This window comes from Lepus europaeus, chromosome 7 (assembly GCF_033115175.1).
Source record: "Lepus europaeus isolate LE1 chromosome 7, mLepTim1.pri, whole genome shotgun sequence".
Classification (NCBI taxonomy): domain Eukaryota; kingdom Metazoa; phylum Chordata; class Mammalia; order Lagomorpha; family Leporidae; genus Lepus; species Lepus europaeus.
The window spans coordinates 95985589-96129767 of NC_084833.1; the positions used below are offsets into that span (position 1 = coordinate 95985589).

At 41.5% G+C, this 144179-nt stretch overlaps 2 protein-coding genes across 7 annotated transcripts; one reads left to right on the forward strand and one right to left on the reverse strand.

The window, feature by feature from the left end:
• The first annotated feature begins 24590 nt into the window (after positions 1-24590).
• On the forward strand, positions 24591-93608 carry ELMOD1 (ELMO domain containing 1). Of its 6 annotated transcripts, none has more exons than XM_062198344.1 (13): positions 24591-24678; positions 51761-51862; positions 59928-60063; positions 66241-66424; positions 66560-66588; positions 67425-67522; positions 71421-71550; positions 76600-76733; positions 81036-81104; positions 81593-81616; positions 84811-84861; positions 85848-85981; positions 92230-93608. In XM_062198344.1, the coding sequence occupies exons 4-13, from the start codon at positions 66280-66282 to the stop codon at positions 92400-92402; spliced, it is 987 nt and encodes a 328-aa protein (XP_062054328.1). In that variant the 5' UTR covers positions 24591-24678; positions 51761-51862; positions 59928-60063; positions 66241-66279; the 3' UTR covers positions 92403-93608. The 6 variants fall into 6 exon arrangements, with proteins under 6 accessions (XP_062054328.1, XP_062054329.1, XP_062054327.1 ...); XM_062198345.1 differs by having other exon boundaries at positions 66279-66424; XM_062198343.1 differs by lacking the exon at positions 59928-60063.
• Positions 93609-119265: 25657 nt separating this feature from the next.
• Positions 119266-119737, reverse strand: LOC133764667 (ubiquitin-conjugating enzyme E2 L3-like). The gene has a single exon (XM_062198348.1). It carries the CDS (start codon positions 119716-119718, stop codon positions 119266-119268), a length of 453 nt encoding a protein of 150 aa, XP_062054332.1. The 5' UTR covers positions 119719-119737.
• Between the last annotated feature and the right edge of the window lie 24442 nt (positions 119738-144179).

Sequence of the window (144179 nt, forward strand, 5' to 3'; positions counted from 1 at the left end):
AAAGAAAGAGGTCTTCCATCCACTGGTTCACTCCCCAAATGGCCACAATGGCTGGGGCTGGACCAGGCTAAAGCCAAGTGCCAGGAGCCAGGAGCTTCTCCTGGGTATCCTATATGAGTTCAGGAGCCCAAGGACTTGGGCCATCTTCTACTGTTTTCTCAGGCCATAGCAGAGAGCTGCATTGGGAGTGGAGCAGCCAGGACTCAAACCAGCACCCGTATGGGATGCGGGCACTGCAAGTGGCAGCTTTATCTGCTATGCCACAGCACTGGCCCCAAAACTTTTAAATTTCTAAGCCTCTGGGAAACTGTTTTCTTTTAGTTCTCTTTACACGTCTTGATCACTTGCTGTCAGAGTTTGTGCTACCTTCCCTGTGTCCATAATTAAACACTGGCAATCCCTCAGTTTTGTGGTTGATTCTTTTTTTCTGCAGATTCTTTCCTGTCTGTCACCCAGAATTTTAAAGAGATTTATGAATCATTCCCCATTCCCATTTAACAATTTTTAAAAATAATATTTCAACGTTATTATTAGTATAAGAAAGAGTGGGTTGACTACTCAAATTCCAACAATGGCCTGGACTGTGCTGAACCCAGAACCAACAGCTGGGAACTCAATCCAGGTCTCCCATGTTAGTGATAGGCATCCAATGACTTGATTCATCCATCACTTGCTGCCTCAGGTCTGTATTAGTAAGAAGCTGGATTTGAAGTGTCTGAACAAGTAGGTCAAATGCTCAACCCCTGGGAAGCAATTTGGTTTCATAAGACTCTGAACATTGGAGCATGATCTGAAATAGAAATTGTAAAACAGCATTTACTTTCTGTGATCGATGTGGTAAAATACTGCATATTGCTCTTATGGTTGTTTTTCTCCCTTTCTGCCCCTGAGTTACAGGCCTAAATTTCCAACTACTAACTGTCTATCCCTCCTTTACTATTCTTGGAAAAATCTGGGTACTTAGAAAATTTTGTAAGCTATCCTTTCTCTGCAGGCTCTTTTCTGGGAGTATTCTGTAGACTGCTTCTCTCAGAGAAGATGACAAATTGAGCAATTTTCAGCTACAATGAGACCTTGTTTAATTCACTATGTAACCTCAGTATCTTCCATAGTTTTGCAATAAAAAGATTTTAATAAACGTTGAACTGAAAAGGAATTTAATTTGAAGATAGAATTCATCTTCAACTGTGCCAGAAGCTTTACATGGTAAGCTATAATAATTCTTGAAAGGTATTAAATGCTGACCTAATGACTCTTAGTAGAACCTTAGTCTCAACTTCATGAGAGGTGAGCCCGCTGTATTCCTAGTGCAGGTGGAAGAAAGATTGTTTTCTAAAGTACCAGATAATATTTTCAGCTTTGTGGCCAAATACTCCAGGTACTCTTCTTCTTATTATTATTCTTTTTTTAAATAACACTTTTAAAATGTGAAAAGCTTTTCTTAGCTCCCCCTGCTATGCTTGCAGGATTTGGCTAATGGGCTATAGTTTGCCAACCCTTGGATACTCTTAACACTGTAATTGAGAGCACATTCTCATATTAAGGTTAAGATTGGCCCCACCCTCAAGTGTAATTGACATATAAATTAATTTAATAAGATTAACCAATACTACATTTTAAAGCCTTCAAATGTAGAGTTCCAGAAACTAGGGCAAATAACAACATATTTAGAATTCCTTTACATTTATAATAAGAGAAACCTGGACTAATTCCTTAAATAAATATTTATTTTTCCTCAATTGGCAAGCCATCCAGACAAAGGCAATCACTGACACTGGTTCTGCTGTTCAATGTCATAGTCCAAATGCTTTTCAGTTTCCTAATCCAGCTTCCTTGGTTTATTGACTGTTTATCCTCTTCTTGATGTCTCCCGGTTACAAGGTGGCTGCTACAATACCAGACATTTTGTCACTCTATTAACATTCCTACCTGGAAACAAAGGAGCACTGTTTTTTCATCCAAGAAATGAATTCCCAATGAACTTCCTCTTGTGTTTTGTACTATGTGTGTGTTTTGACTGTCCATAGATCAAATATGATAACGGGCAGAATAATGGACCTCCAGGAATATCCACATTCTAACCCGTAGAACCTGTGAATTTGCAGATGTAATTAAGTTTGCAGACCTTAAAATAAATTATCTTAGGGGCCAGCATTGTGGCATAGCAGGTAAAGCCACTGCCTACAAAGCCAGAATCCCATATGAGAGTGGGTTTGAGTCCCAGCTACTCTACTTCCAATCCCAGGTCGCTGATATTGGTCTGGGAAAAGCAGCAGACAATGGCACAAGTGATTGGGACTCTGCTACCCATGTGGGAGACCTGGAAGAAGCTCCTGTGCTGCTGGCTTTACCTGGCCCAGCCCCAGCCACTGGGACTATCTGGGGAGCGAAACAGCCGATGAAAAATCTCCTTATCTGTCTCTACCTCTCTCTGTAACTCTTTTAAATAATACATACATAAATACATCTTTTTACCCAAATTGTCTCCAAGTGTGACAGATTTAACACTCTTGCTGGCTATGAGATGTAAAGATCCACGTGCAAGGACTGGAGAGAGGCATTTGATTAGCTAGAGGCACCCACAGCTGATAGCCAACCAAGAAGTGGGGCCTTTTTCCTGCCAACCACCTGAATAAATGCAGATCCTCCACAGCGCATGTTGATTAAGAGCCCAGCTGGCTAGCTTCTTAATTTTGTCTTGATGAAACTCAAAGAGAAGTCAACCAAACCAACTCAAACTTCTGACCTAAACAACTTTTCAAAAAATGTTACATAGTTTTGAGCTGCTAAATTTGTGATAAAATGTTACTGCAGCAACAGAAAACAAATACACAGGCTTACTCCTGACTAGTTGGCTATCCAAGGAGAAAAGAGAGATGTTTGTTAGAGAGACAATTAATAGTGTGCTCCTTGAGGGCCATGAAAGGTTGAACACGTATTTTTGGCTAGATTATCATAAGATAACCTATCTGAAAACCTAAGAGAAAGGGGTACTAGAAAGATGAGCAGTCTCATCAACTAATAAAGCATTCAAAGATAGACTACTAACAGCACTTGTATTCAAGACTCTTGAATCACAAAAAATTAAAAGTTGCCCCAACAGTTCTTGAAAACTGTTATATTTTTACTGTGGTTCCAAATTGTGGTATCCTTTACTGCAATTTTAGATTCAATTCCTGTAGTTAAGAGGTTTCTAATCTCTCTTCTCTCTTTCCCAGCCTCCACTTGTTTTCTGGCTAACTTCTGATTTTACTTCCATTTGTGCAGGGGGAAGCTTGGGGAATTTTATTTCCTTTTTTATGGCCAAAAAAAAAAAAATAATTTATAAGTCTTCTCTCACAGTTTCCTTCTGCTACTCATTGTATCCCTCCTGGGACACAAATAGGTATCAAGTTTCCTTCCCAAACTGTGTTTTCTGTGCTGCTTCACCTATTGTTGGCGTCTTCACCACCTGCAATGCAGGTGGGCATCCCATATGGGCATCGGTTCTAGTCCTGGTTGCTCCACTTCCAATCCAGCTTTCTGTTATGGCCTGGGAAAGCAGTGGAAGATGGCCCACATCCGTGGGCCCCTGCACTCATGTGGTGGACCCAGAAGAAGCTCCTGGCTTCAGATCAGCCAGCTCCAGCCATTGTGGCCATTTAGGGAGTGAACCAGTGGATGGAAGACTTCTCACTCTGCCTCTGTCTCTCTGTAACTCTGCCTTTCAAATAAATAAGTAAATAAATAAATAAATCTTTTAAAAATGCATTATATAAAACCATTTGATGTTCACTGTGACATTTCCAGACTGAATGCATTATTCATGCCATGTTAATAAAAATTCAATGAAAACTTTGAAGTTTGTAAGTCATATGGTGAAAATATTACCCATGCAGTCATTAGAGACAAAAAAATCACACACACACACACACAAAAAGGGGGAAAGGTCTAGTCTTTAATTCATAGTAATAAACGTAAAACTCAGCTTGGAGGATTGTGTTCTGGATGTTTGCAAATGTAAGATTTTATCTGAGAAACATTAACCTCCCCAAATAGTTTGTTTATTCTTAAGGCTAAATATCTGCTTGCTTTGCAGAATAATTTTTTTCTGTGATGTATTTATCAAGCCAAAGAGAATAAAAGAGTAGCAGACAACTCAAGGTGCAGGGAAGTCTTTGGGGTGGCTGGAGGAATGGGCTTCATGCATTTTTTTCCATTTTATTTGAAAAAAGGGGGGGGGGGACAGTGATAGAAGGAGGAATAGAGAGGGAGAGATCTTTTAATCTGCTGATTTAATCCCCAAATGCCCACAACAGCCAGAGCTGAGCCCGGCTGAAGCCAAGAGCCTGGAACTCAGTCCAGGCCTCCTAGGTGGTTGGCAGGGACCCAAATATTTGAGCCATCACCTGCTGCCTCCCAGGGTGTACATCAGTAGTAAGCTAGAATTAGAAGCAAAGCTGAGGCTCCAATGCACTCATCAATGTAGGATCTAAGTGTCTCAAGTGGCATCTTAACCACTAAGCCAAGCACCCACCTCGGATTTGTATTATTTTAAATAAGATAAAACTATTTTTAATGTTTTCCTTAACTCTATGGAAGAAAAGTATTCTTTTTTTATTTATTTATTTATTTTTGACAGGCAGAGTGGACAGTGAGAGAGAGAGAGGTCCCTGCACCTATGTGGGAGACCCCTGGAAGAAGCTCCTAGCTCCAGGCTTAGGTCTGGCCAAGTCCTGGCAGTTGTGACCATTTGGGGGAGTGAACCAGCAGGTGGAAGACCCCTCTCTCTGTCTCTGTCTCCCTCTCTTTAACTCTGCCTTTCAAATAAGTAGATCTTTAAAAAATAAACAAATAAATATACACATATTTCCGTTTGAAAGGTCTTCATGTGGCCATTAAATCTCTCAAAGCCCCACAGATATTTGTCCAAAAGGGAAAGTGTGTTCATTAACTATACTGGATGTGAATTCACATTTCATGCAGCTTTTGTGATTGTTTCTAAATTTGGAAATTGTACTTCTTGTCAGATCTGATTAGATGGTCTTAGTGTAATTGCATTGTGACTAAGATCGCTTACTGGGAACATCAGTTTTGCCATTTTCTGGGGGTTACTTGAATTTGAATGAGTACTTTTACCTTTGCTGTAGGGAATTTGGAGTTTTCTAACCCACTTGTCCATTTACAAAGAGAGTATTGGGATTATATAATCCAAATATCCACTTAGCAGTCACAAAAACCATATCTCACTTAGTGCAATAGTGAGTGCCAGAGGCAGCTCTCCTGCCTGTGTACTCCCATTCCCTCTTCTTTTAGAGCAGCTCTCATGAAATCTGTGACATGGTGACAACACGCCTTGCAGACCTAAGAAAGGATCCAGTATATGAAATGCAAGTGGATATTTGTTTTAGATAAAACTGTAACATCCACTAAAGTCTTCCACATCCCTTAAGGCAAACACACTTCTTTTGGGGCCATTGCACGAGGGCATGGTCCTCAGAGGGCAACTCCAGGATAACCTATGTCAGATTCACTGTAGTACTTGCTGGAAAATGTAGTCTGTGACTCCACCTGACATAATAGTCAACTAAAAGAAAATATAAATTTTAATAATTTCTCCAAACTCCAGTGGGTTACATAGTGTGTGCTCCAAAATCTCTTGGGCCAGGATCCAGTGATTTGCATGTCTAACAAGAAATCCTGCTGCTTTTGCAACTGTTCAACCATAGAAGAAAAACACTGCATATTATTCATTGACATAGATCCCTTCCAAGAATCTTCCCCAGAGTGACAAACATTTCAAGTGAAATACTGTGATTTTATAAGGTACAAAGGATCAAGAAGGCAAATGTTCCAAAGGTTAGATTATTAAATTATTAAAGAACCTATAAAACTTTATCTCAAAACAATTTTAATTACTGGCACCTTCATCTTATTTTACATATGTGCAATGGAGGCTTAAAGACAAAATGTATGAGTTATTTAAATAGGAGCTGTTTTTAAAGAGACATTCATGTTGGTGTTTTCACAGGACTGAAAGAGATGAGTTCTGTGCATTAAAGCTAGATTTCTTTATCCACAATTATATTTTATTAAGATATTGAGTACTAAGTTCCTAACAAAGAGAATTATTGACTCCTTTTAAAGCCCACATATTCTCACAATTTGACAAGTGAGATTTGAGTCTCAGAGGTTAAGCAACTTTCTCAAGATCACACAGTGAGGGAGAGTCCAAGCAAAAGTGCCTACATTATTGCTGAGGAACACCACTACAGCAAAGATATGTCCCTTTTTGATACTTTGTCCAAATACACACATGACGGAAATGGAAAGTGCTTTAGGTGGGTACATTTGTTATGCGGGCATATACAAAAGTAACTTTCACAGTATAACTAACACCTTCACCAAAAACAGTGTACAAGGATCTTAGTTGAAAGTTTGGATGCTACATTATTTCTTGGCTCAGCTTCAAAGTTAGAAATAAGCCTGGGTAATAGCATTATTAGCATTTTATCTCCTATTTAAAATATGACATAGGACCATGTGATCTGTGGAAAGGTAATAAGACCTAGAATTTACTTAACATCTCCAGGAAGACTATTGATCTTCTCGGGCTCAGGAATTATAAGTTATCATTGATGATGGTCCTCTTGTTCATGAAACTTAACACATTGCTATGGTTTGAATGTTGGTGTCCCCCCAAACTTCATAAGGTGAAATTTAACCCCTAAGGCAATGGCAATAAGAAATGCGGCCTTTGAGAAAGTGGTTAAGTCATGAGAGATATGTCTTTGTGAATAGAATTAGTGTCTTTATTTTTTAAAGGAGGGGGAGGCTGTTCGGGGGCACATTTTCCTCTTTGCTCTTCCGCCCCATAAGGACACACCAAGAAGGTGTCATCTCTGAGAATCAGACTGTCACAAAGCAGCAAATCTACTGGTGTCTTTTTTTTTTTTAAAAGATTTATTTATTTGCAAGTCAGAGTTACACAGAGAGAGGAGAGGCAGAGAGAAAGAGAGAGAGGTCTTCCATCCACTGGTTCACTCCCCAATTGGCCGCAACAGCTGGAGCTGCACCAACCCAAAACCAAGAGCCAGGAGCTTCTTCCAGGTCTCCCACGTGGGAGCAGGGGCCCAAGGAGTTGGGCCATCTTCTACTGCCATCCCAGGCCACAGCAGAGAGCTGGATCAGAAGTGGAGCAGCAGGGACTCAAACCGGCGCCCATCTAGGATGCCGGCACTGCAGGCAGCAGCCTCACCACCTACGCCACAGCGCTGGCCCCATCTACTGGTGTCTTAAACTTGGACTTCCCAGTCTGCAGAGCTGTATAGAACAAACTTTTGATGCTTAGATTGGGTAATATATAAGGCGTTTTGTTATAATAGCAGGAATGGATGAAAACACAATGTACATTGGAAATCGCTTTGAGAAAAATATTGAAACAAGAAGTTCAGGGTAGACAGTGAAGTTCTTGACCTGGTTTATATAGGTAGACCATGATTTCATGTTGACAAGTGTTTTCCATTCCTGTGATTACTGTATGGAGCTCATAAGTCTGACTCATTTCTCATATCATCCCTCGTGTAACAGATTCTTCTGTAGATGTAAATGTTCTTTTAGTCCAGTCAATTTAAGTAGATATTATTGGCAGCAATGGCTTCTTATTAATTGGTTGTACTGTAACCTAGGGATATTGGAGTGAGGTGGTTAGATAAGCCTTGGCTGAGAATTGAGGGAACAAAAGATTTCAGGGACCAGCTGTTAAAGACAGAATTGTGTAGTCCCTAAGGAAATACAGGAAGCCCCTAGCTGTGCTCTGTTCCATGTAGCAGGCACCTTTGGCCAGGAGGTGGCAGCAAGGGGAAGCAATCCTGGAAAATCAGGATCCTGTCTCAAGAGCTCTGGAATCATTAAAGGAGGCACATCTCTAAAGAGCTCCAGGAGTCTCCTGTTCAGAGTCCAAAAGAGGAGGCTAGGTACCAAAATCAAGGGTTAGGAATTTTGAGCAAATGTTATTTAGCTATACTTACAAAGTACCTCTCAAAAGTCAGCACAGTTTATATCAAGAAAAGTCAAATAGAAGGAACAGATACATCAGGAGCATCAAGAAGCAAAATGAGGAACTAGGAATTCAGCCATAAATCACAGAACATATCAAATCTGACCACAAATGTTGGCACCAGTGTTAGTGATCTAGCTGGGCCTCTGGTTCCCCTGGTCATTAAAGTAGTGTTGGGGAATGTAGGGCAGGCTTCCTGGGAATACAAGACCTGGGTATAGGGTGGTGCTTTGACAATGTACAGACATCACCTAATTAGGGGGAGTGCATTTTTTTTTTTTTTGAGAGGCAAAGTTAGACAGTGAGAGAGAGAGACAGAGAAAAAGGTCTTCCTTCCGTTGGTTCACTATCCAAATGGCCACCATGGCCAGCGCACTGCGCCGATCCAAAGCCAGGAACCTGGTCTCCCATGCGGGTGCAGGGCCCAAGGACTTGGGCCATCTTCCACTGCCTTCCCAGGTCACAGCAGAGAGCTGGACTGGAAGAAGAGAAACCAGGACAGAATCTGGTGCCCCAACCAGGACTAGAACCCGGAGTACCAGCACCACAGCCAAAGGATTAGCCTAGTGAGCTGTGGTGCCGGCCAGGGGGAGTGCAATTTCATGGGCTGTATGAGGTGACTGTGAGACCAGGTAAAATCTAGTAGTATAGATCACAAGTGCCCCCCTTCTGTTAGCTGTTAAAGGAAATAGCAATTAGGAATACAAAGTGTGGAAATTAGATTTTAGAAGAACAATTGCAGGACCAGTGCTGTAGTTTAGAGAGTAAGACCACTGCCTGCAGTGCCAGAATCCCATATGGGCACTTGTTTGAGTCCCCACCGCTCTACTTCTGATCCAGCTGCCTGCTAATGCACCTGGGAAAGCAGTGGAAGATGGTCCAAGTCCTTGGGCCCCTGTACCCACATGGTAGATCCAGAGGAAGCTCCTGGCTCTTGGCTTTGGATTGGCCCAGCTCAGGCCATTGTGGTCATTTGGAGAGTGAACCAGTAGATGGAAGATTTCGCTCTTTGTCACTTCAAAAAAAAAAAAAAATTGAGGGGCAGGTGTTTAGTGTAGCAGATAAGATGTGGAGATGCTGCTTGGGATGCCTACATCCCATACTGAAGTTAGTGGGTTTGAGTCCCTGCTCATCTCCCAATTCCAGCTTCCTGCTAATGTGTATCCTGGGAGGTAGCAAGGGGTGGCTCAAATTGTTGGGTCCCTGTTGTCCGCATGGGAGACCTAGATGGAGTTATTGGTTCCTGGGCATTTGGGGAGTAAACAAGAGATCTCCAGCTCCTCTTCCCTCTCCTTTTCAAATAAAATTTTAAAAATTTTAAATGTAAAAAGCCAATGAGTAACTTTCCTAGCATCTTTAAGTGATTGGGAAGAGGAGAGTGACATCAGCCCTCATCCCCACAAGGGGGCGAGATACTACTGTAAGAAGTGAACTTCTAGTACATTCTTGGTTGTGCTGGTTTATTAAGCATGGCTTGGCCTCAAAACCATCTAGATTTGTCCTTATTTCTTCTACACAACTCTGTAACAGGGATGGTGGTTGGAACTGTAAGTATCTAGGGACATTGGAACTGGAGAAATGGGGTCAAGCTGCACTAAAGAAGAGCAGGGAACTTTTGTTTGGTGTTCCAAAACAACCAGCTGGGTTTGTAAGCTCCATTTGCTGAAGGAAAATGTGCTTTGGGAACATTGCTTCCATTAGCCACACTGTTTAGGTTTTATGAGCAGGGATGAGATCAACATGGATGGAGTTGTTCATCTGGAAGTGAGAATCAGTCGCCTATCCTCCTATTAAGTTCTAGGAAATGGTGGGCAAAATGAGATAAACAGGGCAGGCTTAGGGCAGCTCTGCTAAGGCCAAACACCTCTTTCACATCAAGCACCAAGCTCACATTCTCCTTTCTAGGTGAGGTTTGGGACAAAATCAGAGTACTCCACAGCCAGAACACACTGGTTTTGTTTACTATATAAATGGGACGAGAGCCTCCAAGGAGGTCTGATACATAGAAATCCCTGAAGGATTTGGGTTTCAAGCTCTGATTACCACGAGTAGGTCTGCAGGCCTTGAAATAAATGGCAGGAGTACCCTAACTCCTGAAACAACAAGGGGGAAGCTGTGAATGTTGTCCATATCTGATGAAATGCTAGTCTCCATACTGCATGCTCAGAGACCACAAAAGTGACAGTCTTCAAGGGCCGGCCCAACTCTCAGGTGTACCCAATTAGAATTGAGCTATGCCAAGCTAAATAAGGACTACTAAGACAGTTGCACACACCTGAGAAGCAAGGGCCTACCAGGAGGGACCCTATATGGAACCTGGAGAGTGAAGCTCCAGTCAATAATCTATCACTACACAGGTAACAATGGTTGACAAAGATCCAGTTCTACCAAAAGAGAAAAACGTAACTCACATCCCTTCAAGCAAGGTAGTTTCTATACCAAGCACTGACCAAGAAGCAGGGTTCCTGGTTATATGCAGGTGTTGGAAGCAGACAATCTAGAGGAGACCAGACAGCAGAGATCTGTCAGGCCTTTAATGTGGAGCTGAGCCATCTCCACCTTTGGTGTACACTGTGACTAGAAGACTCTCAGACTGCTTCATCCAGCATGGGTCTGCTCTAAACAGCTGGGGCTTGAGTTCCTTTGTGGCACAATGCACTTCAGTTTGCACTGGAGACGTGTAGCTTCGAATTAAGAAGCTGGATTATTACTGCTCTCATACCATTGCTGTCTGCTCCCCCCAAGTTTGTGAGGGCTTATATAAAAATGCTATCATAAAACAATCAATGGGGATTCTTCTACAACAAATTCCTTGCCCCTAAGTCAGACCTTTAGCCTGATTTTCCTGTGGACAGTGGAAAGTCAATGACTAGATTCTTGGCCATAGAAAACAAGAGAAAAGTAAGTTCATACCAAATAGCTAGACAAACTTCTGAAATTCTTCCAAATGCATCCAGCATCCTCTGGCAACTGCTGCTCTGGGTGCCACAGAACCAGTTTTACCAGGGTGAAAAGCACAGCTGTGGCTGATCACCCATCCATGTTATTCTCTGCAAATTAGATCGTTGAAGACAACTCCCCAACCCATTAAAGGGGATAAGGGCCTGAAGGGCACCAAGGTTAGCACAGTTTGTTAAGCTGGTTGTGTAGCAGCCAAGACCAGGAGAAGCCTCCAGCAGGACCTCTTCAGCCACTGTTTACACAGTGAAAACTAAAGGTTAGAGTCTGAACCACACGTGCAACTATACATCAGCTAATGAGGGTGGGAGGTTTTCTCCAGAAAACAGAATATCCAAAAAGCATGACACAGTCATGTGGCAGGCAAGAAACATCATGTAGCAGAGTCATCACAAACAACAAATCCAACAGACAGCGATTCTTGGAACTACCAGCAAGTATCTTCAGGAATGTGCTCTTGTAGGTAAAAAGGCTCAGTCACCAGAACTCAGGGTGGAGTTCACCCGCTAGGAGAAGAACTCCCAAAAACGAGGTAGGATGTCACTTCTCAGGAACAGCAAGCTCCCATGCCAGGGGCTCAGAAACAGTAACATAGGGTGGGAAGCCCTTCTGAGGACCCCACAAAGCAACAGAGACAGGTGCTACGCAGGAGATTTCAATCACTCCTGTTTGGGTCAGGCCTCGGAATAGCAGTGAGTCAGGTTTTGTGGAGTCACTCCAGGGAGGCTCACAAGGCTCCCACTGTGGGACCAACCCAAGCCCCCAGGGAATAGAAATCAGGAGTGGCCTGACTTACATCACACCAACTGTGGTCACATACATACCACCTCCTGGTCTCCTTCAGCTGTTTAACTTTTACATCATGATTCCATTCTCACTGAATAAGCTATAAACTTTATGATGGCACAGCATGGGCTTTTGAGGCCTACAGTATAGTGCCCAGGATCAAGCATTGCATGCAGATAGTGCTCAATATGTAGTTTTGACTTTCTCTGTTCATTGATTTACAGGCAGAGCAAAACAGCAGAGAGCTCACTGCATGGGGACACAAGCAAGAATTTGATGCTGGCAAATCCTATCAACCTTCCCACACCTCATCAATTTCTCTGCAAAATGACATAGTTAGACCTAACCATTCATTTTCAAATTGTTCTCCTTTGCACCTTATTGGGGTTTCTTAGAGATGCTTCAGGTAGTCACCACAAACAGCAGAGGAATTTAACGTTTTAGAGTTCATAGTAGGTAGTCATTTATAAGGATTCTGTGGCTAACTTATTACAAGAATACCTGACTCTGTCATTTTAAAGATCCCTTTCACTCTAATATTATCAGATTTTGTCATTTTGTTGACATCTAGGTGGGATAAGTGGTCCATCTGCATCTGAGAAGCCAGTTTCCCTTTCCTTCACCAGACCCTGGAACACCTCCCAATTGTGCATAAATGTTGTTTATGTCTGACTGCATACCTCTAGGCTGAGTCATGTCCAATGTGTAACCTCCTCCCTCCCCTCCAACCTTCCTGTGACCCTAATTGACATCCTAATTGTTGGGAGAACAACATAGGGCACTTCGTTCCTTCTACTCAGAGTGGATCCCTTCCTGTTTTATTCTGCCTTTGCTCTCTGTAGCATTCTTTTTTTAAAGCTTTATTTATTTGTTTGAAAGGCAGAGTTATAGAGAGGAGAGACAGAAGGAGAGACAGAGAGAGATCTACCACCTGCTGGCTCACTCCCCAAATGGCTGCAACAGCCAGGGATGGACCAGGCCAAAGCCAGGAGCTTAATCTGGTTCTCCCACATCTATGCAAGAACTTTTCCAGGCTCATTAGCAGGGAGCTGGATTGGAAGTAGGACAGCCTGGACTCTGACCAGCATCTATATGGCTCAGCCCACTATGCCACAACATTTGCCCCATCCATAGCATTCTTAACTCATGCTTCTCACTCTTCCTCCTTTAGGTATACTGTTGCCTTTTTAACACTCTCTGGCTGCTTATAGTTGAGGATCTCCAAGAATCTGTAGACTAAGGGCCCAAGCAATGCAGAAGAGAAAGGGGCAGGGAAACAATAAAGAGAAAAAAATAAAAGGAGAGTAGAACAAGAGGAATGAAGTGGGAGCTGGAGAGGGTGCACATGGTGACATCCACTCTTCCCTGTCTCTTCTCTAAAATACATCTTAATTTCCACTATGGATGGAGCTACTGTTGACTCACAATCTAATGAAAAGTAAGACCAGAATAAACAGAACTTGCAGTCTCCATTCTTTCTCATCAAATAGTAGTCAACTAATATAACCTTGAGAGACAATATTACATGTAGTTCAAATAACAACCTGGAATCTTGCCTTCCCCATCTTAACTAGCTGTGTGACCTTGACCTCTCTATGCCTCAGGTTCTTTATCTGAATGTCTAGTGGAGATGCTAACAGAATCCACCTTTAAGACTGTTATGAGAGGGGCTGGCACGCTGTAGCCTAGCAGTTCAAGCCGCTGCCTGCAACACTAGCATCTCGTATTGGCACTGGTTCAAGTCCCGGCTGCTCCACTTCCAATATGGCTCTCTGCTAATGTGCTGGGGAAAGCAGCGGAGGATGGCCTAAGTGCTTGGGCCTCTGTACCCACGTGGGAGACCGGAAGAAGCTCCTGGATCCTGGCTTCGGATTGGCCCACCTCTGGCCATTGTGGCCATTTGATTTAGGGAGTGAACCAGTGGATGGAAGATCTCTGACTCTGTAACTCTGCCTTTTAAATAAATAAATAAATCTTCAAAAAAAAACCAAAAAGACTGTTATGAGAATGCAACAATAGAAGTAAAACGTTCTGAATAAGGCCTGGCACAAAGCAAGGCCCAATAAATGTTGGTTGCCATTCTAAAAAAACACGTTTTACTTTAAGGATCTCCCCTCCCCATCTCTGCTACATCATGCTTCCTTGTAAACAAATTGGCCCCGTCCCTGATGGCCTTACCCTGCCTACCACAGCCTAGTGAATGTTATGGTAAAGGATGGCAAGTTCTGGGGCTGTTGACGCTCTTGCCTCTCTCTCTCTCTGGAGTGCCTATTAAGGCCTCTCACCATTGGGCTAGTAATGCACTAGTTTCACTTAGGCAAAGAAAAATAAAAATCACATCATAATCTAGGCACACAATAGCCTATTTAGAAGGTTCAGCCTGGAACAATATATAAATTTTACTAGTTTGTTATAAGAATATAATAAACCATGAGCTTTAGTTGCTGTTCTTATAGAACTCAGCTCATCTCCTGTGTGGTTCTTAATCATCTATGTGCATTGGAATCACCTGGGGAGTTTTCAAACGCTGGTAGCATGGGCCCCATCCCCAAGGATTCTGATTCATGCTTCTTGATGTTCTGGCATGTTTATTTGGAAAATATTTACCCAAGAGATTCTGAGGCAGAACTATAATTGCAAGTATTCCTGGCCCTTTTCCTCCCATTCAGCAAAACCCCTGCCACAACAAGAACATAAAGCCCATCCACAATTTTGACAGCATTCTCCATATGAGCCTGTTGGGTGTACCTGACATTTCTTATCAAATTCTCCACCCCCAGAAGAAAATGTCTTTGGTTCACGTTCATAATATGTCAGGAAGTTACGGATTATGTTCCACTAGAGTTGAACTACTAGCAACTCTTCCACTGGGTTTTCCTGCCATTTTAATGAGAACAACAACAACAACAACAAAAGCCTTGGTGGATAATTTGTTGACTCACTTCTGTTACCTAAAGCTGACTCTACACTGGGATATTGAAAGGATAACACTGCTGTTCCAATTTCTGTTTTTCTCTTGCACACTTTTCCCCCAGTTTCGAGTCTACTTTCATATATGAGGGACCTGAATCCCTCAGAATATTGTCTGGATCTGGAGACAAGAGTGGAATACGTAACAGGGAAAATGTAATTGAACAAATGTTTTTCAGTTGCATAAAAATAATAAATATTTTGAATAAAAAAGACATTGGTTCACCCACTGGTGGCTTCTGAGGCTCCAAATTTTTGTGATCATTGGCTGCCTCTCTGCCTTTCAAAATTTTGATGTTCTTGCCATCTGTACTAGTCTTTTCCACACTGCCTCTGAAGAAACACTGGCTGAAATCATCTAGCAAATAAAAAAGGGATTTCAAAGGATGTCTTATTTCTTTGATATTCACAATTTCTCTTCTCCTTTGTTCTTAATTCCACATTTAATCAGAGACTCGTGGGCTCTCTATGTCATTTTCATTGAGGTAATATGTAAAGCGCTTAGGATAGTACTTGGAACATAGTGAAAGCATATGTGCTTTTTCTTATTATTTTTTACTATCTTCAAGTAATTTAATTATCATCCTTAGGCTACAACAAAATTTTAGTACCTAAAAATATGGAATATTTTCTAGAAATATGCTTTATTTATAGTAGGCACTCAAGATTGTTGAATTGAGGTGAAAGGAGTTAATGGACTGTGGATTCATAAATAATATTTTTGGGGTCTGGCTCTGTGGTGTAGTGGGTAAAGCAGCCAACTGCAGTGCTGGCTTCCCATATGGGCACTGGTTCGAGTCCTGGCTTCTCCGCTTCCAATCCAACTCTCTGCTATGACCTGGGAAAGCAGTAGAAGATGGCCCAAGTCCTTGGGTCCCTGCACCCATGTGGGAGACCTGGAAGAAGCTCCTGGCTCCTGTCTTCGGATTAGCCCAGCTCCCGCCATTGCAGCCATTTGGATACTGAACTAGCAGATGGAAGACCTCTCTCTCTCTCTCTGCCTCTGCTTCTCTGTGTAACTCTGACTTTCAAATAAATAATCTTTCAAAAAATAAATAAATAATATTTTTGAGTTTCAGAGTTGCTTTATAGAAGAATTGCCCTTTCTACAACAACAAAAGAAAGAACAGGTACTCTGAGCACAGCTGTTATGTGGGATTTCAAGAACTGAAAAATCAGACTTTCAAAGACACATTACTCCAGGCTGCTCTGTCTTATGACTCATACATTTAAATACATGACACCATGAGATGTAAAGCCACAGGCATTTATGTGACCTAAATACCTGCATGCATGAGTAACAGGGTCCTGTTACCACGTGCCACAAGCTAAGAGCAGGCATGCTCTTTGTTGAAGTGTTTTTATTATGTGTAGGAAATCCCAAGACATATTACAGAAAGCTGGATCACAGGGACTCCTTCCAGTGGACTCCCATTAGAAAATGATCTGTATCTATCCCACCAGTTACTCCTTTGCATCAAGCTTATCACTTTCCATGACTTTTTCTACTAGAATATTACCATGTTGAGGGCAGAGTCCACATTATTTATTTTCCATCATCTGTGCTCACCAGAACCTAGTACATAGCACTCAACAAATGTTGAATGGAGACAGGGTGTCACAGCAATCTTCATATTAAATTAGTAGGAGAAATGTCTTCTGGCATATGGTAACATATTTTATAAATAAAAAATTTAGACACATCTTCTGAAACACAAACTTATAATAAGAGAAGACATTTGAAATCTAGATGGTCTCAGAAAATTCTGTACAGATGAATGTCTTATCCAAGTGCTAATCATGTTACTCCTTCGTTCTTCCCACTCTCTTCATCTATCCACCCATTCATCTCCTTATCTATCCCTCATCAATCCACCTATCCCTTATTCAAAGTACACAACCAGCTCATATTTCCAAAACTAGGGAACACATGTTTTGCTTTGGACTTATTAGAATAATTACAGTGATAAGGATTACTTGTTCTTCTTAGTATAGAACTTTTAAATGATGCTCATACAATACGGGGCTTTATTTAAATTAATAAACATACTTTAAAATCTTTAACAAAATTTAAATAAAAACCTAAATCAAATTTTCCTCGACCACAAAAATAAACCTCATGGAAAATAACACACGTTCTTGGGGATGGGGGAAGGTGGGCATTTGTCCTAGCAGTTAAGACTGTGGGTTGGGAAAACTGCATCCCACAACAGAGTACCTGGGTTCAAACCCCGGCTTCTAACTCTGGCTTCCTGCTAATGGGCACCCTGAGAGGCAACTGGTGATGACTCAACTATTTGGGTTCCTGCACTCACAAACTGGGTTGGGTTTCTGCCTCCTGGCTTTGGCCTGACCCAGCCCAGTTATTGCACATATCTGGGAATGAACCAGCAGATGGGGAATCGCTCTCTCTCTCTGTCTTTCTCCCTGTCTTCCTTTACTCCCTCCCTATCTCTCACATAAATACTTTTTGAAACACACTTTGCTATATTTTCCTGTCTTTCTACCATAAGCTGGTAGATTCTGAAGACAATTTGCTCTGTAGTGTTGTCTCATCTGGAAATAAATGAATTATACAGATTTTCAGAAGAATCAGAATTTCCTCAGTTTTGAAATAAAAATGAAAAACTTACATTCCACAGACAAAAGACTTTTTAAAATTTATTTATTTATTTGAAAGGCAGGGTTATAGAGAGGGAGAAGCAGAGGCAGAGAGAGAAGTCTTCCATCCGTTGGTTCACTCCCCAGATAGCTGCAACAACCAGGGTTGGCCAGGCCGAATCCAAGATTCAGGAGCTTCATCCAGGCCTCCCACATGGGTTCAGGGGCCCAAGTACGTGGGCCATCTTCTGCTTTTCCAGGCCAGTAACAGAGAGCTGGATTGGAAGTGGAGAATCTAGGACACAAACCGGCGGCCATATGGGACACTGGCACTCCAAATGTTGCCTTAACCCACTACACCACAGTGCCTGTGCCAAGACTTTGGGTCTTATGTTTATTACAAGGTAAACAAGCATTCAAGATAAAGTCTAATGATAGGATACTTATGTGGGCAGCAAACTCATAGAATCACAATGCTTTAAATAGCACTCTGACCTCAGAATGAACCCTTACTTAAGGCATTCTGATTTGGCTGAAAAGCCCATGAGAGCATTTCAGGCATGGAAAGCCAAGACCCTGAGGTAAAAAAAAAAAAAATGTCCTACATGAAGATCTTTCTTGGTGATACCCCCATGGAAATAAGTGGTCATCAAAGAAGGAGGTACTTTTCTCTGAAGGGAGGAGAGAACTTCCACTTTGCTTATGGCCCTGTCTAAATACTGACAGAGTTTGGATTCAAAAGGCTTCCATAGCCTAGCCAGCCCATGTCAAGAGCCTCGGGTAATCACTGACTTCATACATAAGAATGTTAATTGTTAAATTAACAACCAGAGTCACTGTGGTGGCCAGCGCTGTGGTGCGGTGGGTTAAAGCCCGGGTCTGCAGTGCTGGCATCCCATATGGGCATTGGTTCAAGTTCCAGCTGCTTCACTTCCTAACCAACTCTCTGCTATGGCCTGGGAAAGCAGTGGAAGATGGCCCAAGTCCTTGGGCCCCAGTCCCAGTGTGGGAGACCTAAGAGAAGCTCCAGGTTTCAGATCAGCCCAGCTCTGGCCTTTACAGCCATCTGGGAAGTGAACCAGCAGATGGAAGACTTTTTTCTCTCTCTCCCTCTGCCTTTCAAATGAATAAATAAATCTTTTTTTAAAAAGTCACTGTACACTAACTTCCCATGCAGGATCTCTGTCCTCAAAGAGTTGTATTATAATTATGTCTAAGTGCTCACAAAAGATGTATCTTTCTTGGGTGCTTCTTTAAAATTAATTAAGTTTCTTTAAAAAAAAATGAAATTAACTTCAAGATGCAATGATTTTGAACAGTTCTTGTCTTCACTGTTGAAGAACAGAATTTTTGTTTTGCTTTGTTTTTTGTCTTTTTGTTGAACCCTTAGTATAGGGTTGGTCTTCTGTGTACAAAATTAATTGAAAATGGATCTGAGTAGAGAATGGGACTGGGAATGGGAGAGGAAGGAGGGGGAGGGGTGGGAGACTGGGTGGGAGGGCGGATATGGTAGGAAGAATCACACAATCACTACATTCCTAAAGCTGTACTTATGAAATGCATGAAGTCTGTATTCCTTAAATAAAATATTTCTTCAGAGAAAAAAAAATAAATAATAAATACTTGTGTGTGGGGTATAAATGTGAATTTTGCAATAGAAAATACTTTGAAATAAAAACAGTCCCACAAATTGACTATTTGCATTGGAATAAGGCAGTTGTAGTGGTGGACATTATGCCTGCAAACCATTATCAGAGTGCTGGTTTTAGTCCCAGTTGCTCTGTTTCTGATCCAGCTTCCTACTAATGGGCCTGGGGAGATAGCAAATGATGGCTTGTAGCCTGCCATCCATGTGGGAGACTGGGATGGAACTCCTGGTTCCTGGCTTCAGCTTGGCCCAGCCCCAGTTTTTGTAGCTATTTGGGGAGTGAACCAGTGGATAGACGATTTCTCTCTCTCTCTTTCTCTCTCTGTCTCTCTCTCTTTCTCTCTCTCTGCCTTTCAAATAAGTAAATAAATAAATAAAATTTTTTCAAAAAGGTTGTACAAGTGTTACAATGTGAAAACCTATTGTTAGAATGCTTCAGTTGTTGGGCCAATGGTGTGGTGCAGCAGGGTTAACCCTTCACTTGGGAGACCAGAATCCCATATCAGAGAGCAAATTCAAGTTTTGGCTAATCCACTCTGACCAGCTTCTTGCTAATGTGCCTGGGAAGGCAGCAGATGATGGTTCAAGTACTTGAGACCTCTCCACCCATGTGGGAGACTAGGGTGGAGTTCCTGGCCCTGGCTGTTGCGACCATCTGGGGAGTGAACCAGCAGATGGAAGATCTCTTGAGATCCTCTCTCTCTCTCTGCCTTTCAAATAAATAATTTTTTAAAAAGAGAATGTTTCAGCTGTGTTCTTTCAATAATTTAGTAAGACCAAGCCATCTGTTTTACATGTAATTTTGTCTGAGATTTTGGTCTCATTTTTTATTATCTGAACAAATGTCCTGCAAAATTCTCTTAAATAAATTATATTCAAAAATTTCACCATGTTCATATTTTAGTCATATAGATAATGCCCAAAAGTCAGCAAAGTGCTTCTGCTGACAGATTTACTATGATATAGAACATAATATGAGAAAACGGGCCATTGTTTTAACAAAGGCTACATGAAATCAGGACTGTTTATGCTTCCTCGGTATCTATTCCTGAAAAACAACAGATTCAAGATTTTTCATTATGGACCACTGACTGCTGGCCCTCTCCCTCTCTTTTCCTTCCCAAATGAATAACTATTTTCTTTCCAGGGGCAAGCTCCATCCCTTTTCCTAAGCTGTAGATTTCTTTCCCCAGTAGATTAGGAAGAAGAAACCACTTCTTATTCATGCTGGCCACAACCTTTTAAACTCCAGGTCGATGTGAGAAGTAATGGGGAGTTGGATGTTGTTGAGTACTTTCCAAGACCTCTAGACACAGATTTTTTTTCAACCTGAGCAGCAGAGAGGCCGTGAGGTTCAGTTCTCAGCAGTCTTTGATGATGCCATTGGCAGTCTTAGTAAAATTCACACAAATTGTGTCTAAAACAATATTGAGGATGGCTTCGCACTTAGGAACAGAAATGAGCAATTTATGTGTTTAGCATAGCTAAACTTCCTTTATACCACTGCTGAGGTCTCAGAAGTTGGTGGGATTTTGGCCACTAGGGAAAAATGATGTCACAGAGAGCCACATCCAACCCAGCACCATTTACAGAGTAAGTGCTGTGCCCACCCAGTTTTGTGTATTTTAAATTACATCTGGTTCGTTCATTTCCAACAGATGCATTTTTAAACTTGTTATCCATGGTAAATATGTCTTTGGGTAGCTACCTCCTATTGTCTTGACAGCTTCTCTTGGCATCAAACTAGGTAACTGTCACTCCAGAGTTTCACTGCAGGTTCTCACTTCAAGCTATGTGACATCCACTTTCAGGAAGAAACAATACAGCTTCTTAATTCCATCTGTAGCCTAATTTTCTCCCACTCACTATGCCTGACTATTCTTCAATGCCTTAAAAATAAATTTGGGTGGAGAGGCTGCCGCCTTGCAATGTTAATGCCTCGCTTAAAAGCTGCCCCTCAGTAAAGGCCATGGCAGGAATTGCCCATTAAAATTTCCAAGCAGAAACATTGGCGTCAGTGTCAGTGCCAGGCACAAGATTTTAAAACTCTTATCATGCTGTCTCTCATCAAGTCTTCTTCTTAGATTCTTGCAGGAAAAGCCACTTTTTAGAGATTAAATTCCCTTGTACTTGGCTTATAGGATTGGGGTTGGGTACCAGGACACACAGGAGTGTTTGGCTTGTATTGTCATACAGGGGAATGATGTGTTAAACAAAAGCCAGACAGAGAGAATACTGGCTGGGCAACTGAAATGAGATGAGAGAGGGTCCCCCCCCCCCCCCCCCGCCTCCTGCCCTGCCGAGATGAGAGAGTCTTAATACAGATTTAATTCTATGCTGGAAACAACCCTGAGAAAAAGTCCATATTGCTTGTGTGTGTGTGAGTGTATTAAAGATTTATTTATTTATTTGAAAGGCAGAATTGCAAAGAGAGAGATCTTCCATCCACTGGTTCACTCTCCAAATGGCTACAACAGCTGGGGCTGGGCCAGGGCGAAGCCAGGAGCCAGGAGCGAGGAGCTTTGTCTGGGTCTCCCACATAGGTGCAGGGGCCCAAGCACTTACGCCACCTTTCACTGTTTTCCCTGATGAATTAGCAGGGAGCTAGATCAGTAGCGGAGCAGCTGGGACTCAAACTGGTTTCCATACAGGATGCTGGAGCCAAAGGTGAAGGCTTGACCCAATACACCACAAGGCCATCACCAATGTGTGTATTTTTTTTTTTTTTTTGACAGGCAGAGTGGACAGTGAGAGAGAGAGACAGAGAGAAAGGTCTTCCTTTTGCCGTTGGTTCACCCTCCAATGGCCGCCGCGGTTGGCGCGCTGCGGCCGTTGTACCGCGCTGATCCGATGGCAGGAGCCAGGGGCTTATCTGGTCTCCCATGGGGTGCAGGGCCCAAGCACTTGGGCCATCCTCCACTGCACTCCCTGGCCACAGCAGAGAGCTGGCCTGGAAGAGGGGCAACCGGGACAGGATCGGTGCCCCGAATGTGTGTATTTTTATGATTCTCTCCAGATATGGGTTCCTGAGGATCACAGACAATGGCATATCCATATTTGTATCCCCAATTGCTCAATATATTCCAGTTGCTCAATAAATGTTTATTAAGTGAATTATATTTTAGATTTATGCCACTGAGAATCCTCCTGTAGATCATATTTTGAGAACTACTAGGACATCAGCACATCTAAGAATCTTGGTTGGCTTTGTTTTTACAGAATTCTTGAACATGAAGATTATCTCTCATGTAGCTGGTCATGATTTTTCATTATAGATATTAATATGTATGATGAGCCCAACTGCCATTTTATTTATTTCTGTACCCAGAACTCCATAGTCCCATAAAATCTATTCTATGGGAAAAGCATGGAGTGGTCTTACATGAATTTCTAAACTCAACAATTAAACCAAATTGGACAAGGCTTAGTACTTTTTTTTTTTTTTTTGACAGGCAGAGTGGATAGTGAGAGACAGAGAGAAAGGTCTTCCTTTTTGCCATTGGTTCACCCACCAATGGCTGCTGCGGCCGGCGCATCTGGCTGATCCGAAGCCAGGAGCCAGGTGCTTCTCCTGGTCTCCCATGGGGTGCAGGGCCCAAGCACTTGGGCCATCCTCCACTGCCTTCCCGGGCCATAGCAGAGAGCTGGCCTGGAAGAGGGGCAACCGGGATAGAATCCGGCGCCCCAACCGGGACTTGCCGGTGCCGCAAGGCGGAGGATTAGCCTGTTAAGTCACGGTGCTGGCCAAGGCTTAGTACTTTTTAAATCCAGAGGTTTCCTTTCTACTTGTATTACGAAGCAAATACGTCACAGACAACTCCTCTACTCCAAATTTGTCTAGTCATGTTACTTAACACCAGAGATAAATTAAAAATAAATAAATGGGCCATTAATTCTACTCCACCCACAGGATGATCCAGGCAGGAAATTCCTACTTGCCCATTGCTTAATCTAACCTTGCTAAATAAAGAAGTCTCTGGGTGGGGAAATTTTTAGTCAAATAAATTCCTAAGGATAATGTTCAGTAAGAGATCACCTGAGCAAGAAAGAATATCCACCTGTCCAGAAAAGCCCCAAACTCTGTCATCGTAACGGGATGATTCGGAGTCCCAGCAGATGAGACAGCCTAGCATTTCCTCTCTCTTCCCTATGGAACATTGGGCAGGCTTTCATGGCACACAGCCTGTTAAAGAACTCCGTGAGTTCTTTGTTCATTCCTTGTAAATATTTATATCACATAATCTCAGTTTTTTCAACTATCTTCTCTGTTAATGGCATGTTAATCTGCTAAGCAAGTTTTTTTTTTTTAATCCAAAAATTATGTGAAAGCCCTAAATGGAGAAATCTATGGATTTGTGCCTGGAGGGAAATTAATAGACTAGCAAAGGAGAACTTAAGTAAATCCTGGTGAATTGAGTCCAGGGTTAGTAGGAAGACCAGTTAGGAAAGAAAAAAAGAAACTATCGTCTAAGGAATCAAATAGGATTACGAATCTGCACAACTCATTCACTCACTTCTCAAACTGTCAATGAGGTTCACTTACATATTGGTCATCTGCTAACTTCGGTAATACAGCGACGAATGCGGTCTTGGAGTTGCTCACATTAAACAGTGGCAAGGTTGTTGCTGAATGATATGAAATACATGCATACAAACATTTTTGGAGAAGTTGGTCTGAGTTGGTACCTAGTCTGCCTCACATTCAAACAATAAGAGCATCAGTTAAAAGCTTGTTGTTCAGACCGTAGGTAGATCCAATGAGGCAGACGATATAGGACAAAGTATGACTATTGAGAGACCAAAGGTAGTGAGATGGTTATGAGATCACAGTGTCTATATTTCACCCTCTTACAATTAACCCTGGGGTTAAGATATTATTTCTGAAGCCCTAGTTGAAATGTGGATAAGGACCTGGGAGGATTGACATGATCTCTCAATTACACCTAATTAAAGAGTTGGCTGTTTGAGAGCTTGACCCGACAGGTCCAGGAACAGGATAGGGGGAGGGGCAGTCTCCAGGTACTGGAAAGCGGGTGAGGGGCGGGTGGTGTCCAGATTGAGGGAGTCACTTGGTGCCCAGCAAGATGCTGGAGGTTGGAGCGGGAGTGAAACCAAACTTTGACTTTTGGACAATTCTCCAGAAGGGGGTGGGGAACACACCTTGCCCAGGACTCTTCAGGAATCCCATTGACAGGTGTGGACGTGGGCGCAATTAAACTGGGCCACTGCAACTCAGCTTCCCGCTCTCGACCCACAGCAGCCGGGCCCGCAGAGTTAACCCTTTGCGCTCCCAGACTCCCGAGCTGCGGGCCGCGATCCCTCTCCGGCACCGCGCCGGCGCCCCCGGCTCCCGGACTGGGCATGCTCAGTCGCCGCCCGCGTCGCGCTCCCCGGGAAACCTCTGCACGCCCTCGCCGCCTGCTCGCCGCCCGCCGCCCAGGGAACATCCCGGCTTGCTCCGCTCCACGCGACCCAGATTCCCGCCCCGCCTCCGCCCCTCCCGCGCCCGCAGCCGGTGCGGCAGCCCAGGCTGCCTCTGTCCAGCCTTGGCGCCAGGGACGACCGCGGCGACCGCCTTCGGGAAGCGCGCGGCCGGTGCGCCCGGGCCAGGCGGAGATGGAGACCGCAGGGGCGCGCTCCGGGAGCCGCTGAGCCTGCTGCGGCCGCCAGGGTCCAGGTGAGTAGGCACCCGACAGGCGCTGAGGGGCGAGGGGGGATGCCCTTGGTGAGGAGAGAGGCGGCCGCGAGGACGCGGGGCATCTGTGCGAGCCGAGAGATGCGAAGGGCCGGGGGCAGAGAGGGGACGTGAATGAAAGTACACACTACCTGGGTGCAGGGGGCTCTGGGGTCATTCGGAACACTAGTCCCCTTCCTCAGCCTGCCCTCCGCCCCCCCAGCTAGCAGCCGCGGGGCTTGCAGCAGGTCTGCGCGAGAGGCCGTTTGCATCTCAGCCCGGGAGCTCCTAGCAACTGAACAGGGGAGGGCCCCACGGCAGAGGCCAAAATGGGAGGTGGGGACGGAGGGCTGACTGGCTGGGGCGGCCGACGGGTCCGGGTCCCAGGGGGCCCCCTGCCTTGCCGGCTTCCGGCGGTACGTGGCAGCCAGGTGGCGGGGGCGTGGGGCTGGGGGTCTTCTGTGCTTCTAGCCAGGAAGAGCGGTATGAGGTGCTCCGCGCCTCCTGCAACTGCTGGGGAAACTCCGCACTGAGAGCCCCTGTCTTCCCGGGCCAGGTGGAATCGAAGAGACGCGTGCGGGAGCTGACAGAGCTGTAAAAAGCGCAGCGCAGTGTGGTGGTGGGATGTGCAGCTGTGGGTGCCTTTTTTTTTTTTTCCAAGTGTGGGTACGGGTTGCCCCTGCTCCCGGTGTTTCTGCTTAGCCTGCAAGTGGCGAGTCCGGTAACACACCTTATGAATATTTCAGGAACGACCTCACTGGCTCGCTTGCTTCAGATCAAGTTTAATGAATAGGTTTGTCAGCCTTTCTGCTCCGCGCAAGCAGGTAGAAGCCCCAGCGAGTGCCTTGGGCTTCCCAAATCACATCCTTTTCCCCACCACCTGGGGAAAAGACTCTGCTAACGCGCAGTGAGCTTTGGAATGGTACCATAAATTGAGGCTGTCATTTGGAGAGACCGATTTGGGGCAGGCATCCAGGCATTGTTCTGCATCTCTGCAGTGTATGCGTGTGGCGCGGGTAGCTTGACGACCGTCCTTAAGTGGTGCTGCCAAAATGGTGGAAAGCGGGTAGTGTGTTTGTATGGGGATAAACGTCTTAATTCATTATCATCTTAATGACAACGAGTAGTCCCAGCAGACTTAGTACAAGTTCTCTCAGAGGTCAATTCAATTGAAATTTTGGCAAACATACACTCTAGAATCCCTCTACACTGAGAGGTAGTTCTCTTTTTTTAATATATTCCATGGGAATAAGAAATGAACGTCTTCTCTGTAAGATATCACTGTCAAAAACAACGCAAGGACCAATTCATCTAGGGAACTTTGAGGCCTGGAGCCAGGTCTGGGCATCTTTTCCTACACTTTGGACTGGAACTTCTATTGCACCATCACCAGTTCATCAGTAAACCCGTACAACAGCTGTCAGTCCTCTGAAACGGTACTTTTTGCACAAAAAGCCTGCCCCCCCCATCCCCTTGGTGCGATAGGTACCTAGTTTTCTAAAGGACTCCTCTGTTGACCAAATTCTCAAGCCTTCAGTACAGAATGGTGTAAGAGGCAACTCTTGCCCGCCCGTGCACAGTGACGCTGTGGCGCTTCTCTTTCCAGATGTTTCACGTTTAGGGAAGGCTCTTCCAACAAAGACTACTGCAGTTACATCACAGGCTCCACCCCCGCCTGCCAGGCTGCTTCTCCCGGCCTTCAGGAGGCAGGATGTGTTGCTGTGCTTGACTCATGAGAAAGAGAGATCCCCAGAAGATTTTCCAATTTCCTCTTGGTGTTTTGCCAATTTATTTGCAGATATGGAATTTTCAAAAATTGTCCTTTATTATTGCAAGTAGCTAGGACTTAGCCATTGTAAAAACTCTATAAACGTGAGCTTTTCAAGAGATATTGAGCAATATTATGTGGTATCCTTTGTAATAAAATTATTGAGATGGTGTTAAAAGGCAATTCTACAAAATTAACAGAATAAGTAAAAGCATTATGTAATAAGTAGCCTTTCCTAAAGAATCTCTCTGAGATGTTTGCAAGAAGAAATCCAGCTGCATGAACAGACCTAGAATCTGGCTGATTGAAAAGTTTGCAAAGCTTGGATGCAAATCACCAGGTGTCTTAAGGAATTGTAACCTGAGTCTGCTGAGAATTTTTTAAAAAGTCACTGGTAGGGTTGCCTCCCCTGTTAAATTTGAATTTCAGATAAATAATGAATTGTTTTTAACTTAAATATGTGCCATATAACATTGGTACATACTGATGCTAAAAAAAATTACTAGTGTGTATCTAAAATTAAATTGTGAATGAAGAAATTTTTTTCCCCCAACAACCCTAATTTTCTAGAAATGTTTCATTCCTCTTTTTTTTTGGGTCACTTAGGGGTTGAAAAAATAAAGTGGAGCAGAAATCATATGTGGTTCTGTAATCTGGGACAAGCTCAGTTCTGGTTCACGCTTTTGAAAATAACTTGTGCTTGGGAGTGAGTGATTTTCAGCTCAACACAAATTTGTCGAGTAGCTCTGCCTGCCAGGCTTTGTAGGAGATGCTGAGGATGCAAAGAAGAGAAGGGGAAGAGAGGTGGGAGTGGGGCCCTACATCATAAGACTTGCTATGCCAGAAGTGCGTGTGTGTTGGGATGGGAGGGTCTGCTGTGTAGGAGCCTGGGAAAGATACTGAATTCTGCTGGGCAGCTCCAGGCATGCAGTGAGATGCCCAAGAGTTTTGAGAGCTGACCTTGGGTGTGTGTGATCTTAACCTGGGACAAAAGGAGGAGTGAAAGCCATCTGTAGATGGTGGGTGGAGCTGAAAGTTGAAATATTTTACCTGATGGTCTCAGTTAGTGTGCACAGTGGCCTGCTGAGAAGGAAGCCGTAAGAAGGAGATTCTAAAAGGATTTTAAATAGTTGCCTAGGGCCGGCACCGTGGCTCAACAGGCTAATCCTCCGCCTTGCGGCGCTAGCACACCGGGTTCTAGTACCGGTCGGGGCACCGGATTCTGTCCCGGTTGCCCCTCTTCCAGGCCAGCTCTCTGCTGTGGCCCGGGAAGGCAGTGGAGGATGGCCCAAGTGCTTGGGCCCTGCACCCAATGGGAGACCAGGAGAAGCACCTGTCTCCTGCCCTCGGATTAGCGCGATGCGCCGGCCGCAGCACGCTACCGCGGCGGCCATTGGAGGGTGAACCAATGGAAAAGGAAGACCTTTCTCTCTGTCTCTCTCTCTCTCTCACTGTCCACTCTGCCTGTCAAAAAAAAAAAAAAAAAAAAAGTTGCCGAGAAGGGTGGAAGAAGAAAACTGCAAAGGGGCAAGTGGGGCAGGTGTTTGACACAGCATTTAAGATGCCACTTGGGATGCACACATCCCATATTCAAGCGCCCGGTTCAAATCCTAGCTCTGCTTCTTTCTCCCTCTCTCTCTTTCTGTGTCTACTTTTCAAATCTAATGAAAAGAAATAATGTTTATTTATTTTCATCTACTTGAAAGGCAGAGAGACTGGGAGAAACCTTCCATCCATGGCTTCACTTCACAAGTGCCTGCAACATCCAGGGCTGGGCAAGACCAAAGCCCGGAGCCCAGAACTTTATCTGAGTCTCTCTGAACTCCAGTATGGCATGCAGGTGTCTCAAGTAGCTAAGCCACCATCGCAACATCCACCCCTAAATTTTTTTTTTTAAATAACAAAGCAATTGCTCTGCCCTTTAACTAATACTTGAAGTGCTCCTTCACTATTCCACTACCATCTCAGTTTCCTCAGATTAAAAAGTCATCATCACTTAATCTGGAATATACTTGTATTATTTAAAAGTTTTATTGTATAAAAAGGTAGATATTTAAATATAGTATTTGCAATACTGATCAATATTCAGTTGCTTCTGGCCCAAATTCCTGAAGTAAGATAAGCAGATGTTTTGCTTTTAGCAAATCTGTTGCTTCAAGTAGGAAAAGCATTAAATTATAATCATTTTCTGATTTGGTTCCAGCTATCTTTAAGGAAGCAGATTCTGATGATGGGGAAACTGTACATTTTACAGAAATAGCCCCATATGGAAGTGAGAGTAATTCTCATAGTATTATACCTACTTTATGTGTTCCCTATGCAGTTAATTCTAAAAACATAGCACACCACATACATTTGTGTTTTTGAAGACCCAGTGGGTACTTTCACAATTAATCAGCATAGAAAGCATCCAGAGAAGTTGAAAATCAAACCAGTGCTTTCTTGGCAGAGAAGAATTGCTCATTTCCTGAAGATTCCAATTTGCAAAACTGATAGAGTGCCATTCTAGATTAAATCTAGTTATCATAGGGACTATTTTTTCAGAAAAGCCTCATGGATATGTTTGAGTATCCATATGTGTCATTAAATTTCTACTTTGTATTTTACAATAAATTCATTAAGTCATAAAAATTACTCATACTTAACTGTATCATGAAACAGTTCATCAGAGTCTTTCTTATCAAATAATGGTTCTTTAGAATAGAGTGAAAAGCAGTTCTATTTCAGGTATTTGTACTGTTCCTCCCTGCAGTGTCTGCCAAACATGTCCTGCTTTAAAATTCTGATAATATGAGAAAACAAGTGATCAGGGACATACTGAAATTGCAAAAATTTCAAGGCAATTAGACCATGGGTTTTATTTTCAGTGAGATTTCACACAGATGCGGCTTATTAAGGAAAGGCTTACTGCAGTGATCTCTAATGACGGCTTATGTGGACTATCACCCAGAAAAATCCTTGACTGAAACTGTGTGCTCAATTCACAGTAAATGCTCTGAATTTAAATATTCCGCAGACAGCATGGTCTTGTATCCTGGGAGCTTTTAACCTTCTAGCTCACTAAACTGACCATGAGAAAGTCATAATTTACATCAGTTTTTATGCTGTAAAATGGATGATATGCACTTTTTTTTTTAAAGCAAAGAGTATTGTGCTAACCTCAGTCTCAGCATCTATAAAATAAACATTGTATTGGTACAGTTTTAAGTGGTGAATAATTTTATTCTCAATATAATTAGACAATTTATGTCACGTCTGTGTACTCTCTGTGATGTTTCAGAGGCCACTGAAACAATTCACAATTCGATTTTTTGCTTTTGTGGTGTAAAGCAAGATGATTGTGTTAAATGCCCAAAAAGAGCTCATTAATCTCTTTTTTAAAAACCAGTCGCAAGCAAGCTAATGACTACAGATTCAAAGGTTTTTACATAGCCTTTCAATGGAATTTCCATTCTAATTATTGGGATTACAGTTTGGTTGATTAGAATACTTGGTATAAGAGCTTATTTCAGCTGCTAGAATTCACCTTGCTATTTTCTCCTGTGCAAGTAGTTGATGAAAACCTGCAGTATGCTTTGAGGGTTTCATTCATGGTGAAATTAATAATTTATTTATCCACTGCTGTCTTTTGGTTTAACAGACTTCATTAATGACATCATAAATTCTGTTCCCTAAATCTTTTTTACTTCACCAGTTGGCATTATGAATATTTAAAGCACAAATCAATCTCTGGAATGAATTTACTACACAAGTACATTTCTCCCTTTTCCTTTTAAAGAAGAATAGGAATATTCTACTCTTCAGAATTTGGAAGCAATTTCTGAAGATTTTATATTCCATTAGAATATTTACATTTTAATTTCAGATATCTTTGGCCTTGGAATCCATTTAAATTAGCAAAACACTTAAACAATTGCAATTAGTTGAGAAAATTAATCATTCATTCCCTTAAAATGGCATTTATCAAAACTTCTTTAATTAAAATACCTTTATTATAATACATAAAATAGAATTTTGATCCTCATATTCTGTCTCATGTATGTGTTTAGCTCAATAGATGAATCCAATATATGAAAATCAAGACTTTCAAAACAGATGGATCATTTTTTTTTCTTTACAAAACAGTTCTATGCCATGCCAAAAATCTCCCTTACTCTTCCTTTAAATTGTAGATAACCTGGAGTATTCAAAATAAATCAGTCTCATTAAATTTTTACATATACACAGTCCATCTGGGACTCATGTAACAACTAGGCTCTTGAGTAATCTTTGTGGGTGAGAGGAAGAAAATGTGTCTGGGATATGGTCTCATAGCTGCTTTGATCAGCTGTACCCAAAGCATGTTCATAGATGTAGAAGCCGGCTTAGAAGGTGGTTTCTGTTGGCCTGTTTAGAGCTCTTTATTTGGCAATGATATTTCTGCGATTTTTTCAATGACTGAAATATATACATTGATCATGTTAAGCTCAAAGCAGTAGTAAATTTGTGTGACAACCAGGATTAAATTTGATGTCTTTTAGTTTAGAGGAAGTATTGAAACTAAGACTATATCAAATATTTAGGTTCCAAAATCAGATGCCAAGGACATAGTGTAGAATTCTTAGTTTGCCAACACTTTAGTTGTGAAAAATAATTTTATTTCATTTGAATATTAGCTAAGAGTAAAAAGAAATTAATGTGATGTTTGGTTGGGTTCATAGATGAATAGTCCAGATCAAAAAATGTAAAAGAGTGATGCATCTGAGGCTACCTGCCAGGGATTTAATAAGAGAGAATGCCCTTACTGGGCAGGACTTTCACCCAGCTGACTTTAAGCACCTCCAAAATCTCATCATGCAGTTGAAACTGAGTTCCCAGTCACTTATGTAAGATCTGCCAGTTCCTAACTTGGTTTAGAAACATTAATAACTGAGGTACTACTGTATGTCATTTCCTTGGTTTATGATGAAAATATAGCCTTATCTTTCCCACTTAATAATTATTCCTTAGGCAATTAATCAATTATAACTTAAAGTAAATGCATCTACTCTGTGACTACTGTTAGGTTAAATTAAAGAGGCTATTTCTAGTTATTCTGTAATTATCTAAGATCACACATGAAATTCTTGGTTCAAAATGATAAGATATACTTTTATGTCTATAAAATAGGCATGTGTCCAAGATTTAAGGTAAAATCTCACAGGATGCCTGATCAAATTAGACCAAAAGGAAAAGTGAACATGTGTTCACTCTGAGGGTACTGTGTGTGCTCTGTCATTACTCTGTGTTTGTGCTTTCAATTTTTTTTTTTTAGAGTGGACACTTGTCATTCCTTTTCAATGCTGCCACTTGAGGTCCATTTTTATATTAAAGGCTGCATTAGTTAAGGTTTCCCAGAGAAACAGAACCAATAGGAGGTATGTGTGTGTGTGTGTGTGTGTAAAGAGATTTATTATGAAGGATTGGCCAACTCAGTTATAGAGGCTGACAAGTCCCACAATCTGTAAATTAGAGACCCAGGAAGCTAGTGGTGCAATTTCAGTCTAAGGACAAGGAAAGAAAAAAAAAAAAAGATGAGTTTCCCAGCTCAGTAGGCAGGTAGGAAGCAAAAAGGGATTTATTCTGCATTCTTTAACCTTTTTGGACTATTCCTATTCTCAGTGGATTAGATGTTGCTCTCTCATGTTAGAGAGGGCAGTCTACTGAGGCCACCAGTTTAAATGCTGATGTCATTCAGGAACACACCCAAAAATGCACCCTTTGGCTTTGTCAAGGTGTCACATAAAGTTAACCATCACAGAGGTTCTCCTCTATGATGAGATAGAGCCCATTCCTACTGTAGGAGCTGAAAGTGCCAGATGCTTCCCTCCCTCACACCATAAGCCAGTAACCCGGACTCTGCCCCAGTGGCGGATGTCTCAGTAGGCAATGCCCCTTTACCAAGAACTGGAAGATCAGAGGCACCAGTTCTGGTCTGTACCTGGTGGTGGCAGTAGCAGTGTCTTTTATTGAACTGATTCTGTGTCATCATTAAGCACTGGTTTTTAAGTACAAGCACACCACAACCACAACCATGGCAAATAAATGCCCTCACATGTCCTCCACTGCTTCTAGGGTTCCTTTCCACATCACAGGATATAGTTTGATGGATACTGTTGGGTCTCAGCCTATCTCTGAAAGTTTCTTTATTAAAAATTTTGAAATTTAACTAATGTAACATCTACATGAGTTGCCTAGGCTATGGAAGCCTTATGAATCCAGGGACTCCATCAGTATTTAGACAAGGCCATAAGCAAAGGGGAAGTTTTCTCCTCCCTTTAGAGAAGAGTACCTCCTCCTTTCCACAGATGTCTCACTCACAGAGATCCTTCATGTAGAACATTTTTTGCCACAATGTCTTGTCTTCCATGCCTGAAATTCTCTCACGGGCTTTTCAGCTGGACCAGGAAGCCTTAAGGGATGATTCTGAGACATGTATTTATGAACTACTGCCAGGGGAACAAGTGAGAGGAGATAATTTATTGATTTTTAGAGACTGACTTAGTGTGATGATAAGAGGTAGGATAAGAAAGGATACTTTTCAGGAAAATAAATACCATATTTCATCAATTCCAATGGGTAGATTTTTCCTACAGTTTAACATTTATAAAGTTAGGAAGCATATGTCATATTTTAAATGCCACTTTTTACTGCTCAACTCATCTATCATATTTCACTGGATCTATGATGTCATTGTTGTATACAACTGTATTTTGCACCACTAAGAAAAAACTCATTAAACAATTATTTAAAAACAATTATTCCTAATAGTTAATTAGAGGCTCTAGACTAGAGGATTCAAAGAGAACTAAATCAGTTATGAAAATGATGTGGGTTACCAGCAGAAGGAACAGGCCATCAAGGAGAGAGGCACCTTTCTCTGAAGGGAGGAAGGAACCTCACTGTGACACAGCCTTGACTTAACAAGTTCAGAGTCGGTGAACTCAAGGGACTTCCATAGCCTAGACAGCTCATAGCAAGAGTCTCGGGTGATTGCTGACGTCATAAATAAGAGTGCCAATTGTTAAATCAACAACGGGAGTCACTGGGTACATGCTCCCTATGTAGGATCTCTGTCCTTAATGTGTTTTACTATGAAACTTAAAAACACTACTAGTCAAACAATGCCCTATACCTTGTGCGGTTGTGTGAATGCAGCCTGTTGAAATCCTTGCTTAGTATATACTAAGTTGATCTTCAGTATATGAAGGTAATTAAAAATGAAACTTGATAAAGGGCGGGATGGGAGAGGGAGAGGGGAGGGCCACGGGAGGCGGGGAGGTTGGGGGGAAAGCCACAACAATACAAAAGTTGCACTTTGTAAATTCACATTTATGAAATAAAAAATAAAAAAAAGAAAGAAAATGATGTGGGTTAAATACCAAATTCCTTCTTGTTGTTTCAGAGTTTCCCAAAGCTGTTAAAGAGGATTTACCTGGGACTTCTGTTATAAACAAATTTAGACACTAATCATCATAACCTTACTTGATTGTTAAACAAGTTCATAGTATATTTGTAGTGATTCTGAGTTTTGTGGATGGCACATTTTTTAAAAATAGCTTTTTCCTTGGAAAATTTCATATGTATACAAAAGTAGGCATGTTTTTTTTAATAGTAGGTATTTTTAGTAGTATTTTTAAGATATTTTTAAATAGTAGGGTTTTTTAATACCAAGTATTAAAAATATCAACAATTCATGACCAAATGACCAATAGTGTTTGATTTCTAGTCCTACTCTCTATATTTTTTATTTTAAAGCAAATCTTAGATACTATATCTTTTCATTTATATATATTTCAGTATGTATCTAAAATACAGTGGCTTTTATTTATTTTTTGTTTCAACCAATTTTTATTTACACAATATAAATCTCTTCAAAAAGATAGATTTCTTTATTTAGTCAATGGTAAAAAACCTTGTTAGAAAGAAACAAAGCCTAAACATCAACACTTTTATTTAAACAGAAATACAGATCATTAAAAGTATATGAATGGGGCCGGTGCCGTGGCACAGTGGGTTAATCCTCCACCTGCAGCGCCGGCAACCCATATGGGCTCCGGTTCTAGTCCCTGCTGCGCCTCTTCCAATCCAGCTCTTTGCCAAGGCCTGGGAAAGCAGTGGAAGATGGCCCAGGTGCTTGGGCCCCTGCACCTGCATGGGAGACCTGGAGGAGGCGCCTGGCTCCTGGCTTTGGATCGGCTCAGCTCTGGCCGTTGTGGCCATTTGGGGAGTGAGTCAGAGGAAGGAAGACCTTTCTGTCTCTCCCTCTCATTGTCTGAAACTCTACCTCTCAAATAAATAAATAAAATCTTTAAAAAAAAGTATGAACATAGAACATAAAATGTAGTTTTTACTTAAGCAATTGCATGAATGAGGCTGTTTTTAAGTTTCTTCAGTAACAACCCCATTTTAACCATTGAATAAATTGCACTTAAATTAACAGTAGTAAAAATTCAAATTTAAACATGAAAATATGGCACAACAACAAAAGAACAGGAAATATCTTCATTACCAAACTGATTAACAAATTTGGGGATACTCAGATACTTTCTGAAGCATATCAAGACACCTGCATCAAAGGTTGCATCCATTCGAGAAGTATCAATACGTGTTCAGTGCTGAGACTTTTTGTAGCACTTACAGTATATACAAAACAGCATTAGACTGCTATGGTTCACATTTAAGAAACAGATTTAAGCTTTATGCTACAACTTGGCAATTTAACATTATAACTAATGCAGTAACAATTACTCATTTCATATTTTTTCTTCTGAAATGCAATAAGCAAGTTAGTATTTAAGCACATGGAATAATGCCATGTCTTCTTCCTTATAATACTAAATTTTAAAATCCAAATACTTTGTATCATGGAAACTTTACCTAGCTGTGCAAAGGCTCCCAAATACAGTATAGTCATAACATTTCTTCTTTGTTGATTCCATTAATTTATAGTTATTTTAGTACAGATTATTGGGCAACACAAATGTCAGTGTGTCACTCTGTATTTAAGTACAAGTACACCACAGCTACAACCATGGCAAGTAAATGCTCTCACAGGTCTTCTCCTGCTTCTGGGGTTCCTTTCCACATCACAGGATATGGTTTATTGAATACTGTTGGGTCTCAGCCTATCTCTGAAAGTTCCTTTATTAAAAATTTTGAAATTTAACTAACGTAAACAACTACAGTCTCAGTAAGCTGGCCTTTTTTCTTACTCTTCACTAACTAGTTCAAATATAGTGTGTAATGTTTTAAATTTTTATTGACACCTTATTAAAATGATTAAAGGTATCTAAAATACATTACTGGGTAAAGTATTAACCAAAAAGAATCTCACTAAGAGTATTTTTTTTTTTTTGACAGGCAGAGTGGATAGTGAGAGAGAGAGACAGAGAGAAAGGTCTTCCTTTTTGCCGTTGGTTCACCCTCCAATGGCCACTGCGGCCGGCACATCGTGCTGATCCAAAGCCAGGAGCCAGGTGCTTCTCCTGGTCTCCCATGCGGGTGCAGGGCCCAAGGACTTGGGCCATCCTCCACTGCCTTCCCGGGCCATAGCAGAGAGCTGGCCTGGAAGAGGGGCAACCGGGACTAGAACCCAGTGTGCCGGCACCACAAGGCGGAGGATTAGCCTGTTAAGCCACGGCGCCGGCCTCACTAAGAGTATTTTTGAGACTATTTTTTATTCCTAACTAGAAGAGCTGTAGGATTAATAATGAGCACAGATATAATGACACTTTAACCCTGCTGTCTTACAACATCAATAATAATAGTAAATGCATGAGGCACAGAAAAGAAGAGCAGAATTTCAGGAGAAAAATGTAGTAAACACTTGAATTTTGGAAGCCTCAAACACAAAAGTGTTCACAGTACTTATAAGGACTATCATTACTTTCATCCTTTAAGTAGTTCAAATCTTTATTTCATTTCTAATTTTATCCAGAAATAAAAACCTAATTCATTACATAATGTATCATCAATTTCAGTTTTCAGGTATTCAAGTAATGAAAACCCAAGTATTGTGGCAGCAACACATTTATGGACTGAGTTTCAAAGACAGGGAAAAATTCAGTTAAAATAACTGATAACATTGGCTGGCACCGTGGCTCACTAGGCTAATCCTCTGCCTGCGGCGCCGGTACTCAGGGTTCTAGTCCCAGTTGGGGTGCTGGTTCTGTCCTGGTTGCTCCTCTTCCAGTCCAGCTCTCTACTGTGGCCAGGGAGTACAGTGGATGGCCCAAGTGCTTGTGCCCTGCACCCGCATGGGAGACCAGGAGAAGCACCTGGCTCCTGGCTTTGGATCGGTACAGCGCACCAGCCGTAGTGGCCATCTGGGCGGGTGAACCAACAGGAGGAAGCCCTTTCTCTCTGTCTCTCTCTCTGACTGTCAATAAATAAATAAATAAACTCTGCCTGTCAATAAATAAATAAATGAAATAACCGATACACTCTTCTGTCCAGAGATATAAGAACTAAAACTTAACACTATAATCACAAATGGTATATTATAAGAGAAAGAAAAAAAAAAGATGGTCCAATATAATCAATATCTTCTTTCTAAAAAGATTCAAAAAAGATGGCCTTAGTGTGTGACTAGATTCCCAGTAACAGGATATTCTGAAATCTAAGGAACTACAGAAGAAAAAACCAGAGTAAGTTAAATTTCCCTGCTGTTTTTCCATAAATGTTCCTATTGTTTACTTTGGATTTCCTTTGTACTTTTACTGGGAGATTTTCTGCCTTCAACTTCTTTCATAGTGATGACCATGTTTCTGTGTGTAGCACATCCTTAAGCATCTTTTGTAAGGCTGGACAAGTGGTGACAAATTCTTTCAATTTCTGTTTGTCATGGAAGGTCTTTATTTCACTTCCTTTCATAAATGAGAGCTTTGCAGGTACAGTATTCTACGTTAACAGTTCCTTTCTCTTAAGACTTGGATTATATTTTGCCATTCTCTTCTAGCCTGTAGGGTTTCTGATGAGGAGTCAGCTGTGAGTCTAAGTAGAGATCCTCTGAAAGTAATCTGAAGTTTCTCTTGTGCACATTTTAGAATCTTTTCTTATGTTTTACTCTGGAGAGTTTTATTACAATGTGTGGTGGTGCAGATGTTTTCTGGTCATATCTATTAGGAGTTATATGTGATTCCTCTATTTGAACGTCCCTTTCGTTCTCCAAAGTGGGAAAGTTTTTCTGTAATTATTTCACTAAATAGGCTTCTAATCAAGTCTCTTTTTCCACGCCTTCAGGGACTTCTAAGACCCATATGTTGGGTTGTTTGTTGGTATCCCATAGATCTCCAACACTGTTTTTTAGTTTTCTAATTTCTTCTTTTTTTGGCCTGACTGTCAAATTTCCAGAGATTTGTCTTCTAACTCAGGTATTCTTTCTTCTGCCTCACTGAGTCTGTTGTTAAGGCTTTCCACCATATTTTTTAATTCAATCTATTGAATTCTTCATTTCCAGTATTTCATTTTGATTTCTCTTTAAAATCTCAATTTCATAGAACAAATGTTTATTCATGTCATGTATAGATTTCTTTAAATCATGAATTTGCTTCTGATTACTTCTAAGGAATCCTATGATCAATTTTTTGAATTCCATTTCCAACATTTCTTCAATCTCTTCATTTTTATATTCTAGTATTGAAGTATTGTTGTGTTCCTTTGGAGGCAATATGTTGTCTTCCTTATTCTTGTTTCTTGAGTTGCTGCATTTATTTTTGGGCATTTGTGGAGATGCTTACTGTTTTTTTTTTTCCCCCTGTGATGACTTTTGTCTTTTAGTCTTTGCCTCCGTGGCTTAGTAAAATGTCTGCTCTCTTTGAATACCCTGGGATGACACTCAAATTGGGTGTGGTAAGATTCTTTTTTTTCTTTTTATCAGAGGGGAGAATTAATCTGTTCTGTAGTCTCACGTTCACCTCCTCTCCTCCAAGGAGACCAGTGCCTGATTGCTAGCCCCAGTGGGTATACTATTTGTTTGCACTGCTACAAGAACCACACAAAGGATCCATGCAGTCCTCAGTGTGAGCACAGATTCCATAGCAATGACCCTCACCAGGGAATCAGGGAGTCCCAAGCATGTGGAGCCACCCACAGTGACTGCCCAAAGACCCAGCCACACCCTACGCCCTCCCACGCAGCCACAGAGTTTTCATAGTCCCAGCACACAAGGCTCCCACAGTTTGAGCACCCAGCCCCTTGTCAATTCTCCCATCCAGACTCAGGCTTCTCTGCTTGGCTGGTGCAGTTATTACATATGTCTAAAATGGTGCCTGCCCTCGTGGCTAACTACAGGACACTGGTGCCAGGTGGTCAGGGAGAGAGAAATGTGCCCCCCCCCCTTTAGATTGGCAGGAACACTGTCCCACACAGGGCTCTAAGCTGTACTCACACCAGTCTCTTCTCACAGCTTTATTGCCAGTGGCCTAGTCTGTTGCAGCCTGGTCTCACCTCACTCTCCAAAGCTGGTGCTGAGCCTCTCGGCTTCTGGGGTCCTGAGTTGTGCACGTCTGCACCTTCCATGTAGGTCCACAGTGTCCCTTTAACTTGTGTGGCATTTCCTCTGCCATTTTCTCCTTAACTCTTCCCTGAGATTGGGCTCGCTCCACTTTTTTTTTTTTTCTATCTTCCCTTAGACTAGAGCATTAAGCTCCCTCCCTATTCCATCATCTTGGTATCTCTCTAAAATACAATGGTCTTTAAAAAGTACATAATTGCAACATCATTATTATACTCTTGGAAAAGCTACCTATAATTAGTGGCAACTGTTTTTTAGTAAACAAAAAAAAATTTTTTTTTTTTTTGACAGGCAGAGTGGATAGTGAGAGAGAGAGACAGAGAGAAAGGTCTTCCTTTTTGCCGTTGGTTCACCCTCCAATGGCCACTGCGGCGGGCGCATCGTGCTGATCCGAAGCCAGGAGTCAGGTGCTTCTCCTGGTCTCCCATGGGGTGCAGGGCCCAAGCACTTGGGCCATCCTCCACTGCCCTCCCGGGCCATAGCAGAGAGCTGGCCTGGAAGAGCGGCAACCGGGACAGAATCCGGGGCCCCGACTGGGTGTGCCGGCGCCACAAGGCGGAGGATTAGCCTGTTAAGCCACGGCGCCGGCCAGTAAACAAAATTTTTATTCATTTTAGTTAGGTTTTAAGTTGCTTTTGTCTTTGGAGATTTTGAAAAAGAAAATTAAATTAGGGCCACGTTGATGTCCACTGATTTCTTCTCCTGAAAGCTGGATGATGCTGACAGATCATATCTCTGCTCTGCAATAATACCAATCTTGATTTTTCTTGCAGCTTTCTCTATTGCTATTATTATTATTATTATTATTATTATTATTAAGACAGAGACAGAAAGACAGACAGGGATTCCATCTGCTAGTTCACTCACCACATGTCTGCAACAACTGGGGCTAGAGCTGGGCTGCAACCAGGATCCAAGCTATAAACACAATCCAGATCTTCCACATGGGGGCAGGAACCCAATTACTTGAGCTCTCACCTCTGCCTTCTGCATGAGCAAGAAGCTAGAATCAGGAACCAGAGCCAGGACTTGAACCCAGGTGCTCCAGTATGGGATGCTAGTGTCATAACCACTAAGCCAATCCTTGTGCCTGCAGCTTTCTTTTGAATATATGCTATAGTTCAGGATTTGTGTAAAGAAAGTTCTTACCATGTTCAATAAGCCACATCTTCTTCTCTATTATTTTGGTCCAAAAAGGAGAATTCACAATTAGTCTACCAAATAACTTGGATGTTCTCTTAGCTAATGAGCATACATCACACTGAACCATGTCAGAGTTTAACTCAGACTCTTCCATGTTCCTGTTAAATATTTTCCATGTTTCTTTGTGTCAAATCCAACACATACCCACAATGTATGCTTGGTTGGATACCATTCTAGAAGAAGCTTGGGTTTTTTTAATCCATCTGCTTGTTGCAAATCACTCTTTAATTCGTAAAGTGTTAATATTTTCATTATTTTTTATTTTTTGATGTATTTATTATTTGAAAGTCAGAGAATCTTCCTTCTATTGCTTCACTCTTCAATAAATAACTGCAATGGCTAGCACTCGGCCACGTTAAAGTGAGGAGCCAGGAGCTTCATCTTGGTCTCCCATGTGGATGGCAGGGGACCAAATGCCTGAGCCATCTTCCGCTGTTTTTCCAAGGGCATTAGTAGGGAGCAGGATCAGAAGTGGAGCAGTGGGGACTTGAACTGGTACCCATATGGGAATGCCGGCATCAGATAGTGGCTTTACCTGTTACACTCCAACACTGACTCCCTTTCTTTTTTAAAGTGTGATTTAACTCAGGGTTAATGGCACTAATTCTCAAAAAGTGACCAGGGCTTCTGCCTGGGCTGGAGGTATTTACCTGTGATTTTTGTTTCTTATTGATTGATTGATTGACTGACAGGCAGAGTTAGACAGTGAGACAGAGAGAAAGGTCTTCTTCCCTTGGTTCACCCCCCAAATGGCCGCTGGGAACCAGGTGCTCCCTCCTGGTGCATTCTCCACTGCCTTCCCGTGTCACAGCAGAGAGCTGGACTGAAAGAGGAGCAACCGGGACAGAATCCGGCACCCCAACCGGGGCTAGAACCTAGGATACTGGCGCCGCAGGCAGAGGATTAGCCTAGTGAGCCACAGTGCCGGCCTATTTATTTATTTAAATATTTATTTTATTTATTTGAAAGACAAGAGTTACTGAGAAAGGTAGAAACAGGAGAGAAAGAGGTGTTCCATTTGCTGGTTCACTTGTCAAATGGATGCAATGTCCGGAGCTGTGCCAATCCAGGAGCCAGGAGCTTCTTCTGGGTTTCCCATGTGGGTGCAGGGGCCCACCTTGGGCCATCCTCTGCTGCTTTTCCAAGTGGCACATTAGCACATTAGAGCTGGATTGGAAATGGAGCAGCCGGTACTTGAACCAGCATCCATATGGGATGCTAGCTCTGTAGGCCAAGACTTTAACCCACTGCACCACAGCATCAGCCCCAGTATATATTTTTTTTAATAGTATATTTGAAAGGCAGAAAGCAAGGACAGAGATCTTCCATCCTCTGGTTCATACCCCAAATGTCCACAACAGCTGTGACCTGACCAGGCCAAAGCCAAGAACACACAGTTCCATCTGAGTCTCCCATGTGTCAGGGATCAAGGACTTGAGCCCTCTCTGCAGCATCCCAGGATGTACATTAGTGGAAGCTGAAACCTGAAGCAGAGCCAGGACTAGAACCCAAGCACTCTGATATGGAATGCCTATTAACCGCTGTGTCAAATGCTCACCCTCCCATGGCATCTTTTTAAGTTTTAAGTTTTTTTTTTGTTTGTTTGTTTGTTTATATCAAAGTAACACACATCATTTAAGACACTATAGTGCTATAAGACTTACAGTGGAAAATCAGCAATTCTCAGGCCCTAATTCATCTCTACTCCAGACTTCTGGCTCTCAGGAATACCTGCTTAAAATTTCTTCAAACTATTTCTTCTGATATGTTCCACCCTACTCCTAAATAACTATTTATACTAACCACTGCTTTTCATTATTTTAGAAGTGCTAGGTATACTGATTTTCTACTGTATAAGTGAAGATAGAATATCCATACCTAATGCCTCTCCCCTTGTACACATACTCAGTTAACTCCTTACTCCTTACTCTCCTCACTCAGTTCTCCCAATGTCACCATTTTTGATGTAATAAATATTTTTATTTTGACCATGTAATTCACTGAGGAAGCATCTGTCAAGCTGTGCACTGTCAGGTCCAAAGTGAGCCTAAATCTCTGCTTGTACTAGCAGAATGGTCTACTTCTCAAAAGCCAGTGATGGTACCTCTGCTGTGTGACCAGAATCAGCAGTGGCCATAGCAGCAGGGTACCCCACTTGCCTACAGGCCCTGGAAATGCCCTCATTGCCTTGGAGTTCCATGTTGAATGTCTCTTGATAAATACCTTCATGATAGTCCCATTATATGAAAGCAAAAATTTTGCCAGAAGCATCTGGTTAAATTGGCAAAACTGTATCCATTAAATTTGTTTAAAGATTTATTTTATTTATTTGAAAGACAGAAATACATAGAAAGAGAGAGAGGGAAATACATAGAGTGAGATCTTCTGGTTCACTCCCCAAATGTCTGTAAGAGCTGGAGCTGGACCAGGCTGAACCCAGGAAACAGGGGCTGTCTCTCCCACATGGGTGCAGGGGCACACGAACTTGGGCCACCCTCCACTGCTTTCCCAGGTGCATCACCATGGAGCTGGATCAGAAGTGGAGCAGCCAGGACTTGAACTGGTGCCCATGTTGGATGCTGGCATCGCAGGCAGTGGCTTAACCCATTATACCATGATGCTGGCCCCTATCCATTTAATTTTTAATGCAAACCTAAATTTCCCATTCTTTTATTGTGATTTTAATTTAGAAATTTAGTTTTTTTTAAATTAAAATATATCATTGAAAGTATACATCCATATTGAGCATTTTTGTGTCTAAACAGATTAACATTGGGTAGGGTGTTATGGCACAGTCGGTCAGTCTGCTGTTAGGACACCTGCATCCCAAGTCGGGTGCTGGCCCCTCTGCTTCCTTCTAATGCATCCTGGGAGGCAGCAGATGACCCAAGTGCAAGACCTGGATAGGCTTTTTGACTCCTAGCCTCAGTCTGGCCCAGCCCTGGTTATTGTGAGCATTTGGGGAGTGAACCAGCAGGTGGAAGACCTCTGCCCCACCCTCCTCTGTGTGTGTGTATTTGTGTTGCTCTGCCTTTCAAGTAGATGAAAATGAATAAACATTTCAACATTTTAAAAATAGATTACTATTTATGTTTTGAAATCTACTTACTCTTTTGTAGATTAGAGAGAAACTTCATCCATCCTGCTTCCCCCACCCTACTTGCTGCCTCCACGCAAACAGTGCCTAAGGTGTAGGTGACCACAATGAAAGCCAGAAAATCTCTCTGTTTTTGAAGCAGATCATAAGTATATTTGCAGTCATCCCTGAATTCTGTGGCTGGCATGGACTTCCAGTGCTATAAATCACAAAAATAAACTCTGGATGAGTGCTTTATTCCTGAAGAAAGGGGTAAAAAACCCTTCCAAGTTGCCATTTTAGTAAGTGCCAGCCGAGCATTTTTAAGCAAATCACAGAAGGAGGAAAGGAAGGTTCCAGAATGTGGCCTTAGGGAGGTCATTATGCACAAGCATTACACCTCTAAAATGCTATAGCAGAGAGCATGTGTGAAATGTAAATGCGTAATTTGAAAGATTGTTCATTTCTCCAGAATGGTGCTGTTTGGAATTGCTTGCTTCCTGTCCTTGGGTGCCTGCCTGTAGAAGACGGACTGATGGAGGGATGTCAGCACTGAGGTTTCATCACACTCTAGAAGGGCTGTGAGGATGTGCTGTTAGACCAGGCAATGTGGTCCTGTCATTAGGAGTTGCCAGGTAGCTCCCACAGGCTGCCTGGGTGCTGTTAAGTTTTGAGATACGGATGTGTATCCAGTCCTAGTTGATCCCCAGCTCGTAGTTTAAAGTGAACACACCCTACATTCTTTTCACTCTTATATCAGTGAAGAGTTTTACCCAAGTGGTTTACAGAAGTAGCACAGGGGAGTGATGACTAAACTGCTTTAGGAGCCTGGCTGCAAGGGTTTGAGTCTTAGCTGTGCCACATACTCGCTGTGTGACCTTGGAAGTTTCCTTAACCCTTCTGTGCATCCATTTCTGCAGCTGTAAAGCAGAGATAATAATTGTTATTCACTGAAGACCATGGCTAAGATTAAGTGAGTTAATCCATAAAACCCGTTGAATTTTGTCTACATGTAGTAAACACTTTATAAATATTAGCTGTTATTAGTTTCACAAAAGCTTATGCTGAGATTTAATTTTAAAAATTGAAATTATAGTTTTAAACATGGCTTAAGTAGTTTTTAAAATAATTTTTATAATCCTAGACAGGTTGCAAGAATGAAACATTATTTACTTTGTGGATTATCTTTCATCAATGTAGTCAGTTAAAATTTGAAGGGCTACACAGAAACTTTTTTTTTTTATCTCATATAGGAATTAAAATGTTAAAGAAAGGTGTTCTCTTCCCTCCAGTTGAGTCTCTAATTCCTTCCCTGAGGTGTGCATAGATAGATGGACTTCTGAGAGGTAGGGTTACCCCCAGGTACTTTTCAAAGAGCCTCAGGGGGCTGCTTGTTCAAGGGAGGCTGAGCCAGAGTCCTTGATCCTGCTGAGAGGATGAGTTTTCCGAAGCAGCAGACTGTGCATCCTGCCCCTTTCCTCCCAGCTGGGAAAAAAAAATATTAAAAAGAAGTGGATCACCCCGCAGGCACTCTGAAGTATCAGCTGATCCCTGGGGGTGTTTGATTCAGCAACTCTAATCATTTGATCCTTCCCTTTAGATGAGTTCAGGGCGAGGTCTCTGTACTCAGATACACTGATAGGGTTGGGAAACCCTGGACTATAATCATATTTTGGTTGAAAAAGAGATCTACAGATTTTTTTCCCAGGTGGGAGATTTGCAGTTTGTTTCCTTAATGCTGTTACTGAATAATGCTGTTAAAGAAGTGCGTTTCTCTGTAAGAGTGCAAAGTTTATTCCAACCATTACAAAGTGAGTGCTCAGTGTGCCAGACATTGTCTCAGTCCACAGCCCCATAGGAACATGTGATCCGGGGGGGGAAGCAAACATGAAACCAATGACTTCACAACCACATTAGAGATCAAGAAGACTGCAGGTAAATCTCTGTTTGACTCATTTGAAAGACAGAGAGATTTCCATCCATTAGTTCACTCCCCAATGCCCATAGTAAGTCAGACCAGGAACTCCATCTGGGTCTCCCATGTGGGTGGCAGGGATCCAACCACTTGAGATATTACTTGCTGTCTTCTAAGGAGCAAATCTAATGTGGGATGGATACATCCCAAGCTCTGTCCTAACCACGAGACCAAATAAATACCTGTTCCAGCAGATGATTCTGCTATCTACCCCAGGTTACAAACTCCTCTAGAGAGGAAATCATAAGGCAGAGACAGCACAGAGTGGCTTTCATGTTCCCCTTGATTCCTGTGAAACAGGTGACATTAAAGTTAATGTCTGGCCAGAAGGGGTGAACTTGTCTATATGTAAGTAATACTTCAGTAACTCTGATTAAACACACACATAGTTTATGTCTGCATTTTTTCAGTTAGAGAACCAGATACAAGCCACGCAAGTAACTTGTGTGTAAGAATTCTTGAGAACTCTGTTGTGGCCGCCTCTTTGTGAGAACTCTGTGCCGAGAGGCAGGTTCTCTTCCTCCTGAATCTTGCCCAGCCACTTGGCTACAAAGCTGGACTAGTATAAAGGTGATAATGAACTTGGCACTCCTCATAGAAAAACAACACCCAGGACATTTCTTATCATGCCTGGCATACCAACTATGATGTCTTACAATGCAGATTACCTAATTAACAGTAAATAGGACATTAACATTCAAACTAAGCTAGACTTTTTCTATATAAAACATTTAATGAAGTTAATCTAATGAATACCCAGTGTGTGATGAATTAAATGGAATTTGCACACGCAAACTTCTAATGCCCAAAGCCATTTTGGGTGTTTTTCCTCTTTGAGGGGACACATAATGACATCTAATTATTATCTTTGTTTCCTGTTTGGAGGACAGATAACTACAACTAATGGTTATTTGCCTTTTCTTCATTTTCCCATCCCATCAGTAAGTCCAATTGATTCTACCTTCTAAATATTTTTTACTTTCTCCCATACCACTCTCATTGTCCCAGTTCAGGTTACATCAACTTGCCAGAATTTAACAGTCTCCATAGTGAATCTTCACTTGACAAAATAATCTTTGCTTTAAAGGGGGATATAACAGGCCGGCGCCACCGCTCAATAGGCTAATCCTCCGCCTGCGGTGCTGGCACCCTGGGTTCTAGTCCCGGTTGGGGCGCCGGATTCTGTCCTGGTTGCTCCTCTTCCAGTCCAGCTCTCTGCTGTGGCCCAGGAGTGCAGTGGAGGATGGCCCAAGTGCTTGGGCCCTGCACCCGCATGGGAGACCAGGAGAAGCACCTGGCTCCTGGCTTCAGATCACGTAGTTTGCCGGCTGCAGCGGCCATTGAACCAATGGAAAAGGAAGACCTTTCTCTCTGTATCTCTCTCTCTCTCTCACTGTCCACTCTGCCTGTCAAAAAAAAAGGGGGGGGGGATATAATAAGAAAGAGAAAATTAAAATATTAATAATGCGTATCACTCCTTGAATGCGAATGCCTGTCACTGTGTTACTATGCACCTTACTTACTTTGGTTCATTTAATTTTTAGATTTTTAGATTAACTGCATTACAATGTAGTTATAATTACTTCCTCACCCCCCACTAAGCTCTACAGAGGTTAATCAGTTTGCTAGGGCTACCATTTGGCTAGTGGTAGAACCCAGTTCAGAACTCTCTGTGTCCGAAACACACTTTTAACTACCATGCACACTATGCCATCCTTGCCAAATTTTGTTTCTTAAATGCTAAGGTTCCCTCACAGTATTAAACATGTTGTATTTCTCAATACAGTGGTGGGTAGTTAAGCATTCAAGAAGTTGCTTCAGTGAATAAATTCAGGAACCACTATGTAAAGAATAGATTTTGCATTGTGAAATGAGTTTTTTTGGAGAGGTAAACCAATTGTCTAACTGAAATTAAACCATTTAAGGGTAAAGTTCTTTTAAAAATCTAGGGAAATCTTCTTTCTAAGCAATAGTCCATACTTTAATATATTAGTAGTATGAGAATTCATATTTAATATTACCCTAATGACAAATAACTATTACAATGAACAGTGCTATTTACTTAGTAATTCATTCTGGGCTGTGATTTTTGTTAGTGTCTTTATGTCAAGGAACCCTAGATATTTGCCTCCAACCTAGATTGTTCTCCTGACCTTTGTAACCATATATCCCCACTCTACCTTCTGGTCCTGAAAACTCAAAAATGCCCCAAAGACCTCTTGTATGCCCAGAATCCCTAAACTGCTACCTGAAAATTCCATATCTTAGTAGATAATTCTACTTTATATGTAATTGTAAACCATTAATGTGGACATAATATTTATCTCCTCCTTTTCTTTCACCAATCCTAGCGTTGATAAATAAGCAAAAGTCCTATCAATTCAACCTTCTGAATACCTCTCAAATTCTTCACACTTCTGTCTATCCCTGGGCTTATCTTGCCATGATTATTGTTGCTTGGATTATTTCTACAAGTTTTTCAATGGTATTTCTGCCTGTAATTTCATCACAGGACAATTTATTCTTTAGATTACAACCAGACTATACTTTCAAAACTGAACATCTGATCTTGTCACCTCTGAGCTTGAAAACTTTCCATAGGTCCTTGCTGCTCATGGACTTAGTTTCTAACTTATTTAGCATCACTTTCAAAGCCTTCCAGGGTCAGACCCTTACTTGCTTTTCCATATCTTGCCATCATTTCTTTTACCTTCCCCCTCACTAAGCGCCAACTTAAATCACTGTGACCCTTTTTCCCTACACACATTGTGCATTCTTTTGCTTTCAAGGTTTCGTGTGTGCTATCTGAGGAATCCTCCCCTCACTGCACGTAGGAGAGGAATCTCTCCTACTCACTGTCACATTGCTGATTTCCACTTCTCACTTGTGTTAAAGCCCCTATTCATTGTTCTGTATCATCCTGTCTCCTCTCATCCCTGGAGACTGTTGGGTCTGCAGGTTAGAACCAGACCTTCTTGGGTACCCTGCATCCCTATTACATTACTGTGTCTAGAGCATAGTAAGCATCAATGTATTTTAATGAACTTTTTATTTTAGAATCATTGTAGAGTTACAAATTACAAAGATAGTACAGGGAGTTCCAATGTTCCAGTGCTATAGGAGTATATGCCTCAATTTTTATCCCAAGTCCTTGCCCCCACAGAGAAAGGAATTCAAAACAATTGCATAAATATAGTACATACATGAGAACAGGATTTATTCAAAAGTAAGAGAATGAATATACATTCATGCATGAGTATGAGCAACTCCACACAAAGAGATTCCTGTGGAGTGGACCAGAAAGTTGCCTATGAAAAAGAGTGTGGGAGGAGGCAGGAGAAGGAGCCAAAAGCAAGAGCCAGAAGCTAAAAAGCCGAAAAGGCCATTTCCACATAGAACAGTCACTTTAATGGAATAAAGGTGGTCCCTTAAATGGGATGGGACCAAATGGGATGGGGTCTGGGAGGGGTTTAGCATGTGTGAGTTTTTTGGGAGTTTCATAGCACCTCTACAGGGAACTTAGCATCCGTGTGGCCATAAAGGTGGCTTTTCCTTCTTGGTCCTGGATGAGACACTGGTGCATCATGGGAAAGTGGACATACTGGATTGACAGGTAAGGGGTGTACAATACAAGACTAAAGGCAGAAATTATTAGGAACCTCTTCCAGCTCATCTATTCCTACCTAATCTTCCTGCCTGGTTCTCCCATATCATTAGCACCCCCATTTCCCTTTTTGTTAAGATCTTACATTAATGCATTACATTTGTCACAGCTACTGGACCAATATTGATACCTTGTTATTCACTGAAGTCCATTGCTCTATTCAGATTTCCAAAGTTTTTACCCAGTGTCCTTTTTGTGTCCCAAAATCTCATCTAGGATACCACATTGAGTTTTGTAGTCATAGCTCCTTGGCTGTGACAGTTTCTCAGCTTTCCTTGTTTTCATGATCTTGAGAGTTTTGAGGAGTGTTAGATTTTTCATGAAATGTTCTTCCATTGGAGTTTGATGCTTTTCTCACAAATAGACTGGGATTATAGGTTTTTGATAGGAAGATCACCTGTGGTCTTCATATCCTATCAAGGTTGTGTGCAATCACCATGAAATTTCACTGGTGATTTTAGCCTTGATCACCTGGCTGAAGTCATGCTTCCCTGGTTTCTCTGCTCTTCGCCCCAATCTCCCACTTGCCACACTGTACCCAGGAAGACACTAAGTCCAGCTTACATTTAGGGAATAATGTTACACCTTCTTGAGGGTAGGATATCTGCTTAGACTGTTTGGAATTCTTTTGTATGAGAGATTTATAGATTCCTCTTCATTGATTTATTTGTTTATTCAGTGATTTATTTATATCAGCATAGAACCATGGATACTCACATTGTGCTTCAGGTTATAATCCAATGCCACTTTATTTTTGTTACTCACATTGACCCAACTTTGGCTTTTGGGAGCACTTTGTTGGCTACTGTGTTTATCTGACATATTGCTATTCCATTTGCCTTGAGCGCTTCCTGGCTTCCTGGGACTGCAAGATCCTTTAAGCTCACTTGTTCCTGCTCTGGCTCTGGCATCAACTCTTTCTCCAGGGATCTCTGTTTCCATTTTTTGTTGAATGTGTTAGAAACCATGATCTAAGGACTGGGAGAACACTAACCAAATAGTTTACATTTTGTAAAGTATTTATTTTTATTCATTTGAAATATATATACTGAAAGAAACAAATAGACAGATAGTCATCTCCCATCTGCTGATTCACTCCCCAAATGCCTGCAATGGGCCAGATAGAAGCCAGGAGCCTGGAACTCAATCCAGATCTCTTGCATGGGTGGCAGAGACCCAAGTACTTGAGCCTGCCTCCAGGGGGTATGCATCAACTAGAATCTGGAATCAGAAGCAGAGCTGGGACTCAAACCCAGGAACTCCAATATAAGATGGGAGTTGGAGGGAGGGTGCCAAGTGATGCCTTAACCATTGTACTACAAGCCTGTTCCCTTGGATTCAATTTCAAAAGCCACAAAAGTACAAAAAGTAACATGTTCCCACTTCCTGAAATGAAAATATGTTCTTTTCTTCTTTATTTGGTTTCATATACATTTTAAGAAATAAAATATTTGGAAAGTTGAAGACCATTTTTCCCTCCCCACTCTTCAACCTGTCCCTCTCATCTCAGAATCAGCATCTTAGCCACTTGTCCATAGGCTCCCTTCCCCGGTTGCTCTTGCAGCTGGTGTCCTCTCCTGAGGTCACTTCTCTCTGCTGTTGCTTCCAGTGCCTTTCTCTTCTGTAGTCTCATCCCGGCTTGCTGCTTTGTAGGCTACCCCTTGTGCCTATGGAAGGAACACCAACAACCTGATGTTGTTGGCTTTGTGAAAGCAAATTGTAAGCTGAAAAGTGTTATACAAATATGAAATCTTTTTGCTCTTCACAGATGAAGCCTTGAATCAGACATTTAGCCTAGCAGTTAAGATGCCTGCGTCCCATGTTGGAGTGCCTGGGTTCAAGTTCCTGCTCCGGCTCTTGATTCATTTCCTGCCAATGCAGATCCTGGGAGGCAGTAGTGATAGTTCAAGTAATGGGTTCCTGCCACCCACATAGGAGACCTGGATTGAGTTTCTGGCTTCTGCCTCTATTCTGGCCCAGTCTCAGCTTTTGTGGCATTTGGAGAGTGAACCAACAAATAAATTTTAGAAAGGAAATGAGGTCTGAACCATTGTTCGTTTGGAGTACTTGGCTCTTTAACACTATTTTTGAGCTTAAAGACGTTACCAGTTGCTTCCAATTATTTTTAATTGTAGTTCTGGAGGGCTGAGTATTCTTTTTTAAGAATTATTTATTTCATTTGAAAGTCAGAGTTACACAGAGAAAGAGAGGCAGAGATAGAGAGGTCTTCCATCCGATGGTTCACTCCCCAATTGGCTGCAACAGCCGGAGCTGTGCCGATCCAAAGCCAGGAGCCAGGAGCTTCTTCCAGGTCTCCCACTCGGGTTCAGGGGCCCAAAGACTTGAGCCATCTTCCATTGCATTCCCAGGCCATAGCAGAGAGCTGGATGGGAAGTAGAGCAGCTAGGTCTTGAGCTGGTGCCCATATGGGATACTGGCACTGCAGGTGGCGACTTTACCCACTACACCACAGTGCTGGCCCTGCTGAGCATTCTTAATTTAAGATCCCCAAATATTTGGAAATCAGGATAGTTAATTTTATGATTCTACATTTTTATATTGTTTTAAATACTGTTCCTCAACTTGAGGAATAATACCCAAAAGTAAAGGAAAAATACTATTAAAGGGGTTGCCTATGAAACTAATAATTTCTCCCAACAAGTGACTTAAAATGAAAGACTAATTGTATAATTATAAATGAAAGACTATATCTGTAATCGCTAGCCATTCAAATGTGTTTCTGTATGGTCATTTCAGTTGATAATGTTCTGGGTGCATAGAATATTGTTTTCTTAATAGGCACAAATTTTTGGCTTGCGGTTTCAAACTCCCATATAGCAAATCTATCTAATTTCTTTCCACAGCTTATACTTACTTTGACAAAGGCAAATTAGGAAGTAACTACTTCAGCACAGTTTGTATAGCATCTGGACTATCAACTCAGGCACCATGAAGCACTTCCTGCGGTAAGTATTTATGGTTCCCTGGATGAGTGCTTTAATGTGGACAAACTTCCTTGCCAATTAAGGTAACATTTCTGTTACCCATTTACCAACATGTGACCATGTTTATTGACACTGCATTTGACTTAGAATAATTTGGTGTCCAGGTTTGAGGGCTAACTCCATGTACATGTTGATGCTAAGAGAGAATACTTGTAGGAGACCAGAGGTCATGGACACAAAAGCACAAATCTTTTAGACAGTCCTGATGCCATGTGTCTCTAAAGAATAGCAGACCACAAGTTGAAGTTCAAGGAGTTAGCAGGCAATGAATCAGCAACTACAATTTGTGTAAAATCATTTTCCTGAAATAACTGATTCTAAATATACCTTAATTTAGATTTTGGTTTGCTGGCTAATCTGTACAGGATTTTAAAATGTTCCTTTTTTGGTCAAAATATGTGTTCTAAGCTTCTTCTTGTGCTGTCTTAGTGATGTCTCTGAAATCTGTACTGATTATGAGTTCCCTGAAGATTATGCTGGACAGAGTATGTTATATATTATTTATCATCTTTGGGATGATCTTGTTTTTGTTCTGGAAGCCATTTGGTGAGACTTATAATTATAACTATTTTTAAGAGTATTTGTTGCTACTATTCTATTAATGAAATTCCCAGAAATTTCATAGCATATTAAAAATATGACAGAATGAAGTTAGTCCAATCTTGAATGTTGGCAGAGTCAACACACTTTCCAGAAGACTGGTTCTTGTCCTCAAGAGAGGGACCTACCTCTGTTACACATTCCTGTCCTTTGTTTTGGCTTACTTTCACTAATCAAGTAGTTAATGGACTTGCTTCTTATTGCTTATTGGCATCAGAGTTTGTTTTCTTGTGTAGACTGCCCTCTAACCTGTTTATCTCAGCTGTGTACAAAGATGGAATTTGAAAAATCACTAAGACATTTGCCAGCTCAGTATTTGACCTGATATGTTTTTGGTTACCACGGTAATTAATTCATCTGTTCACATATTCCTGAAAAATTGGTATCTAAGAATGCCTCCTGAATGTCTACATGATGTCTTTTAGCTGTAGCGTGATGTTAACAGGAAGCTTCAGTGTTGATGTAGCATAGACATCAGGAGCTCCCTTTGTGAAAGGGTGGTGGTGGTAGTGAGGTTTGTGCCAAGCCTTGTCCTTCTGACTTCTTCTTCAATGTCTGTTGTTTTAGGAGAGCTTGAGTAGCCTCAGGACCAGTGATTTCAGGAGAAATAGTAGCCATTGCTTCTGTTAGTTTTCTTGTCGAATTGCATAGGTGCAATGGTGTGCTTAGGAAAGATTATAATACTGTATTTTAAAATTAGTTGGTAGGTGGTGATTAAAACTGGTTCGGTGAAAATGTACCACTGTAATTTTGCACAGAACCAGCACATCCCTATCAGTTATGTGTTCTGATACAAGTATTTCTCTTTTAATTTGACATGTTTTGTAAATAATATTTGGTATTGATTCCGTGAAACTGGAGCTAGAATGAAAGATTTACATATCAAGCAAAAAACTTGATAAAATTTTTATTAAGATTTTTTTTTTTACTCACTTCAAAGGCAAAGAGAGACACAGATCTTCCAGTTGCTGGTTCACTCCCCAAATGGTCGCAACAGCCATTCTGGGCCAGGCTGAAACTGGAACTAGGAACTCCAATCTGGTCTCCAATATGGGTGGCAGGAATCCAAGTACTTAGGCCATATTCCACTGTTTCTCCAGGAGAATTAGCAAGGAACTGAATGGAAAATAGGACATCCAGGACTCAAACCAGCACTCCAATATGGAATGCTGACCCCAATTTTTATGTTTCAGTTTGAAATTTAAAAATCAAACCATTTGGGCCGGCGCCGTGGCTTAACAGGCTAATCCTCCGCCTTGCAGCGCCAGCACACCGGGTTCTAGTCCCGGTCAGGGTGCCGGATTCTATCCGGGTTGCCCCTCTTCCAGGCCAGCTCTCTGCTATGGCCCGGGAAGGCAGTAGAGGATGGCCCAATTCCTTGGGCCCTGCACCACCATGGGAGACCTGGAGAGGCGCCTGGCTCCTGGCTTCGGATCGGCACAATGCGCCGGCCGCAGCAGCCATTGGAGGGTGAACCAACGGCAAAAAGGAAGACGTTTCTATCTGTCTCTCTCTCACTATCCACTCTGCCTCTCAAAAAAAAAAAAAAAAAAAAAAAAAATCAAACCATGTTGTGGGGAAGAATGAATTTTAGTCCACACTTAAGATGCATAATACCTATCTTAGTTTATTTTCTGTTTTATAATAATCCCTGAGACTGATAATTTATATAAAAAATATTTCTTAGCTTTCTTGAGCTGGGAAGTCCAAGGTAAAAAAGACCACATTTGGTAAAGATCTTATTGCCAGTGGGACACTTTTTAGTCTTGAGATGGTTCAGGGTATCACATGATGAGAAGGGACCCATGCAAGAGGCAGAACCAAACTTGCTTTAATAACAGACCGTTAACCCATATATCCATAAATGGATTAATCCATTATGAGCTCAGACCCTCATGATCTAATCACCTCTTAAAGGTTCCATCCATACCTCACAATGAAGATTATATTTCAGCATGAGCTTTGAATGTGGGGACATTCAAAGTATAGAAATACCCAGCTGCTCCAGCTCACTGTTACCATCTGAGATATTAATGGTGTAACTATTCAGAGCATAAACAAATGGGAAAAATATTTTATGTGTGTTTAAAAATTTCCATGAAATGTAAGAAATAGATTCTATTACATTGGTATACAAAAATGCTACTGGATTGGTCTACCCAGCTAAAGAGTATGTTTTTGTTTTGTTTTGTTTTGACAGGCAGAGTGGATATTGAGAGAGAGAGAGAGAGACAGAGAGAAAGGTCTTCCTTTTTGCCATTGGTTCACCCTCCAATGGCCGCTGCGGCCGGCGCATCTCGCTGATCCGAAGCCAGGAGTCAGGTGCTTCTCCTGGTCTCCCATGCAGGTGCAGGGCCCAAGGACTTGGGCCATCCTCTACTGCCTGCCCGGGCCATAGCAGAGAGCTGGCCTGGAAGAGGGGCAACCGGGATAGAATCCGGCGCCCCAACCGGGACTAGAACCCGGTGTGCCGGCGCCACAAGGCAGAGGATTAGCCTGTTAAGCCACGGCGCCAGCCTAAAGAGTATGCTTTAAACAGTGTTGAAAAAAAAGCTTAATATTGGGTAGTACCCTATAGTCACCTGCCCAATCTGATGATAGTGTTGTCTGCTTGAAAAGAAAACAAGAGATAAAATGGATAAGAAAATGTGCCTATATTTGATTAGAAAAAGAGGGGTGCTTTTTGAGGTCTTCAACTAGCTAAAGCTTAGCATTTCATTTTTATAATATAAGCTATTAACTTTAATTCTGTTGATGTACACTGCTGAAAGAATCCAAGATTGCACTGAAGTCTTTTCTTCCCCAGCACACAATCCCATTCCATGCTGTAGATTTAGAACACTATTAACTTTTGGTAAATTCTAATAAAGGGAATTTTTGAAGTCACTTCATGTACATAATTACTTTCACCTGTTCCAGCCTCAGAATCTCAGTTTCTCAGCCATGGACCTCACTGAATATTTTCATTCCTCAGGCAGAAAAGAGGATAACATCTGCCAAGCTCAGCCCCTGTAAGAGGAACTGAACAATGCCAATATAGCAGACTTGTCCCTATGTCCTGGCTTAGAGTGACCGAGGGAAGAAAAATCTTTTACTGTTACTATTACATAAATAAAAGGCTTGCAATGCATAGAAAAAAACTAAATTGATTTTAATTAGTCATTCACACTTGATCTTGGCCCACTGATTCATTTATTAAACATTTAGTGCTAGTGTTTTACCACTGATTTCAAAAAGACTCATTTAATTTGAAAGGCAGAGTTATAGAAAGAGAGAGAGCTTCCATCCACTGGTTCACTTTCCAAATGGCCACAACAGCCATGGCTGGTTCTTGCTGTAGCTAAGAGCCTGGAACTCCATCCTGGTCTCCCACATTTGTGTGCAGGGCCCAAGTACTTGGGCCATCTTCTGCTGCTTTCCCAGGCATGTTAGCAGGCAGCTGGATCTGAAGTGGAGCAGCCGGAATATGAACCAGCACCCATATGGGATGCTGACATTGCAGACAGCAGCTTAACCTGCTGCGCCATAACACCTGCCCTGGTATTATACCACTTTTTATTTTCTCTTAATATCCATTGTAATAAAATATGACTCAATATGCCATCTTACAGAGGACAAGGAGGCTTAGCAAATTAAGTAGCTTACTCAAAAGCATACTCATTCATATTTGAGTGCAGGCCTATCTGATCTCAAAGCTGTTTCCCATAATTTGTACATCTGGTTATCCCTTACTGTATGCCCACAGGAAGGCATTATAAGTATTATAAAATAAATGTGAGGTGGTTTCTGTTCCAAAGTAATGTGGCACCTGCTAAGGAGATGCAGTGTATGCATACACAACTCAGGAACAGGGAGGTGGTCAGTGGTAGGTTAAAGGATTTTGTGAAGGGATTATTCAGGGAAGTCTTCACTGAGGTGATGCTGAAAACGTGGGAGGGCTAGGATTTTTAACATAAAATAGGGACAGAGGATGCAGAGGTGGAAATGATGTGTGAACGTAGTATGACCAGGTGCCACCAGCACAAGTGGTCCAAGTTTGTTGTTGGATGCAAACCCAGTTTACAGTGAATAGAAAAGATGCAACAACCACCTTGAGGCACCTTTTGGACACCTTTATAGGCATGGTGTAAAACAGCCCAGAAGCATAGTAATATTTTCACCCCAGACTGTCCAATCGAACTTTCCATTCAGTCCCAACCAATTTTCAATGCTTTTGAATGGCAGAAGGCACAAAGAAATGTTGTTTTCCCATAATTTTTTTAAAAGATTTATTTATTTGAAAGGCAGCATTCATGGAGAGAGGGACAAAGAGACAGAAAGAGAGTCCATCCATGCACCATTTCACTTCCCAGATGGCCACAGCAGCCAGGCCTGGTCCAGGAACCCCATCCTGGTTTCCCACAGAGGTGGCAGGGGTCCAAGCTCCTGGGCCTCCTCTGCTGCCTTCCCAGCTGCATTAGCAGGAAACTGGATTGGAAATGGATCAGCCAGGATTTGAAACAGTGCACTGATATGGGATGCCAGCTTCATAAGCAATGGCTTCAGCTGCTGTGCCACAATGCCAGCCCCAGAATTTGGTTATTGTAGCTTGAGATATTGACTGAGCTTATGAGATGCAGAAATAAGACCTGAAAAGAGGAAGGTTTATGGCCTGTGCGTCCAAATACCTGTCTATAGACTGTACTTAGACTGGCACTTATAGCCACAATTTTCTCTCTTTTAGGATACATACACATATAATATATATGATATGTGATACATATATATACACTATACTTGTGTATACACACACACACAAATGTACATGTATCTATACACATATAGACTTTAAATTATTTTGATCCCTGCATTAAGACAAACAGAAGTGTTTCCGCACTCCTGTTAAAATATGTTAACCTGAATATTTTTCTAGGCAGTTTTCTGTAGGTGACCTCCCCAGAGCCGGCCTGTTGCCATCACACTGCCCGCGAGACCCTTGGACATCCCGCCCTTTGCTTCCCCTTGGCTTTTTGGGGCCAACTCTTGGCCACCTCGTTGTTTATTGAGTCTCCCTATGGAACATGGGCAGGATGAATGAAAGCCATGAGAGCTCAGTAAATACTGCCTTGGATTTCATTCACTTATCTGTTGGAATTATCAGTTCTGAAGTGAGTAAGGATACTGATTTTCCCCTGTCCTGGCCCTCGTGTAGGATGAGCCAAGCTTGGCTTTCCTCTCCAGTTTCAGAGGAAGGTATATATTTTCTCCCCTCTGCCTCCTGAACACCTGAGTATTTTCTTTAATAGAAATATCATACTGGTGTCCAACTTTTTGTTTTATTGTCATTTTTTCCTACTAGACTGTCAGTCTCTCATGCACAGGGATGTCACGGAGCTTGTAGTACAATTAAATCCTTGGCTCATGTTCAGTTTTTCCAATGCCATAGTCCTCACTCTTTTTGTTTCTATACAACAAGGCCAGTCTCATGTGTTTATTCAGTTTCATTAAACTCTCTTTTTAATCATCATTTTCCATTCTCCTACCCCAATTCATTTAAAATCTCTTGCCTTCTACTCTTCCAGGTCTTTAACTCAACAGACATTAATTTGCTCATAATACTGTGAATATCCTTAAACCTGGTATGTTTTAAATTAAGATTATGCTATTCAGTGAATCTGTAATAATAACTAGCTCATCTCTTATCCCCTGTGGGAGACTTTTTAGGCCTATAATGGATGATGGGGCATTAATGATACCCTTTGATGACTTTCCTTTGTTTATACATTTTTCTAATTTTGATTGTTTTAAAATATTTTTATTTACCAATACAAGCTTATATTTTAGATTACATTTAAACATGTTAAAGCATAATGTGAACATTATGATATTTCCCATCCTACCCTCCCTCCCTGTCGAGCTCCCACTCTCCCTAAAACTGTATATATAAAATACATGAAATTTTTCCCTTTATATAAATAAATTTTAAAAGCATAATGTATTTGCCACTTCTCCCTACAAATAACTCAATAAAACTATTGTGCAAAAAGCAAAAAAAAAATTTTTTTAAAGCATCAGTTTTTAATTAAATGATATCTTTAATAAATTAAGATAAACCCATGTCTTCATTTCTTTTATCTTTTTTTAAAGATTTACTTATTTATTTGAAAGGCTGAGCCACAGAGAGAGGAAGAGAAAATGAGAGGTCTTCCAACCATTGGTTCACTACCCAAATGGCCACAAAAGCAGGGGCTGGGCCAGGCCAAAGCCAGAAGCCTGGAACTCCATTCATTCTGCTGCTTTCCCAGGCACATTAGCAAAAGAACTGGATTGGAAATGGAGTAGTTGAGACTTGAACTGGTGCCATATGGAATGCTAGTGTCCCAGATGGCAGCTCAACCTGCTAAGCCACAATGCCAGCTCCACCGTCTTTTCTTTTAAAAGAAATAGATGAACTATTAATTTATTATTTTAATTACCCCAAAATCAGTTATTGCTGTCTAAGCCCTCAGGTAGAAGTTTTCTGGAGGTTAAAAACAGTACCCTTTGCTACAGCAGAATTTTTTTTTTTTTTTTTTTTTGACAGGCAGAGTTAGACAGTGAGAGAGAGAGACAGAGAGAAAGGTCTTCCTTTCCGTTGGTTCACCCTCCAATGGCCGCAGCGGATCTGAAGGCAGGAGCCAGGTGCTTCTCCTGGTCTCCCATGCGGGTGCAGGGCCCAAGCACTTGGGCCATCCTCCACTGCCTTCCTAGGCCACAGCAGAGAGCTAGCCTGGAAGAGGGGCAACGGGGACAGAACTGGGGCCCCAGCTGGGACTAAAACCTGGGATGCCGGCGCCGCAGGTGGAGGATTAGCCTAGTGAGCAGCGGTGCCGGCTGCTATGGCAGAATTTTTAATAACATTGATCCATGGTGGATACATACCCACCAACTTCCTTAATTTTTTCAAGAAGGCAGTGCTATCTCTTTAGATAAAGAATAATGGAAAAAACATGGCCCTCCACTCTCCCTTCCTGAACATAGAGTCAGTTCTCAAGGCCTTTCCTTCCCTTTATGGGAGGGCAATGTGCTTACTTTTCTAGAGGCCCACAGATGATTTCTTTATATGATTTCACATTTCCAGTTCAGATCGAGTCCTATACAGCCTCTCTTCCTAGGACATAGCTCATTTTAGAGACAGCCATATTTTCTAGGCAAAACACCTAGTGGTTGTTAATTCCTCCCCAACTGCCAATGTCCCTAATGAGGAGCTTTGATGGAGCAACCAAAACTTTTTAAATGTCACCTTAGAAAAGGTATGTCATGCTCCCAACATTGAGCAACCTGCTCTTCTCTATCACCCTTTAGATGAAAATGGTTTCATTTGGGCAACTGTGATTTGAACCAAGACCTGTGATCATTTTGGTAAAGATCTTTCCTCACCAACAGGTGTACTTCTTGTTTATTACAGGGTTTCTTCAAGCAAGAATTAACTTTCATTAGTACATGCATTGAAACTGTTCAAAATGAGCCACTTTTCTCTTACTGTTCCAAAAGAAGACATCAAAGTAACAAATTTAAGATGATGGAGTAGTGTTGCACCGCAGGTACCCACACCCTCTCCCCCTGCAGACAAGGGGCTCCGTGGTTCTAGGGGCAGCTCTCCGTTCAGAAGCCCCATCTCTGCTGAACGGATTCCCCTAGTAAAAGTGCCACAGACAGGAGCTCACTTTTATTGGGTAGCAGAGATATGATCCATTCTGAATAATTTACATGGGTGGCTACTCTGATTCAAGGTAGAGAATAAATGTTAAATAATAAATGTAATCATGATTGCTTTAAGGAAGAACACTGCTGTGAACTCAGTCATAAACTTCACCCTGCAGCATATTAATACATGGTGGTAACAGAAAATATTGGAAATGGGACTCATATGTTCCTCTTATTTTTTTTTTATTTATTTTGTTTTTTGACAGGCAGAGTGGATAGTGAGAGAGAGAGAGAGAGACAGAGAGAAAGGTTTTCCTTTTTGCCGTTGGTTCACCCTCCAATGGCCGCTGTGGCCAGCGTATCGCGCTGATCCGAAGCCAAGAGCCAGGTGCTTCTCCTGGTCTCCCATGCGGGTGCAGGGCCCAAGGACTTGGGCCATCCTCCACTGCCTTCCCGGGCCATAGCAGAGTGCTGGCCTGGAAGAGGGGCTACCGTGATAGAATCCGGCGCCCCGACCGGGACTAGGACCCGGTGTGCTGGCGCCGCAAGGCGGGAGATTAGCCTGTTAAGCCACGACGCCGGCCATCCTCTTATTTTTTTTAAGCTTTTATTTAGTAAATATAATTTTCCAAAGTACAGTTTATGGAATACAATGGCTTTTTCCCTCCCATAACTTCCCTCCCACTCACACCCCTCCCATCTCCCACTCCCTCTCCCATTCCATTCACATCAAGATTCATTTTCAATTATCTTTATATACAGAAGATCGATTTAGTATATATTAAGTAAAGATTTCATCAGTTTGCATCCACACAGAACATTAAGTGTAAAATACTGTTTCAGTTATAGCATTAATTCACATTGGACAACACATTAAGGACAGAGATCCCACATAAGGAGTAAGTACACAGTGACTCCTGTTGTTAACTTAACAATTTGACACTCGTGTTTATGGTGTCAGAAATCTCCCTAGGCTCTAGTCATCAGTTTCCAAGGCTATGGAAGCCTCTTGAGTTCGCCGACTTCGATCTTATTTAGACAAGGTCATAGTCAAAGTGGAAGTTCTCTTCTCCCTTCAGAGAAAGGTACCTCCTCCTTTGATGGCCAGTTCTTTCTACTGGGATCTCATTCACAGAGATCTTTCATTTAGTTTTTTTTTTTTTTTTTTCCAGAGTGTTTTGGCTCTCCATGCCTAAAATACTCTCATGGGCTCTTGAGCCAGATCCGAATGCCTTAAGGGCTGATTCTGAGGCCAGAGTGCTGTTTAGGACATCTGCCATTCTATGAGTCTGCTGTGTATCCCACTTCCCATGTTGGATCCTTCTCTCTCTTTTTAATTCTATCAGTTAGTATTAGCAGACACTAGTCTTGTTTGTGAGATCCCTTTGACTCTTAGACCTATCAGTGTGATCAATTGTGAACTGAAATTGATCACTTGGACTAGTGAGATGGCATTGGTACATGCCACCTTGATGGGATTGTATTGGAATCCCCTGGCACGTTTCTAACTCCACCATTTGAGGCAAGTCCGATTGGGCATGTCCCAAATTGTACATCTCCTCTGTCTCTTATTCCCACTCATATTTAACAGGGATCACTTTTCAGTTAAATTTAAACACCTAAGAATAAATGTGTGTTAATTACAGAGTTCAACCAATAGTATTAACTAGGACAAAAAAAATACTAAAAGGGATAAAGTATGAAATTGTACATCAACAGTCAGGACAAGGGTTGATCAAGTCACTGTTTCTCATAGTGTCCCTTTCACTTCAACAGGTTTCCTTTTTTGTGGTTGGTTAGTTGTCACCGATCAGGGAGAACATATGATATTTTTGTTGAATCAAGTTTTCATAATTATGCAAGGCACTCACACTAGGCAAGTTACAGTCACTTTTTGGGAATACTATCAAAAAAATCCATGATTAAAGAAACAAATAAATGCAAAAACTGCTGCCTATATATCTATTGATTAAAAATATGAGATGGTGATCAGTATTTTATTTTCTTAGTCTTGAGCATTTCATTGTTGTCCCTACAAAATCTAACAAATCCTTTCGGGGTGAGTTGGGAATCTTTGATCATAATGAAGAAAAGTAAGTCAAGTATTATAGAAAAAGAGCAAATTTTCCCCCATGAAAACTAAACTTACTGACTCGCTGATTCCGTCTGAAAGAAAAAAGGAGCAGAGCTATAAACCTGGTGGACACAGGGCTCAGATAGTCTAGAGGATGGAGTTAGTGCATTCCAAGAGAAAGTAAATGGGATCTCAGGGTACTTTTGAGGTGCCTCCTCTTAATTAAAGGAGAAAAAGGTGCAGGGAATCCCAAGGCTGTTAAATTCAGAAAAGAAACAGACCCACCCACCCTTTCTTCCTTTCTTCTCCCTCCCCTCTTTCTTTCCTTCCTTCATTCCTTGCTTAACAAACCACTGATTAGCTCAAGATTGCTTACAGATCTCTCCCCTAACTTCTTCCTTTTCAGGGTTAATATACCAAACCAATTTATTATGCTCTCAAAATACTTAAGCATTTTTATTATTCTGCTTTTGACCCTCAGCAGTTTTCCATAAACTTTACATTTTGAGGACTTAAAGAGGACCAAATGATTTAAGAAGTGAGCTCCTGGCATTGAGAGTGTTGGGTGGTGAACAGCCATCCGGAGTCGCTCCTGTTGAGGGTTTGCTGATCCTTTCATAAGGAGGGAAGTCATCCTAGGAAGGCTTCCACGGGGGTAACACTGAGGGTTCCATCTCTCAACATGCCTTGCCTATACAGGTTCATGATCTAAATGTAAAATAAATTATGCCTGTCAAGACATTGTTTGATCTGATGATCTGGGTTGAAAAATAAATATATAGTACCTAGACTTTTTAATGAAATATCTGTAGGCTTGGTGGCTCATTAGAAAAATAAGCCAAAAATTAAAATATATTTGGATAATAAATATTAACAGAATTGTTGGTCTATTTATTACAAAAGAGTTAGCAGTATGTCAGTGTTATTTCATAATTGAAATGATTCTTTCACGATCTGTGCTATTGCTTCTGTGATTATGAGAGAAGGAGGTGAAGCATTTCAGAGTTGTGAGCTCTAAGAAATGATTCTTGGGACTGGTGTTTGGCACAGTGGTTAAAACACTGCTTGGGATGCCCACATAACATATTAGAGTTCCTGGATTCAAGTCCAAGCTCTTCCTCCAATTCCAGCTTTGTGCTTATGTGCACCCTGGGGGGCAGCAGATGATGGCTTGGGTCCCTACCAAAAACATGGGAGACCCAGGTTGAGTTCCTAGCTCCTGACTTTGGCCTGAACCAGCCATAGCTGTTGTAAGCATTTGAGGAGTGAGCCAGGAGAGGGAAGGTCTATCTGTCTTTGTCTCTCCCTCTCTCCCTGCATTTCAAATAAACTACAATTTTTAAAAAAGAAATTAAGAGAACTGATTCTTCATACCGTACTCCTACTGCAGATTTCTTTTGGGTTTCTCTATCTTGGGCAGTGTGAACATTGTCAGGAGAGTTTAAAAAAAAACATAAAAGCAAGCAGAATGTGATATCTTTCTCTGCTTTTATATTAGCTTGTCTTGACGCCAAACGACAACAGGTATTTTCTCATGTGCAGGGAGGCCAGGGAGAGAAATTACAGTTGGGCTGGAAGCTGCTCTACATTTGGATACTTGCTGCTGTCTAGGATGGCATTTCTGGGTCTCAAGCCTCATCTTTATGTAGACCTGCTAAAGAAGGCACTGAGAAAATTTTCTCAGGATTTATTTAACTATAATCTGTTTGATGTCTTGTTCCTAAGTAGGGTAACTACAAAGATACCCCATAAACAATCACCAGAACCTTCCCTAGGCTACTAGGGCCTGATTGGCAGGTGCTTCCACCTACAATAGAGTCCTGATGTTAAGATTGGAAAGGTGGCTTCATTGGAGGCAGGGGCCCACTCCTGAGGCTAGCTTCGCGGAAAATTGTACATGAAGCAGCTATCTTTTACACCTTGACTTAACACAGGAATAATGGCTCCCAGGAATTAATGTAATTACCATTTGGCTGGGGATCAGTTAATAAAGATATTGCTCAGTCTTTTTTTCTGGCATGGATTTCCAAAAGTTTGGAAGTGAAAACCATTTTCATAGTTGGAAAATAAAAAGAGAGAGCAAGTTGAGGTTTTATAAATTTTCTTACTTGTCTCATTAAAATGTTCCACTGAATTTATTTTTAGATTTTTTTTTTTTTTGGTGGGGGTGGGTGGAAGGCAGGGGCTGTTAACCTAAATCTCACAGATCTTAGAACATATTTGACTGGAACAGTTGAATGTCAGGCTTTACATTATAGTAAATCCATTTTTTGTCTTTCAGGAGAATCTAGTTAATTTCATACTAACCAGCTACACATAGACATTTTATAAATACTTTTGGTAAGGCTTTTGGTGCATTTTACACATTTTGATTTTTGCTACAAGTTTGATTTTTTTTTCTAAATAAAGCACATATTTATTATAGAAAAAGAAAACATACTTAATCAATAAAGAAAATAAAAGTTACTGGTGATCCTATTAGTAAAACAACTGTTAACATTTTTGTTGTGTATCCTGCCAATCCTTTTTTTCCTTGTTAATGTGTCACTATGAAAAATTTTTAAAGGAAAAGTATATCATCCCACACATAGTCCTTTGTAACTCTTTTCTATGTGATAAACATAGCCATTTTCATGTTATTAGATATTCTGGAACATAACTTTATTGACTGTAAACTAGTCAATGATGGGGTCTTAATGAAACAATCTAGTTGTTTGCACTGTTTCTTTCCATTCCTTTACATTTATAAGATATAGACCCCATCCCTTTGTACAAGTCAGACTGTTGTAATTTTTATTTTTAACACAAGGCTGTTGAAGATATTTGAACGAGAAAATTTTGAGCAAAGTATTAGGTCATTTTCAAGGATGGATCACATTGTTGAGCCTATTAGTTAACTAATTTGTCCAAGTGACCCTGGGTCCATCCCCTGGATTCCCCTTTAGGGAATTAGTGAACATTTGAGAGAAAAATGAAAACAAAAACACCCTTAGAAATGACACTGATAGGAAGGACTATAAATAGTTCTTGCCCCAGGAGTGCATAGTATAGAGAGAAGATAAGTTGAACATGAGCTCCTGGATGACAGACTCACATTACATCTAAAGCTGGAGTCACTCTGAGACTCTGAAATACCAGAAAGTAGTTGAAACTCATAAAAATCAGAAGTCAGCATTAAAAAGAAAAATTTACTTGTGAATAAGTACACAGTCAGTTACAATAGAGTTTATAATTTATTGAAGTATTACTGGAACAAAATAGACTTTATAGTGAAGAAAATTTTCTTTTGTGAGAGCCGGGAATGAACTTCTCAAGAGTTTTTGAAAAGTTTACATCAGAGAATGTTGTCATCTGCAAGGAGGCTCCATGGTCAATGGTGCTTGTCTAGTGGGTTGATGAGGAAGCATCCAGCAAGCCTAGGGAGTATTGGAATTGGTCAACAGAGGAGGCAGTGGCTGCACAACTAGTCCTCAAGGAAGAAACCAATGCAAGGAAAACAGAGGGAGGGAGGGAGGGAGGGAGGGAGGGAGGGAGGGAGGGCAGAAAGGGAGCAAAGGAAGAATCCAAATGCAGGTAGTGGCAAAAGTAAGAAAGAAAAAAGGCAATAAGGAGGGGCCTTAAATAAACAAGGGAAGAGCTAAGAGGTTGTCCAGGCAGGCAGAAGAAGCAAGTACTTTTTCCCCAAGTCTACAGGAACCAGACAAGCCCTAAACATGAACGGCGTTATAGCATTGTTTTACCCATTCTGATGTATTGCCAACATGTTTTTAGGCAAAAATGGGAAAATAACGGATCCAGTGTTTCACCCTCGACTTGTTGGAATACCATATTGACTTGAATAGGATATTCTGGAGCTGCATCCAGTTGTAGTAATCATAGCTCCAGCAAATAAAGTAGTCTAGGATTAGCAACACACTCTTGCAAACCCAGAAATCTAACCGCGCATTTCCTTCTGCGCTTCCTTCCTTGCTGGTGGTGGTTGCTTTCTGTTCTCTTGCAGAGTTCTATTGGAAGGCTGCTGTCTTTTGTTTTTCACAGAATGTTGATCCAGGTGTGCCTGTATTTTTATTGTAAATTTTTGTGGCGCTGCCTGAAATTTGTAATGAGGAAGCTGACTGGAAGATGTGAACTGCAGCGGATCTGTTACAACACCAAGCCTGGAGCTTCCAGAACCATGAAAATTGGTAAGCATGGAACACACAAGGAGGCAAATGGTAGAAACAGTGGAATTGGGGGTGCAGTGTTATTATTTGGGTGCAGTCATTTAAAACCATGTGCAAAGGATAATTTTTAATGACTTTTTGTTACTCTTTTAACAGAAACATCACTGAGGGATTCAAAAAGTAAGGTAAGTAAAATTGTTAATTTTTCAGCAACTTTTTGCTTGGAGGCTTACTTCTAGCATAAAAAGTGAAAAAAAAAAGAAAAACAGAAATAAACGGTTGGCTATGAAAATTTATGCAAACAGAATTGTTTGCCTCTCACAAACTACTGCACTTTCTACATGAGGGCAGCCACTGTATGGGACTTTCTAGGCAGATTTGTGAAGTGCTCTGACTTCATTGTTGAATTACCCCTTTTTTATACCTCTTCCCAAGTCATAAACATTCCCTGAAAATAGGAGCAGTGTCAACTCTCTAGTATTTTCTCAGCAGCCAGATCATTTCACTTTACACTCAAGATTTTGTAATACAATCACAGAAGCTGCTGTGCCAGCTTTTATAGCGTGTAGCTAAGCATCCAGTTACCCTAGTTTTTTTTTTTTCAAGATTCTTGATCATTTTATTTTATTATTTAATTTTGGCATCCATAAGATTGTATCCCCCTGGGCTTTCACTCTTAAGTCATAGACACAAAGCCCATTAAGAGTGGAGACTATGTTAGGTGAGGAAAAGAAAACATAACATTTCCATATTCTGATAAGTAGCTTGAAACAGGTAAAAATGGTCTGAAAAACAACTTGTGTATTTCTGCTTTATGTTAATTACCGTGATCAGGAAAATTGCACTATCGCAGTTATGAAGGTTTCAAAGTTCTTAGAATTCAAATACGCTAGATCCGTGTTTGCTTATAGCTTATATCTTCATGCAGAAGCTTAAACAATACCGGAAGCCCCCTCCTAGGTAGGCACTGATTAAGTCCCTGGTGGTGATGAAAAGGAACTGACTGAAACATGTTTTCCAGCTGTTGCAGACATCAGTGAGTGTTCACCCTGATGCTATTGAAAAAACTATAGAAGACATCATGGAACTGAAAAAAATTAACCCTGACATAAATCCACAGTAAGAATGTTTCTTGTCTGGGAAATTTAGAACACATCACATAGCCACATATTTAGTTTTCTCCCTCTCCCCCCCCTTCCTCTCTCCCTTTCTTCTTTCTTGCCTCTTCTCTTCCTAAAATAGTCATTTGCAGTGTTTTAATTTGCAGTTGAAGAATAAAAGGAAAAAAAGGGTCTCTTTTCTTGCTTGTAACTGGCAGCCACTTTCTGTTCCTCCTGTGGTTTATGCTTGTGCTTCTGAAATGCAGTGAATGTAAGAAATGTGGCAATGTGGCAGAGGCCCCTGGTGCCAGCAGATGAGATAAAGGAAGCCCATTCCTCATCAGTCACTCTGTGCGATGCCTGTTTTCACGTTAACAGTAAATGCTCAAGTCATGAATGTGCCTGGGCTGATTTAACTCCAACTAGAATATTCTTCAGTTACTTCATGAATATTCCTTCTTGACAGGCTGGTAATCTCAGAGACGGTTCCTACCTGCTTGTCAAAAAGACAGGCATGCGTGGGAGGGAGAGATGAGGAGTTGTGTTTTCATGAAGACTTTAGAACTTTATAATTTATTCCTCTTGGAAGTATTAAAATGCATTTGGCAATTTTCGTGACATTTAAAATTAGCTCTATATTTTCCAATGAGAACAGCAATTTTTTAGTAAAATTTTGGGTTAAAGACATTGGGTAGAATACACTTCAAATGCAGATATATTTAGAGACAGTTTTAGGTTGGGAACAGTCAAACTGTCTTTTAGTTGTGCACACGAGAACTTCAGCTGTTCCGCGGAGAAGAGCTCTTCATTCCCGGAGACAGGGAGCTGTGGCTGGAAGGAATTTCTGGACACATTCTGCCTATGTTGGGGGAATCTAGGGACAGCTGTCCAGAGGCTCATCACAAAAACACCTGGTCCCTATAGCGTTCGTCCGCAGCTGCTCCAGCTAATTAGTTGCCTTTTCCTTATTCAGCCATGAAGGGTTGGTTTAATTTTGTAGAGAAGGTATTTTTGAAATCTTCTGACATATATTTCATCCCTGTGGGAAGGTGATAAGGAAGCAATTCATTCTAAATTAGGTTGAACCAAAAATTTAAGACTACAACTGGGCATGAGGGATCTATTAGTCTTACAATTATATTTAGATATTAGATTAAATAGCAAATCTTTTTGAGGTCTGTTCTATGAAAGTTATAAAAGTTGCACTCAAAGCATTTCTTTTCCATTCATTCTTGATTTTCTTTTTAAAGTAAAAATAGCCTTATAGATAATAGGTTTTTTTTTTTTAACATCCCAATGTGGACTCTGCTGACTTGTTTTCAGTATTAGCAAATTCTGATATAAAATATACTATGCTTTTTTAAAAAAAGATTTATTTATTTATTTGAAAGTCAGAGTTACACAGAGAGAGTAGGAGAGGCAGAAAGAGAGAGAGGTCTTCTATCTGCTGGTTCACTCCCCAGTTGGCTGCAATGGCTGAAGCTGCACCAATCCAAAGCAAGGAGACAGGAGCTTCCGCTGGGTCTCCCACCCAGGTGCAGGGGGCCAAGGACTTGGACCATTTTCTGTTGCTTTCCCAGGCCATAGCAGAGAGCTGGATCAGAAGTGAAACAGCCAGGATTCAAACCAGCACCCCCATGGGGTGCTGGCACTGCAGGCAGTGGCCTTATCCGCTACACCACAGTGCCTGTCCCAGAAATGATATACTTCTATGAGGAAACAAAGAAATAGGTGGCTAACAATGGGGAAAATATAGCTTACTCAGTTATTACTACTATTAATCTCACCTTATTTTAAATATATTTCTCAAATGCTGCTGCTGATGATACTAAAATTTACTGTAGAAAAGATTTAATTGACTTTTTTTGTTCCTTCCTTCTATTTCTCCATTCTCTTCTTCCCCTCAAGATTAACTTCCTTCTCAATCCTACATTGGTTTTTTGGGTGACCAGTGCCATTGTGACCTTTGCTAAACTTAAATATTAGATTTAGTTTTTTTGGTGCTTTGGCATCAAGTAATTATAAGACATTTAATGGCACATAGAATTTATTTAAGGTCAGTATTCCTGGGCTGTCCTTCACTGCCCTCTGTTTTTGTAGTATGTATCCAATCCTAAGACCTGTTGCCCCCAAGTCTGGATTTAAATTCAGTGATTTTTTACTCTCAAAGAAGAAGATGATGAGGTCATTGTCATTGTGATTATAATGGTCACAGCAGAAATGTTCCAAGTGAGTGAACTAGGAACAAGAATATATGTTGGACAGTATCATATGACATTTCCAATGTTCAGTCACAACCACACACACAAAAAAACATGGCTGTAAAGAATTTAGCAAGGATAAATAAACATGAAGTAATGCCTTTAGATTTTAAAATACCATCAGATGAGTGCAGAATAGAATATTTTATATGACAAGAATTTATATGAAAAAAGAATCTTGATGATCCATCACCTGTTTCAAAGACTTGACATGTTGCAGTGCTGCTTAGAAAGATCCTATTTTACCTTGTAAGTTATAAGAGAGGAGAATGGCAACCTGATCGCAAAAGTGTGGGACTCTGGGAGCTTTGCTAGCTAGACTGTTCTGGTCTGGACATGTGTATTTAGGGGCTGTTAGGGGAATGATATGCGTTCAGAGCAGACTGAGCCGCATATCAGAGCATCTGGGAAGCTTCCCCACAAGAGGACATTGAAAGCTCGAATGATTTCCCACGGCAGCCCTGCCCTTGCCCGCACCAGCCTCTGGAGACAGAACCAGAAGAAGGAATCACTATCTTAAAATGTACAGGCACAACTGAGCAAGGTGGAACTAAACGTGCTCAGAGGACAGAATTGGAAGCACTTGATCACAGGCCAGGCGGATTTTGTTTCAGCCCAAGACAAAGTGTTGAGGGTGTGGTGGGAAAGGACACAGTGGGGACTCTCCAACAGCTGTGCGCTCTCTTGGCACCGCCTCAGCTGTTGAGCATAAGTACAGGGGATTTTGTTTAATTTCATCTCATTTCATTTTGAAATGTTTCCTTCCCTGAAGTCCCTGAGCTTAAGATGTATCTCTCTCTCTCTCTCTCTTTCTCTCTCCCCCCTCCCTCCCTCCCTCCTTCTCCCCCTCCCCTTCTCCCTCTCTCCCTCTGTCTCCTCTTCCCCTTCCTCCTTCCCTCTCTCTGCCTCTCTTTCCCTCTCTCCCTCCCCCTCTCCCTCTCCCCCTCCTCCCCTCTCCCTCTCCCCCTCCCCCCTCCCCCTCTCCCCCTACCCCCTCTCTCCCTCTCCCTTTCTGACTCTCTCCCTCCCCCCTCTCTCTCTCACTCCCTCTCACTCTCTCCTTCTCCCTCCCCCCTCCGCCCTCCCCCTCCCTCTCCCTCCCCCCTCTGCCCTCCCCCTCTCCCTCTCTCCCTCTCTCCCTCTGTCTCCCTCTTCCCCTTCCTCTTTCCCTTCCTCCCGCTCTCTTCCTTTCTCCCCCCTCCCCGTGTCTCCCTCTTCCCCTTCCTCCTTCCCTCCCTCCCTGCCCCTCTTCCTCCCCCACTCACCCTCTTGAGCACACCCTTCTGAAGTGATTCCAACCTACACATCTAGGGGGCCTACATCATCCCTAGGAACTCATTACTACCTGTATTCTCTACGTCTTCCTTTCAAGTCGGCCATGTAAAGAAATCCCTTGTGTTTTTTTTTTAAGCCACACTTTTGCAGTTTACCTTAAGATAAAACCAGGATTAGAGGTCAGTCTTAGCAAGGTTGTACAACTGTCTATGTGGAATTTCAGTAATAATTGTACTTCTACTACATAGATCACTTTGAGCTATTTCCTGAATATTATATACATATGGAAAATTCTATCATGCATACATCAAAGAAACAAATGCCAAAAGCACGTGTTTTGTTCTCCCTCCTGTGTGTTTCTTCTGTTTTTGAACACCTTAGACTGGGAATCTCGCTTCAGGCTTGCCTTCTGCAAATCGTTGGGTACAGAAACCTCATTGCAGATGTGGAAAAACTGCGCAGAGAGCCCTATGATTCTGATAATCCCCAACATGAAGAACTACTTTTGAAGGTTAGTTCTTGAACAGTTTCAGTCCTTAATTCAAGTTTGCCTCGTGCCGGGCACTTCTCTGGATATCGGAGGTTCAAAGATTAAGAAGCCGTGTGTGCTGTATCTGGTTGGGAAGGCTGGGTTTTCCTGCTGGTTCAGGTGTTGGAGGTGAATTTTCTATCAGAAAATTCATGTGAGAAGTTCAGAGGCGATTTTCGTTTGTCAGCTGAGAAAGCATTAGAGGTGATTGCTGTGGGCTCGCACATTTGGCTCCAGCTTAGGTGGTTTCACATATGTGGAAAGTCAGTAGGAGAAACGGCACTTGTCAGAGGGTCCTGTGATCTTCATTATGACATGTCAAAGAAGATGAAGTTGATTTCTGCTTCGGCAATAGACGTCTTGGGAGATGACCCAAGATCCTAATGCTATTTGTTCATGTCACTTAGAGAGTATTAGAAGAGGAGGTATAGGCGTTTCGGAACTATTGGAAAAATAGTATGTTCTTGGCTGTCAAAAAAAAAAAAAAAAACCCTTAAAAATTTTATCGGATCTTATGGTGTATTAAGAAACATCAATACAATTTTTCTTCAAAGTGCTGAATTTTCAGTTAAAAAAGTTAGTATTAAAAAAAACCTAGGGCCAGCCTTTAGAACAGTAGCAAAATTGGAAGAAAACATTTGTTGAGCTGCCTTAACTTTATCTTATTGAAGAATGTCAATAGAAGACATGCTTGTTAAATGTATCCTGTTGTATTTTTGTATGTGTAAATACTGAAGCAGGTGACTCATCTGTCTGCTAATTCATGCTGGGTCTGATACAGATCATTAAAAATTAAAGAAGCCTCAATCTTTGCGATACTATTTTTCTTTCTCTAATTGTAATTTTATTTTACCTACCACTGAGTTCCTGCTTCTTTTCTTGTCTTTTTTTCCCCTGACCATTTTCTGATGGAAGTGTTCAAGGTCAACAAAACAAAGTATGGTAGGAAATAACAGGTGAATGAAAAGGAAAAAAGTAATATAATTAGCAGACTGGTCAGAAGCACCCGAGATGCCCTCAGAGTCAATGAATGACCTATGTACCACTTTAGCTGATCTAATGTATGTTTGCTGACACTAGGTTGATTTTCAACAAATGTGGGTGGATGCATTGAATTACTGTGGTTCATTAGCTACATGTAAGAACATTTAGGATACGATGTTTAAATTTTTATTTAATTAGCATATAATACTTGTACATATTTATGGGGTACAAAATGATAATTTGGTACCTGTATAAAATATGTAATGATCAAATCAGAGTAATTAGCATTTCCATTTTTTCAAATACTATCATTTCTGTGTGCCAGGAGTCTTCAAACCCTTCTACTTTAGTTATTTTGAAATGTATAGTTAACTGTTGTAGCCTATAGTTGCCTGTGGGGCTATGCAATCTTAGAACTGCTCCCCCATCTCACTGGGGAGCAGTACTCCCTCCCCGATCCTTACTGCCTCCTTGTGTCCTCTGTTCTACTCTCTACTTTTGTATGATCAAATTTTTTTATGTTCCACAAATGAATAAGAACATGCATTGTCTGCCTTTCTGTGTCTGACTTATTTAAACTAATGTAGTCCAGTTCCATTTAGTTGCCACAAATGACAGGATTTAATCATTTTTATGTCTGAGTAATATTCCAAAGTATATAGAAACCACATTTTCTTTTCTATGTATGACTTTTATCTATGGTTATTCTTTGAGTATGCATGTGTTATCATTTGGATTGACTAAACAAGGTAGTAATTATTGTCTTTATTTTAGAAGTAAGAAAGCTACAAACCTTTTAGTCCAAGCTCTGATTCATATAACTTCTAAATTATGAAGCCAGGACTGTCCCCTACTATGTTAGGCACTTTGGGACAGCATCTTTTCTGTCCTCACATAACTTTCAATCTAATTGGGATATATTCTACATCTATAGAAATCACTAAATCATATCCACAAAGCACCCTCAAAATATCTCCCAAATGTATTCCATGCCCACTGCCTTATGTAGCCATCATCTTCAACTTGGGATATTACAGCCTTTTAATTCTGCCACTAAGCCTTAGATAATTTTTTATTCCATCTTCCAAAATACTGCTGGAGAGATTTTTCTAAAATATAGGTCTGTGATTCCCTTGATTAAAGACTTCAGGCTCCCCGGGTCTATCGTGTAAAGTCTGTGCATCCTCCCATGGCATTTTGGACGCTTTCCAATATTCACTGTTTCTCTAAGCTGCATCTCTTGCATCCACTTCATATACAGCACATTCACCATTTACCATGAGCCAGAATAGGCCATGCCATACCATATGCCCAGGAATTTGCTTTAAGTGTTCCCTCTGCTACCCAGTATTCTCACAGTGGAAGCCAGCTCATTTTTAAAATCCTTACTGAATTTTAACATCTTCACTAGCCTCCCCAACCTAACTTAGGAGGGAGATCTTTATTCTCCTCTTCAATTTATTCAAATTTCAAGTATAATTATAAGAAAATCAGTAATAGAAAATATCTACTTAGTGTTTAATATGTACCAACTTTTACACAAAGTGTTTTATAGCATTATTTCATTCAGTTGGTCCAACTACCTTGTGGCATTGGTATTATTTCCATTCAGGTGAGGAAACAGACTGAGCAAGTAAGTGATTATGCAAGCTCACATAGTTAGAAAGGGCTCTTAACCTACTACACAACACCGTGTCTCAATAGAGAACCATGTGTTGTTCACATTTGGTTCCCAGAGGCTGACTCTTGGTTTGTGTTTGACTGCCTGAGTTTAGGCACTTTCATATATATATATTTTTTTAATTTTTGACAGGCAGAGTGGACAGTGAGAGAGAGAGAGAGAGAGAGAGAGAGAGAGAGAAAGGTCTTCCCTTTGCAGTTGGTTCACCCTCCAATGGCCGCTGCGGCTGGCGCACCGCGCTGATCCGATGGCAGGAGCCAGGTGCTTCTCCTGGTCTCCCATGGGGTGCAGGGCCCAAGCACTCGGGCCATCCTCCACTGCACTCCCTGGCCACAGCAGAGAGCTGGCCTGGAAGAGGGGCAACCGGGACAGGATCGGTGCCCCGACCGGGACTAGAACCCAGTGTGCCGGCGCCGCAAGGCGGAGGATTAGCCTATTGAGCCGCAGCACCGGCCGGCAGTTTCGTATTTTAAATGAATATTAACCCCTTTGATTCCTTACTACCCAAAATTTTGTAGAGCAAAAGCCAGCAAACCAACACCTGTGGGCCCCTATTTGGCTTGCCACCCATTTTTACAGGGAATGTTTTATTGGAACAGAGCCACATACATTCATTTTCATGGATACTTCAAAATGTTCACAGGGAAATGTAATTAAAAGATTGGGGGGTGGGGTTGGTGTTTTTTAGTCTTGCAGACTAAGCATTCTCCTAATGAGTGGGAGTTGTAACCCATCTACAGAAAGGAAATACTTGCTTTTGACAGGCTTTACCCAACTCACTGGATGATACCAGATATTTTTTAATTGTGGAGGACCCTGGGATTACTTAAAATCATTGTTTTTTTGTTTTTCATTGTGGCAGTAACCAAATCAGTGCCTAGAGGATGTTTTGAACTTTTTCTGACTGATCACATGTCTTTCACTAGTCTCTTCCATGAACTCACACATTTTCTGTTTGAATGCAGAGCACTGGCAAATTCTTGTCTGGATTATATAAAAAGGGATATTTTATACTCAGGTTTTATATTTTGCTTTCAAGCATGATTTACCTTCATTCCTCTGAAGTCTTTTTCACTTATCCTTTGATAAAATAAATCTATCTGTGTGACACTAACATAAAGTACTATGGAATGTACTAAGTGGTTTTTAGATTAGTGTTGAAATTAATACTAAAATAGTATGAATTACAACTTTTTATTTGTTACTGTTTTCTGTCATTGAATATTATGTTTTATACTGTGTCAGATTTGTGACAGTTCATTCTAAAGCAACGTAATTAATGTTCTGCTTTACTTTAAAATCTATAGAACAGCAATTTATAAGTTGACTTACTTCTAAAATAATTAATAGTTAAGATTTGACACTTATATTTGTACCCTATCTATAATAAAGATAAAATATTATATATTAACAGTCCAAAAAGTTTGCTTACATATCTATCTCTGTTAGTAAGAGCTCTGTAGTTTGACCATTACATCTTTATACAACTGTACATCTAAATTTCTGTCTCCTCTTTAGTAATAAATGCAGTATCTTTCTTACTACAGAAAACTTAGGAAAGTAGAACCAGTTTATTATGCAGTAAATAGCATAATATTTTGAATTTGTATTTGTCAATATATAGTTGATTTTAATTGAAATTCTTTTACTCAACTCTTAAAGATGATAATATGTTAAGTTTGTTCATGAATAGTACTGATGCTTCTTTTTCCAGCCATGTTTATTCTCCCTCCTGTTAATGGGTAAGATCTAAGAAATAAAACCCAAGTCGGCCCACTTTCCTTTTTGCTAATAATGCTGTGAAAAGTTCTGATACAACATTAGGAAATCGTTTCTGATGAGTTGGATAATGGGTGGTCCCCATATTTTCCTTGCTTTCACTTTCTCTGTATACACTTAAATATTTTTGAGAGCTCCAAAGAGCCTTTTGTGAGATTATCTACCTAGTTTCTGATTATAAATTCAAACAGAAGTCTTTATAAAAATAAAATATACAAATACACATTTCATTGCCTTCAGAGCAATGCATTCTGACATGTCATACATGGAGCTTCTGGTAAATCCCAGTGTACTACTCACGAGGGTGCCAAGGCAAATAACCTCTTACTTTACTTAAACTAGGTTTGGTTTGGTTTTGTCTCCCAGGCCCTCTGAAAAGGTCTTGGGTCGGCACCCAAAGGAATGTTCAGACTATACTTTGAGAACTGCTATCACAGATAATTAAAATATCACATCTTTAATTGCAGTACATTTGCATATATTCAGCTCTCCAAACCTCCTTATAACATAGTCTACAAAATCAGAGTCTATAAGAAAGTGAATTGTATGTGAATATCAACAGGGTAATTCTCTTTTTTTGTCTCAAGTTATGGAAATTCTTGAAGCCCAATACTCCATTGGAATCTCGGATTTCTAAGCAGTGGTGTGAAATTGGTTTCCAAGGTGATGATCCTAAAACCGATTTTCGAGGAATGGGACTTCTGGGCCTGTACAATTTGCAGTAAGTAGAAGGAGGAGTAATTATATGTTACAGTGGTGTTCTGGTCTTCTCATTAAAATGTCAAAGTTATTAGTCCCAAAAGTCACTTGCAAGAAAACATTCAAATTCTCTGAGATGTAATTCAGGTACATAAAGCTTATATGAGCTACTAGCATCTTCCTTCTTTTAGATTTTATGGATTTTTTAAGAAAATATCAGATTTTTACAAATTTTATTATGAAAAGTGGCAAGCAGTTGCAAAAGAGGGGAAGATGGTAAAGAAATCTCCTACTGATTTAGAGATTGTTTAGGTTTTGAAATACTTCCAACACACTTTTTTGGGCAAGAGTGTCATTGAAAGTCCTGTACTGCTTATAATTTCATGCCTCCTATTTCAATATGTAGCTCTAGAAAAATCAGTGTTATCTTACTATAATGCTACCATGACACCAAAACAAAATTAATAATGATTCCTTAGTGTTATCTATTTCTAGCCCATATTCAAATTTCCCAGTTCTCATAAAAATGCCATTTACTGCTGGTTGTTCTAATGCAAGTCTATATGAGATTTACACATTGTGCTTAGTTAATATGGCCCTGGGGTCTTTTTAAATTAGATCAGTCTCTCCCCTTCTGCCTCTCCTTTTGCCCACTTCCTCCTGTCATCCTTCCTGTAGAAGATTCTAGTCAGTTGTTCTGTAAAATGTCCCAGGAACTGGGTTTGTCTGTTTCCACTTGTTCCCATCCCCTGTATTTCCTGAACATAGGAGACATTTGGAAAGACCTGGGGAGATTCAGGTTGACAGCACTGCTCTGTCTTAAAGCTGAGATGAGTCAGAGGGACCAGAACCTGGTGGCTCCATTGTGAAGTCCTTGATAGGCTTTCCTCCTTCCATGATCTTCCCCAAACTAATTAATTCACTGTGCAAAAAGTGCTTTTTAAAAATAAGTAAAGATTTATTTATTTATTTGAAAGTCAGAGTTAGAGAGAGAGAGGAGAGAGAGAAGGAGAAAGAGAGAGAGAGAAATCCTTCCATCTGCTGGTTCACTCCCCAAATGGCCACAACAGCCAAGGCTGGGCCAGACCAAGCCAGGAGCCAGGAGCTTCATCCAGGTCTCCCACATGAATTCGGGGGCCCAAGCACTTGGGCCATCCTCCAGTGCTATCCCAGGTGCATTAGCAGAATGCTGGATGGGAAGTGGAGCAGCAACATCTCAAACCTGCACTTGTGCTGGCGCCACAAGAAAAAATGCTTTTATAATTCTGTTATTCTTTCCATGAATTTTGGCTGGAATTCTGTAGACTATTTCCTTTGTCAACTGCAGTAATTTGTTTTCTCTAAAGTAGAGGAAGGACAGATGCTCAGTTTTTCTATTTCGTTACCGGTTCTCAGGAGTAAGAAGTTGGGGTCCTAGTTCCCTTGCTAGTGATCATAAACCTTTTATTTATTTATTTTTGTTTTACCTCTCTATTTTTCAAATTCTATCTGTCAACTTCTGTGTTTTTGTATGTGTGACTCAACTAATTGTACTTTTTTTCCACACTCAAATTCAGTCATTTGAAGTCTTTTTTTTTTTTTTGAACCAAAGAGAATCTTTGTTCTTATGTCCTTTGACAATATCTTGTTGGTTTTTAAAAGAAATGAAGCCTTAGTGATTTTGGGCGGCACCCTATCTTCCCCCTAGATCTTTCCCTTTATTTTAAACATAATCACCCTTTATTTTATAAAATGTTTTAAATGTTATGATATCATGTGATGTGAATGAATAGAAAGTCAAATTGATGACAAAGGTGGTGTTACAAATAAGTGGATAATGGCTGAGCTTTTAAATAACTGAAACTGGGACAACTGGACTTCCATTTAGAAAAAAAGGAAATAAAATTAAATGTCTACCTCACTGTAATTCCCAAGCTAAGACTCAAAAGCATTCCTCCCAACTTTGAGGGAAAAATCTTTTTTTAAAAGAGATTTATTTATTTACTTGAAAGAGTTTCAGAGAGAGACGGAGAAGGGGAAAGAAAGAGATCGATCTTCTATCTACTGGTTCACTCCCCAGATGGCCACAACAGCCAGGCCAAAGCCAGGAGCCTGGAGTTTCTTCCAAGTCTCCCATATGGATGGCAGGGGCCCAAAAACTTGGGCCATTTTCCATTGCTTTCCTAGGCACATTAACAGAGAGCTGGATCAGAAGTGGAGCAGCAGCAACTTGAATCAGCACCCGTATGGGATGCCAGAGTCACAGCCAGCTGCTTTACCCACTATGCCACAATGCCGGCCCTTAGGAGAAAATCTTTAAGATGTCTGAGTAAGGATCTCTTAAAGATACAGACAAATAAGAAGCAAAAACAACAAAAACCACCTTCTACTGAAAAAGAAGAATCAATAAATTTCATACCTTAAAATTGAAAACTTTTATAAGATAAACTACCATTAACACAGGGAATGAGACAACACTGACACTGACTTAACTATAACAGATCCATAGCCAGGATATTATTTCCTGTAGGGTTAGTTGTCTTATTTATTCAAGGACATTTAGATACACTGGACCAAGAAATATGAAAGACATAAAGAGGAAACCAAGATAAGACAAAAGTGTGAAATGAGACCCAATTACATTAATAATCATGGACGTCTGTATTGAAATTGCTTACTCTGGTTTGAAATTTTCTCAGTGGAAACTGAAGAGCTTGATTTACCAATTGGATTTATGCAGGAAATATCTACACATCACATTAAAGAATACACACATGGTTTTTTTTAAGATTTACTTTATGTATTTGCAAGGCACAGTACACAGGCAAAGGGAGAGAGAGAGATCTTCCATCTGCTGGTTCACTCCCCAGATGGCTGTAATGGCTGAAGCTGGGGCAGGCCAGAGCTGGGAGCCTGGAATTCCATCCTATTCTCCAACTTGGGTCATCATCCCCTGCTTTTCTCAGGCACATTAGAAGGGAGCTGCTTTGAAAGTCAAGCTGCTAGGACTTGGACTTGAATTGGCACTCCAGTGTGGGATGCCACCATTGCAGGTGGCAGCTTAACCTACTGTACCCAACACTGCCCCAGTGCAATAGTTTTATAATGCTCTCTTTGAAGTCCTTTTTTTTTTTTTTTTTTTGGACAGGCAGAGTGGACAGTGAGAGAGAGAGAGAGACAGAGAGAAAGGTCTTCTTTTGCCGTTGGTGGCCGCCGCGGCCGGAGCGCTGTGGACGGTGCATCATGCTGATCCGAAGCCAGGGGCCAGGTGCTTATCCTGGTCTCCCATGCGGGTGCAGGGCCCAAAGACTTGGACCGTCCTCCACTGCACTCCCAGGCCACAGCAGAGAGCTGGCCTGGAAGAGGGGCAACCGGGACAGAATCCGGTGCCCCGACCAGGACTAGAACCTGGTGTGCCGGCGCTGCAGGTGGAGGATTAGCCTATTGAGCCGCAGTGCTGGCCTGAAGTCCTTTTTATGAATGTTTTTGAAGGCATGCAGCTTTGTACATTTGTGATAGGAAACTTCATTGCCTCTTTCCCATCAGAACAGAGATTTATGTTTTTTTTTTTTAACTTCTCTAAGCTCTATATTTTCCATTCACCCAGAATTCAAGTGCTCAATGAATATCCCCCAAGAAAAATATATCTTAAATGTGTCTTCCTCACCTACTGGAGTATGTTTTATCTCTGCCCTTGGGCTGTCCTAGCCCCTCACCACGTCTGTTCTCTGGGCTTCTGCCTTTTGGGGATTCTCAAATGCTGAGCTATTCAACTCCCTTATCTATAGGCATCTGATTTTTATTTAAAATGCATTTGTTTATTTATTTGAAAGGCAGAATGACAGAAAGATAGAGCAATCTTCTATTCACTGGTTCTAGTACTCAAAGCAGCTGGGGCTGGACCAAGCTGACATCATGATGGAGCCAGGAACTCCATCCAGGTTTCCCACAAGGGTGACAGAAATGCAAGTCCGTGAACCATCGTCAGCTGTCTCCCAGAGTGTTCAGTAGCAGGAAGCTGGTTTGGAAGTGGACACAGAACTCCATCCCAGACACTCAGATATGGGACGTGGGCTTCCCAAAGCAGCAGCTTGGCCAAGTACATAATTATGTTCCCAAATGCACTGGTCGCATTCCTAAGTCTATGTGGGTTTCACAACTACACTGCCACATCATTATATTTGGAAAATTTGAATATGGAAATCTTTTCTTTTTCTGGAAGAGCTGAAGCAGGTGAATATCTCCTGACAGTATCCATCTCTAAATCCAAAATGGCCTCAGATTAGGCGAAAGCGGATCTGTTCATCGGGGTTGGAGTCACGGCTTGCTTTCTCTCCATCTGCAGGTATTTTGCAGAACGGGATGCAGCAGCAGCTCAGCAGGTCCTCTCTGACTCTCTCCATCCAAAATGCAGGTAATTGTTGAGCAGGAAAGACTGGTTAGGCTTGATGGATTCAGTAAAATTAACTTCTGTTACGTGGGTCTGTTGCTGAGAGCCTTAGGAGAGCCATCCCACCATAAGTGAGGCTTAAAACCCTTTCAAACAAGCCCTTTTGACAAATGCCAAGAGAAGAGTTAGAACTTCAGGTACTTATTCCAAGATTTGGGATGTAAAGTGGCACCGTTCACATGAGATGTGAACTTAATGGCACTGCTAATGTCACTAGAGTCCAGGAAGGTGGAGAAGTAGGGTTGGAAGAAGGGAAGCTGCGGGACAGAGTTCAGAGACCAGCGAGAGTGATGGAGGGATAGAGGCCGAGTGGAAGTCAGGACTAACAGGTCTGGATTGTCAAGGCGGCTTTTGTTTTTGTTCAGTTTTGGTTTTTTGGTAAAAGTCTATAGATCTACATTATTTACGTTTTCATTTACCTTTCTGAATTTTTTTTCTTTGATTACATGAAGGGATATCACTAAGGAGGAAATAAGGTATTTTTTTTCTTTGCTTTTGTGTGTTATTACTTTAATTTTACTGTAGACTAAGTCTGGGTAAGAAATATAATTTCATGAAAAATATTCAAAAAGTAAACATTTCCCAGCTTTTTATCTAATATGGTTTAATGATTGGTGGCTGTGTCTTAGTGAAACAGATTATGCTAACCTGATGGAAAATATCAGAGCCTTTCTACAGCCATGACCATAACCTGACTGGAGGAACATTTTTTTTTATTTGCTGCATTATTTTGTAATTTTATTTAAGTTATACAACTTTCATGTATTTCATGTACAAAGATTTAGGAACACAGTGATGCTTCCCACCCCACCCTCCCTCCTGCCCATGCTCCAACCCTTCCTCCTCCCTCTCCCATTCCCACTGTTCATTTTTACAAAGATTTTCAGTTTACTTCCTGATCATAATGATTACTACACTAAGTAAAAGCTCAGCAGACAGTATGAAGAAATAAGCCGCTGTTCTGGGGGAGCATTTTGAAAGCTTCACCTAAAGCTTCTCCACACACCTGTGACTCCCCCCCCCTTCTCCCCCGAGGGACACTTTAAGTGAGAATATTGTTGTGCAGAGTAATTTTCTCTTTAATTAATATTTCTAATATTATTATAAATAGTAGTTATGAGTGCTTATGCGTGTTAGTCACATTTCATATAAGGAATTCCAATACTTTGTAATCAATATTTTGCATGTTTAGTTGCTAGTGTTCATCTTTGCTCAATAAATCCAAAATTTTATAACATTCTCAGAATTCAGGAGTAGGTTGACTTAGGTTTTTTCTACACCTTACTGTTTTGCTCATTCTAGCTTCAGTTGGCTAAAGTGCATTAAATTACATTTCCCAAATTTGTAATATTTAATAAGATTAAATCACATTTTTTTGGCATTCATTTTAAGAAAAACACTAAAATCACTAAGCTCTTTCTTTATATGTTACATGGCTATAATCAAGCTATTTTAATTTTTAACTACATTTTCTAAACAGCTTATGTCTGTCATATGGAGACTCTGAACCCCCTCAGATTAAATGGACTTAGGAGTCTGTGAGTACACTCAGGTGGAATGTCCTGGAGGAACATCAGGTGGAAAAAATGAATCCTTCAGGATCTTTAAAAAGTCACAAGGAGCTTGAAGTATGTTTTGATTAACCATTGAAGGGGGCTTACTGTTGTCTATGAGCCATTCTCCAAAAAAGCTTTACAGTTCTGTCTCCTGTGGCAGGCATCAGAGAGCAAGTACTCCAGGGTTTGTATAGCTACTCTTAAGAAACTGACATTTGTGAGTGTGCTGTGTTGTGTGTGTGTATATAGATATAATTATTGTGCTTTATCCCTCAAGCTACAATAAAATTGAATATATGAAGCTCATATATGAACAACTTAAAGTTGGTAGAAAATGTCCCTGGAAACAAATCAGAATGCTTTGAAAGTGCCACTGCTGTTCTTTACCAATGTCTGTAATAAGCATATTTTACTAATTATGATGTCAACTATATGAAAGAAGTGTATGTTACCAATTATGATGTCAACATCAGTCTTATGTAAAAGAAGTACATATTACCAATTATCATGTCAAAATAGTTACTGGGAGGCCCCGAATATTTCAGGTGTTGAACAGGGAGATGTCAATAAACACTAAAGAAAGCTCATTCCTGTCTGTCCTTCAGCAAGCATGGTACACCACTGCTCTTGGACACATCCATCTGTTGAGTCCTGAAGCAACTTGAGGGGTGAAAGTGGATTTAAGTTCAAGAGCAGAGTTTTGACTGGTGTGTGTGTGTGTGTGTGTGGTATGTTTTCCTAAAAAGAGGGATTCATCTGTTTGAGCCAGGATATCCTATAAGTAACCAAATGAGTGCAGGTCATTTGGGCTTTTATATTTCCATTGCTGATATAGATTTAACTTAGCAAACTCTAGAGATAATATATGTTTATAAAACTTTGCTGAAGAGAAAATAGCTGTTTATAAATTTTTATACAAAAAACTTAAATTTCACACAGAACTCATTTTTGTTTGGGTATGAGTCTTTTAAGGTAAAAATCTTCTGATGTCTCTGGCTGTTTGGTTTATAGGTTAGAACTATACTTTAAAAACAGGTATCACGTTTGAACATAACTTCGAAGTACCTCCTTTATAGCCACTTGTTTACAGAATAGGAACTACACATAGTTAAATATTAGTGTTGCATAATGTCTTTGTGGTTATGTGTATTGTGTATCTGATAATGTTTGTCATGCAGAGAGCTCTCTCCTACTTAGATGGAGGCTAAGTGTCCATAATAGCTCCAGTCTTAAGTTTTTATTTAGCTCAAATGCTAACTGTAGTTTTTAGTGTAAACCACTGAACAAAGTTTACAGGAGTCGCAGATAAAGAATAGAACATGGTTTCTGCCTGCTGCGCGACATCAGCAGTGTGGAGGGGAATGCAGATGGGTTAGGGAGGTCAGTCTGCAAAGTAACAGGTGAGGCGGTGTTTTCAGAATGCTCTGTGACAGAACCCTTTTCTTCACATACTCCTATTCAGAAGCTCAGATTATAAAACAGATTAAAATGGGGCTGCTATGGCTTAGCTGACTCAGCTCATCCAGAGAAAATGCTGCAACACTTATTGGAACAGAATTTTTAAAAACTAGACTGTACATCTTCCCTCTCTTCCTTCTTCCCTTCCTTCCTTCCTGCCTTCCACTAACCCAATCATTTATTTAGCAATAAACGTTTATTTAACATATGTGAATCAGGCATCACAAATAAGGCTAAGTAGGATAAACAACATGAGATCAAACATAACAAAATTCAGTGGGGAACCATGAGACTGTGAAATAACATCTCATCAGAGGAAAGACAAAAACCAGGCAAAGTTTCACAATGGAATTGCTGTTTGCTAACTGATGATAGTGTAGAAGCATATGTTCATGTTTGGCCTTTAGCACTGTCTCCCACTGTGGTACTGAAGTGGATGGGGGTAAATAACTTGGCCTTAAATAATTCCACTTTTGAGCTCCATATAAATTATATTTTGACTTTTAAGAATATTAAATTTAAATTCATTAGTGTTGGATACCCAAGGTGTGGACATCTTTCCATATGGTTAGTGATTTTAACATAAGCATTAAAAGGGAGAAAGTACCAATTAGAGAATAAATATTATGTACTCATTCATTCATTCATTCATTCAGCAAATTCAGCAAAGCAGAATGGGAGAAGAAAAGGATGGATAAAGCAATTGGGTGAGTGTGAGATTTTGTATATAAAGATTGTCAGTCTGACCAGAGCCAGGACAAAAGTACCCCAGGAGTACTGGGAACGATGATAAGGATGAAATTGTATTTGTCATGATGGAATATATTATCCCATTCAGTATTTAAAGGGATGCTGCTCTATGTTTTTGTCTCGTTTGGTAGGTTTTACTTAACATATCTCTATCAGTGTTGGGCCTTTAGGTAAAACCTTACTTTAGATATTTTTATTATAACATCTATTTTTTCCAAAAATATTTGAGCAGGAAACTCCTTTTTTTTTTCTTCTGTGCTAGGTTTATGTTAGCAGAGAGGATTTAAGTACTTCCTTCTTTTTGATTTTTAATAGATTCAAAGAAAAGGGATTGGGAAATATACTCTATGTTAAGATACTTCTTAAATTTTTTTTCTCATTTTAAAAGTAATATACAGCTTCTTACAGAAAATAAACGAAACTCATTCCCATTGTATTAATCTAGTATATCCATATTAATAGCTTGTGACATTTCATCCTATTCCTTATATACTAAAACTTGGCTTGCTTTGTTCATATGTATTATATCCTACATAGATAACCCCTAGACTATAGTTTTAATCAGCTATCACATGTTATAAGAGATTACCCTGATTTATTTCTCTAGTCATCTTTTTTTACAATGTTTGAATGATTTCTATTTCCTTGCCATTATAAACAATGCTGTAAAGAATATGCTTGTGTATAAAGCTTTGAATTTTTTCCTGTCATATATTTGAGAATAGAATTACCAAGTCAAAGCATATAAGCTCTCAGTTCTCATGGTACACACTTCCAAAATTTTCTGGACAATTACAAAAGTCAAGGTTTTGATAGGGTAGAAGGGGAAGGGCAACTGCCACTCTGATAATTTGATAGGAATGTAAAAATCCATGCTATCATTTTTGAAGTGCTTATCTCCCATTTGTGACACACTGTTGGTTTTGTGCTGTGCACTTTACAGGTACTCATTTGCAATCGTGGGCATCAATATAACAGACCTGGCGTACAATCTGCTGATCAGTGGAGCTCTGAAAACCCATTTCTATAACATTGCCCCAGAGGCTCCAACATTGTCTCACTTCCAACAAACATTCTGTAAGTGTCTTCTTCCGTAATTATCAATACAGTTTTTTTTATAGAACATTCCAGGCAAGGATTGAACTTGAGTTCTTAGTCATTTGGCTGTTTGGGACCTTCAAACTTCTTCCTTTGGTTTTGATTTTTGTTTGTTTTCTCATTAAGGGGAAAAAAAAAAAAAACTGCACTTACTGTTATTAGGGGTCATGGTCTTTTCTTTTTCCAAGCTCTTGCATAATATCAAGTGTGGTCTGACTCAAAGACATCATGGATGCCTATCTCCCTCTGATCTGGTATATATAATCCTTACAAACACAGATATATTTTAAAAGATCCATGAAATGTGCTGGCCTTGAAGACAGCCTGAGTTGACTCTCAGATCTATGTTTTAGCAGAAATGAAGTCTCTGAGATTAGAAGATAAGGTAGAGAAGGTTCTCCCAGAAAGTAGAACAAAAAGGCAAATATGAAAAATAGGAAACAAAGGTTGAACAATCAAAGGACCATTCCAGGAAACCTAATATCTGAATAGGAATGCCTGAAAATGTGAAAATTTAGGGGAGGACATCAAAGAATAAATCAAGAAAAAATATGTCAGAACTGAAGAATTACTCTTCTTTTTTAAAATATGCTCCAGGGGGCCGGCGCTGTGGCGCAGTGGGTTGATCCTCCGCCTGCAGTGCCAGCGTCCCATATGGCGCTGGTTCTAGTCCTGGCTGCTCCTCTTCCAATCCAGCTCTCTGCTATGGCCTGGGGAGGCAGTGGAAGATGGCCCAAGTCCTTGGTCCCCCGCATCCACATGGGAGACCGTGAGGAGGCACCTGGCTCCTGGCTTCAGATCAGTGCAGCTCTGGCCATTGCGGCCATTTGAGGAGTGAACCAGCGGAGGGAGGACCTTTCTCTCTGTCTCACCACCTCACTGTCTATAACTCTACCTATCAAAAAATAAATAAAATCTTAAAAATAAAATAAAGTATGCTGCAACAAAATAGATGAAAATAGACCCACACTAGGTCCATATCATTGTGAGATTCTGTGACAACTGGGAACAGATAATCCTCAAGATTTCCAAAGCTGCATCAGAAAGAATTGGGAATCAAGATAATATTGGACTTCTCCACAGCAACATTCTATTCTGGAAAACAGTAGAATAATGTCTTCAGAAATGTAAGATAATAGTAAAGAAAAACCTAAGGTAATAGGATTTCCTTCTTAGAATTGTGTACCACATCTAAGTTTTCATTTAAGTATGAGAAAAGAATATAGACATTTTTTTAAAAAGCAAACTCTTAAGCATTTACCTCCCTGCACCTTTCTCAGGAAGCTCCTGAAGGATCTGTTTCCATAAGTCATTCTAAAAGGAATAATGGGGTTCAGAAAAGAGGAAATATATCCCAGGAAAGAAGCATCGGGAAAGTCCAAGATAATATCTGAACAATAGGCTGCAAACAATCAGGCTAGATTTCAGCAGACCTGAGGTCCAAAAAGAGACTCTTTGAAGAGTGTGAAGTGATAGAGTATCTACCATGGTTGAACATCTTAAGAGGACATTGACATACTTAGGGGATAGTTAAAGTTAAATGAATTAGAAAATTAAAGTAAATAAAGAAGGCCAGTAAAGAAAAGAATCGGGCAAGAAACCTTGTGTCTAGGATAGGTGAAAGGGAACTAAATCTTCATCTATAAAGAGAAGTAAAAAATAAATAAATAAATAAAGCAGTTGAAAACACGTTATTTAGAGCCGTGAAGATCAATAATCAAAATAACCAGCTGAAGGAGTTGAAATGCTGCTTTGGAGAAACAGGAACTGGATCTGGAGATGCTGTTATTTGTTTTGTTTTGTTGTTTTTGATTTTTTGTGTTTGTTTCTGTAACAAAAATTGTTAAACTGTTAGAACTGTATGACTTAGCTAAAAATAAAAAATCCAGAAAACCGTGTACGGGCATTCTAATGGAAAGTTCTCGAGCTCTGAAGGGGCTTAAGCTACAGATTTGGGGTTGCTCAGTACTGAGGAGAAAATCAATCGCACAGTAGAGGAGTTCACCCAGGAATCAAAGGTAAAAGCCTGAAGCATTGACGTGGAAGGGCAGAAATGTCTGTTTTGTTCAAGGTCATATCCTTGGCACTGAGCCTGATTCAGACCAGGTGCTCGGTGACTATTGGATGGATAGATGGGTGGATGAGAGGATGGATGGAAGGGTGGAAGGGTGGTTGGAAGGATGGATGGATGAACTGGAGGCCAAATGGATGATGTTCTTTGCAGGGGGAAGAGGAGTCTAGTTTCACTGGAAAAATTGAGACTTGGCCTAAATTGATAAGCTTCCAAAAGAATTCTAGCCCTGATGAGTAAGCATGCAATAGGATTACTTGTTTCCCAAGACTCTCATCACGTTTTGAAACTAGCAGCAATCCCCCAGTGAGTTGTGTCATAGGCAGAGGGACTCAGATATCTCTAAGGGAAGCAAATTGTGCCCTAGATTCACTATTCTGCCATTCAGTGTGATCAGTCCTGCACGTCTCCTCTGTAATATTCTTGCAATTACCTGTGTCCTTGCAAATGTCTCTGCTCTCTACTAACAGAATGCAATGAAGTAAAACCAAAACACATTTGCAGCAACAAATGGGCTGCAGGCTTGAGTTGAAAAGCCAAATTAGTATTCCAAACAAGTATTTCATCAAGGTGGAAGAATATAAGAATGCAATAGCTCTATCGCTCTGATTTTACAGTATTATTCATTGAACACTGAGCTGCCAAGACAGTATGTTAGGAAAATCACGTTCAATCTAAAGCTCTGCTGAACACACAGGCACATTGAAATGAAGTCAGGTTAGATGTAGTGAGCAGAAGGCAAGTACAATGGTCAGGAAAGGAAAAGGAATTATCTTTTCTTTGACTTTCAAAAGAAGAAACTATTCAGTAAGATTAAGCACCGGAGGAGCAGAATGCACCGAATAAAGCTGCTTGTCACAATTGGTGAAATGTCAGCAGGTTTCAGGTCCTGGCTTCCAGCTTCCAGCTGTAATTGTGTAATTGTGCAGCATTCAAGCATCTTGCCTAAGCTCAACATCCTCCTCTGTAGTGGAGACAGAATATCTGCATTGCACACCCCCACAAATATAAGAATTAAATGAGAGACTATAAGCAGTACCCTGGCCTGTTTTCTCCCTCTCCTTTAGCTTCCTTAGCTAACACATCCTCAGCTGAGATTGCAAGCCTGCCTCCCTCTCCCTGAGGGTCCAAGAACTGAGGAGCCCAGGAGCTCCACCTGCTTCTGGAACTCAGTACCTAACACTGTCTCTGTTATGGATTTGTTAATTGGCAGGTAGTGGGTCAGTTGACCAAATGAATTTTTGAATTCTCTGTAATTTTATATAAATGAATGCAGTCTTATGATTGTAATATGTTACAAGCCACCATTTCTATGTTTTAGTTATGAAGATTGTGTTATTTAGTCTCTAATTATTTTGCTGATGGTGCTAAGGAAAAGTCCCAGGGAATCAGTCTGCAATCTTTCAAGTCTGGCTTTTATATCTTAAGGAAGGATCCTGAGAAAGGGGCAGAAAACAGACCACCTTCCCATCAACACTTACCATAGCCCATTGTTAGAGATGTTCTTTAATTCCATGTAGGAAAGAAAAATGGAGAAATTGAATGGATGTGCATTCTGCTAGAGAATTCTGCACTACATGGCATCACATTTAGAGTGAGTTGCCAATATCCCTGCACATTGCGGAAAAGTGAATTCTTCATTACAGATTGTTCACGGAGCCTTTTACATTGTCAGTAGGAGTAAAGAGCTGTCGCTCGTGGAGTACTAATGACATCATTGTGGCTGATTTTAAGTAATATTAGAAACCTGACTTCCCTTAAAGAATAGCTCAAGTATGTTTATGTGAGCTTAGAGACCAATCAAGAAAGTTATGTATGTATTTTACATAGTAAGGAAATAAGAAATTATAAATTTTCATAGATTTCTTTTAGAACTACAAAAACTATAATATTTATAGGGAAGCCAAGGGAACCTAAAAAGATAGGATATTGTATGAGTTTGCCCAATCACCAAAATCAGATTATTTAATTCTTTTGGTGAAATAAGATACCAGCTTCAGAGGAAATGGGTTTCTGTCATATACTAAACAACAAAGGTGACAACAGACTCCAAATCATGGCTGGTGAGAAATGAGGATGCTTCACCTAGAAAAGAGATAAACGTGGGGCATAAAGAACACTTCACATAGTTGGGCTGTAGAAAGACTGGGTTTTTTTCTGTGAAATGCAGGGCAACAGCTTTTGGCTGAGTGTGAAGAACCTTTTAAGTGTCAGCTGAGATCCCGTGGAATACTCAGTGTTGTCGCCAGACAAGTTCAAGCCTGGAATCCACCCACGGGAGACAGAGGAGAGGGCTCCTAGGGTGGTTGATGCCTCTGATCTGGAGCTTTGCTGATATGTGGTCAGGTTTCCCATGTGTGTAGCCCAGAAGCTATTTGAGTGAAGATGGTGGTCACCCATCAGAAATGTGAAAAGTAGCCATATCAGTCATTGAGAGCCCAAAGACAAACTAGTCCTCAAAGAAATAGAACAATCACCTTCAAAAATGTAAAGTAAGTTTCTCTCCCCCCTTGTATCTATATTTGTAGGGAGACTCAATACTAAAGCTGTATACGCATACTTAACAATGCAGTGAGACCAGGAATCAGGGGAGTGAATCTGTGGAAGCAGACCAACGTCTGCCAATGTGTGTTGGTGGTGGTCACTTCTAATTTGCATTATAGTGAGATGGGAATAGAGATTTCTAAAACTCAGTGTGTAGAACCATGTTGAGGGGACGGCGCTGCGGCCCAGGGGTTAATGCCCTGGCCTGAAGCACCGGCATCCCATATGGGCGCCGGTTCGAGACCCGGCTGCTCCACTTCCAATCCAGCTCTCCGCTATGGCCTGGGATAGCAGTAGAAGATGGCCCAAGTCCTTGGGCCCCTGCACCTGCATGGGAGACCCAGAAGAAGCTCCTGGCTCCTGACTTTGGATCAGCTCAGCGCCGGTCGTTGCGGCCAATTGGGGAGTGAACCATCAGATGGAAGACCTCTCTCTCTCTCTGCCTCTCCTCTCTCTAACTCTTTCAAATTAAAAAAAAAAAAAAATCTTTAAAAAAAAGAACCATGTTGAAAGTATCCCTAAGCATAGCTAGTTACCAGAAAAAAAACAAAAGGATTCTTTTTTTTTTTTTTTTTTTTCCAGTAGAACACTGATTGTCTTTGTTCCAAAGTCTCTTCCTGGGGACCCCATCATCTCCACTGCTCGTTTTTTCCATTTTTGTTTACACACAGAGGAGGAAGCACAAGGATTCAATCCAGGTTTCTGGCTCCGAAGTCCTGACTCCCATTTGCTACCACCTTCTTACATGAAGACAAAACCTTGCATAATCTTCATTTTTCTTTTTTTTTAAATTAAGATTCTTTCCTTACTTTTGCTAATATATAAAGACATCTGAACTTTCAATGGATTTACTGCATTCAAATACTTAGTACTATCTTTTTAAAAAAGTCATATTTCAGTTTTAAATGTGGTTTAAAAAAATGGCAGTGGAAGGAGGAAACACAGTGGAGAACAGATGTAATGAGTAGGTTCTTGAGTCGAATTCTAGCATTTATTCCCCAAATCTCCCCAGTCCAAATCATTCCTAGGAAACATTTTTGAGATGCAAATGTATTTGACTATAAAACTATGCTTCAGAGCAAGGAAGTCTTATTAACAATTTCATATAGTTTAAGGACCAGTCTGTGTTGTTCAGAGTTAATTCACAATCCTTATTGTCTCATAATAGATTGTCAGAATGCATTTGTTTGATTTGTCAGGGTAATTTAAAACTTTGAACTGAATATCAAGAGAAAAAAGGCGGAACAAAGTGATTTTGAAAAATCAGACCATTATGTTAATTCAATTAGGAGGCAGAGGATGAAGTAGTCACTGTGGCCTTGGGAATACATTTCTGATGTGATTCATGTTCACGAGATGGCAGAATTGATTTGTCTTCTGCCTGGAATCAAGAATCATTTCAGAACCAGTTTCAAAAATTGTTCCTATTGGTAGCTTCTCCTGGGCTGGTCTTTAGACTCATTACAAGCAGTCATATTTGCTGACTGTTGATGTCTCCTGTGAACCCGTGTTTACTAATTTTGCTCTAGCCTCTCCTTCAGCATTCAGGATGATTTTGAATATGTTAAGATCTTTTTCCCCCCACATTCTTATCATAACCTTATTCCAACAGGCTATTTGATGCACGAGTTTCATAAATTTTGGATTGAAGAGGACCCCATGGACATAATGGAATTCAATCGTGTGCGGGAGAAATTCCGCAAGAGGATCATAAAGCAGCTGCAAAACCCAGACATGGCACTCTGCCCACACTTTGCTGCCTCGGAAGGTTTAATCAACATGTAGTCGCCCACGCTGGTTTGAATGGATTCCCTGGAACACTGCCTCATTGTGTTAGGTCTCTGCCTAGGTCACAGCTCACACACTGAATGCACACAGTGATTATATGCATGCCTTTTGGTACAGTATTTTCATCTCTTGGTCATAATTCCAAGATCCCCAGATACTGCTGTTTCTGGAGCATCCACCCTCCAGTGACTGCTCATATTGTGGCATTATGCAGTGTTACATCTTGCCTTGACACCCAGGTATGGAGAGAGTTTTCTATTTTTTTAGATTGTTTTCCTCTCCCTCATAATTCAGCATTACAGAATTGTTATTTCTCTAGCTGTATTTTGTATGTAATTCGTTTAGCTGAATCTTGTTCTGTGAAAGCCTTTTAATTTATTGATAATGTTTCATGACTATTGCTGCTAGCTTTTCAAGCCAGGTTCATGCTTGGACCTCGTTCTGATAAAATATAAGTCTTTAAAATAATACAGACAGATACATGATAAACCAAACTGTTAATGCAAACAGCCACGCTTCTCAAAAATGTAATGAGGCTTAGAAGAAGTAACTTTAGGTAGGAGCTGTTTTTGTTTGGAGTGACGCTGAATTATATTGTAACTTACCCCCAGTTGCAATTGTGTCAGTCATCTAGATATCACATTATTTTATTCCCATAATTTCATGGGCGTGGGTGCCTGTATATGTTTAGGATGCCTGGAGCCTCAGATAGGAAGTCAGCATATATCAAAAGTTGCAAAAGGTTTTTCACCACCTGCCTCTTGCTGAACTCTGAATTACCCCTCTCAGCGCAGTTCAAATCCAAGTTTTTTCCTTGGGAAACTGAGTGCTGACTGGCTTGTTTTCCATGTGAAGGGGCAATGTTAAGAACAATCTGCAAGGATATGTGTCACAAGAGAGAAACCTAAGCTATGTCACTCTAATATTTCTTGAGAATAGCGATCTTGTCTTGCATCAGTGGAAGAAGTAAATTGCTTGGAAGAAGAAAAGACAAATCATACTGACACTATTAAAAATCATTTTAAAAGACCGTGATTTAGTTTGGAATTATGATTGTAGTCTGTTGAATAGTATTTACCATGGCATTTCATACCCATGGTATTTTATACTTTCTGACTATCAATTTTAGTATATATTAGATGTTTGTGGAATCACTTGCTTACTGAAATGAATTTTGAGTACTGCCTGTCGGTTATATGAATAAACAACATGTCATTCTACTGTAACATAGAGTGGATTTCATTTAATATTTTTGTGCTCATATAGTTTCTGAAAATGCAAGTGTGTGAGCAGGTAGAATGTCAAAAACAGACAACCTGGCGCTGAGTGTAAATTGCGCCATCATCCACGGTTACCAGGTGTAAGTTAGAATGCATTGTGTTTCAGAGACTTGAACTAATCTTAAGGCTTGATGGTGCTTTCATGAAAGAATAAGAACCAACTTTTTATACATAAATTTATGACAAACCTGGTTGGGTGCTGCCAGACAACAGAAAAAAAGGGGGGAAAAAAAGGTCAACTGCACATTGTTTCCTTGTGCATGCTGCTTCCTCTGGTTTTGTGTTAGCCCTTGCCTGTGGCAGTGTCCCAAGTGGCCTCATTTTGCCTTGTCTCTGTTACAGCCCTGTAACAGGGAAGGGAAGGGAAGGAGTTGGTTAGCACATGGGATGTATCATGAGTGATGACAAGGACATACATTCCTTGCCAGGGTGAGAAATCGTGAGCCTATCTGAATTCCCCACCACTGCTGCAGCGACTGGAGGTGAGGGTATTATTCCGTAGGCAGCACAGCCTTTGTCAGCCACGTGTGTACATTGTCTCTTTCTATCCATTGTGGTCCGTGTCACTGACGTGGTCCGTGACACTGATGGCTTGACAGTATGTGGCACTTACAGCAGCTCACGTCTCTTCTGTTCAGGTAGAGAAAGCTGATGTTAGCAAAGCGCAGTGTTCCCTCCCAGCTCCTAGAATGCTTTCTTTCTGTTGGATCTTAACTTGGCTGCACAGTTTTAGGAAGAAGGAGCTCTGCCACCCCCTTCTAGTTCTGAACGTTATCGGATTTCTCATTCGCACCTCTCTGTGGAAGATGCAGTCTGCCCAGTAACACAGTGAGGTGAGAAAAAGAACAGGAGAAGGTTTCACAACCATCAGAAATGTGTGATGTCTCTGTGTGTTTCTCTTGGTTATTTTTAACTTGCTTATGTTTATGCCATCGAACTAGAATTGACCACATAAAATGTAAATTGTGTAGCAAGCTTCCTCAAAATTTTCCAAAACACTATTTGTGATGGTAAAACACACACACACACACACACATTCTGGTTTGCACTACAGGAAGAAATTCCTTGGAGGCACTATTTCTGAAGCTTGAGACTTCAATCAGACTTCCCTTCTCAGAATTCTTGGTTTTGTACTATGGTGAAAAAAATGCCTGATAACCCACCATCTTTTCTGCATTTGAAAAGAGGCTTACATATATTCCAATCCCAAGAGGTAAAGTGGTCTTACAATATATCTCCCATTCTAGGACACGTTTGAGACAGAAAAAATGATGTTAACAATTTCTCTCAGACAACAGGGTAATCTGGGACAGTTTGAGGGAACAGAGATATGAGGTGGCAAAGATACAGACGTTAGCAGGGATTGTCTCCTATAATGCTAGGCAAATACAGCCCAGTGCCTTCACTTCCTAACCTCTGGCAGAAGTACATATGTCATGGAGCCATAGGAAGAAAGTGATGTCTGTCAGTTCTGGGCAATATCTAAGGACCGGGGAGGAATATTCATGCTTCTCACTTACCTTCTGCCATGGTGGCTCCACTCACCTGGGTCCCAGAGTGAGGACAACTTGAGCCAGACACACCATGGAATGGTAATACAGCCAAAAATTACATCTTTGTTGTTCTAAGCCAATAAGATACATGATGCTATTTGTTACAATAGCACAACTGAGTGCATCCTGACTGATGAAAGTCTCAGTTTCCTCATTTGCTAAATGGTGATACAAATACAACATCCTTAAGAGGTTGTGGAGTTTAGATAAGATAATTCATGTTACTTTAAAATTATTGTTCATTTATTTTAGCTAAAAGTTGGTGGGGAGAGAGGAGATCTTCCATCTGCTGTTTCATCTACCAAATGTCTGAAAGAGATGGGGCTGAGCTTGACTGAAGCCTACAGCCAGAAACTCAGTCTAGGTCTCTTATGTGGGTGGCAGGGATTCAAGAACTTGAACTATCTCCTGCTGCCTCCCAGGGTGCACATTAGCAAGAAGCTGGACCAAAAGCAGAGGCAGGATTTGATCCCGAGCATTCTCATATGGCATGTATCCCAAGAGGCATGGTTACCACTGCACCTAATGCCTGTCCCAAATGGACATCTTGATATCTAGCATACCACCTACCCCAGATCTTAGAAACCTGTAGAGATGTGCACTTGGTCTGAGCTGAGAATTTCAATTACATAGACTGAGCCAAAGTTGCTGATAGAGAAATAAATCTGGCAATCAAACTCCATGATGCAAAGTATCTTGATCCATCAGATACAATTTGGTCAAATACAAATTGAATGAGAGTAAGGAGGGGACAGAATGTGGGGACAGGAAATGAGAGATAATGGGGAGAAATGGAAAGGGACAGACAAAAACGAAAGTGTTAGCAAGCATTTCTAGGAAAGAAAAACATGCAAGACTTTGGGCATGTCGACCCTTCAGAAATAAAAGATTCTTTTTGCAGCTGAGGTTCTTATACTCCATGAATCTGACATAGCCTCCAGAATGCTACGTGGTAACAGGAATCTGTCATCCGTTAACATCCCTGGGATGCTTGGCAGAAACCTGACAGGTAGGGTTAGGACAAAGTCAGGACAAGGTGACAGCAATCTGTTGAAATTTATTAAGCTATTATTTAAATTTTATTTGAAGGGGCTAGCGCTGTGGCATAGCAGGTTAATGCCCTGGCCTGAGGCACCAGCATCCCATATGGATGCCTGTTTGAGACCCTGCTGCTCCTCTTCCCATCCAGCTCTCTTCTGTGGCCTGGGAAAGCAGTGGAAGATGGCCCAGGTCCTTGGGCACCTACACCCACATGGGAGACCAGGAGAGGCACCTGGCTCCTGCCTTCGGATTGGCACAGCACATGGGCCGCAACGCGCCGGCTGTAGAGGTCACTTAGGGGGTGAACCAACGGAAAAAGGAAGACCTTTTTCTCTGTCTTTCTCTCTCTCACTGTCTAACTCTGCCTGTCCAAAAAGAGAGAGAGAGAGAGAGAGAGAGAGAGAGAGAGAGAGAGGGAAAGAGATCCTCTATCCATTAGTTTGCTCCCCTGATGGCTGCAATAAGCCAGGACAAAGCCAGGAGCCAGGAGCTTCATCCAGGTCTCCTATATGGGTGACAGGGGCCCAAGCACTTGTGCCATCTTTTGCTGCTTTCCCAGGCCATTAGCAGGAGCTGGATTGGACATGAAACAGCCAGGACACAAACATCGGATGCTGGTTTCACAGGCAGCAGCTTCACCTGCTACACCACAACACTATCCCCCCCAAATAAGCTACTACTAACTTAAGGTGCTTAGGAAACTCCAGAGTACCAGTTAGACATATGATTAATTATGGTTTTATTTTTATCCATTTGGTTTGTGACTATTACTCTAACAGAAAATTAAACTACTAAATGTGTCCTTGTAACCAGTGTCCCCATTAATTCAATTCAGCAAATTTTAGTGTCGGGCATCATGCCAATCCTGGGGATTGATGAGAAAGAAGGCAGTGGCCTTGGTGCATGGGAACTCGTAGTCCAAGCGTAGGCCCTTGCTTCTCAAAAGTCTGGCCTTTGGGCCTCCAGCACAAGCATGGTTAGAAGCGCGCGATCTTAGCCCCCTCCCGAGGTCTACTGAAAGGCTCTTCATTTAGCACTCTGTCCCGGTGATTTGTGCCTGCATTAAGTGGGAAAGCGCTGCTCCAGGGGTATCGATCCAGCTGCTTTCCACTGAAACCTGACAAGGTTTAGTGTCAACTGTTAATGGCTTAGAAAAATCAAACATTTCCTTTGTTTTCCTTCAACTCATTCTGACGGTAAACTTGACCCTATGCCCACCTCTAACAAAGCACTACGTGTTCTGTTATCATTCACCCAGCAATGCTGCAAACAGGAGTTCCCATTGCGAAGGAGGAAGGCCAGCACCCTGGACAGTAGGACGGCCTGCCCTCCTGCCTGTCTTGGGAAGCATCCTACAGTAGCCTACGGAAGCATCCCACACTACCCTGGGTGCAGACTCCCACTAACAGCCTTTTTCAGAGTTGCTATTCCTCAAAATGTCTTTCAGAATGCTCAGCCTCCTACATGCCAGAGAAAGCAAATGAATGGACTTGACTTGTTAGCCAGAGGTCTCCCCTCACTAAACAGAAGCACCAAGTTGCAACAAGGTACCCTAGACTGGGGGGGTGCAAACATTCCCACCATTCTGGAGGTTGGCCATCTGAGATCAGGGTGCCAAGTTCGGTTGAGTCCTGGTGAGGGCCTTCTTCCTGGCACACAAGAGTCTGCCTTCTCATCATGTGCTCATGTGGCTTTCCTTGGTGTGTGCATGTTGGGGGTGGGGAATTTTTCCTCTAGACCACCAGCCCTATTAGATCAGGGTCCCACCCTTATGACCACCAGCCCTATTAGACCAGGGTCCCACCCTTATGACCTCTTTAATTAAAGAATATTTTATAAGTGGAATCATACAGCAGTGGTTGCTTTTGGTTTGACTCTTTTGCTCAGTATAATTCCCTGAAGAGCCATCCAAGTGTTTGCAGATATCAATAGTTCATTCTTAGCTGTTGCTGTGTAGTAGTCCATGAAATGAACTCCTGGAGCTGGCATTGTGACACAAAGTGTTAAGCTGCCACCTACAATGCTGGCATCCTATTTTGGAGTGCAAGTTCAAGTCCTAGCTGCTCCACTTCTGATCCAGATTCCTGCCAAGGCACCTGAGAAAATAGCAGATGGTTCAAGTTCTTGGGCCTTTGCCACCCTAGTGGGAGACCAGGACTGAGTTCCTGGTGCCTGGTTTCAGTCTGGCCCGAACATGGCTGTTGTGGCCATTTGAGGAGTGAATCAGTAGATATAACTCTCTCTCTCTCTCTCTCTCTCTCTCTCTCTCTATTCCGCCTTCCTCTCTCTGCCTTTCAAATAAATAAATTTTCTTCTCTTTTAAAAGAAAGAGATGTACATACCCCACTTTGTTTAACCATTCATCTGTTGAGAAACATTTGGGTTGTCTTCAGTGTGGGTTCATTACAAATGAATTTGCTCTGAATATTTGATACATATTTTTGCAAACATAATTTTTCATACCTCAGGAGTGCAATTGCTGGGTCATATAACAATTCACATTTGGTTTCCTAAGAAACAGTCAATGTTCCTAAATGTGTATATATGAAATACATGAAATTTGTTTACCTTAAATTCTAAAAATTTTTAAAAAGAAACAAAGTGTTTTCCAGAACAGTTTCTCCACATTTTCACCAGGATTTAATGCTATGACTAATTTTTATTTTAGCTTTCTAATATACAGTGATCTCATTATGGTTTCAATTTATATTTTCCTAATTTTTAACATCTTTTCAAATGTTTATTTGCCATTACATACCCTCTACAGTGAAATCATGTCTTTTCCCGTTTTCTAATTAAATTGTCCATGTAGTTTTAAGAGTTCTTTAAATCTATGATATACTACTGCTTGTCAGCTATGTACATTGCAAGTATTTTTCCCAGTCCATAGTTTGTATTTTTACCCTCACCAGGCACTTTCACAAAACAAGGAAATGCTGAGGAGGCCAGTTTATTAACTTCCCTCCTGTGGACTGTGATTATGGTGTCAAGTTGAGGACTCTTCACTGAGCCCCGGGCCCCGGAGATTTTCCTCTATGATTTTTTTCTAGAAATCTTATGGTTTCACACTCTGTATTAAAATTTATGCCCAACTTTGAGTATATAAGTTGTGAGGCTCAGATGAGATTCATGTTTTTGCCTATGGATGTTTCATTGCTCCTGTATCACTGTTGAAAAGGCTATACTTACTCAACTAGATCACTTTTTAAAAAATTTTTTTATTTCTTTAGATTTTTTTTCTTGAAAGCTAGAGAGAGAAAAGGATCTTTTATTATTCCCCAAATGCCTGCAGTAGCCAGGACTGGACCAGGCCAAACTCAGGAGCCCAGAACTCAATCTAGGTCTTTCACATGGGTGGCAGGGACCCAAGTTCTTGAGCCATCACCTGCTGCCATTCAGGGTGAACATTAACAGGGAGTTGAATTGGAGTGGAGGAGCTGGGACTTGAACTGTGCACTCCCACATGGGGCACAGGCATCCCAACTGGTGTCTTAACCACTGAGCCAAACGCCCACCCCTCCACTGAGTTGCTTTTTTTCTTTTGTAGAAAATCACCTGGATATATTAGTGTGGGTGGTTTTTAAAAATCACCTTCAGCGTCTTGTCTGAAAAGTGACAATTCATTCAGAAAATAATGATTGATTATTATGAGGCAGAGAGTGTGCTAGGCATATGATCTTCAACCTTAAATTTTATCAGTCTTGGAAGTGAATAAACAGAGAGATCACAGTGAGAGTTAAAACTGTGCGCTCATGGAGTTTTGAGAACACTGGCTGAGGCTGAGGGTGCAGGAGCTTCCCAAGAAGAGCGCAGCTTAGCCCATGTCTCAGCAGAGAAACAGAGATCAGCAGTGCCCTGGAGACTGCTAGACCTTCCCCCATATCTGACCAGACCTTCTCTCATGGTAACAGAATCTTACTTTAAGCTGGGGCACACAGATGCCCAGGATAACGACATCTACTTATTTTCTGGCTGCCCTTGCCGTAGATATGATCATTTGACTGTTCTGGCAAAGAGTATGTAAATCAGAGTGCTGTTGGAAGCGTCTGCCTCCTTTGTTCCTTGGTTCTTCCTTTCCTGCTGCTAAAAATCAGATGCCATCTTGCACTGGAAATGCAAGAGCCACATGCTATGGATGTCAGAGTGATGGGCTGAAAGTGGCCTAGGTGCCTGAGGACATTGGCAAACCTACCAGCCCTGGACTGTCTTCCTCCAGACTTCAACGTAAAACTGAAATAAAATTATCTTGTTTAACTTACTATTTATTTAAATCTCTCGATCTAATTTCGATAAATATACCAGGTACAAGGGCGTGGAGACATATATGACACCTCCAGGGAATACCACTAGCTCAGAACAGCTGGAGTACAGATGTGTGTTGGTCCTAACTAGAAAGGATGCAGGAGCCAAAGACAAAGGCAGGGGCCAAGCCCTGGAAGCTGTGGTGCTGATGTTCAGAAACACAGATAGCATTCAAAATCTTGCCTGGAGGAAGATCCAGACTTGGCCACAACACTCTTCCGCCTGCTGCCCACAGTGGTTCCGCTGGGCAGCTCAGCCCTCCTGACGCCTTTGGTGACTCCTTGGCTGTGAGTCACACAGAGGCTGTGACAGGTGATCAGGGCTCCCAGGATTGAGGTGCCTGCAGCAGCACTGCTTGTAGCTATAGCCTCATCCAAGATGCTTAAGAAGACACTGCCTGAAGACTCTGGCCCAAACCCCTCTCCTCATCAGGGAGAACTCGAGACCACACAGGAGCTCAGACACTGTTCCACCCTCTTCACCCTTCTTCCCGAGCCACAGCACAGAACCCTGCCCCTCACCCTTACAATCCCCAAACATACACACACACTCAGTCTCCCACACAGGCTGCCTGAGCCTGTGCATGGGCGCACACGTCCAGCAGCCCTGTGACTACCACAGGGGTAGGATGTGGTCAGATCTGTGTTTCACAAAGTCTCTCTGTTGCCCGTGTGAAGCATGATTTGGAAGGCAGCTCAACAGACAGAACTCTGGTGCCTGAGCAGAAAAATCCTGAGGTCCTGCACCAAAGCAGAGCCTGAGAGAAGAGGGGGATTTGTGAAGGGCCTTCAAAAAGTTCATGGAAATGAGTATCATGAGAAACTATTCATGGATTTTAATTTTTTGCATAAAAATAAACATCTTTTGATTCCATTTCCATGAAGATTTTGAAGTTCTCTCATATTTGAGAAGCACAAAGTAAGTAAAAAAATCAACAGGATTGGGTAACTGGCTGAATGTAGGGGTGAGTTATGGGGATGAGTGTAGAAAAACCTTTGGGGCTATATAACTTAAATTATAAGCAATACTGATCCCAGCAGTAGCTACTTACGACTGCCCGCCTATTGCTTGAGTTGAGGGATTTATGTTTATTGTCTCTTTTAACCCTCAACTCTGGTAGATTGTATTTACCTATACTTTACAGACAAATAAATTGAGGCAGCTTTGCTCAATATCTTCTGGTTAGAAACTGGCAAGAATGTGCTGCAAAACCCATTATATCTGGCTTGGTGCAGGTCTTTATCATGTGGCCATTTGCTCTATACCATTAGTTCAATGTTAAATTCTATATTTTTTAGAAGAAGAACTGAATGCAAATATACTAAAATTGCATCTTTGGGAGGTAGGATTAAAGGTTATTTTATTTTATATGTGTTTTTCATATTTTCTTCCATGAGTACGTATGGTAATTACCTGAAGGATGCAATGTGTGTTTCAATTTAAGTAATAAAATGACACTATGAGAAAGAAAGAATGGCCTCAGGAGTCTGCGATTATGCATGTTCTTTGGCAGGAAAGAGGAGACTGTCTTAAATAATCAGGCCCAGGTTGCCACTAGGAGCGAGAGCCAACTCTAACAAGGTTCCCAACAAGCGTCTTGTCAGATAACCACCCCAGGGCTGCCACTCAGTTTGACTTAAGACCTTGAGAGTTTCTCGTCGTCTCACTGGCTCTCAAAGAACACTGGATTTCAGCTTTTTTTTTAAAAAAAAATGTTATTAGTAATAATTTCAGGCACTGAAGCAAAAATTCCAAACGGTATATCCTCTGCCAAACACCTCACAACTCTCTGATTAATGACTCTATGAATATTTATGTCCTGTTATTATCACCGCTGTAAGAAATGACAGTCTCAGCTCAAGTGACCATATTCATTTTCCAACTCACTGCTCAACCCTGAGTATTCTGTTTCCTCCCACTCAGCAGCTGCACACACCTGGGGGCAGACCTCCTACAGGCCCGTTACATAGGCAGAGTAACCCTTGAAGAAATGTTCATTCTTGCTGTTCTTAAACAAGCAGAGAACTGCAGTGTTTCATCCATTCATTGCCAGATTTTCATCAAGGCCATGCTGCATGCCAGCCCTTGTGCCAGGGGTCAGGGTACCAAGACGACTAAGACACGCTCATTGCTTCTGCAAGATGAGTTGTGCAAAACATATAAACAATCTACTATACTACAGTGAGGCAAGTGAAGTGGTTGGTGCTAAGTGTTGGGTGCTGTGGGAGAAGCCACTCCTGGAGACAATGTGAATGAAGGCGCTAAGATGAGAAAGGGCTCGTCTGAGCAGTACAACCAGTTCACTGTTGTCAGAGCATAGGGAGCGTGGTTTAGAGATGGCAACTAGGGGCCTGCGTGGTGGCACAATGGATTAAGCCTCTGCTTGCAATGCTGGCATCCCATATTTGAGACCTGGTTCAAGTCCTAGCTGCTCGGCTTCTAATCCAGTTCCCTGCTAATGCACCTGGGAAAGCAACTGAAGATGGCCCAAGTGCTTGGGACCCTGCTCCCACATAGGAGAATCAGATGGAGTTTCAGGCTCCTGGCTTCAGCCTGGCCCAGCCCAGGCCATGGAAGTCATTTGGGGAGTGAACCAGTAGATGAAAGATTCTCTCTCTCTCTCTCTCTCTCTCTCTCTCTCTCTCTCTCCTCTCTCTTTCTCTGCCTTTCAAACAAATAAAATAATCTTTGAAAAATAATTAAAGAAGTGGTGTCTAGATTCTGAATAAAGGCTCTGAGTGCTTTGTTGAAGGACTAGGAATTGAGGGTGAATCTGGAAGCAAAAATAAGTCAACAAGATTTTTGAAAGATTGGTAATGTAGTCCAGGTGGTAAATTCTGGAGCCCAAACTGGAGTTGTGGAGAAGGACATGTAGAAGAAAGAAACATACTAGAGAACTTGGCAGGTTAAATCAGGAGTAATGGTTTCAAGAAGAGAAAGAGTTGGGTGGGAGTATCAGATCTTCAAATCTTCCGGCCCCACAAAAACGTTCCATCATTTTCCTCAGCAGGTCTTATTTACTTCTCACTGAAGTAAATCCTGTGGATTTGTGGGGTTTTTAAAATTTTTTATTTGCTTCTGTAAATGGACTCTTTTTTGACTTTTTTTTTTCTCTTTGTGCACAGCAGTTAGGATTCTTTTGGTTACAAATGACAGAAAATTGATTAAAATTTTATAAACAAGTAATAACACATATTGAGTGCTATTATTGATAGACATTGATCTGAGCACTTTGTATGTATTACCTTTCAACTCATTTAAATAAAAAAAATTTTGATTCATGACTGAAAAAGTAAGTCATACATCTGGCTTCAGATACAGATGGATCCTGCAGCTCAAGAAAACATCTCCAAGGCTGAGTCTATCTCCATCTCTTGGCTCCACAGCAGCAATGTAACTGAAGCAGTTCCCGTACCACACTCTTTTAGATTCAGGCCCTGGCAGTAAGTTTGGTGGGAGAGGCTTCTTCACAGAAAGACCTGGAATTGAGTCTCTTACTACCCCAGCTTGAGCCACGAACCCTTACTCTTGCTAAGGGGAAGTGGTATTTTGGCTAAATGTGATCATGTGCCACTCTCCTGAAATTACATACACTGAGAGAAGGGGAAGAATCACTCGACTGTAAAGAAATCAAGTACTTTTGTAAGAAGTAGTAGACATGGCCACTCCATTGGTACTCCATTAGTTACTACTGTTACTTTGGACTGTAACTATACATACACATGTACTGTGTATATATACATACATTCCCAAACCAGCTTGGCTAGCTTTTAAAAATCCACGCATTCATTTATTCATTTGAAAGAGAGACAGACAGAGCTCCTATCCTATGGTTCACTTCCCAAATGAGCGCAATGACCAGGGCTTACGCAGGTCAAATCCGGGGGCTGCTAACTCTATTTAGGTCTCACCTTGGGTGGCAGGAATCCAATTACTTGAATCATCACTGCTGTCTCCCAGGGTATACATGAGCAGGAAGCTGGAATCAGGAGTGGAGCCAGAACTTGAAACTAGGCACTCTGATTTGGGATGTGGGCATCCTGAACAATAGACTAACCACTAGGCCAAACATCCACCTTGGATAGCTGTAAAATGACTTTGATATTTTTCTGAATCTCATCTCATACCCTCCTCCCTGATGCTTGGGCTTGCCTTGATACTCACTTTTTGCCAATAGACAGTAACAAATTTGACATGAGCAAAGGCTTGGAAAATAACCTTTGAGTTTCCTCTGCTCCTTTATTTGAACTTGCCCACCACCATGAGAAAAAATTGGGCCAATCTTTGGAAGGACCAAAGAGCATGACCTCCAAAAGATCAAAGGCCTCCAAAGGTCAAATGTCTTTGCCAAAGCTGTCCTAGACCAACCATCCCCCAACCAATCTGCCAACTGCTTGTAAATGCATGTGTAAGTTCAGTCAAGATTAGCCAAGCTCAGGGGTCAGCACTGTGGAATAATAGGCAAAACTACTATCTGCAGCGCCAGCATCCCATATAGGCACCAGTTCAAGTCCCAGCTGCTCCACTTCCAGTCCAGCTCCCTGCTAATGAGCCTGGAAAAACAGTGGAAGATGGCCCAAGTTCTTAGGCCCCTGACCCATATGGGAGACTCAGAAGACGCTCCTAGCTCCTGGCTTCAGATAGGCCCAGCTGTAGCCATTGCAGCCATATGGGGAATGAACCAGAGTAAACCAGAGGATGGAAGATCTCTCTGTTTCTCTCTCTCTCTCTCTCTCTCTCTCTCTCTCTCTCTCTCTGTCTCCCTTTCAAATAAATAAATAAATCCTAACAGTCAAGCTCAGACAATTTCAGTAAAACCATCCAACCATAGATTTATGAAAAATAAATAAATGTGATTTTAAGCCACTAAGTGTGGTGGTTTGTCATGCAACAACAGATATCTGAAGTAGATATTCGCTAATGTATGCCTAATAATAGGGTCATCAAAGTTAACAATGTAACTAAGCAAGGATACTTAGTAGGCTAATGTTGATGTTTGGCAGACAGCAGAAGAGAGATGGACACCCACAGAAGCCTAAGTACCTTGCTACAGTAAGCACACTGACAGCCTGAGGCCTTGGAGAGCAGGGCCAAAACTGCCGCAAGCAAAAGTTGCAAAACAAAGCTGAGAGCTGGTACTGTGGTGCAGCAAGTTGAGCTTTGGCTTGTGACACCAGCATCTCATGTTAGTGTGTCGTTTCAAATCCCGGATTTTCTGCTTCTACCCCAGCTTTCTGCTAATGTTTCTAGGAAGACAATGGATGACAGCCCCAAGGGCCCCTGCCACCACCTATGTGGGAGACCAAAATGGAATTCCTAGCTCCTGGCTTCAGCCTGCCCCAGAAGTGGTTGTTGCAGCTACTTAGGGAGTGAGCCAGTTGACGAAAGAGATCTCTCTCTCTCTCTCTTTCAAATAAATAATTATTTTTTTAAAAACCCAGAGTTGATAAGAGTGGGAATAAGAGAGGGAAGAAATGTACAATCTGGGACATGCTCAATGAGACTTGCCCCAAATGGTGGAGTTAGAAATGTGCCAGGGGATTCCAATACAATCCCATCAAGCTTGCATGTACCAATACCATCTCACTAGTCCAAGTGATCATTTTCAGTTCACAATTGATCACAATGATAGGTCTAAGAGTCAAAGGGATCTCACAAACAAGACTAGTGTCTGCTAATACTAACTGATAGAATTAAAAAGGGAGAGAAGGATCCAACATGGGAAGCGGGATACACAGCAGACTCATAGAATGGCAGATGTCCTAAACAGCACTCTGGCCTCAGAATCAGCCCTTAAGGCATTCGGATCTGGCTCAAGAGCCCATGAGAGTATTTTAGGCATGGAAATCCAAGATACTCTGGCAAAAAAAAAAAAGGACCTAAATGAAAGATCTCTGTAAGTGAGATCCCAGTGGAAAGAAGGGGGCCATCAAAGAAGGAGGTACCTTTCTCTGAAGGGAGAAGAGAACTTCCACTTTGATTATGACCTTGTCAAAATAAGGTCGAAGTCAGCGAACTCCAGAGGCTTCCATAGCCTTGGAAACTCATGACTAGAGCCTAGGGAGATTACTGACGCCATAAATAAGAGTGTCAGATTGTTAAGTCAACAACAGGAGTCACTGTGTACTTACTCCTAATGTGGGATCTCTGTCCTTAATGTGTTGTCCAATGTGAAGTGATGCTATAACTAGTACTAAAACAGTATTTTACACTTTATGTTCTGTGTAGGTGCAAACTGATTAAATCTTTACTTAATATATACTAAATTGATCTTCTGTATATAAAAATAATTGAAAATGAATCTTGATGTGAATGGAATGGGAGAGGGAGCGGGAGATGGGAGGGGTGCGGGTGGGAGGGAAGTTATGGGGGGAAGCCATTGTAATCCATAAACTGTACTTTGGAAATTTATATTTACTAAATAAAAGTTAAAAAAAAAAACCCAGAGTTGATTGGCCCATCAAATCAATCAACCTACAAGTTTCCATTCATACACTTATTAAAATACTGTTAGGTGGGACAGTGTTTCTAGGCAAAGAGAGAAGAGCCAAGGAGAAGATACTAACTCAGGAAATAGGCAGAGGCGTGTTCCTTGTGATAGAGTCAAGTACACACCAATGAGATGCAGGAGCTGAATGTGGTAGAAACTGGAGAAGGAAGACAGTGTTGGGGTACAAGAGAACTGAAGGAGAGAAGCTGAGCCAGATTTTCCATGCTATGGGAAGAATATAATCTGTGGAAATTTGGAAACTGAGAGAATTTACTGGAAGAGCTAAATCACACACACACACACACAAATCTGGGGAAAAAATTATTTCAGGGGAGTAGGCATTTATCTGAGTGGTTAAGATACCCACATCACACAGCTGAGTACCTGGCTTGATTCTGGCTCTAGCTCCTGACTCCAGGTTTCCTGCCAATGGAGACGACAGCAGGCAGCAGCAATGGCTCAACTAACTGGGCACCTGCCACCCACATGGGAAACCTGGGTTGAGTTCCCAGCTCCTGCTTTGGCTCTGGTCTAAGACCTCTCTCATCTCTTTTTCTTTCTCCCTCCCTCTCTCTTTCTCTTCCTCATAAATAAATACAACTTTTAGAAAGTTATTTCATTGGCTATGTGCCAGGATGAAAAAAAAGGGGGGGGGGGGAGTTGAGATCAAGAGAGAGCTGACATTTATTTGTTTGAGCTGGGGCTGGCCGCAAAGAGTCTTTGGATCTTAATTTCCTCACCTGCAAAAGGAAGACATTAGGTAATCACTGACATTTCCCCCACTTCTAAAATTCTCCAGCTCTCCCTATGAAAGAAGCAGCAGCCATTAAACAGAATATGTTCATTTCTGGGATATTTCAACTACTTTACTTTTGATTGAAGAGCCAGCTCTTCACCAGGGAGCTGTAAGGAAAGAGAAAAAAATCGGAAACTGTCAGCCATTTCAAAGCTGAGTGTGAAAGAACTGTATACATTAGGCTTCAAGGCTTCAAGTGTATGATGAAAAAGAATAATCTTTTTGCTATTATTTTTTGCCAGAAATGTTTCATCTCCCTAGAGTAATGAGGCCTGTGTCTACCTTTTTTTTGTTTGTTTGTTTGACAGTGTGAATAATGATCAAATTTTCCATGCTATGGGAAGAATATAATCCGTGGAAATTTGGAAACAGAGAATTTACTGGAGATCAAAATATGATCAAATAATGATGTTTTGCTCCTTGGAACACAAAGCCTCGGCATTCAAATACATACCTGTCTGATGGTGGAGGGAACAATACCTCAATACTGGCCCTCGTTGCTGTCTTAATAGATGTAATGGACTGAGTCATTGCTGGGTTTCCCAGTCCACTCCCACGTTGACAGTATTCCAGTTCTGGGGGAGGGAAATGATTCTTTTCTTCAGTGCAGTCTCAGAGAGCGGATAATTCTTGGAAACCATTTCCTATACCAGAAGATGAAAGAGACCCTCCTTCTTCTGGCCTTTATGCACATTACACTTTCTGAGGACTTTGAACTTCAGCCATCTGGGGTGGGGCTATTGGATGTTGTTACTCTTCCTAAGTGTTGCTCACCAAACTGTGCCTTCTTCACAATGCCTTCTGGGGTTTCCATGGACTTTCTTTTTATTTTTTATTTTTTAATTTATTTGACAGATAGAGTTAGACAGTGAGAGAGAGAGAGACAGAGAGAAAGGTCTGTCTTCCTTCCACTGGTTCACCGCCTCCCCCCCCCCCCCCCCGCAATGGCCGCTATGACTGGAGCTACGCCAATCCGAAGCCAGGAGCCAGGTGCGTCCTCCTGGTCTCCCAAGCGGGTGCAGGGGCCTAAGCACTTGGGCCATCCTCCACTGCCCTCCCGGGCCACAGCAGAGAGCTAGACTGGAAGAGGAGCAACCGGGACTTGAACCCGGCATCCATATGGGATGCCAGCGCCACAGGCGGAGGATTAACCAAGTGAGCCACGGTGCCAGCCCTCCATGAACTTTCTGTGTTTCTGAAGCCTGATCTTTCAACCTCACATGTATTGTAGGAGCCCCATCATGTCACCAACAAGTTCCCTTTAGCTTAAGCTGTTCTGAATCAATTTCTATTATTGATAACTGAAAGCCCTGACTCATAGAACAATATTCTACCAGACTCAGCCTTATGCATAAGCCATTATGTTATGCTGTGTCTTACTTCCCGTGCTTTAACAAACTATGTCACCTGCTTTTTCTTTAATATTTACTCACTAATTTTTGCCCTTATTATGGAAACTCATAGGATAGAACTTAAAAGCATGGGCTATGGATATCAGTTTATTCACTCTAAACAATGTAGCAAGCAGTCAGTTAACACTTTTGACTTCAGTTCTTTGAGTCTACCGGGAACAGCCACATTACAGAGCTGTTATGAGGACCCAGTGAGTTATATGGCCTGGGAATTGCCTGAGACATTCAGTTATCATTGAAAGAGAATAATGCTTGGCCTTTGGCAGTGCCGCGTAATTGGTGTTGTCCTCATGTACCAAGTACTTTACAATTTGCTGTGACTTTCACAACTTTTGGAAATCATCCTAGTCTTATATATGAGGAAACTGAGGCTCAGGGAGGGCTGAAACTTTCCTGAGGTCCCACATAGTAAGTGCAATGCCAGAGTCAATGTCATGCTAACTTCTTCTGCCTGCCTCCAGTTGTTTCTCCTCCTGGAAGCCTTGACACCCAAGCCCTGGTTTGGAGAACTCCATGCTGCTCCCTCTGCTCAGTTCAAGTCCCGCTGCAATGGCATCAGCTTGCAGCCACGCCTCTGGACTCCACACTTCAGGGCCTGGGTTTTCTCTGCCGGCGCTGTTCCCAACACAGGACATGCTACACAGCAGGTTCTCCGCGGAGGAAATCAACAGAGGAGGGTACACAAAGAGAATACAAGTGGAATAATGGAGGGACCTAAACCACATTCACCTTCACCTCAGCTTTGCCTAAAGCCAGGCCTGAATCTCCTCGGTTCAGATCACACAGAGTGGGATGGAGATCGGTGGCTGGTTGGCTTAATATATGTGCCCAGGAAAAGTCAAACCACAAGGTCACTGAGCCAAAAAAATGTTTGTAGCTTTTAATCATGTAATTTGTCTTCTTGGACTCAGTTCTTTAGATGTGATTTGAAATAGATCCCATACGAGTACAGGTTCATGTCCTACCTGCTCCACTTCTGATCTAGTTCCTTGCTAATGTGCCTGGGAAAGCAGTGGAAGATGGCCCAAGAGCTGATGCCCCTGCCATCCATGTGGGAGACTGGGATGGAGTTTCAGGTATCTGACTTCAGCCTGGCCCAGCCCTGGCCTTTGTAGCCATTTGGGGAGTTAACCAGCAGATGGAACATTCTCTCTCTGTCCTCCCCCAGACCCTGTAACTCTTCCTTTTAAATGATAAAATAAATAATTTTTTTTTCAAAATGTGTTAACTTACCCCTCATAACAAGGCTATCTCCTTTTTTTAAAATTAATTATTTTTAAAAGATTTATTTATCTGTTTGAAAGGCAGAGTTACAGAGAGGCAAAGGCAGAGAGAGAGACGCCAGGAACCAGGAGCTTCTTCCAGGTCTCCCAGGTGGGTGCAGAGGCCAAGGACTTGGGCCATCTTCTAGAGCTGGATCAGAAGTGGAGCAGCAGGGTCTTGAACCTGCGCCCATATGGGATGCGCCCACTGCAGGAGGCAGCTTTATCCACTATGCCACAATGCTGGCCTGCATCTCCTGAGAAAACAGACACAGAGGTTTACTTGGGATCACATAGCCAGTTAGGAGCAATAATGAAGAACAGATACTACTATGGGAAAAAAAATCTTATACTACAATTTATATGAGAAAGGCAATGTTATTCAGTCATTAAAATGCTGTGAAACAAACAGTAATCATATACACAGAAAGGCAGAGGAAGGAGGTTAGAGAAAGAAGGCAATTCTCCCAAATGTTCCACTGGGGCAAGAGGGGGGTTTGAGCAATGTTCTCCACTTTTCCCTTTTGAACCAAGAATTCATGGTGAGGGCAGTGATTTCCATATCCTTTCGGTTTTGACCGAATCCCTGTGCCTAGAATTTGCATTAGCAATAACATTTAATATTTATGAAACATGACCTAGGAGACATAATCAATCAGATTAAAGAAGCTCTCTCCAATCTTAGCAGAACCCCCTGCAGATCCATTTGTCCTTTCCCACTCCCAGGGTCATTTCCAGATCTAATGAGTAAGTACGTAAACTCTTTCCTATGGTCCCCAAACAAATTCCCCTCATCAATCTATCCTACTCTTCAATGAGAAATTGAGCTTCCCAAAGGTACCTCTCACCACATTTTTTCTCCTGCTCAAAAATCTTCCTTGATTCCTCACAATCCATATTTCTTTTATATAAGGAAATAATTCTAGACACCATTTCATTCTCAAGACACTTGAAACAACCATAGACAAGCCTCTTAATATAGTGAAGATGTTTGGAGGCTCCCTAAATTAACTTCTAGACCATATGTTTGAACTCATTTCTTAAAATCTCTGTGCAAAGTAAATTAGTATGAGCAAATAATAGAAGAAATTTTGATATAACTTGGCAGACAGAGTAAACTAACGTCACAGGTTCTTTTCAAGCCCACTTCTTCATTAGCCTCTTCATAAGTACTTTGTCTTCAAGCTCTCCTCTTCCAAACTTCTCATCTTGTCACCACCAGAGATATCTTTCTAAAACCCAAAACTATGCTATGCTTTAAGGAGCTTCCTGTTCTTTTTTTTTTTTTAAGATTTATTTATTTGAAAATCAGAGGTACAGAGAAAGTAGACAGAGACAGAGAAATAGACCTTCTATCGCTGATTCAGTCCCCAGATGGCTGCAAGGGCCAGGGTTGGGCCAAGCTGAAGCTAGGAACCAGGAGCTTCCTTTGGGTCTCCCATGTGGGTGGCTGAGAGACCATGCACTCGGGTCATCTTTCCCTCCTTTTCCAAGGCCATTAGCGGGGAAGTGGATTGGAAGTGAAACAGCCAGGACATGAGTTGGCATCCACATGGGATGCTAGCACAACAGGTGGTGGCTTTACAACATAATTTTGCCCCCCCCCATTCTTTATAAAATATTTTTATTTATTTTCATCTTTAATTTGAAAGGCATAGAGAAAGAGAAACAAAGACAGACACAGATAGACCCTCCATTCACTGGTTCACTCCCCCAAATACTTGCAACAGCCAGATCATGGCTGGGTTGAAGGCAAGAGCCCCAAACTCCATCCAGGTCTCCCATGTGGGTGGCAAGGACTCACGTACTTGAGCCATCATTTACTGCCTCCAGGGGTGTGCATTCACAAATAGCTGGATAGGAGTGCTGTAGCCAGAACTCAAACCAGGCACTCCAACATAGAATGAAGGTGCCCCAAACAGAGACTTTGCTACTCCATACACCTGCCCCAAGGGCTTCCCATTCTTGCAAAATAAAGTACATACCTGGAATTCAGATGGTGATAACCCTTAGGTATCTGATCTCAACTGAACTGCTTGAGTGCAAACAGATCTCAATGCTTTACCCCTCCCTGTATCCTCAGCTTTTTCAACTTCACTAGCTCCTCCTATCAAGAAACGGGATCTATTTTCCTTTTCTGAATTTAGGCTGGGGTTGTGACTTTATGTGGCTAATAAAAGGTGGTAGAAATGTTGGAGCACCCATTTCAAGCTTAGGTCTTAAGGGGCCTTGCCCACTTCTGCTTGCTTTCATGAATCCCTGGCACTGCCATGTGAACTAACACAGGCAGCTTATAAAATGGTGAGTGACACATGGCCCAGGCAGCTCTGTCCACCCAGCCAACATCCAACCAACAACCATACAACCTGGGCAAGCCAGCCCACAGCCTTCCCACCAGTCACCACGCTTTTATGATCAGGCCCAGCAGAAATCAACCAAATCTGGCCCAGATCAGCAGAATCCCCCAATTGATGAGCCTGCACACTCATAAACAGTAATAAATGCTGTGTGAAAGCCACTTTGTTTGCGCTGATTTGTTATACAGAATTGCTGAGACAGCAACCTGCCTTCCAGTTTCTCCTCCTACTTCCCACCACTGGGCGAATCTTCATTCACCCCAGACTAGTCAGTTCCCTCTGAGTATCTTACAATCAGGTCTCAGTATTTTTGTTGTGCTGCAGCCTCTGTCTGAGTGTCCCTTTTCTACTTCCTATCTTGTAAGAATCTACTCAGCATTCAAGGTCAAGCTCAAACACTCATCCATCAGTTACTTATTGAAGACCAGTCCTGAGGTTTCCAAACCAAACCAGACAGCCTATGCTCCATGCCATCTCATAGTGGAACAAAAGACAAGTCTGTAGTTAATGTCTTTCTTCTCTCTTTGTCTAACTCTCTTAGGTGGATTTAGTCTCTCTGATTTCTTCCCAAGTACTCTCATCATCCATTATAGAACTTCTCACAGTGTGATGCCAGCCACTATAAGAGTACATATGTTGAAGAACCCTTATGAAGAATAGATGAGGTTATCAAAGCAAAGTCCTTAGCAAGGTGCCTAAAACATAACTGGAAAAAAAAATGTTAACTATTGTTTTTTTGGTTAACACACATTCATCTCCCCTACTTGACTGTGTGTGAGCTTCTTGAGAGTTGGAACTGAACCAAATTCATCTTGGTGTCAGAAGTGTTCAATGGCCGGCGCCGTGGCTTAACAGGCTAATCCTCCGCCTTGTGGCGTCGGCACACCGGGTTCTAGTCCCGGTTGGGGCGCCGGATTCTGTCCCTGTTGCCCCTCTTCCAGGCCAGCTCTCTGCTATGGCCCGGGAAGGCAGTGGAGGATGGCCCAAGTCTTTGGGCCCTGCACCCGCATGGGAGACCAGGAGAAGCACCTGGCTCCTGGCTTCGGATCAGCGAGATGCGCCGGCCACGGCGGCCATTGGAGGGTGAACCAACGGCAAAAAGGAAGACCTTTCTCTCTCTCTCTCTCTCCCCCACTATCCACTCTGCCTGTCAAAAAAAAGAAGTGTTCAATGCACATGTGAGCCTGGCGTGCAATAAACGCTCACCAGATGTTTGTTGAGCAAATCACCACAAGTGTGAGAACTGAGCAAAGCCCGGTGATCTCAGAGATGGCCCATGGCCCTGGGGCTCTTGTGTTATACTGGGGCGCCCTCTGCTGTGTATGTATCCGTACGAAGGGAACACCCTGAGGGAGTCCAAAGGGAAGTTCCCAGGGAAGCTTTCTGGGTGACATTGCTCCTCTCGCTTGTGCTACACCTAGGGTCAGCTTATTTTGTAGTTACAACCACCCACCCCAATGTCATTTCTTTTTTTAATCAACAAAATGCTTTGGCTCTGTTTCTGTATTTTATTTCGAACATAAATAAGCCCTTCAGGAGTATATAAGGAACAACTGAATAAAGAGAGTTGGTGGGATAGAGGAAGGATAGATCACAGAACTCCATTTGCTGTTGTGCTTTAAATCCCTTGGCGTCGAGAGGAAGCAGCTATGTACGTGGGACAAGACCATCACCGAAATTTTAGCCAAAGACATCTGGATGTAGCTGTACCTCAATTTTTAAATGAATTCTGAGGAACACCCATGTAAATCACATTTTTTATAAATCAGATAATATACCATGGTTATTTAATCATAAGAAAACTTTTAAACAGAAGATATTTTAATTGTCACTAATCCTATAGCAGATTATTTAGAATACTATGTTTTCCGGCAGAAATAGATAATTTCCACATTGGCAGAGACTGCTGTGCCCTATGGTGAGGAGAGAGGGTGAGCAGGGAGATAATTTTTGATTTTTGTAAAGATGGTTTTTTTTCAGAAGAGAAAATATATTCAAAGAAAGTTACTCTGAATAACAACTTTCAGTACTCCATAAACACTGGCACTATACTAGGTTTTTCTTTTTTTTAATTGAATTCCACATCCTGTATATAAAAGATTGTTTAAGTTGAGACCTAGAATTATGTCATCTTTTTCCTTTGCTTGGCAGGCTGCTGTGATTCAGTCTTGGGTCACCCTAATCCAGCCAGGGATGTAAATTATTCAACTCTCAATTTTAAGGGCTTCTGGCTTTGGCTAAAATGAATAAACTTGTTCTGCCACACCTCTTGTCAAAGCTGACAGAACAACCATTCTCACTCTGACTTTTTCATTTTTCCACCTTTGCGTTCTAACTTAGACTCTAGACCCTACGAGCTCCAAGACAGACCCTTTTTTCTATTCTGGGGATAGATAGGGAGCCCCGCAGGTTAGTGAGTGTGGAGAGAATCCTCATTTTTTTTTTCCTTTCACTAATCTCCTGGCCTTGCCCTGTGGCAGGCCATGAAGTTACGCTTCGGCAACAGCAGTGTGGTGGGCTTGCAGGCACCTCAAACTCAGAGAAAACTCCTTCTTTGTTACCAGAGGCACTGAGAAAAGGACTTGTGATCTGGAGAACCTTAGGGAATCGTAATCACTTTTCTTTCTCTTTTCTCTCCACCTCCTACTCCTGAGGCAGACCAGTTATGAGAAATACACAGCAGCACGGAGGGGCTGAAACCCTATTCTTGATGCAGAAGACAGGGAAGGGGGCCCTGGAGAGCTGGAGAGTGTTGGAGAAATTGTAGGGCGGAGAGGACTGGAGATATGGATTCCTTAAACCTGTGTATGAAGTTACTTATGGGTTCCTTATAGGTGGAACTGATATGAAGGCAGCATAGCAGATGCTATGAAAATGAAATTGTGGTGTAGACTCACTGCTCATTTCCCAAAGCAGCCTCTGGGTGAAACATACATGGAGCCCATCAAAATACTGCTGCGCTCCTGACAAGAGCCTCAGGTGATCACTGATGTCATAAATAAGAGTGTCAATTGTTAAATCAACAACGGGAGTCATTGTGCACCTGCTCCCCATGTAGGACCTCTGTCCCTAATGTGTTATACTACGCGAATTAACGGTAAAACTACTACTCAAACAGTACTTTCTACTTTGTGTGTCTGTGTGGGTGCAGTTGAAATCTTTACTTAGTATATATTAGGTTGATCTTCTGTATATAAAGATAATTGAAAATGGATCGTGATGAAGAATGGGACGGGAGAGGAAGTGGGAGATGGGATGGTTGTGGGTGGGAGGGAGGTTATGGGGGGAAAAAGCTGCTATAATTCAAAAGTTGTACTTTGGAAATTTATATTTATTAAATAAAAGTTGAAAAAAAATACTGTTGCAACTTTGAAAACTGGACTGACATTGGAACCACAGAACAGAGAAGGCAGATTGGGTTTGGTAATCTTAAACTAAGCAGCTGGATCACTTACTAAAAATAAAGATCAAATATCCAGAAGATAGTAAAAGTCCAAATAACATAATATTCAAAATGTCCAGGAAGCAATTAAAATTATTCAACATACGAAGAATAAGAAAATTCTCAACAACTGTCCATAGAAAAGATAATCAACAGATAACATGTTGAAATTGTCGGACAAAAACTGTAATGCATCTATCCTATGTTTCATGAAGTAAAAGAAACATTTTGAAATGAATGAAAAGATGACTTCCTGACAAAGAAGTAGACATGAAAAGGGAGCTAAACATAAATTTTAGAACTGAAAGGTAAAGTTTAAAAACACACTGGTGGGCTCAGTAGCATAAGGGAGATGACAGAGGAGTCATTGAGCCCAAACATAGGTCATTAGAAATAATCAAATCTGAGCACAAAAACAATTTGCTGTTTTTAAAACCTGACCAGAGCATTGGGTAAGTATAGGATGATATTAAAGATCTAACATTCATTTCACTAAGGTCCAAGAAGAGGATACTCTAATTGAAGCAGAAAAAAAAAAAAAATAATGACCAAAACCAATCCGGATTTGTTGAAGAATATGTGTTTGCAGATTCAAAAGCCCAGTGAGCCTCCAACAATGTACACTCAAAGAAAACCACAGCCAGACACATCATGACTAAACTGCTGAAAACCACAGGGAAAAGGAAAATCTTGCAAGAAGCCCCAGACAAATAAGGTATTATCGAGAGCGTACAGCAAAAGGTTGCAGAAAAGAAACAAGGATGGTCAGAAGGCAGCACAGCAATGTTTTTGAAGTCTGAAAGAAAACAATGGCCAATCCAGAATTCTGTTTTTTGGGGAAAAAATCCTTTAAGAATGAAGACAGATAACGACCTTCTGAGATGAAGGAAAAGTAAGGCAATAATCCAATCCTTTAATCCTTTTAAAAATGCTAAAGAAAAGGCCAGCACCTTGGCTCAACAGGCTAATCCTCCACCTTGCGGCACCGGCACCCCAGGGTTCTAGTCCCGGTCGGGGCACGGGATTCTGTCCCGGTTGCCCCTCTTCCAGGCCAGCTCTCTGCTATGGCCCAGGAGTGCAGTGGAGGATAGTCCAAGTGCTTGGGCCCTGCACCCCATGGGAGACCAGGATAAGCACCTGGCTCCTGCCTTCGGATCAGCGCGGTGCACCGGCCACGGCGGCCATTGGAGGGTGAACCAACGGCAAAAAGGAAGACCTTTCTCTCTGTCTCTCTCTCTCTCACTGTCTACTCTGCCTGTCAAAAAAAAAAAAATGCTAAAGAAACTTTTTTTAGGTAGAAGAAAAATAATACCAAAGAAAAACTTGAAATGAATAAAGGGAACTAAAAATGATGCCTGTGTGAATAGGCTGTTTTAGCTCTTTAGTTCTCTAAACCATTTTTGACTGTTGAAAGCAAAATTATAATGTTATCAGGGGGTCATTTTATATGTATACAATATATACGACATCCTCAATATTAAGACAGGGCATGGTGTAAAGGGACCTCCCTTTACATTTCACTGAAGTGGTAAAATACAAACTCCAAGTAGATTATGTAAAGTGTATGTTGCAATCTCCAGAGCCACCCCAATGCAATTATTCAAAGATATGTAGTCATTTTGAGGGCTTTTGTGGAAGCGGTACACAGTGAAAGATAGGGTTCTAGTTTTATTCTTCTGTGTGTAAATATCCAATTTTTCTAGCACCATTTATTAAAAAGACTGTCCTTGGCCGGCGCCATGGCTTAACAGGCTAATCCTCCACCTTGCGGCGCCGGCACACCGGGTTCTAGTCCCGGTTGGGGCGCCGGATTCTATCCCGGTTGCCCCTCTTCCAGGCCAGCTCTCTGCTATGGCCCGAGAAGGCAGTGGAGGATGACCCAGGTCCTTGGGCCCTGCACCCATATGGGAGACCAGGAGAAGCACCTGGCTCCTGGCTTCGGATCAGCGAGATGCGCCGGCCGCGGCAGCCATTGGAGGGTGAACCAATGGCAAAGGAAGACCTTTCTCTCTGTCTCTCTCTCTCTCACTATCCACTCTGCCTGTCAAAAAAAAAAAAAAAAAAAAAAAAAAAAAAAGACTGTCCTTTATTCAATCATGTTCTTAGACCCTTTCTCAAGGATCAGTTTTCTGTAGATGCATGATTTACTTTTAGCGTCTCTATTCTGTTCCATTGGTCTATGAATCTGTTCTTATGCTAATTCCATGCTCTTTCAATTATTGTAGCTTTGTACGGTATTTTAAAGTCAGGTAGTAGAATGTCTCCCATTCTGTTCTTTTTGTCTAAAATTGCTTTGGCTATTTTAGCAATTTCACTACTGGATATATATTCAGGGGAATGTAATCGTCATCAAAGAAACATCTGCACTCCCATGTTTGTTGCAGCAATATTCGCAATAGTCAAGAAATAGAAACAAACTAAGTTGTTCTGGTTCAACCTTATTCTTAGGGTAACATTTGAGGGTCTACCAAAGCTAGGCAAGCTGGCCATTATCCCCCTTCTTACAGGATTCCGAATTTAAATGTATATTCACTTAGTTCCTAAGTCTAAAGCACTGGTCACCTTCTGCTAGAGTTTGGATATGGCTTTTTCCCCCAAAAGGATCATTTGCTAGAAGCCCCTAATGTAATGGTATTGAGAGGTAGTGGAACCTTTAAAAGGTGGAGCACATAGAAGCACCACCCTTGGAAGTTGTTTTTTTTTTTTTTTGGAACATCTGAAATTTTTAATCCTTTCTTTACAGGTTACATAGACCGCTTTTGATTAAGAAAACTGTAGAAAGTTAGTAACTGCCACGAGCGGATGCCAGGCGGTGGCACGTGTCAATTTTTCACAGAGTCCTGCTTTGCAGGGTGTCTGAGGGCACTGCTCGGGGTCTCTGCTCACATCAGCTGAACTCATCCGTGGCAGACTTTAGTCCACAGGTCACTTCTCCCCATATCTCTTTGTAAACTCTTCAGCATTCTTACAGAATTTTTTACGGTCCTTAGAGTATTCTTCAGCTAGGTCAGCCCGAAGCGGGTGCTCAGGCTGGGGGTCAATCATCAGTGCTATGAGGGACTGGATTACTTGGTCGGTTTTGGTTGCTGGCTTCCAGTTTTCAGCACTAATTACGGGCAGACAGACCTGCCCCTTTTCCTCAATGTTTGGGTGATAGATCTTTGTTTTAAATGTGATCTTCAGTGGTTTGAATGGGTACTCTGCTGGAAAGTTGATTTCGATTCTGAAGGCTCCCTTGTCATATGGAGGGTTGTCAGGAACAATAAGCCCTTGCCAAGTCAATAAATTAGCTTCATCAACCTGGATGTTACGGAAGTTTTTCATTCCACATTTGTGGATCTCTTCAAGCTCCTTCATCAGCCTCCTGCTGGCCGCCATCTTGGACCTGGTGCTGCTGCTTTCCCCACCCTTGGAAGTTATTAATGCCCATCTCCTAGAAGTGGGTAAAGTCCATGGGACTGGATTGGTTGCTGTGAAGCAAAGCCACTTTGCATTTAGCCTCTTCCACACATGCTTCTCAGCTCTCTTTCACATCCTCCCACCCATGTGGCGTTGTATGGTGCAGGAGGAGGCCCTCACCAGATGCACCCTCCCCACCCCAAGCTTGGTCTTCTAAGCCTCAAAAACAAAGAGCCAGAATAAACTTCTTTTTTTTACAAATGCATGACACAGCTTAAAGTATTTGTTATAGTAACACAAACGGACTAAGATGCCCTTTCAGTCACTTCTTCAGAATCTAAAGACAAATTAGAAAAAAACAGTCCCAGATACTGCATACTTCCTAGACTTGCCTTTTCTCCATGATCTTGGTCTTAGCATTCTTCACTCCCCAAAGCCCCAAATATTTTATTTTTTATTTTTTTGACAGGCAGAGTGGACAGTGAGAGAGAAAGAGAGAGAGAGAAAGGTCTTCCTTTTGCCGTTGGTTCACCCTCCAATGGCCGCCGCGGTAGGCGTGCTGCTGCCGGTGCACTGCGCTGATCCGAAGGCAGGAGCCAGGTGCTTCTCCTGGTCTCCCATGGGGTGCAGGGCCCAAGGACTTGGGCCATCCTCCACTGCACTCCCTGGCCACAGCAGAGAGCTGGCCTGGAAGAGGGGCAACCAGGACAGAATCCGGTGCCCCGACCGGGACTAGAACCCAGTGTGCCGGTGCCACAAGGCAGAGGATTAGCCTATTGAGCCGCGGTGCCGGCCCCCAAATATTTTTTAAAAATATTTTTCTCAGTTTCTCTAGTTTTTTTTTTTCTATTTCAGAAGGAATATTAAACTGAATTGCCTACCTCTTGTATACTTGAAACTCTTAAATAAATGAAATATTTTTTTTTTGACAGGCAGAGTGGACAGTGAGAGAGAGAGACAGAGAGAAAGGTCTTCCTTTTCCATTGGTTCACCCCCCAATGGCCGTGGCGGCTGGCACGCTGTGGCCGGTGCACCGCACAGATCCGAAGCCAGGAGCCAGGTGCCTCCTCCTGGTCTCCCATGTGGGTGCAGGACCCAAGGACCTGGGCCATCCTCCACTGCCCTCCTGGACCACAGCAGAGAGTTGGACTGGAAGAGGAGCAACCATGATAGAATCCGGCACCCTGACCAGGACTAGAACCTGGTGTGCCGGCGCCGCAGGCGGAGGATTAGCCTATTGAGCTGTAGCACTGGCTCAATGAAAGATTTTTAAGAAAAGAACAAAAATTGTCCAGGTTAACTCAGGAAGTGGAATATTTAGCTAATTCAAAAATACATGAGAAATTGAATAGTCTACAATCTATCCCTAATGAATTTTACCAATGAGCTCTATCAAATCATCAAGAAAAGATCATTTCACCAGCTCCCTGCTATGGCCTGGGAAAGCAGTAGAAGATGGCCCAAGTCTTTGGGCCTCTGAACCCACATGGGAGACCCAGAAGAAGTTCCTTGCTCCTGGTTTTGGATCTGCACAGCTCTGGCCATTGCAGCCATCTGGGGAGTGAACCAGTAGATGGAAGACTCTCTCTCTCTCTCTCTCTCTCTCTCTCTCTCTCTCTCTCTGCCTCAGCCTCTCTGTAACTGTGCCTTTCAAATAAAATAAATAAATCTTTAAAAAATGAGAATAAGTAAATAAAAATTTAAAACATGTATGTGTGTGTGTGTTATGACCAGGAAGGGTATACTCCATGAATTTAAGTTGCTTAATTACTTACCAGTTTAAATGAGAAGACATTTCATGGGGATCTCACTAGATACCAACAAAATTTGATAAAGCTAAAACCATATCCTGATTTTTTCAATTTAACAAGTTCAGAATAGAAGAGAAACTTTCTTTACCAGCTAAAAAGTATCTACCCAAAACTTATATCAAGTAGGGTATCCAATATGAAAAATGTAAAAGCATTCTCTGTAGAATAAGGAAATTTTTCAAGAATGTTCTCTCCATCCCTGTCAATCAACATATTATTGGAGAACCTAGCCAATGCAACCTGAATTAAGAAGACACAAGGAATGCAAATTTGAGAGGAAGAAACAAGATGTCACTATTTGCCTAATGTGTGATTATCCAACTGGAAATGCCATAGCAGCAAGAGCAACAGCTGTCAAACTACTGGAATTAACAAAGAGTTTAGCAATGTGACTGTATATGAAATTACATTACTTTTACATATTTTCATTATTTTTATTAAACTCCATATGGTAAAATTAATATATAAAATATTTTTTACTTCCATCAGAAAGATGTTTACTTCCTAGCATTTCATTTCCATAGCAGCAGCTATTTTTTTTAAGTTTTATTTTATTTATTTGAAAGTCAGAGTTACAGAGAGGCAGAGGCAGAGAGAGAGAGAAAGAGAGAGAGAGAGAGGTCTTCCATCCGCTGATTTACTCCCCCAGATGGCCGCAATAGCCTGAGCTGTGCCAATCTGAAGCCAGGAGCTAGGACTTCTTCTGGGTCTCCCACGTGGGTGCAGGGGCCCAAGCAGTTGGTCCATTTTCTACTGCTTTCCTAGGCCATAGCAGAGAGCTGGGTTGGAAGTGGAGAGGCCAGGACTTGAACCGGCACCGGCACTGCAGGTGGCAGCTTTACCCGCTAGGCCACAGCGCTGGTCCTGCAGCAGCTATTTTAACTGTCCCCTTATCAGAAAAAAAGGACTCACAAGGATGCTTCTGTTCACATTTTTAACAAGGATGTATTGATGTCTTATTTTTTATTTTAAAAGAAATGTTTTTTAAGGTAAACAGGGAAAAAAGGAATGAAAAGAGAAAGGTGGAAAAGAATGCTAAAATTTTAGTAAAAATACCAAGCAGTATCTTTTTTCTGTCTCCTCTCATCCAGCTCCCTAGCCCCAACACAACATACATTGGTCAGTGTACAAGGCTTGGAAGGGGAATAGACTCTCAAAAGTTTATCACATACAGGAAATTGCTGCTCCATTTTGGTGGCCAGATGTAACTTAATAATAACCACCAATTATAATTTATCTAGAATCTGATATATTTTGGTACTTTATGTGTACTTTTAAATCCACAATTTTTTTGTGCTACTTTCTGGAGTAGGTAATATTTCCATTTTTAGTTGAGAAACTGACTCAGAGAGTTTAGTTTATTTGTCTTAGGTCAATCACTAAGTGACTGAGTCAGGATTAAAACTCAAGTCTAACTGTTGCCAAAGCTCATGCTTTTTCCACTTAGCCCTATTACCTCTCTTCTGAGGAAGAATCTATGGAAAGAATTCGTCTGGCACCACTCAGGGAATAGGATCCTCTGTCACTAGGAAGATTTTTTAGCCAAGCTCTGGATGCCCATGATGATTCATATTTAGATCATATTCCTTGAGAGTAGGAAAAGATATGAAAGATATCTGTAAGCAGCTGGTCTTAACATCTGAGAGCTGTAAATAACATTTTCAAGGAAACCACCCAATGATATTGTAGGGGATCTCAGAGGTCAGGGGAGCGGTTTATGCCTCCCCACAGCTAACATTTCAACCCTTGCTGAAATTTCCTTTTCATTTTCAGCTCTAATGAGAGCTAAAGTGTTTATCTTAAGTAGCGTAAGAAAGATTGATGGAGATTCAGAAGGGTCCATCTCAAATAACTGCACTGCCAGAAGTGGAATCATCAGTAGAGAGGCCTGAATATCCAGCCAGGCCACGTGTCAACACGTTTTCCAGTCCATGGTAAGGGAAACTTGCTCGTGGGTAGCCACATGTTTACACACTTCCAGTCGTATAAGTGTGCATAGGACACAGTCCTTGGGCCACCACCTAAAGCAACAAGATTTTGTCCTATTTTACCAACCTGTGAACTGTAAGGACAGATTACATTACAGGAATCTAATTATTGACAGTTGCCAGTTGGAAATGTTCTGGCTTCTCACCCCCAGCATTGCCAATAACAAGCATGGTGAGTAGCTGTGGAGCTTATCTAAGGTCTTCCCGCTGTAAAATTCAAAATGAGTGGGGATGGAGGGAGGGAAGGAAGGAAGGAGGGAAGTATGGATATCTTCTGAGAATTGAATCTATGAAATACAGGAAATCTGTTCTCTTTATATCAATAATAAACAAGTTTCAGTGTTGACCCAAGAACCTTTTAATATCTTCTAGCTGAAATATTTCAGAAACTGTATTAGAGGTTTAATAGTGAGGAGATAATTATTCCCTGTATAAATAATTTAAAAGAAACCTCAAATTGCCAGTGTATCTCTCCTACCTATCCATTGAAACTGTGCCTGCATTACTTGGTAAAGTTTAAGTACAATGGCAGGGTGCTATGCAATGTGAAGCATTCATTTGAAAGGATTTCATAGTTTGTATAAGTCAAAGGGTTCCACCATATTAAAATGGACAATAATGACTGCACTCATTCTCCTCTTGCATCTCTGTTCCCTGGTGAATCTTAATCACAATATATGACTATGGAGTCCTTCACTTCATTTTGTAGTCACAGAATCTTAAAACCAAAAGCTATGAAACAGAATCATGAAGTTTTTGTTGATGAAAAGGGTAAGAAAGAATGATGTGTGGTAGGCATTGTAGCAGAAGGGGTTAAGCCACCACTATGGATGCCTACATCCCATATCAGGGTGCCTGATTGAAGTCCCAGATTCTCCCCATCTTATCTAGCTTCTTGTTTATCTGGGCAGCAGGAGATGATGGTTCAAGTACTTGAGTGCCTGCTACCACATGGGAGACCTGGATGGAATTCCTGGCTCCTGGCTTTGGCCTGCCCTACACCTTACTTTTGTTGGCATTTGTGTAGTGAACCAGTGGATGGAAGATTTCCCTGTCACTTGCCTTTCAAATAAATAATTAAATCTTTCTTTAAAGAAAGGCTGGACTGGTACTGTGGCACAGCTGGTTAAGCCATTGCCTAAAGTGCCAGCACCCAGTATTGGCACCGGGTCAAAGTCCCAGCTGCTCCACTTCCAACCCAGCTCCCTGCTAATGTCCCTGAGAATATGTACCAAGTGCTTGGGCCCATGCCAGCCATGTGGGAGATCTGGAAGAAGCTCCTGACTCCTGGCTTCAGCCTGGTCCAGCCCCAGCTGTTGCCTCTATTTGGGGAGTGAAACAGAGTATGGAACATCTCTGTCTCTGTCTCTCCTCCTATTCCTCTGTAACTCTATTTTTCAAATAAATAAATTAATCTTGCATTAAAAGCTGTGCATAGATTTCAAAATAATTTTTAAAAGAAAAGAAACATATAATAAATATGACTAGAACTTAATCTTAGCCAGACTCTTAACAGCTTCAAGGAAAGTCAAGCCAAACAAAATTTGAATAAATTTGTCTCTTTCCAGAAAATATGACATTATACTGAAGAATTACAGTCACTTTAAATTAAAATCGTGTAAGAACAGAACAACTCATATTTCAGGGCTGAGTTTTTTTTATGGCAACCAGATGGGGGAAAAATTATGAGATCTTTTATTTTAACTCTATGTACTTCTTTTTTTATTTGGTGGAGAACAGAGAGGCAGTTAGACAGACAGACAGTTCTCATTCGGCTGGTTCACTCTTCAAATGCCCAAAACAGCTAAGTCTGAGCCAGGGTGGAAGCTGGGAGTCAGTAACTCAATCAAGACCTCCCATGTGAGTGGCTGGAACCCAATTCCTTGAGCCATCACCTAATGCCTGCAAGGGCAAACATTAGCAGAAAGATTCTAGTGGGAGCAGAGCTGCAACTCTAACCCAAGCACTCTGATATGAGACATAGACATCCCAAATGACATCTTAACCACTAGGCCAAACACCCTCCTCTGGTATCTTTTTTCCAATCCTAAGTAACATTCAGAAGAACCTAGTCTATTTCTGAAGTTAATATAAAAATGGTACTTACTAAAATATATGCCTGCTGTCAGGTACTTATAGGTCATTTTCTCCCAGCAGAGATACTCCTTCATTCTCATTGGCTGGGCATTGCCTAAAATCTTATTACAATATGGCACCTGGCAGATGTTCGAGGGGCGTGTTTGTGGCTGCTGCAGTTAAGCTACATAAGATCAGACCACCAGCAGGGATAGATCCGCTTTAGTTCCGGACAGGGGGACAGTGCGTGATCCCTATACTTTGCTTAAGATGCCCTTGTGCGTGGTCCTCCCATGCCTGCATGACCTATTCGCTGATTGGCTCCCCTATTGCGCATGTAAGCTTTATAAGCCTGTACACTTCCTCAATAAAGTAGTTCCTGCTTCGACACAACTCATGGGTGCTTGTGGTGTGCCTGACCTGTCGACCTTACCTCTCCCATTCACCTTGTCGGGGAGTGCTTGTACTGCCCCTGCTGGTCAGGGGCTAGCCACAGGCTTAACACCTCAACACTCATCCCCATAGAAGGAGTGGTCATATGGTTTGATCAGTGGGCTGGCTTTACCCCATCACCATAGATAGAGAAGATATCCTTTTATTTTGGAGAATTGATTTGTGGATTAAATATAGCCTCACCTAAAAGTCCCTATTAACCTATGGTATGAGAATAAACATACCTGGGACACTAAAAATAGCAGGAAATGGGGGTGGGGGTGAGGAGAGAGAATCAAGTATAAAAGTATTCAAGGGAAATATATTTCACTGAACACATCTTTCTGAGGAGCAGAATGCTTTATGGTTCAGAGACTAATCATCAATCATAGTAAATGTCAGAGATGTGATCTTTCATAAGTGACATTCAGAATGAACTGGCCCAAACCACACTTAAAATCAGTGACATATGGTATAATGGATAATGAACTTTGTGTTGGCAGTCTCTCAAATTGCATGTGGCTGTCTCATTTCCAAAGTCCAGATTTGACGATATTATCACAGGTGACCAAATGAAATCGTCTAAGTTCACCTTTCTGCTTATTCTTGTGGCCCATATCATAAATGTGTCTCCAGTCGTGTGACAGAGTAGGGATGGGAGTGGGAACTTACGAAAAGGGCTTAGCAATGTCACCTGTGTAGCTCTGCCACTCACGGATTCCAGGTATCATTTCCTACTCAACAGAGAAAGTTCAAAATTGATTGAAGACACGGTGAATGCCTTTGCAAACTAGTGGAATGGCAAGCTCAGTGGGGATTCAGCAAAGGACAGAAGCAGCTTTCATACTGAATTGTCAGACCATCACCATGAACCTCTGAGTATCTGAAACACTTGCCGTTGTGAAGACAAATTAGCTTGGCCTTGGCAGGGTGCATGTAGTTGTATGGGTGGTGGGTTTCACTACTCATGTCATCTTTGTAGACACAGCATGTAATGAAAATAGGTTCATTTTCTCTATGTCCTTTCTGAAGCAGTGTCAGGGGAATATGACACGGGTGAGTGGCTGGAAAAGGGCCGCTCTCAGCTGGATCTCAGTCAGGCAATGCTGTGGGAGCCTATGAACACTGCCCCAGACCACTCTCATATCATGCAGACCTGGAGAGAACTGCTGCTTCTGAGAAAACTCATTTTCACTTTACTTACCCAAGAAGGAAGCAACTAAGTTCTGAATTTTTAAAATCTGAGGTCTAAAATGAAGACTGCTTTATTCCGATTTGTTATTCCTTGGGTGCACTGTGATGCTAGGAAAAATGTGAGGCTCAAAATAGAGACATGATATGGAAAGACTTATTGACGTTTAATATTTCTAAAGCTATTAAAAATTTGAAAGACAGTTCCAGCATCTTCTCTGAAAATAGAACATTTGCATCCAAGGTAACACCTTGTATAACCTCAGAGTCTTCAAAATTAACTTTTATTCCGTTGTCCTCATCTATTTGCTGTTGCTCTAACAGACTACATGAGACTAGGCGATTCATACAGAAGAGTAGTTTATTTTGTTCAGGATTCTGGAGGTTGGGAAGTTCCAGGTGGGGGTTGCTGCTTCTGGAGAGGCCTCATGCAGAAAGTGCAAGAGTGAGCAGGAACAGGCAGGTGAGAGGCAAGAGGCAGCGAGGAAGCAGAACTCACTTCACAACCCGCTCTTGCAGTAACCAGCCCAGTCCCGCGAGAGCCAGAGCTCGCTCACTCCTGCCAGAAGGCGTTCATCTATTCATGAGGTCTCTGCACCCAAGACCTGGATGCTCCACTTCTGATCCAGCTCTCTACTGTGGCCTGGGAGAGCAGTAGAAGATGGCCCAAGTCCTTGGGCCCCTGCACCCACGTGGGAGGCCAGGAGAAAGCTCCTGGCTCCTGGCTTCGGATTGGTGCAGCTCCAGCCGTTGCAGCCAATTGGGGAGTGAATCATCAGATGGAAGACCTCTCTCTCTCTCTCTCTCTCTCTCTCTCTTTCTCTGCCTCTCCTCTGTGTAACTCTGACTTTCAAATAAATAAATGAATGTTTAAAAAAAGAACATACTCAAAGCATAGCATAAGCAGAGCTGTAGACAGAGGTACAAAGAGGCAAACTTGTTTGGGAAAGAATTTACAGATCTACTGTGGTAGCTGAGTTGGAACTGGGTGGAGTAATTGGAAGTGGAGGGTGCAAGGACAGCTTTCCTTGGAGAAATGGGGAGGAAGCAAGAAAAATAAGAGGACAAAGAGGAGAAGGAGAGTTTGTAGTTCAAGGGAATAGAGAATCGGGCATTTAGCCTAGTGGTTAGGTCACCCACATCCCATATTGGAATGTCTGGATTTGATTCTTGGCTCCAACTAATGATTCCAGCTTCCTGTTAATGCAAGCCCTGGGATGCAGCAGCAATGGCTCATGAAATCGTGTTCCTGTCACCCCTGGAATGTGGAAGACCTGGATTGTGTTCTAGACTTCAGCACTGGAGCTTGGCTCTGGTTGTTGCAAGCATTTGGGGAGTGAACCAGTGAATGGGGGTTGGCTATCTGTTTCTCAGCCTCTCAAATAAATATAAATAGAAATAAAATTTAAAGCTTCTATGTTTTTTTTGACAGGCAGAGTTAGACAGTGAGAGAGAGAGAGAGAGAGAGAGAGAGGTCTTCCTTCCATTGGTTCACCCCTCAAATGGCCGCTACGGCCGGCACTCTGCGCAGATTCGAAGCCAGGAGCCACGTGCTTCCTCCTGATTTCCCATGCGGGTGCAGGGCCCAAGCACTTGGGCCATCCTCCACTGCCTTCCCAGGCCACAACAGAGAGCTGGACTGGAAGAGGAGCAACCAGGACAGAACTGGGGCCCCAACTGGGACTAGAACCCGGAGTGCTGGTGCCACAGGCGGAAGATTAGCCTAGTGAGCCGTGGCGCCAGCCAAAACTTCTATGATCTTAAGACAGAAGAAATGTGTGAACTTCTGAGTCCCACCAGAACCTGAATCCTTTCTAATGTTAGAAATGCACATGAGAGCTAGTGTGTAAGAATGTTGTGGATCAGTGGTTCTCAGACTTTAGTGAGTTTAAGAATCATGTGGGGAGCTGATTTAAAATGTAGTGAGCCAGACTCCAGTCTTAGAGATTGCTTTTCAACAGGTCTTGTGTTGACACAGGAATCAGCAATTGAACAAATACTTCAGGTATTATAATTCCAATAGTTCTTCCATTTTGAGAAATATGTTGTACCTTTCAGAAGCAAAGGCATATTCAATTCACTTATCTCCTTCTCAAAAAAGTGGGGGGGGGGGGGGGGAGACACAGGGTCAGGGTGGTGTATTTGGCACAGTGGTTAAGACATCACTTGAGATTCCTATATCAGAGTACCTGGGATTTGCTTCCAATTTCAGCTTACTAAAATTGCACACTCTGGTAGGCAGCAGGTGGTGGCTCAAGTGCTTGGGTCTCTGCCACCTATGTGGGAGACTTGGGTTGAGTTCCCAGCTCATGGCTTCAGCCTGGCTCAGCCTCAGCTTGTGGGCATCTGGAGAACGAACCACTGGATGGAAGATTGTGTGTGTGTGTGTGAAATAAATAAAAAGTAAACAAAAATGGTTTTAAGCATAAATATCCAACTTTTACAGGAGTTTTATAAGGCCTCATCACCAATTCCTAACACATTTTTAGGGACTACTTTGTACCAAGTATACATTTTGCTTATGTTGTAGTAAGATTAACCATTAATTTCTGAGCACCTACTAATTGCCAGGTATTGTGATAGAATTTGATAATTATTATCTGATTTAGCAGTGATCCTTCAAAGGTATTATTCTCTATTTTTATAAATAAGGCAATTAAGATTCACAAAAATTCAGTAACTCATCAGAGTCCACATTTTTGTAAGTGATATACAATCTATAAATTCAAAGGTCATGCTTTTTTAAATGCTTTACTTCAAAATGTTCTTACAAATAGGAGATGAAAATTACCATGTGACAAATTCCTTCAAGTGTGTATAACCAGCTGATGCTGTAGATGGAGCTGTCATTTCCACTTAATCCCTGCAAGTAGCACTGATACATTGAAGGCAGCTAGTCATCCACCAATATTCTCCTCTCTTATTATCTACTTCTCAGTTAACAGACAAAGAAAAGATGATACTAGGGCTTATTTCAGATTCATGGGAAACAGAGGATTGTGTAAGTTGCACACCCCGTATGACTGAGCTACAGGCACCATACTCTTAGCACCTTTATCCAGAGTAAGACAATGTGGCTCATGCTCTACAACCATTTACCTGATGCTGTAGAGGAGCAGCTGTAGTGTTTGGGAAGAGCCCTGTCTGCCTGATCTCAGTGTTGGAGAGAACTGGATTTGCTCTGTATTTTAGAGTTTGTGACTTGTCTCTTCCGAGTCTCAGTCTTCTCACGGTTAAGGTCTGAATAAAGATAAATACCTCACAAGAAAAAAGGAAATTAAATAGAACTGATGAAAGTTCCTACACATGGTAGGTATGCAATAAGGTTTGTTTAAATATTCTGTTTATACAGGAATTCTGACCCCAACATTATGCAGTATGAAAAAATGGAAATTTCTCCAGTACCACCCTGTTTGTAGATGAATTTGAAAATATGCTCAACACACTGGGCTTTGATGAGTAATTCATAAACATCGTCAAATTGTCCAGGATGTTGATAGAGACAGATCAAAAGAAACAAGCATTATGAATATTTCATATAGAAGCAAACTGCCTTTGGAATGTGCCTTTGGAAAAACTGTTTCAATTGCCTAAAGTTTAAAAAGAAGTTTGGTTTGCTCATTAATGTAATGAAACTTTTAGAACTAAAACTTTTTTCATGCCTCTTTTAAAATTGTATTTCAGTGAACATAAACCATGCACTTGGTCACAGAAGTGAGTACATGTCTAGTCCAAAGATTTTTATACTTACCCAAATAGTAAATGGAGTGTTCAACTGATACTTATCCAATGGTGATGATGATGGGTTAGCTAGGGACAACAATCAAGCATATGGGAGAACCCTATTAGACAAGAAACACACATGGGAAAGATGCACAAAGCAATGTGATAAGTGCTATGAATGTGGTTAGGCATGAGGCCCAGAGAGGGGAATTATCTGGGGTAATTTCCAAGAAGTAATAACACTGGATGGCAATCTTAAACCAATGAGCAGGACTTGGTTAGGGCATTCAGATAAAAGGAATAGCTGTGCAAGGTCACTGCAGTGGAGGAGAGCTTAGACTGCTTAAAAATTACAGATGGCAGGAAGTGGTTGGGAATAAGAGTGGAAGGAAGGCCTGTGGGACAGGGAAACAGGAGAATCTACAGGCAGGTTAGCTAAGAAGGGTCTTCTCTACCACAAAAAATTTTAAATATTTTGAAAATGGAAAAATTATAAAATATATCTGAGAGCATATCAGAAGGAAAGGGAGCAGAACTAATTTATTTTGTTGCTAAGTGCTTTCTGGGGTATTCTAGGCATTAGAGACAGGATTCTAAGTAGTGGGATTTCCAGGTAGAAACAGATATACTCTGCCCACTGAAGAAGGCTTTGAGAAATCCCATATAAGTATGGGGTGGCTGGGGGCTGAGTGTGGCACCCTAAGACTTATGGCAAAAGGGACAGTGAAGACATCCCCTTGATATGTCCTCTACCTTGATTGAGAACCCCAAATTAAATTAGAAAACAATGGAAGAACTGCTATTTCATGACCATTTTCACATACTTCTGCCTAGGTCAATGGAGCAAACATAGAAACATGATTAGGGGAGCCTATCAGGTTGGCCTACCTTGGAGCTCAGCTCTTAGAGCCATGGGCTTGGGCCATGAATTATTCAGAAAATTTCTTTTGTCTTATGAAGCCATTATTTGGTAGCCCCAGGGAGGGGAGATAGAGACTAGATAAAATGTTGGGACTATCAGAAACCCATGTGTTTATTTCAACATAATAGTTATACAAAATGGTATATTCCAGAAGATATCCAATTTAGTGATTTTAGAGAACACTAGATTGAAAAATCTAAACCAGAACTGTAAAATGTATTTTTTGATTCAAATGATTGGCATTAAATGTGGGCAGCTCAACCACAAGATGTACTGGGATCTTGGCACCCTAAGATTTATGGCAAGAAGAAGGAAACATCACCCAACAGAGAGCTGCTCAACAGGGTGACATGGTAAGTAGAGAGAACTGACCTGGCTGTAACTGTGTGACCCAAGACCCATTGTCCAAGCTCTGTGTGACCACAGACGTAGTTTCAAATAATTTTTGGTGGCAGGAGGTCCCTCCCAGTGATTGAAGCCTGTTGGACAGGGATCCCAGAAATGGTCCAACTTGGAAGTCAGAGTGACATGGTCAGAATCACCAGATTTGGCCTTCTGTGCCATAACTAGTGCCAGTGGTTGGAGAGACCCTCTCTGCTTCAACCATGCAGATACTTTCAATGTCCTAAATTCGTCATGTTCTCTGACCTTTGAGTCTTTGTTCATGATGTCCCTTTTGCCTGGAATCTCCCCCACAGCACTCCAATACTTGTTTCCCCCCCGCAAATCACAGCCTTCCTGTGAATGGGTTTTATCTAATTTTTTTTGTTTTATCCCTAATGTCTAGTACAATGCCCAACACATGTCAGTTTCAAAATAAGATGTTGCTGAATGAGTGAATGGACTAAAGAGAAAGAAGCTAATGTAGGGTCAAGATGATGGGCTGGTTTTTGAAATAACAACTGGGCTTCAGCACTCTGGTTCTGGTTCCAGAGAATTAGCATATATTTGAGGTGGCCAGGCAGGCTTGGAGTGGATGGGGATAACATTGAGAGTACTGTGATGATTCAGGAGACCCAAGGTCCTGGGCAAGGTTATACATACAAGGAGTCTTTGAGTCAGACAGGGATTTAGCCCTCATGACTAGGCATTCCAAGTGTGAAAGACATAGACATAATCTGTAACCCCACAAATGAAGTCATTAATGGGTATCTTACTCCTACAAAGGTGGAACATTATGTGGTTTGCAAATGGGACCTATCAGTAGATCCAGTCACAGGAAGTTGGGGAAAGAAAGGAGGTGGAAATTGGCAGAGAAATTACACGGAGAATTACATTTATCAACTTTATCTAATTAGGCTGATAGTTTAGCAGGCTGGAGAATCTGGGGGCAAAACTTAAAAGATAATCAAATGGTTTGGAAATCAGAAATCTACAATGAAGCGTGATTTGCATGCAGTCCCCAACAGAGATTAAGATGATACTGGGTCCAGTGCTGTGGTATAGCGGGTGAAGCCGCCGCCTACAGTGCTGAAATCCCATAAGGGTGCTGGTTTGAACCCTGGCTGCTCTACTTCTGATCCAGCTCTCTGCTATGGCCTGGGAAAGCAGTAGAAGATGGCCCAAATGCTTAGGCCCCTGCACCTGCATGAGATACCCAGAAGAAGCTCCTGGCTCCTGGCTTTGGATCAGCGCAGCTCTGGCCATTACAGCCAAGTAGGGAGTGAATCAGCTGATGAAAGATCTCTCTCCCCCTCTCTGCCTCTCCTCTCTCTGTGTAACTCTGACTTTCAAATAAATAAATAAATAAATCTTTTTTTAAAAAAAAAGATGATACTGTGGTCATCCTAATTTTACCTCTTACACTTGTTTAGTGAGGGCTCTGCTCCTTAGCTCCCACGTATGCTAAGGATATAATGTATGGAAAGTACCTAGTACAGGGCTTCACATACAGCAGACCCAATAAATGGCACGTGCTGTAAGTGTGGGAACCAGGGCACAGACTTTAGTGAGAGGCCAGAGCCTGAAGGACTGTTGTGTCATTTCTTCTACCATTTCCCTCCTATCACCACATGCACATGTTCTCAAACCCGCAAATACTGGTAGAGCCTCTGATGCTTTCTTTAAGTAACAGAAGACTGCTAACAATCTGCCAAAGGCCCTAGACATGCCCATGAGCAGGCGTGCTGCCTACCGAGTCATTAGCAGTTGCACGTGCATATGTGTTCTCTAACTCTGTAATTAGGGACAGAATATCGAGGACCATACACTGCTATTTCCCAACTTTTGTTGGGAATTTCTTGCAAAGTACAGTTTCATTTCATTAAATAAGATTCTTAATCCTGGCTACACATTAGAATCACCTGGAGTCCTTCTAAGGCCTATTGAAGTAGCAGCTTCTAGAAATAGGCTGAAGCTTGGTGTTTTTCTAGGAGTTTCCAGGTAATCCTAATGTGCTAATCCAAGTGTAGCCATTTGTGGAACTGACATCACTTAGAAGCTTGTCTGAAATGTAGACTCTCGGGCCCCACCCTGGGATTGAATCAGATTCAGGACTGAATTGTAATTTGCATTTAAATAGGACTTTGGGTGATTCACAGTCACATCAGTACTTGGAAGTAAGCGCTGGTTTCAGTGAGTCTCAACTCTGGCTACCCCATGTAATCCTCTACAGGACTTTCGAAAACCTCAGGTGCTTAGGTCCTAGCCCCTGACATTTTATTTAATTGGCCTGAAGCGGATCCAGCGTCAGGATTTTGAAAAATCACCCCTGACTTAAAATTGACTTTCTTTGAGTGCAGCCAGGCTGAGAATCACAATGCTGTGTGGGCAAAGCCTCGGTGACAGATTGGACTCTGGGCAAGGAATGCCTTCATGAAAGGTGCAGTGAGGGAGGAAGCTTAATGATATTTGCCCTGCTCCATGGTCACATCAGAACTGGCACAGTAATAGATTTGTTCTCACATGGAATATTCTAGCCACATGCTTAAGAAATGTCTATTTCATATGTCTCCTTTATAGCATATATGTAAGGTTGTATTTTCTATTTTCCTCTCTTCATAACTATAGCTTATTAATGATGAGCTCATTTTACATAATGACAACAATCAAACGTTAAGGACATGACTCTCGTTTGAGTTCTACTCAGTGGTAAATAATTCTAAATATTTGTATTAAAGCAATCATGAAGATAATGTAGGGAAACAGAGTTCTTGTGAATTCTAAAAATAAATCACAAGACTTCAAAGAAATTTTGCATTTTTAGCAGACACTTCAGGCTAGGCCCTAGACCCCTGAGCAGAATTGATTTATTCTCCTGCTGCCCTTGAGACCAGTTCAGGAGGCAAGTCCAGGGAGCACTGACCCATCGGACTTATTTGAAATGTGACACTCTTAGTTGACTGGGCTTCAAATCCTCTGCAGTTGGCTTATCTCAAATGCTAGAAATACTGAGGCATTTGTCACTTCAATCCCAGCCAAGGGTCAGACACTGTGCCACACACAGAAGCTAAAATAAATTCTAAAAGTAGTTTTTGTGGTTGACTTAACTTTATTCACATGATAGCTATAAGGGCTGACAAAGACTTCCTATAACATTTCTTCTGCTGGGTTGAACTAGAGTTTGGTTGTAGACAGTGTGGATGGAAGGGCTGTGAGGTGAGACAGATCAGGGGCTTGTTACAATTCTATATCATTACGAATCCAGTTTAATTTTAACCTTGTGGCATGTCTAACACATTTGCAGTAAGAGTTGGGGAATAAATCTGACACTCACTGGCAAACACTTGGCAGCTCTTGAGAGCCGCATCTTAAAAGAACACACAATCAACCCTAGTGGTAGGGCATGTCAGACATTGCGAGTGCAGATCAGAGTTGCCCGCGGGTGCCAAGAATGGCATCCCATGACAATGACAGCAGCGGGACTGCAGGGCATACAGCAGGCAGCTCCAGAGTCTCAGTCAATCCCAAGAGGGTATCATGGCCTCTCAGTACTGGTAGGACCTCACAAGGAGCCAAATAAGGATCACTGTAATAAGGACAACAGTGAAGTTGAGACACAGCTCCCGGGTGGATCGCTCCATTCTCAGCGTGGCTCAGTGAGAACTTCTGGCAGGCTTCTGAGGGCACACCAAAGGCCTCTGGCTCGTCCTCACCTCCTGACAAGGACAAAGAAGACACGGGAGATGAGTGAGCATCCTGTGAGACAACTCTAGGTCTTTCCTCAAAGGGAAAAAACATGCTGTGGAAAAGGAGACTGTTTGGGGGCTGAATTGTGTCCCTCTAAAATGCCATATGTTGGGGCTGGTGCTGTGGCACAGAGGGTTAAGCCACCATTTGCAGCCCCAGCATCCCTTATGCGCACTGGTTTGAATCCCACTTCTGATTCAGCTCCCTGCTAATGCTCCTGGGAAAGCTGTGGAAGATGGCCCAAGTGCCTGGGCCCATGCACCCACGTGGAGACCTGTAAGAAGCGCCTGGCTTCTGGCTTTGGTCTGACCCAGCCCTGGCCATTGCAGCCAACTAGGGAGTGAACTAGCAGATGGAAGACCTCTCTCTCTCTCCCCCTCCCCATCCTCTGTAATTCTGATCTATAACTAAATAATTTTTTAAAAAATTGATTAATTAAAATGTCATGCTGAATTCCTAAAGCCCAATACTTCTGAGTGTGACTTCATTTAGAAATAGGGTTTTTCAAGAGATAATTAAACTGAGGTCACTAAGATGGGTCCCATTCCAATGACAGCTGTCCTTGTAACAAGTGGGGATTAGGACACAGACACATAGAGAGAGAAGGCCATAGGTCCATTCACAAGCCAAAGAGAGGCCTCGGAAGAAACCCAACATGCCAGTACCTCAATCACAAATCATATTTGGACCAGAGCTGCAAGTCCTAACTGAGTCTCTCTCCACTCAGCCAGCCTTCCCTGAAGATTTTGGGCTTGCCAGCCCCCACAACCTTTAAACACACACACACATACACACACTTCAAAGAACCCTGACAAATAAACAGCCTGGCTTTTCTGCTGAATGTCATGAAAACGAACACATTCATTGTATGGGTGCTTTGGATAACATACGAAATAGTACATTTTTCTCTCTCAGATTAATGTGTGTGTGTATGTGTGTTCTCTTTGCTAACTTAAAGGATCACCATACAAAACAGAAAAATGTTCCAGTCCAGTGCTGTTCCTGCTTTGACTTCCCATATAGGCATGGGAGATCATAATATTTCTAGTTTCAGGCTGCTTTAAGTCTTCATCCAACCTTGGTGAGAGCACAAAGCAGTTTCAACAGCTGCGTGGCTTCTGACAAGCCCTGCACAGGGCACAGAGCCTACTAGGGTCAATCAAAAGTCCCTCACACAACAGATACTCAGTCCAAAGAGCAAGTGTTAACCTCATGGGTACTTCTATTTCAAAAAGGGATCGCGCCAGCTATTTTTAGTCCAGTCCAGGATGTGCCTAGATTGTAAACACTTCAAAGAGCAGGGCTGGTATCCTCTTAGGGTGTACAGATTGTACATGCAGGGAATCATACTTTGAGAATGCATGCACTACAGTCAATCTATTACTTTAGTGAGGAGATGTAACTGGCAGTTTGCTACGTGATCTAAATGAGAGACTTGGATATGTTAGGTACTTTTAGATTCTTAGATATCTTTACTTTAGATATTTAGAACAAAAGTCTACTGTGGAGTGAAAAGTTTTAAAGAAGAAAGGTGTTTGTTTGTTAAGGGTGGGAGCTCCAGGAACTGAAAGGGTTGCTAGCAAGTTATTGGCTTATGATAAATTATTGATTATAACTACTATATTTATTACTTATGAATGGCCAAATTATTAATTGCATAAATACCATATGAATAATCATTGTTCATACTGCATACTTGTTGGTAGAGCAGATTCAAATCAGATGATAGCAAACTCTAGGTTATTGAATCTTGGTTCAAAATATGGTGAATGAGACTGGTTTATGTTTCATTTCCTTCTTAATTCTTATCCATCGTTTGGCCCTCAGCATGAAGGAAGTACTACATTGCCAATGAAAATCTTTACAGACATTTGCTTGGAGGAGAAAATGAACACAAGAAAATTAACACATAAAGGAGGAGAACATGTGCAAGAAGGCAACAGGAGGGCAGTGAGTCCAGTCAGGGAGCAAAGGCAAAAGAATGAGAATCAAAGACAGACTCTTACTTAGGATTTTCTAAATGAAATCAAACCCTGGTCCCAATACCCACTTTCTTGGGTAACTTCTCCAGATATACAGTAAATATCCTGTATTTAATGATCAAAACAACCCAATTCAGGGAGAGGAAAATAATTGCTCCACCAAATCTGCTTATTAAATTAAGCTCTTAAGTAAAGGGAGTCTTGGATAATGGTCTAACAGGAAATAAGAAAAATGCTTTTGTTATCTTCACAAAAACTCACGTAAGTATTATTGTGATTTTTATCTCCCCCAAGATTACTGCTGGAAAAAAATAACTTTTAGAGAATGGTTAAGTTGTTTGTGTGGTGGCACGTTAGAGGCAGCAAATTAGAGGCAGGCCTGGAAATGGCTGACTGGAACTAGTTACTAGAATTGTGGTCACTCCAAAGGAGTGATTACAAGAAAGAGTTATCACTGGCAAAGAACTGGCCTGAATAAACAAAATTAGTGTGAATTTTCAACCACTTTGGGAAACTATTTGACATTTTTGAAGCTTATAAATGCTCATCTCCTAGTATCTAACCAATTTTACTTCCACCCAGACGCTTAAGTGCGTACGCACCAGGACACGTATACAAGGGTATTCACAGAAACATTTTCACAAAAATCCCAAATCAGAAATAATGCAAATGTTCATTAATAGTAGAACTTGGCATATTCATATTTTTTAATACTAGAGAAGAAAGAAAATACATGAACTTCAGTTATAGCTACACAAAACAAAAATGTGTGGATCTCAGAAATATAATTGTTGGGTGTAAGATAGTTCGCAAGAGAACAAAATATGACTCCATCTGTTTAACATAAAAAGCATGGAACCTTGTCACAGTGTTAAGGAGGATAGTAAAACTTTAAATAAAAACAAGGACAAGATGATCTCAACATCTTGGGACAGCAGGGGAGGTAATCTGGAACAGATTTCTGAGATGCTAACAAGGATCTGCTTCCTGCCCTGGGTGACAGCTGTACAACTGATACCCTAAAATTATGGCTTAAACTGTATATGTTTTATGCATTCTTCATATTACTTTATAGTCATCTCTGAATTGACAGGCTATCCATTTTTATTCTTTCTTTCCTCTGCTTTACCTCCTACTATTTTTTGCACTTTGATGGTGAACTTAAGTATTCATTATTTCGTGTATTCTTTAAATGACTAGAACACAGTTAAGATGACAATTTCTAAAGAATCCATTTCTTTCAATATGTGTGCTCACAATTAAGTGCGGACTTTACTCACACACGCACATTTATGCCTTTTAGGAATATCCAAATTTAGGCAAAAATCCAGATCAATGAAGTTTTATTTGCTTCAACTTAAACCTTCCCTGGAGTCAAGTTCATGCCATATGATCCAAAGCGATTGCCATATGGATGAACTGAAAACCAAAAAAGCTATGAATAAATTGGACAGGAAGTTTGACATTGGAGTTAATGGAGTCTTTGAGAAAATGAGACTTTCTCCTGTGCTACAGGAAGGGGAGACATTGCATGAAGAAAATAGGAATGACTTTACATCTTAAGATAAGTATTGCCTATTTTATTAAGATATGTAAACATTCTGCCTTTCTCATTTAAAACTTGCACACACACATACACACACACACACGCACCCTATGCTAAGCCTAAAAACCTTGTTGTTACCTGAAGAAGGTCAAGGACACACGTTGGCTGCTGTAGGTTTCTCCTTACTTTCTCCAACTCTGGCTCCAACTCCGGCTCATCTCCCAGGCTGTGTGGACTCCTAGGCTCTGGGCAGGGCCTAAAGTAGTCCAAGGGAGGTGACACTGTGATGTCACTGGTGAAACAGCTGAAAGGAACAACCCCGAAGGTTTGAGGCTATTTGTGTTCAGGGGGACTTGGAAATATGTTGACTAAGACTGTTTCTTCGGCTGCCAATTTATTTAAACATCAAAGGGACTTAAAACTTCTATTTCCAGTTCCCTTTTGGTACAATTGATGTGGATTTTAAATTAATCCTTTGCATTTTCATGAATACATCTAACTTACCTTTAAAAACATCACAAACTATTAGTGATAAAATAATTTTTGAAAATCAGTGCAGCATCTGGCCACTCCCACTACTCAGCAGGTCTAGGTGTAAAGATGTGACTTTGTGTTACCACCTGTATCTTTAGCTGTTTGCAATATAAGAGTTCTCTCTCTGTCTCTCTCTCCAACACACACACACACACACACACACACCATGATCCAGAATTCAAAAGACATCTTGAGCTGCTTCAAAATTGACTTTAGTCCAAACAGTGAAAGTTATCTCCTCCATCACCTGCTCCCCATAACTTTCCAGCTAAACAGTGCATTGCAAGTTTACACCTTAATCTACAGTTTCATCTGAAACAGCTGAGAGAGGCGTGGTTTGTGTATCTGTCAGTAAACTAATATAGCAGTAAATTCAAATGGCAAGACATAGTCATTTCAATAGATTAGGGCTAGAAATAGAACTGGTCAAAATTGTTGAAAAACTTGAGTTATTGAATAAATGTGGAAGATGTCAAATTATATAACTTTCTTTATGAATACAGACTAAATGAGTTTGCAACCAACAAATCAGATGTTTGAAGATAAATGGAGCCTCTGAAGGGTTTAATTGGACTTCAAAATAAGTCAGTTAAGCACCTTAAATATGACCCCAGCAGTTGTGTTTGCTCAGCAAATCCCTTCTTCATAGATAATAGAACAATCCCCCTCTGAATTCCCAGTCAGGGTTAATCAAAGGCATACATTCCCAGGCTTGGGCATTTGGCTCCTCAGGACTCTTGCATATAATATCAGAGTGCCTGGGTTCAATTTCCAGCTCTGTTCTCAATTCTAGCTTCCTGCTAATGCACACACTGGTAGTTCAGCAGGTGATGGTTCAGATAATCAGGTCCCTGTAACCCATGTGGGAGATGAGGACTGAGTTCCTGGCTTCTGGCCATGGCCTTGTGACAGGTGACCCAAAAGTTTAAATTGTCTACAAGGTATAGCACGCCCAGGTGGTTATAGACTATGGGTAATTTTGCTTGGTTGTTTTAAAAGCAGGACCTGTTCTTCATAAAAATAAATGTTAGTTTGTAACTGGACCATTTCTGGCATCTGTACCTCTGCTTGCTTGATAATGGCCAAGGCCACCAGACTACGGTTCCTCCTGCCTTCTCCCAGCTACAGCCACAGGATAACACAGGTGGCACCAAGGTCAGTGACGCCATGCCTGACCCTGACCGGGAACAATTGAATCATTATATTTTTCAAAGAAAAAAAAGTTAAAGAGAAACTGGCTGATTGGCTAACAGCTTCTTGCTTCTGTATGCCTGCTTCACCACACAAGCGCACACACGTGATTAAATGACTAATAAGAAGAAGAGGTCTTGCCTTTAAAAACCCCCACCTCTTCAACTCGGGGCTGCCTTCTCCAGGCTTGCTCTGTGAGAAGGCAGTCACCAGCTGGCTAATACAGACTCCTAATTTGACCTCCAAAGTCTCGCAGTGTTTTTAATCTGTGTGCCCCACAACAGCCTATCCCAGCTCTACCTGTTATAAGCATTTGGAGAGTGAACCAGCCAATAGGTGATTCCTCTCTCTCTCTCTCTCTCTCTCTCACTCTTTCTCTCTTGCTCTTTCTCCCTCCCCCCACCCCGCCTACCCTGTTCCAAATAAATAATGATTTAAAAAAATTCCCAGAGTGGATAAATTTCTCTGAATATTTGGGTTCATAATCAAAAGAAAAACTCTTCATTCCATTTCTTCATTTCATTGTAGGCACATTGATGGGCAATCAGTACAACACTCTGTCACCGCTTGCCTTGTAAAAAGACAGCTTGCTACAGTGGCAGAGAGTGTGTAGTACAGCACAAGCGAAACTGGCAGTCGAGTACTGCTATCTGGCGAACCCCTTGAGTGTAGTCAGATTTCTGTGTTTTGCCTCCAAGCCTTACCAGATTGCTTCAAATTCTGGGAATGTTTTTCTAGTCACAAAGCCATACCTGTCCCTTTTTTTTTTAACACTCAACATTATTTTTGTACAACTAAAAAGTAACAAATTTATTTTAGAAAATTTGAAAATATATAAAAGTATAAAAAACTTGTTACTTCTAATCTCACCATCAACAACAAAAAACACATTGTATTACTTTGTATTTGAGGCTCCAAAGACAAAAAAAAGTCTCAAATTCTCAAGACAGTTTTGGTAAAGGATTCTGATACTAGAAAAAAAAATTTTTTTGTTGTTATTGATTCATTGAGAACCAAATTATTCATACTATACCATGTTTTGGTATTGGGTTTATAGGAAAAGCATTTACTTTGTTTCTATTGGGCTACAAATTGACTCTACAACATTTAAAATGATAAAGACAATTGGAAAATGTTAATATATCATGAAAACTGCTGACCTATATTGTCAATCCAGTTGAATTGGTCAATTTCAATATAACTTGGAATAAAAATTCTACTGTTTTCTTGACTGAATTGATTAATCAGTTCAGTCTATCTGGTTCTCTTATGTAAATACATCCAAGTTTTCTTTAAAGATTTATTTATTTTATTTGAAAGGCAAAGTTACAGAGAAGCTGAGGCAGAGAGAGAGAGAGAGAAAGTCTTCCATCCGCTGGTTCACTCTCCAGGTGTCCAAAATGGCCAGAGCTCTGCTGATCTGAAGCCAGGAGCCAGGAGCTTCTTCTGGCTCTCCCACGCAGGTAAAGGGGCCCAAGGACTTGGGCCATCTTCCACTGCCTTCCCAGGCCATAGCAGAGAGCTGGATCAGAAGTGGAGCAGCAGGACTTGAACTGGTGCCCATAAGGGATGCCGGCACTGCAGGTGGCAGCTTTACCTGCTATGGCATAGCGCTGGCCCCAATACATCTAACATTGTACCACAGACTGTGTACTCAATATGCTGACAAATTCCAAGATTTGAGAAAGTTTCTGCATATCAGTGGTTTCTTCTGTAATGTCATGAGAGACTGCAATTATATTCTCTAGAAAAGTATGCAAGCCACCCCAAATCATATGCTGACTTTTCAAAGATCTAAGAAAGGGTTTAACTCTGAGGATTTCCAGCTTTATTTTAAAAAATTGATGGTAGGCATTTGGTGCAGCAGTTAAAACCTCACTTGGGACACCCAAGTAGCATATCATAGTTCTTGTGTTCGAATCCTGGTTCTGCTCCCTATCCCAACTTCATCCTGATGCCCATCCTGGGAAACAGTTATGATGGCTCAAGTCGTTGAGTCCCTGCCACCCATGTGGAAGACCCAGGCTGAGTTTCTGACTCCTACCTTTGTCTTGGCCAGGCCCAGAGCCATTTGTGGTGTAAAATAGTAGATAGGAGCTCCCTCTCCTCACCCCCACCCCACCACTGTGTGTGTGTATGTGTCTGCCTCTCAAATATTGTTTTTTAATTCAACATTTCTTTTAAGAATCTGAGAATGAGAAGCTTGCAAATCTCAGTACCAAAGCAAATTCATCCCTTAATTCTGCTGATATTTTCTTCCTGTGTGCAGTTCCCATGGCTTAGCAGCATTTGTTTCATATCAACTTTCTTTCAAGGTGCTGTGTTGCCTATCATCGGGAATTTTGGTAATTTTGGACATTATTTCTATACCTATTAATTTACAACTTAGCCAAGGGCCAAAAGCATCAAGAAAACAGTATTTACATTGACACTGGAAATGAAACTCTCTCTAATTGGCATTTACTTGTCTACCACCATCATTTTCAGGTGTAAAATATTATTTGAGATTCAATACTGAGCCCTTGTGTCTGATTTGTTACTAAACTAGCTTATTTAATTTATTCCCTGTTTCTATCCACTTTCTTCCTTTGAGAACTAAGAACTAAAGACATTTAGTCAGCCCCTACGATGGGAGAACTCATCAAGGCCTTGATGAAAGGTGATAAGCTCTTTGCACATCACAGTAATAAACTCAATCATCTTGGTACCTTTCTCACCTTTCCATCTTCACATCCAGCTGGTCATGGAGCTGCTGAGAAAGGAAGACACAGCTTTCTGCTATTCCTTCTCATTATCCCAAACACATGAGGACAAGGCTGAAAACTAGGAAATCCTGTTGCTTTTTTCTTTAAGATTTATTTTACTTATTTGAAAGGCAGCGTTAACAGAGAGAGGAAAGAAAGAGAAATCTTCCAT

What these genes read in the sequence shown, in the direction of transcription:
- ELMOD1 (XM_062198342.1), top strand. An exon ending in AACCCTGACATAAATCCACA is followed by an intron (nt 67,523 to 71,420) that starts GTAAGAATGTTT and finishes TGAACACCTTAG; the next exon opens with ACTGGGAATCTCGCTTCAGG. An exon ending in ATCACTAAGGAGGAAATAAG is followed by an intron (nt 81,617 to 84,810) that starts GTATTTTTTTTC and finishes TCATTCATTCAG; the next exon opens with CAAATTCAGCAAAGCAGAAT.
- LOC133764667 (XM_062198348.1), bottom strand. Translation starts at nt 119,718, where the DNA reads ATGGCGGCCAGCAGGAGGCTGATGAAGGAGCTTGAAGAGATCCACAAA.